Below are 144,179 nucleotides of genomic sequence, written 5' to 3'. Positions count from 1 at the left end.
TCTAGTCACAGCTTTGCAGGCCTGAATATTAGCCTTGCAGCGATACCCAACTCATCGATGTCTTTAGATAAAGAGAGGAAGAATTTAAGAAATGCTTCTCTATTTAGTATTTTGTATTGATTGCTGTGCATCCTATTCCATGCACTTAATCTGCTTTTCATTATATCAAGAACCCAAGTTTAGGAATTCTATGTCAGGGCAGGGTGCCAAATTATGATTGTGTTCCTCTGTATCCAAGGTTTCAGTCTGTAAAATGAGGATGGGATAATTTGCAGTATTTACTTACCATAATCACTTTTTGGGGTGGGACAGTACTATTTAAACAGTTAGTTACTTGGATATAAGAGTAATAGGGGCTGTATAAGAAAGAAGGATCACCCATTGAAATCTGAAGAGTTGCATTTAGCTTACTCTGTAAAATAGAAGCCCTTTCCGTCTCTTTCCAAGCATTTACTGGCCTCATATAGGATCAATAGAAATCAGTCAAGGTTCTGGTGTACAGGAAAGTGCCTGTTTACTACATCAGCGTTCCAGGTAGTCTCAGAAAGATGAGATAGTATGAACAGATTTTTAAAAAGCTCCCTTTTCTTGCTATCCCCTTTCTTTTTCTTTTTTAATGCCCTTGTCTCCTTTATAATACCATTTTTCTATCAAGCAGTGTATCCCTTTGCATGTGTCTACATTGGAGTCACTGCAGCTTATTTACAGATACTAGAATTAGCTTTAAACTGACAGGAATGTACCCGCAGCAGTATAGGGCTCGGAGTGAACTTCACTACCTGGGTGTTTATAAAGCTTTCTGACTGTGTTTTGCAGGTGGCCTTGAACTCCAGTATGCCATAGCTGTACTTTTTACTGGCTTGTAAGGCCTGTTTGGCTATCTCTGCATGAGGCTTAGCCACTGTGGTTGCTTCAGAGTATGCATACCATTTGATGTGGGTCCCTTGTTAAGTGGGTTTTTGGGTGGTCCCTTCCAGACCGAGAGTAAACAAAAGAAGTAATCTTTTTTTGCCCACATTTGGTAATAAAAAGAGCTCTTTGGCTAAAAATTACAGAGCCAAAATACAGCATGCATTTTAATAACATACTTGCTCATAATAGCATAACTCATACACCCAGATGGACTTTGAAATTAGACTGGACAAAATACCAGGAAATGTTCTGTGGGTAACAAGCCTGTACTGGCAGAAAGATGGAATGGATGATCCAGCAGGTATTTTCCATCAATGGGCAATGTCCATGAATCTACATTTCCAGTACACATCTTAAGGAAAAAAAAAAAATCAGAACCACTTGGCAAATACATGTGAAAACTGTCCTACAAACTGTACTAAATTTCCCAATAAATATCAGTGAATTAAGGTAGTTTCAAGATGAAATCACTTGAGAGAATAGAAAATAATTCCCTTACTTACTGTATTCTATCCAAAACACTAAGCTTGTGGGTCAAAATATCAAGTGTTCTTAGTCTAACTGAAGTTTTAGAATGAAGATTGGGAATGGGAAGCATTCTTTCTATTCTCCTACATTTTCCAAGGGATTTCCTTGTACCTGAAAATGTGTGTGCAGAATTTACATATGTTCTTAGTGGATCACTTATATTACTTTGGAGATAAAACAGCTTCATAATGGTCATATAAACTGCAGAATCTATTTTGGAACCCTAATTTATCTATAATGTTACAGAAATTGAGAGAACTGTGATTTAGCAAAATTGTGACTGGATGACTTTGTCCATTAATTCCCAGTGTTACAGCTACATAAGAGTTGAGTGCAATGTCTAGAATTCATCTCACCTATCTGTAAACAACTGCAGAGTAGATATCTGCATCTGTGCAAGTTGTTCATATGCCTTTATGCTCAATAGAGGGAGATACCCATTTGCAGGGGGCTTGAATCATTTGACCCATTTTAGGCATCCCCCTGACAACTAAGTGAATTGTTCTCTAAAAATTTCTCTAGTGCAGGCTGTAAAAGCAGTTTAGGTAGCCAGTCAGGAACAATGCATAAAATCAGATAAGATGGGACTCCTTTTATCCCAAGAATCTAGTGCTTTTACAGGATACTACAGTTCATGAACTGAGAAAATTGAGAGGTTTTATTCTTAAGTGTCCTCTAAAGGAAGTGAAAAACCCAACTGATGAAGGTGTGCGCCATAATGGTATCACTAACATAAGGCTGCATTTAAGACGTAGTTTCTTCTGTGGTGATCTTAGCTTATATTAGAGATGAGATTAACCCTAGCCTTGGAATAGAGTTCTGGAGCAGATCTTCAACTGGTGCAAACCATGGTAAGGCTCTGTTTGAAAGCACTAGCGTGATGCTACTTTACCTTGGCTGAGGGTCTGTTCCATCTGTTGTTGTTTAACTGTAGACAGAATGACATCTCTTTGTTTGACAGCTACCAGAGAGATAATCATAGCAGGCATATCTCTTTCTGGAGATGGATCTGTGCCCAGGTTATCAGTATTCAGATATATCATCAAATTAACTTTAAGTTTGGAAGCTTGGAGTTGTATTCCGTAGATTTTTCCAGTACCGTACAACTTGGAATCTTTTTTTCCAAAACTTTTAAAATAGATTAATTTGTTTTGAGGGTAATTTCATCTTTGAACTTTGATTCCTGCTTTCAATAATTCATATTTAAAACAAAGTGAATCATTAGCCTGATCTCAGCTGTGTTGAGATATGTTACTTTTTTTAGCAGTGATTGCAATTATTTCTGTTGTGTGGTCACAATGGTTGGGTCCTGTGCTCCAAATTATTGATCCAATTGGACCACATTTCCTCTCTGAGTTTTCAAAATGGCTTTTCAGTTTTATATTCAGATATTCTATTGCCAGTAAAGTCTTTTCAAGGCTACTGGTATTTATTTTAAGTGTTTCCAAAGTGGAAGAGAATTGTGAACTGTTTCTCTTCTATTGCACACTGTACCTGCATCATTTAAGGCTGTTATCTGGGAAAGTAACCCTTTTGCATGCGCATAAGTTTATTAGTTGTGATCAGAAGGAATTTCTCATTTTGCTCCTTGAAATGYTCCGGACAGATTTTTTGAGACCTTAAATGGAAGCTGTGGTAGAGGTACCTTTTAGTCCCTCTGTGGTCCAAACAAAAAGAAGAAAAGCTCCAGGGGTCATACCTTTTTTCATTACCTAAGCATAACTTGTCAATCTTTTTCCTCTGTTCTTTCTTCAGCAATCTGCTCTGTACACAGCAGGCCTCTTGGAGCACCCSTGAAGTCCAGATCTGGGGAGAACAGTGCCATTCAAAACAGTGCATTGAGCCATTTTTTCCTCAGGAGAAAACTGGGCCTACTGGATGGTGACACGTACTAACGTCACAGGACGATAACACCAGGTGTAGTGCACTGGCTACTTGTTTGGAACAGCCAGTGTATGTCTAAGTTGGGCACCATCCTATGTTTTAATAGCGTTTATTTTCCTGGTATTGACAGCTCTTCCCCCCGTGTGAGTTCATCATAATCAAATGGCACAGGTTTAATGACGAGAACTTTCAGTTGTGAAAGCAGAAAGAGCGCTGAGATTTTCTTTTCTCCATACGCTACAGTATGTTTTTTTTAGCTGCCGTGGCACTTTAAAGCCAACTTTACAAAAAAAAATTGTGATAAAATATTAAGGTAGTTTACTATGAGGGCACGTGTCATTATGGTTTTGTTTTGTTTTGTTTTTTCCATATTGCTCTTTAATCCAATTCTCTTTTATGCAGCATTACAGTTCTGGGGCTGTAAGCCTGTTTCTTCTGAGAATGATTAAAAATGCAATAAAAATTTTTGTTCTTTGTGTTGTCCTTTTGGTACAATTGCTGGCAGCTAAATCAACCATATTTCTTCATATTTTGGAATGTCAATGCTTGTTTTTTGATTGATTGTAAAAACTGTGGAAGCTTTTTGGGAAAAGGATCTAATCACTCCGCTAAGCTCACTTTTCAATTTCAGAAAAAAATTCTCGGTGAATTTCTTAAGACATAAAAAATTAATGAGAATTTCTTATTTTAAAAAAGTGCGTGTGAAAGCACAAACAAAAAATTGATTAGGAATATAATTTAGAGCTTGCAAACAGAGGAAGGGGTGTCATTCCTGTGAAGAAGAAACAACCATTGACATGTCTTTCCTTCTCTGCTCCTGAGAGACATCGAGATGAAATACTATTAGGGGGGAAAAAAAATAATTTGAGGCCTGATGAGACAGGCTATTTCTACAGTTCCCTGCAGAGGTAACCAAACTAATGCTGAACAAATTGAACATGTTAGCACAGTCATCTACTTAGAGCTTGAGCTGCTTTGCATTCAGAACTAGGGTGGCTACTTTTGCTCATAGCACTGCGCTGCAGATGGCTGGCCTCTCTGGCTATGCCTATGCTGCAGAGCAAGTGTTTTTTGAGAAATGGTGCCATAATATACAGGGGAGCCTGTTTTTTAACCACAGAAATAAAACCAAAACACCCTCCATTGCAGCTGTCTTTCAGCCTTTACCACGTTTCTTTTCCACATGAATTAGGATGATAGTGGAAAGGTGTTGAGCATGGTCTCTTGGGATTTGGCCAGAGCTCATTTAAAATGGTCTTTGTGCATGAGTTCCCCTTCTATGAAATGGAGATGACTGTACTTCCTTACTGCATGGAGCCTTCAACTGACATCAAAAAAGTATGATCACTGACAATATTCGGTGAAAATTTCAGCCTGCACCATTCGTTAAATTGATTCACATGGTCAAATAGGTAATCAGTCTTTTTTTTCTTCCTCTTGTCTCAATTTACTCTTTCATTTCAGTGCCTGAAAACATTATTGAACTTTTTTTTTTTTTAACCTGATGAAAAAATCATACTCTTTTCTAAGCAAAAAGCAAACCAACCAAAAGGCTTATCTATTTATTTATAGCTTTTTCCATTTACAAGAGTCCTTTTGGCAATATGGCCAACTGCTATCCTGATRTGATTGTAGGAAATATTTATGATTCTGTTAAATGATACTGATTAATCTTGACTTGCTTTTCACCAAATTTGCTATAGTTAGATGATGGACTTTTCAGGCTAGTCATCTCAGAGAAGAGCTGCTATGGGCTAATTCATAATATATTTTATATCACTTGGCTGTTGATTTTTAAGATAGTTTTCCCTGCTTTTCAATGTCTTTTAGCACACATTAGAATTGATGCAGCACATGTGGAAGAAAATTCAAGAGGATCAGTGTCAGAGGTGTTTGCTCTTAAATTCACTTACTTCTTGTTTTGATGTAGGGAAGATGTGATTGGTACCTTAACAACATTGCTTTACATTACTGTGATGACAGGAGACCTCAAAGGCCATGTTTGCATGGTCAGTTAAAGATGGCTGCAAGATGGCCTGGAAAGCTCAGCTTCCCTTCCATGCATGTGAAGAGCTTGCAAATGCCATGTGGTGTGGCTAGAGTGTGCTTTTCAAAACTCATGGTACCGTACATGCTAGAAAGGCCTGGCAGTTGCACAGCACTAGACATGCTTGTCCAGTTGTCCATACATTATCTACAACACAGCCACCTGTTTCAGATGCTAGTTGCTCTAGAGATCTCTTTTACAGCTCTGTGGATGGTCTTCCTGATGGGTTGCTTTTGCAAATAGTGTATTTTGATATTGATATTCTATGTCAACAATAGACTGAGTTGATTTAGTAGGTTTTTAAAAAGCTTTATCTGAGAAACAGAGGGAATGCTGTGTGACCTGTTATTTGTAGTTCAGTTAGGAAAAAAAATGTAGTGATTTCTTGGCAATGTGTAATAAATGATTAACACGGAGTAGTTAACTGTCACATACAATCTTTCAATGTACCATATAGATTTTTGTCTGCTATCAAACCTGACAATAATATACTGTTGATCCCTCTGTGTAAGCTGAGATTTCTTTTTCTCTCTGAGTCTATCCTTTCCCAAATAGAGCTAGAAAATACCTATTTGTACAGCACCCGAATTAGCTTAATCTTTCTGTTTTATTTGGATCAAGGATACTAATGATTTTAAACAACGTGATTCATGTCGGGACTTTATTAAATGACATTCTCAGGCTTCACGCTTCTCCATTTTTTTTTAGTATATTTTCTTTTGTTTTCTCATAGGAAAGTTACACAGTATGGTTTCACTAATGCCATACATCATCTAGTCTTAAAATCTAGTTATGGATACAGCAGCCATACTTTCTTATTAAAAGTATAAAGCATATATGGCAGAACACTTTTTTTTTTTAAGTAATCACACTCAACTGTGATGAGAAATTGTAATTTCCTTGTTGACATCATCATTGTCATTGTGGTTATTGGAAAAAAACAAATAGAATATTGTTTAAATTCAATATACTTAATTTTGTCTGGATTTTTGGTCTACTTTTGGCTCTTGCAAGTCTGGCAGAAACAGTTCTGATCCTTGACTACATCCAAAAAGCACAGCAGCCCTTAATTTTCTGCGCAAGTGTAAGCTTGCCATACTTCTTTGATACCCCTCTGCAAAGTATCACTAAGTATCAATTACTACCATCATTGATGAGTCTGTGACATGAGTGACTTGATTTAAATTCAGCTGACACTGTCAATATATTTGAGTCAGGGCAGCAGATAATTACCAGGTGGTAGTTAATACTGGCCACTGAATGGACTGTGTTGAAACATCCTAAGAATAAAATACCCTGCTCTTTTGCAAATCTTTCTCAGTTCACTTCTAATAGCGAGTCATAACATCATAATAAATCCTCACAGTTATCCTTCCCACCTTACTTAATACAAATGACATGACAATCAATGTCACAGATTCTTTCTTCATGGATTATTCTTCTAGCTAATTTCACACATTGCATCCTAAGCAATATCTGAAAGCTGTGTCTTGCTTTTCTCAACAGATGAAAGCTGGAGTATGTGGAAAATACTGACTATTAATCAGATAGACAAACTTTTTTTTTTTTTTTTTTTTTTTTTTTTTAGGAACCAAATCTGAAGAATCACATACATCCTAATTATTAAGTCAGATATGGCTTGCTGGTAAGGCAAACAAATGCTCATCGTTCTGTCAGAGCTGCTAACACATTTGTTAAAACTGGTATTGAGGTGGTCTTATTTAAAAGGTGAACTTGTACTGGATATGGGCTTTGTGCTCTGTGCATAATACATGTTTCTCACAGTTAAGCTGAATCTTACAAATTTGTTATTTAAACCAAAAAAACAGAGGCTATATAAACCATTAAAGACACAACAGTGTCTGAGTTGATTGCTGCACTGTACGTGACTGAAGCCAGTGTATATGTCCTCTCCACATCCTTTTTGCCCCTTCTTTTCAGAGGAGCAGGTTGGTGGTTTCTAGCCACCATTGATACCTTCTTTGTACTCTTTTGCTAATTGCATCTTGGCCAAATCTGACCTGAACTTTCTGCTTCATTTCTTTATGGTTAAATACCAAAATCTCAAGTTTTATTCTTGCTGCACATATGGCATATAGGATGTGGAAATTACTGATGTGGTAGACAATAAGATTGTATTTATTAGGTGTAAACCAAGATCGGGACAAGAAAATTGTCAGTGTCAGGGCTTTTGTATGAGACCCCGTTTTCCAGAACACAAAAGCAATAAACCTGCTGAGGCCTACTTCTAGCAGTATATGAGCACAGGGGACTTCAAGTATACTCATCTTCCCCACACTTACCTCTTCTGAGTGACTTGGAAAGCTCTGGTGGGTGAAGCAACTATTTTACAAGAAAGCATGCAATAAATAAAACTTTTTATTTTTTGGTAGAAATCAGCTAGAATATGGTCAGGAGCTGATTTTGGTGACAAAACTTAATTTCAGTTTGTGTTTTATAACCTAGAAAAGTTAACGGTATGTCCAGAAAGTGGGAAGTTTGACATTTTGGATATCTGATAACCAGCAAATGAACCTATCCGATATCCAGCAAATGAACAATGAAAGGTCTTTCATTGTTTAAAGTCTTTAAATTTATGAAATGAGAAAGGTGATTTTATGTGTGTTTTTGTTAGATCCATGCTGATCTTTAGGGTGCTAGCAGCAAAAATACAGATCTCTGCTAATGTTCTGCCATAAGGTGTCTTTCTCCTTCAGATCTAGCACACCAATTGTGCCAGGCACACTTAGAGACAGGCATTGTATCTCTAAAATCTGCCTTTATGACGTACACAATGTTGTCGCATTCTTGATTCTTGGAGTCTGGGTTTATGGGGGAAATATCTTTCATAGCTTCCTGAGAAAGAGCTATTAAAACTGGTTCTCGTAGTGTTTTTTCTTTTTTTAAATATTTTCTTTCCAGACCCAACTCTGATTTAATACAGCAGTGGATGTGCTAAGGTCTGGAGGAGGTATGGAGTTCCTTACCAGAAGGAAAAAATATCAGTGGTTAGGTCACATTTTCCTCCTCTGGAAATCTATAGGAGTTTAGGAGAGAGAAGTCAGTAAAGGACTTTTAGGGCTTGACCATGCATGTATGTAATTTCATTACTTTGGTCTAACTGCTGATTGGTTTAGTTAACTCCAGACACCTTTTTTTGTCTGGGCTGTAGGTTTTAGACAGTGTTCATTGCATAAACTAAGAATTCAGAGGAACTTCCCCTGCATTGATCTTTCATTTGTGAAACTCTGCTGTTAAATTAACTGCTGACAATGTCACGTAGAATTGGGGTGAAGATTAATATATTCTACTAGGATTAAATTTTCTCATTTTTCTGATTGGAATAGTCATATAGTAGTAAGCACCCCCTTGGCAGACCCACCCCTGAGTTAATGGCATAGCACAGAATGACAGCTTAGTTCTTCTAAAAGTCTTTCTATTGCTTTTTTTTTTTTTGGAGCTTTATATAGTAGATGATACAGTAATATATCACAAGCTTGGGACCAAAAAAGCTTCTCTCTTATTGAGGGAACTCTAAACCTTTTTAACAATTTCTACCTAAAATGTTGGTTAGTATCTGCATGGGTTTTCTTTCATATTTCTGCCTTGTTGCTTCTGTAACTTCCCCTTATGTCACACCTTGTCAGTGTGATGACAGGTCTCAGTGTTCAAAGCATCAGCCAACACCTGATACATCCAGATCTGGGAAAATCCCTGCAACAGCAGCTGCAAATCTTGACCTAAACTGAGACTCTCAGAATCAAACCGCAGGGAACAGCATACTGGAGGCACTGTTACATCAAGTCGTTCTCACATCAAATTGTTGTTTACGAGAGAAGGAAGAAGGGAATTTCTTGACTATAATTTTTCTTTGCCTCATGATAATCTGTACTCAAAGGATCTCTTACTGGTGGATTTCAGCTTTCACAAATCAGTGGCATTTACATTTGTCAAAATTGAAATTAATGTTCTAGTGACAATATGGGACACATTTGTGGCAAAATAGCACCCAGGAAGATATTGAATCCAGTGAAATATAGTATTTAAAAATGTGCAGTGTCTTATGCACAGAAGTACATAGAAATATGTTTCAAAAATCACAACATTTGGTAATTGCTCCCAGAATTATTTATGTATGGACTTTCAAATCATAGCAAATAGGGATGGCATTTCTTAAAAGTAAACAAGTGAGCAAAACAAACATCCTTTTACTGAACCTGGTCCAAAATGTGGCAATTTTCATGATACAGCTTTTTTAATTTTTTTCTTAATCATGTAATTTTCCATTTTACTCTTCACAGAATCTGGGTCTTCATAGCAGCTGGGGGGGAGGTTTATTTGAACAATGACTCCATGTGAGATGGATATATGGGACAGTGTTTGTTTGTTTTAAGGTATAGCTTATAACTGATCATATTTGCCAGTCTGTATGGAGTCACGTACCCAGGATCTTTATAATGGTTTTAAGTGACTAGTCAGAGACATTGACATGACAATAGGGGAAAGGGAGGGAGAGAAAGGAAAGTGTAGGGTAATGGGCAAAGTAGCAGTGTGTTTACCACTTTTAGTGAATGTACTCTTCCTGCACAACTCCTTATTACTTCCTCTTCTACTCCCAGTAACCCCACAATCTCTTACCTTCATTTTCCCTGCCTTTATCAAATTACTGTCCTTCCCTTAGGGACTGAAGTGTTTGCTGAATGCATACACTTCCTCCAGCCTTGGAGAAGAAAGAGCTGTATTTTGCTAAGGATTAAAATTATATTAGGGCTTACATTCACAGAGAAGGACTTTGACAAGAAAAAAAAAAACTCTACATGCTATTTGATATGCATGAAAATGCCTGAAAGTTAATATGCTTGAAAGAATTTTAAATTTTGAAGTCAAGCATGTACAACCCAGGAAATGCCAAAAAGAGGGTTTCTGATCTCAATTTGAGCATGACCATTGTGGTACAAACTTTAGTTATGCAATCAACTACTGTCACTTCAACTAATGAAATACCAGAAAGAAGTAGTAGGTTATCACCTATAGGACAAAGACCCTGGACAGATCTGGATATAACTGATCTAACTTTAAAGGGTGCATAAAAATAGAGGATAGCTGAGACTGGAATCTTTGCCCTTTTTCCAGATTCTGAAAAGCATGGTTCTCTTCTGTTTATGTATCCCTTTTTCTCTTTCTTCCCTTACCCTAACCAGTTTTACTGCCAATTCTTGGCCAAACTAAATTCAAACCTTTACTTGAATATGTATGAATGGAAGTTGTTTTAATGAAGCAGATTTGGGATGTTGGGATAAAGGATTCATGTGAAGGGCATACTTGTCTTTGCCAAATTTCACATTGTTACTCTGAAGTATGAGGCACAGAAGTTTCAGTAAGTCATTATCCTGTCTCTTTTACTGTTCCAGTGTAATTCCTTTCATTTATGTGAGGGAATTGTTTCTGTTGCTGTTCTAATCTAATGGCTGCCATTCCTTTCCCTCCCTTTTATTAATCTTTGGTTTCTTGTCTACGTGATTCCCACGGACCCTCTACTTTTATAGCTATTGTGTTAACCTAGTAGTTTAAATGCAGAGTATATGGAGCGTGGAATTCCCCCACAAAGTACCATGCTGTTGTGATTTTTTTTCCTGTTGGGCATAAATGCCTTCTCGTATCAGCTCCTCCTTTCCTACCTCCTATCCCCTGCCCTTATGTAAAGGACATAGAAATTACACTAAAACTCAGTAAAATTTTTACCTATCAAAGCGCACAATTTTAAGCCAATATAGTTCGCCAGTGCTCTTGATTTCATTTATGGAATCAATTTGCAACTCCAGGAGTTGCAAATAAGAAAGGATATCTTCAGTAATGATCTTTTGTTATGAGGCTCCTGTCATTCTTCCAAATATATTTTGCAAAAGAAAAGGAAAGGAAGAGCTAGCAACAAAACAGCCTCCCATCATGTTTCTTTATTCCTTCCTTGTTACTTATACAGGCAAGGAAGTTGCTGTAGAGAAAAAGCTCCAGGAGGTCTCAGAAAAGCCACTGTTCCTACAATGTTTACAAGCCTCCCTTGAGTATAAAATCTAGACCATTGCACAGGTGGGAGCAAAGGTCTGAGGGCTACTGAAACTCCACATTTCAGCAATGTATCACATTGAAAAGAAGCACCTGTGCTTCATAATTTTGTGCTGATGTGTTGATTCTGTGGCTCAGAGGTCAGATACCCTTTGCACCCTGCTTCAGTTTATTTCTGCGTAGAGAGAATCCTGACCTTCACAGCACATTTGCATCATTGCTGGCAGAGGGGCAGACTGTTTCAGATGAAGTTTGAATTCTGAACATGGAAATGACTACCTGCCAGTTTGCAGAGTATCATGCTTTCTCACTGAGAATTAGTCRATTTGTTCCTGAATTTGAATAGCCTCAATGAAACACAAGGCTAAAAGTAAGCATGAAATAGCACAAAGACACCAGCAAGGCAGTGACAAAGGGAGACTGGAGAGAATGTGAACTGATGGAAAAGAATAAGAGGTCAAATCCTGCAAGTGCAAATTGTTGCATTCTTTATATTTTGATGGACTTAATTTTGTGAAGCCCCAATTTCCCCTGCCCTCTTTATTGATCCTGAAATAGAAAATAGGAAATGATTATTTGGACTGCAAGCTCTTGTTAGACAGTTACATATTTGTATTGCTCCTAATGTTGTGGGATCCTGGTTCRTGACTTGGAGCCTTGCATCCTAATGCAACATTAATAAATTTTAAGGTTAAAGCTAGTCTTAAGCCCTAATTTTCCAGTGCTTTGTCACAATTTCCATCTCAGTTGTATGTTACAGCCACTGGTTGATTGAGTGTATAGGTATCTACAGTCTTATCTGGGTGCTTATTTCAGGGGAACAGTTTGGAAAATCAAAGTCTAATCTGCTTCAGGCATGGAAGGATCCTTCACAGCAGTGAGGTTGGACCAAATCTGTTCATTGGATTGAGCCTACAATTTGGTACTTTTGGTGGCAGAAAAGCTATTTGCCTCTTGCCTTTACTATGAATGTCTATTGATTCTTGCCGTTGTAAAGTCCTCCAGTAACATCAGTGCTTTAGTAAGGTCACTGAGTAGGATCTCTCCTTGTCCAATATACAAATCCAAAAAAGCCAGGCAGTAATCCCAGTGTAGCTCGAGCCTGGCTCCTCAGGGTGACTCAGAAAGCATCTACGTTCTCAGGAGGTCTTACTTCCTGGGAGTTATGAGTCAGAGCTTTGTGACCGCAGTTCCCATCTGCCAGGAGGGAGAATGATCTGGCAAATCGTTTCTGTGGGAGTCTTCACCTATCCCTCCCGCTGAAATGTGGCTGCAGGTCTGCAAAAGTTTATACAGTCCACATTAAGGCAATGACTGGTGGTGAACAGCCTCCCTGTTCTCGGGAGCATATCCTGCTACTTGGCTGAGTCGAGCTGCCTTTTGTCTCCTGTCCTGGTAATGCTCAGGCTTGTATTCGTAGCTGCACACAGATCCTGAGTGCTTCTGTAGGAAGAGTGGAAGACGTTCTTACTAGTAGGTAGAAGTCCTTCCCAGGTAGAAGTTTAGCTGCTTTCCTTCTGTCTTTGTAAGAAGATGCCTGAGTGAGTAGTTTTGCACATTGAATACCAGCTAATACTGAGACCTAACTTTGACCTGTAGGTAGCCTGTGCAGGGAACGCTGTTTCTGGAAACACCCTCTTCTGGGCATTTTTTGGTTCTCTGGTTTAGACCTCTTACTGCTTAATGTTCTGGCTCTTCTGACTTCTTGTTCAAGCCTCCTAATCCTTCTGAATGCTGTACAAACGGAATTTGGGCAACACTGTTAATCCACAGAGCTGACTGCCTGATTTTAAGTGTTAAAATATCACAAAACAAAGAAGTCTACGTTGTCACCTGTCGATTGTCCTCCTCCCAAATGCCCTTACTCAGTACATTAATGTCTTGTATTAGCAGTGGTAAGCAGTTCAGTTTCCAAGTCAAAATTTGAGTCCTCTTGGGTGTAGAGATGCCTAAATGCCTAATGCCTAGAGATGTGTTAAAGCCCTAAATTCTGAGATCTTGGAATTACAACTAAATTCAAGGGATTTGATGCTCAGCATATTTATGAAGACTGGGGATTTAGAGGGCTAGATAGGAACCCTACTGTGCAAATCAGTCCCAGAAGTGTGTGGGAGGGTGATATTAATTAGATGAACATGAGCACACACATACACACATACGAGAAACAAAACCACCATTGTCTGTATTTTGTGTTCTTTTGTTAATCTTGGTCTTCATGCAGTATGGCTGACAAATTTTAAAAGGTCTAATTTCTCGTTAGTGTTACATGCTAAATGCTTTGCATTATCCTTGGAGTTTGTAGCAATTTATTGCTTTTCTTAGAAATACATATGTGAAATATCCCATAAGGTCAGACTTCATTACTCTGCAACAGGAGGTATATTGTGCTCTGTTTTATATGCACAGCTAAAAAAAAGACGCTCAGTGTTCTCTGTAGTGTGATTCCATTATAAGCCTGTAAACCACTATAATCCTAGTACCAGCCTTCCTAAAATGCATGCATGACAATCTAAAATGCTTTTATTGTTTCTATGGTCACTTTTTGGAGGTGGAATATGTCAAGGAGACACCTTCAAAGAAGGAGTTTTGAGTATCACTTAACATCTTCAGAGACATCTTGAAGAATTGGTCTTGTTCCAGGGATTGTGTTGAATCATATTTTGTAGAAATGGTCTGGAGTTAGCCAGGGGCAAGGGAATAAGGTCTATACATGAGGATAAGACAGGGAAGACTAATTGCACTCCTGGGAAATCCAGGCTTCGATGATTATATTGTCAGAATCATTGATCTTAGTGCTGCTATCCTCCTCCTGAGAGGGAAAGAGGTGATACTTATATGTTATAAGTTAGAGAAGGAATGATACTAAATATCATTTTTTTATATAAATAACTATGATGGGAATTGGGTGCAAAAAAATGTTTGCTTCTGAGCTAAAAGTAAAATGTGTTATAAAAGGAGAAGGTATATGTTTTGTTCAGTGCCTGCAGGATTTAATCATAACCCAAAGGTGCCAATTGTATTTATTTTATGGGACTAACATCTGTGTTCTGCTATGTAATTGGGATTTCAGGTTCAACATGAATGAGCTCTGTTTATTTTTCAACTATCGTAGATTATTCCCCTGCTCATGTTAATTGCCCCTCTGTGTATGTGGTCCATATTGTCTAACTCTTGCATTGGATAACTTCATTTGTGCTGTGCTATTCTCAAACACACCTGCAAAAACCTTTAACACCTTTTAAAGCTGAAGATGTTTCCCTAGCTCCCCGTTACACAACAGTCATGACTACCTGAGGTACCATCCTGAAAGATAGGGTAATTACAGCTGAATATAGAGAGGAAAGATATGCAGTAGTAGATGAAATATAACCATTTAAGTGTGTAAAGAAATCTGGGCCAAATAACAATGGTTAATCCCACAGACCACCTGGAATTACGTGACTGTTTCTACCACCTCTTTCTGTATTATTTAGACGTAAAAAGCATTGCACTAAAAACCTACAAAATGGTAATTATGATTTTAATCTCTTTAACAAATAAAATAGTTACTTTGTTTGGAAAAAAATCCTTCCTGCCCAGGATTTTACAATACCTTAAAATACCTTACTAAGAATCCTAAGACTCTTAATACAGAATTGCTATTCACTCTTCCACTTTAAAACCTCGAAATGCCAGTTTCTCTGACCCCATGATGCTGCTTTGCATCATTCTGACAGCTCGAAGCAGGCTTAACTGGCCAATTGAGGATTCCATTTTTAAAGATATAATGACTCCTGTGATAACCTACCCTGTCTGTTGTCTCAGGGTCATAGTATGACATGGTGACTCTATACTAATTCCCTGCCTGCTGGAACAGCCTTTTGAGGTCAGAGGCATTAGATGTAAAATGAGAAGAGCTGAGACTGCTTAATTCACACTAAGAGTCAGTAATGTAAGGAAAGACTTTTTTTTTTTTAATACTCCCTTTCATTTCTTCCTGTAGAATTTGTCAATTCCTTGGCTTTGTTCTTCTATTCCTCTGTTCTTGAGGGCAAGGAGGTACATTTTTGAATCTACACGAGAGAAAAAGACATTGGGGTCTGATACTTGATGACAGAACACTGTCAGACTGTTGCGTGGTCCTTTACGCCTGTACAAGTGCATGGACTCTTGTATGCAAGTATGAAAGGATAATTCCGATGAGGAAGAGTGTTTTATAAGCACTTATGATTAAGGCTATAAATGATTCCATAATGTGCAAAGCCATGCAGACTGAGGCCTGAAATCTCCTTCACTTGAATAAGTGATTCTTGCTTTTTATTCTGCTCAATGTACACATTTGAGATATTTTCAGAAAGGAGCAAACATTCTGCTGAAGAAAACCATCTATTTGCATCCCTGCAATCTTTGCACAGCTGTATATCATGATTTCTGATCTATAGAGTTCTTCTAAAATGGATGAATCTGGGACACCTGAAAGTCAGCTGAAGATGTGTAGGCTATGGCTCTGCACTGGCTGCTCTGGTTCATTTCCTGTGATACAGGACTCTGATATGGTTTGTTGATTTGTCATTGTCGAGAACTGTGCAAGAAGGCTAATAAATACAGCCAGACTGCCTTTATCTTCTTTAGTGTCATCAGTATTGCCCCTTCCTTCCATCTCATTTTATTAATCAGTTTGCAGGTATGTTTTCATGAAAATGGTTTACTCCATGGCACTGAGAATAGATAGTGTTTCAGCTTTCTAGTTTTATCCAAGTAGGCTTGTTTCCACAAATCAGTAGTTTCCCTTTAACTACTGAACTATTTAAATTATTGTAGGTGAAGATGCAGAAGCTGATTTCCTTTGCTTCTGCCTTCTTTTTCTTCTGCACCATGCAAAAGGTACAAGAGAGTAGAATCACTGAGCGTTCAGAAACTGTTTCTGCAACTGTAACAGGTCACTGTTGAGGTGAGATCATATTCATAAACTTTAAAATAGCTATTTCCTAATAGCTCGTTACAAGCAAGCTCAATAAGAATGGGGGAAGGTGGCTTAAGTTTGAAAAGTACAGAGAATTGTCTGGCAGTTTAGAATATTAATGTGAAACTAAACATTTCTTTAGGCAGGTGGCAAAGTGAGTTATCTTATAAGACCACCCCTCTGAAGTTTGTAGTAGATGCTGGATTATGTTAAATGAAGTTAAAATGTTATGCACATGGCCTTTTGCATGATATATTTCTCATGAAATGTCAAAATTAAATAAATGGCAAACAAAAATATCACAATACTATCTAAATGCAAAAGAGGTTCAGTTTGATTTGAGTACTGGACAAAATTTTGTGTCTGTTTTATTCTTACTGGCTTGTCCATCTTTAGCAATTACTCCTTTCTCTTGTGTAACGGAAAGAGAACTATTAGGAAGTACTTTGAGTTGTCTTTTTCATTGCACAGAAAATTTCCATATTTTTAAGGGTATAGCCATTTGTGCTATTTCCCATTTATATTTTTGAAAGAAAGATGAGCAGGGTCATTCTTAAAGCCTTTCTTTCTATTTGTCACTAAAAATAAGGTTTTTTTGCCTTGTAGTCTGTTAATTCCATGACAGATACCGGTGTTATTTTTAAAGGTAGCCCACCCAGTTCTGCCCCTTTGCGAGAACACCCCATGTGTGGGTTGGTCAGATGATAACTATGTGGAGCTTTGTGTGGGCCTTTAGTCAAATGGGCGCTAGTATCGTTACTCAAATGAGTATTCATAGCCACTACTTGCTTTATTTTTTTCTAGAGCAGCAACAAAATGGCAGAGACGACAGCTGCCACATCATATACATACACACACTCCTACACAAACTACGCTTTGTACATCAGAAGCAGCATAAATACCATGGCATGTGGCAGTTACCATAGCAACGTGTTTTTTTAATGAATAGCAGATGGAAAAGGCATGTAAAACTTACATAAGTTGTTAGTAATTTGTAAGTTACTGCAGACCAGCTACTGCAGTAAACTTTTTGTTTTCACTGTTTCTATTTTTTCCACGTACAGCATTCAGTCACTCCCTTTCTTCCCACTGAGTTTACTCTGATCTGGAATATAGGCTATGGTGGTGCATAATAAATAGCAATGGCTAATTTTTTGTGGGTGAGGTTCCATAATGTAGACAACACAGGGAATAATATAGTTAAGCACTTTTTCCATTTTTGCAAAATTATTTTGATGTAGTCTTTAATGGTGAAATTGTAAGATATTGCAAAAATACAGCAGCTTTCCTGTCTAGATACAAACTGCTTTTGAGTGGATGGTGAGCATTAAAGATGGGGCAGATGAGTGAAACTATCTGCATGAAAATTCATGTTTTGCAAAATTTAGCCACCACATTCTGATTGTGAATTTAATAATTTGTTGATCAGCATGGAAATAAAACTGGAAATGCTCCTTCCTGTAAAATTTCAGCCAGTGAAATGCTGACAAAGGGCCTCTTCCTTCAAGTTTGAAAGGTGAGTTCCCTAGGAGATGTGAATACCTGGCCTAATCTGCACAGGCAAGGTCAAACAGTGATAAAGGCAGAACTGGAATGAAAATGGAGCTCTCTTGGCTGTAGGAGTAGCTCACTCAATTTCAGCATTTCCCAGACAAACCATATAGGCCCAAATCAGTGATGATTTTAAGAGCCTAAACCCTATTGAAGTGCCTGATAGAAGTTAAATGCCTACATGTTTCTCTGGATCTGTTCCTTAACACTTTTCTGACCCGGACTGTGCACCTTTTAAGAGAGAAGGCTTCATTGATTTAACAGTGGGTTAGCTAGTGGCTAGTTAGTGAGGAATAATGGGTGCAGATTCTGCCCAAAAAGGGGAAGTGACTTCCCAAGATGCAAGTTCAAAGACAACAACAGATATTCAAACTAGTGATTCCTGAGCAGCTTCTAGGGAGTGAGTTAACCGACGTGTATGGCCAAGTTTTTCAAGGCAGCTACAAAAGAGTGATGACACTTGGATGTGGAAGTCCCTTAGGCTCATCTTCTAATTCCAGTTTACCTAAGTAATCATGTTCCCTGAGGATTAATTTTCAAAATGCCCTTCTGTGTTCCTTGTTCTTCTGTTTGGAAATTCAGCACTGGACTCTGCACTGAGCAGTCTTCCTTGATGTCTGTGGGATGTTCAGAGGTGCTGAAGGCCACCTCTTTTTTTCATACTGCTCCCTGGTTCCCTGCTGCTACTTCTGGCTGTATCGGAGCTTCATTTTCCTGTCAGTGCCACCTAGCTTCCTTGCTTCTGGACTGACCTACTTACTCTTCCTCTCACTCATAATAGAGACAGTCACAGAAAGACTCATTATGTAACATGGGTTAATATAGTCATCAAACAGTAACTTTGTAAGAAGAAATCCTCAGCGTCTCTGCTATCTTTGGGCTAAGACATGCTGGAACAGTGTTTTGACTTTATGGTTGCTCATGCAGAGCCCTGTAGTACTAAGGAATCCTCTTGATCACATTCTCAGATTCCTACATTCCTTTCAGAGGATTAGGACCAAAGAGAGCAAGGTTATAAAAGAGAAAGTAAATAAATCAAGCTCTTCCCTTTTTACTCTTATTGAGAATTCCAGAGTCTTTCTTTTATTCTCCCAGGATATATTTTCAAAGCAGTAAAATTAAGCATACCATTCCCATGCATTAACCATAACGTAAGATACACAGGTAGATCTATGCTAATTGTTCCTTCTAATGTTCCAGGGGAGTTATATCTAGGTAAATGAACACTTGATTTAGGCCTCAGAATTCAAAGTCTTAGAAGTTATTTTCACCCATGAAACAGCAGATAAGAGCAATTACTGCAGTCGTCTCATCTCTTTTACCAAATTAACCCTTCATTCTGTGGGAAGCTAAGTGAGAATTAAATGTTCCATCCTCATGATAGTTGCATGTATTTTTAAATTTACATTTTATTAACAGAGTAATTGTGGACTTAAATTTTGTTTAAATGGTGTGCTTCATATAACTGCTAAGTAGCTGTTATACAATTGTAGAGAAAGCTTTGCAAGGCATTGAGACATTAATGGCTTTTCAACCTCAACAAGACACCTAATATAAAAAGACGTGAGAGCCTTGTAATTAAAACAATCTTCTCAGTGAACTGTTGATATAGAAAACAATCTGCTGTCCTTTACATTTTCCATATTAATTGACTGAAAAATTATGAATAGTGCATTTTGTGGAGGTGCACTCTGGTAATTTTCATGTTATTGAGAGCACTTTAACTCACACTGCTACCATGAAATTGTATTGAATATTGCAATCTAACAGTATTAGTGTGAACTGAAAGTATGTCGTTAGATATTTCTATTACTAATCCAGGCATCCTCTGAGAACTCTTTCAATAACCCAAAAGCTCTTACAAGAAAAGTGTGCTTCGGGAATCCGAAGCCCCAAAGATTTCACAGAACTTGAAAGCAGCAGCAAAACACAGACTAAGCAGTTCTGGGAGCTAATAAAGCTCGGTTTCCTATGGATTTCTGTCTCACAGTTAGATGCGCTCATGTCTAATATGATGTGAGCTCTTCTCCTGAGCTAGAGCATTCAGAGCAGCTCCTATGTGGATTTTATAGCCCCTATGAAGGAGTCAGCTCAGACTGCTTTGCTAAAGTGAGGGCAGTGAGAAGAGAATGGAGTCCTCGCCCCTCCTCATCTGTTTTCTTGAAACTTGTAGTAACGTGGTATTTCTGAGACCATTCTCTTTCAAACCTGACTGACAAATACACACATCTAGAATTTGATTGCATCTGCCTTGTTTCCTCAGGAGACAACATCAGCCATTAAGACTTTCTTTTATATACTTACATTAAGAATGTGTTTCTTGTTGCTATTGCAAGTGGTTAGCCTACTGTTAGGCCTTCCAGGAATGGTGGATGTGGGAGCAGATCATGTGACTAGAAATCCAACACTCGTATGTCCTCTGAAAATCCAAAATAGATGGCTTTAAACATCACTAAAACATAGAACAGCGATGAGAGCAGATATCAGATCACTGAAGAGCCTGCTCTTGATAATGCAGGATTAGCTGTAACAAAGAAATATTACAGAAGGAAAGTGGAGCTGGCTAAACTATTGCATCAGAATAAAGGGAAGTCACCTTGCTTGGGATAACTGAATTTAAATATTTGAATTCAGTTTTTGCACAGCTAAACTTTTGTTAGTATTAAAACCAAGGCTTTCCAAATCAATGAAAGAAATTGTAATATAATCTATCAAATCTTTACATGTTTCTGTGCGTGTGAATGTGCATGCTGTCTTGCTATAGAGCAATTAACAGTTTGAGTCTTAACCTAAAATTAGGTATAAGCTAAAAAGAACTACCTAAAAATGTAAAATTGGTTCATTCATATTCAGGTCTTCAGGTCTTTGCTAAATATGGGTCATAGTCCAGCTGTCACCATTAAAAACATTCAGCAACAATTTTGCAGCACAAGTCTCAGAAGACCTTGTCTGAGACTACTGATGTCAGTGGGGTCTTTGCTCTAAGTTTACTGTATGCCATGCTGTTCCTTTCTTCCTCAAAAACTTTGGAAAATCTCTATGAAGAATTTCTGGCTGAAATTGCTTCTTATCATGCTGTCTGTTAGTGTACTTGCTGATGTGCCAATAATCAGCATGCTATTTTACTCCCTGATTATACCAGTTACAAGTTTGGCACACTTCATATGTTGTGCAGTACGGTGTACCAGTGGTACTTGCTAACTAATAATTGATAGTGTCACTAAAATGATAGTGTTTTTTTTCATGTGCATACTTATCAAAGATTCTTTGTATCCACARATGAATAGTCTAGAAATGAAATAAAACCTGTCTGCTGCATTACTTATGAGGCATTCTGCCATCTCAGTAGGATCTCTGACTCTCAAAATGCTTGCGGTGTCTAATAATTAGATTTGGATAATTCTTTCTCTTCCAGGCATCATGTTTTATTTTAGCAAAGTATTTCCCTCCACAGTAGTGATGCTGAAATTTTGAATTTGGATAGATAGAAAAAGAGCATGTGTGGGGGAGAAAACCCTCAAAAATGTTCCTTGGGGTGTGGAATCTGCTAGGAAGAAAGAAGTATTAGAAACTTCTCAGTTCTTGATGTACAGTTGCAAAAGGAAATTAGATCATTTGTAATTTCAGGCAGTTCCCCCATCCCAACACACGTGCACCATCAATAATGAGTTGAGAGAAAAGAGATCCAGAGTGAATCTCGCTCAAACAGAGCGTGTACTTAATAGTTCTGTTCATGTAACGCTCCCAGAACCTGCCTGTGTTACCTTCTGGGACTTCGTCAGTGTGTAGCAGCCAGAGCTCTGTGGCACAAGGATACCATCACTCCCATGTATTCAACAAAATCCTTCCTGAAAAGAATAAATTAGACTAGAAAGCCATTACGTGATTAGAGAAGACAATGCAATCTTACTTGGAAAGTGACAGAATAGGATTCCTGTGTGTAAATGCTTCTCTTCTTGACAAAGTAACCACCTCGCAAGTTCAAGCAAATTAGGCCAGAATCACTCTGCAAAACTATTCATATTTTTTGCATTCAGGTGTTACAGTTGTGGCTGCAATACTCTAAGGCTGCTAGAATCAAATCTTCAAGGGTTTCCTACCATCTATCAGCATTTTGTTAAATGAGATTGCACAGATTGGTCAGGTTCAAATGGAATTAGGCAACAAAACTCCTTTGGGGGAATGTGGCCCTTAGTTGTGGGGATTTAGGGTTTGGGGGTTGATTTTGAGGTAGTGAGATAACCTGTATATGTCTCATTGTGAGTGTCTCAGCTGTTCTGTTGTTATGACAAAGTGGTATTTTAGTGTAATTATCATGTATGTGTATGTATTTTTTAATGAAAGAGCTAGATTTTTTAGTAGTAAGTGTTTGGTATTAAATTAGGGGACACCAAACATTTTCATCCCTCTGACTTAGATAACCCCTTCATATTCCTCAAAATACAGGCTGTCTAATGTTCTGTACTCTTAAGGAGGAATTTTATAGATTAAAATTGCCTATTTATTCCTTTCATGAAAGCTGCCATCTTGGCTGTGTTTTTTTGCATTGTGCAAACCAGAAAGGCTGTAAGTGAAAAACTAGTTTAAAGAGGCAGGCAACCTAGAGAAGACAGTGAATATCCACTTAGTCTTGAAAAACATGTTTACAATGACCAAGATAAAATTGCAGGGACCATCAGTCTTTACGCTTTAAGACAGAGATTGGTCACCAGCTGGGGTCAGAAAGTAATTCATAACCATTACTTTTAGGGCATAGCATTATATAATTTGAAGCACTCTGGGTGCTTTACAGTTATCCAGGGTAGATAATATTTTTCCTATATGGATTCCTGTTACAACACTGCAACTTCTCCTGTATTTAGAAAGACCAGGGAAAAATACAGAAGAGAAACAAGAAGAGAAAGGAGGCAAACAATTATTGATTGGAGAAAACGCAGTCAACCTGAACTCCTCAGGTTTTACCATTTTATTTAATTTAAAGCAGAGACAGCTTTTGTCTTACAGTTCAGTTGTGTATGTGAACACTCGTTATAGTCCAGGAAACTAGAGAACTAGCTTAACCAAGTCTACTAGTACATCTACATTCAACCAAAATATAAAAACCATCCAAAATAAACACATAAATAGACACATTATCCTAAGCTCTGGACAAATCTCAAATGTGTTAAAATAAATAAGAATTATAATGAAACCAAAAATATATACCACCGCATTAAAAAAGAATTCTGTTCTTATAATCTTAAAATATCCCTCTAATTTGAACCATAATGCCCTTAATACACAAAGAAATCTAACTCCAGCAGCTGTGTTAGATTCATGTAATGAAAAGAAGCGCCTTCACAGATTCACCCTTCACTGGGACTCTGGTTCTCCACCCCATCCCAACAACTGAGGCAAGTTTCAGCTATAACCAATTCAAAGCAAAAAGTGAAAGGCAGCCAGTGCTCGAAGCCAGTCGCACGAACAATAGACAGCATGCTACCACATGGAGTGGTGTGCGAACATCCTGTTCTTGAATGCTCAGCAGGAAAGCCACAAGAAAACCAGTGACTGAAGTGTAACTATGCCTGCAAAGAAAAAGTAAATGTTCATAAACATGGCTGTCTTCTGGGTTATGTCAAATAGTAATCAACCTGGAAGTATTAAAAAGGCTACCAGCAGATTTCTCTCTCCAGAACGTATTAACCTCCGTTGTATCAGAGCATCAAAAGCCAAGGGCTTTCCTTTTCAATTTCAAGAACAGACAGACTTGTATGTCTTTTCATGTACCAGGCCAATCTTTAAAATAGTCAATATACTGTGACTTATTTTAAATAGTAATGAGATCTTGTGGCTTGCAAAGGTCACAAAGCTATGAGGGGAGAAAAAAGGATAGCAGATGGCAGATGACTGTCTTACTGGCTGTGGTCTTTCCCTCCTGTGCAAAGTCCTGGTGGCAGTGGATGCATAGAGGAAGGGCTTTTCCACATGCATGGTGTCACAGAAATACAATTCTACAGAAGCATTGTAGACCTGGCTGTGAATTTAACTGTCCATCTGGCTCTGTTTCAGAAGGGTCAAATTTATATTTTTAAAGAAAAAGTTGCATTTGCAATGCCAGCAGAATTTTGCATTTGTGCATACTAGGAAACTGAGAAGAGGTCCTTACTTTGAACAACAGAGCCCTGTGACAGAACAGCTTAGAAAGTTAAAACAATAGAATTAAAGAAGATGTTAACAAAAAAACTTCAGAAAATCCATTAATTCATTTCAGACATTTAAAATTATACAAAAGATACAATTCTGAGCAGCAGCGCAGATGACATCAGATATTTTGTCTCAGCCTGAGCAGAAAGCGATCAATGCAGTGAGCAGTATCTTCTCAGTACTGTGGTATTGTAAAGTGTTATTAAGTGTTTCATGAAGGGAGTGGACTTTTTGCACTTTGCATTGGTCTTATGTAATTTGAGATACCACTATTCAAACTCACGAAGTGACACCATTTCTTTTTAACCAGCCTGGAATCCAGTCCTTTTGGCTTCAGCTGCATGGGAGTTTGATTGGATCAGTGTGATCAAGATTTAGGTCTGGCTCTTGTATGATGAGGTGGAAGACAAAAACTGCTCAGAGCATACCAGTGATCCATTTTCATTTTTTTATTAAATATTGTTCATCTCAGAATACAATTGGCGACCCCAGAATATATAGCTGTCACTTCCTGGTGTACCACCTGAGTGACAGGACAATTACTCAGAGGAGAAGTGGACTGTGTTTAGGTGGGGAGGGGAGGGGGGCTGCAGTGTATTTTTGTAACTCTATGTGTGGTTAGACCCTTAAGCATTTCACATAACAGTCACTTTTAGTGCTCAAACTAAAATATTATTACCCCATACTCCTTTACAATCCACAGTTTATTGGTATCTCCTGGTTTCTTATTCCAAAGAACAGCTTTGTGGCTTCACTTGGAAAAAGTGCAGTCTGTTGTTTCTCCTGGAGGTTGTCATGTCAACAATGATTACTCAGACCTAAATGGTCTATAGGAGGTCAAGAGTGGTAGCCTAAAAGTACACTTTGAGGATCTCTGATTTTGCCTCCGTAGTTAAATAGGGTCACTCAGTCACTTTACAGTAATGTTCTGGAAATGTCAGGATTAGCTTTATAACCACTTTTCCTGAGAATTTCTATGTATTTGTAATGTTTTGGGTAGTAGGGGAAAGGACGCAAAGCAGCAAACAGTAGCATGCAAGTGAGTAGTCTGGTTTTGAAATTCATTCTTTTCCTTTTCTTTCTTGCATTTCTCAAGTTGCAAATCTTCATTTCTGAATCTGAAACAATGTTTCTTTTACAATTTTAAAAGTCTGTCATAGCTTTTGCTGGATATTTTATCTTACTTCTCAACTTGGACAAATAAAAATCCTCAAGGAGGCTAATCAAAATCCTTGTAGCTGGTCATTAAAATTACTATGCCTGTTTGTATGTGTGTGTGTATACATATATACACATATATATTTAAATATACATGTGTTATACGCACTAAGTTACAACTCTGCAGTGGGATATGGTGCAGTGATGTATCAGCAGCAGCTCTTGGTAGCATTGTTCCTACAGTGAATAAAATCTATTCCCCAACTTCTGGAATTTTTCAGTTGGAAAGAGATACAGCATATGCTCTACCTAATGATTATTTCTGTTGGTTTGTGTAGAAGAGGTAAGCACTGCCGTGTCTCTCTGGCTTTTGGGGCAATGCCAAATAAGGAGCAGTAATTACTGTAATGCCTGCAGTTGATGATGGCCACTTCTACTGAGGGTGGGAGTTTCTTTGGGCCTGTGTGCATAAAGTATTTATTTCTGTACTGAAATGTGTAAAATCATGAGTGTTGGTTCTGTTTTCTGAGGTTGGTAAAAGATTTTTAAAAAGTGGCAACCTGCCTTAAGAATGAGGCAGGCAGGAGAAGAGATTTAGCAAATGCTGGTAAGGGGGTAGGGAAGACAAAACAGTGACAAAAGCTGGTGTAAAGGACACCAAGAGACTGTGGGACCCAGGCAGTCCTTGCACCAAGCATTGGCAGTTTTGGGAAGGGAGCAGTGCCTGAGGCTGCAGGTCACTGGGTACCTTTGTTTTCCTTCTCGGTCTCCCTCAGATGGAGGTAGAGTCTCACTATTGATCAGCCCCTGTGTGCAAGTGGATGATGAGTGTTATCTAAAACTGAAAAGAAGACTCAGACAAGGCAGCAAGTGTGGCAAGAAGCTGCCTGGCAAAATAGCCAAGTGTTTCAGTGCTTGCTTCTACTTCTGTGGGATTGCCATCTTTATTAGTGGATTGTGCAGTGAATTGTGTGCCATGAAGCATGAGCTCTGAAGATAAAATGCCATTTGAATGAGGTCACTTACTGCAAGGGAATGTTACAATAACTGTCTGCAATCCTGTATAGAAAGAGGCTTTTCAAGGGAGCCTACAGTTCACTGGCAGCTGGGGATCAAATCTCTGCCTCCTCTTACAAAACAGTAGACATAAGGTCAAAAATGTAGAAAGGCATTTATACTGCTTTAAACTTTTCTGGACTCTACTGTAAGTTAGAAATTGCTTGAAAGCGGGCTATTTCATTACATTACTAGTGCTTTTGGTTGGGGAAGATTTCCTCTTCTGTATGTAACATAAACATTTTTCACAAAAAATGCTCCTCATGCAAGCTGCTTACACCTCTTGCATGACTGAAGGAGAGGAAATTAGCTTCAGAACTTACTTGGACCTGGGCTGTTTCAGAGTCGCATAAAGACACAGGAAGTAGTTGATTGTCCTCATTTCAGTTGCGCGTAGCTGTAAAGAAACTAATAGGGTTGTTTGCTTCTCTGCTTGGACCAATGATCTAACCCTGCAAAACAGTATAAACCTGCCTCAGCTGTAGGCCAGATAGGTCCTGCCTCTGTTAAGCTCCCAGAATAAGTGAGGTAGCTTAAGCCTACCCTGAATTGTTCTTAGCACTTTCTCATACCAGTAGATCTTTGTGGTGTCTAACAGTGCCAGAATTCATGTCTGTCTGTTCCCCCTCACTGCAGTCTGGAGACTAGGCAGAAAAGAAGTGTAAAACAGCGGTGACAACTCTGTGTGAACTGTATCATTAGGAGAGTTAACACAGATTGCACAGTGGATGGGTATCCTCTTCCAAATCTAGTTCACCAGCACAATTCTGCTGGAAGACTAATCTCCGTGAGACTCCTTAGTTGGGTTTTGGCAAAATCAGACCAGTTAGCTTGAAATGCCAACATGCACGGGTTAGCTGACTGATTTTGCCTAAAGTAGATTCTCTGGCAAGACCTGCATCATTGACAGAGTTGTGTTTGTACTAACATCTCACGTGCTTGTACTAACATCTCTGTAGCTACCATAGCTTGTTGCAGAATGAATGTCAGTCCACAGCCTTACTGTCTTTCTGCATTGCCAGATCACTGGTGCATGAGTCTGCTGGCTGTTTAGGAAATGCAGAGGAGATGTACAGTGATTAGGGAATCGGGTGGCTTTTTATTTTGGGTAGTAAACAGAAGAACTGAATTTGTCTGTTTTTTTTTTTTTTTTTTTTTTTTTGCCATTGTGTCCACAAATCTAGCACTTCAAGCACAGGATTGTTTAGGTCCCTTTATTAAAAAGTCAGTGCAATATGTGGACAGTAAATATCACTATATTTCAACAATGACAAAAAGTGGCAGAAGGCCCCCCACAGATGCCAGGTAAGTGGTTTTTGCTTGGAGGAATTAAGACTTCAGCAATTGGAAAGGCTGCTTTCTTATTCTAGAGCCTCTCTATAAAACAGCTGTGTTCTGTGCTGTAGAAGAAGCCACAAACTGTTACAAATCCTGTTGGTCTCACCCTTCATCCTTGAATTTTTTCTACCTGATCCATTGCCTGTAGCTTGCACTTTGCATTCAATACACTGTAGACTCTTTTGGCCAGTTTACGTTACACAGGGAAATTATGACACTTTAACTGTTTAGAAGAGGAGAAGGATTTGCATCCATCCATTTAAAGTATCGGCCACATAAACGCCAGTTCTGGTATTACAGAAATGAAAGATTTTTGTGTAGGTTTAAATAAATATTCTAAATGAATGTCAATAGTCAACCAAAGAAGAGTGCCATTTAGGGCACTGAGAAAAGACACATGAAAGATCTTTGAATTAGAGAGGAAAAACTTCCCAAGTCTGAAATTGCATAGATGTGCATTTCTCTTTTCTGCCTCAGTAATTCCAGGACACTGGGGCACCCTGTTAGCCCTACTTTTCGTATTAGCATTTCTATAACCACTGCAAAGTTTCAATACTCATGCCTACAACAGACTTTTGACTCTGTTAAACCACTCAGAACAAGTACAACAAGGGTTCAGAACTCTAAGCCTGAATAGGAAAGCTGGAGAAACATCAGATTATGATTTTGAAATGAAAATTTTTTGTTGATTATCTTTCCAGCATGCAGTTTTCAAATAATTTCTTCTCAGTGCAAACATCTCTTTTTTTTCTTTTTTTTTCTCCTCCTTAGTTTGATTCGTGTTGATAGAGAAAAGTGTGTAGTGCAGGGTGGAAGCTACCTAGTGGAAAGAATGTAGATAAGTGTACTCTATCAGGCTCCACAGATCTGCTACAGCCCAAAGGAAATTCAGTGTTTTAGCTTGTGTTATCAGTCCAACAAAAAGTTACACGAGCTGCAGCAGTGCCAACTTTTTAGAACTTTGAGGAGAGCTGCAGTACTTTGTCCCACGAAGCTACATGGCAATCAACAGAATAATGTTTTTGCACTTGAGAATGTGTGACATGATTGATAATATCTAATTTTATATGACTTTTAAACAAAACGAACAGAAAGATATGGAGACTTTTTAGGAGCAGAGGGAGAATGAAAAGCTGAATGAAGAAAATTGTGCTACACATCATCTTGTCTTATTACTGTTAACGCCAGCAGTCATAATCAAGAGTTTATTGTACAGGGCAATCTGGATGATTAGAAACTGGATTCAAGTTTATAAAAAACATCTTGACATAAAACTCATCTTTTTTCACCAATAACACCAGGAGGCAAATTTACTCCCTCCCTCTGCAACCTCTTTTAATTCAGTAGAATTATATCAGAGATAATTTTAGCCATGTATTGTCAGGATTCTTTTAAAATCATACTTCAAATAAATTTACATTTGCAGAAATGTGTTATGTCATGGCTAAAGGTATTTGTATTGTAAATGTAGGTGTTTTTATGGTCTGCCATTTGTGTATTTGGTACTTGGAAAAATACAATGTAAACAGGCCAAAGAAAAGTGCAGTTATTGTGGCCAGTGGGATTTTTTTTTTTTCCTAACCTCTACTGTAATTACAAAAGAGAGTCACTTTCCTGTGGTCTCTTCTTTGAGCTTTGTTAAGAAGCCAGCATCAGATTTCCCTGAAAAAATAAATAGGAAGATATTGCTGGAAACTTCATCATGAAATGAACCATACAAATTTCTAGAGACAGCATCAAAACCTGTTGGAGGGGTTACCCAAGAATTTTTATTTAACATTGTTTGACTTGACAAGATTCTCAGATTGCCTTTCTTCCTAAGGGTTTTTTTTCCTTCCCACTGTCAAGTTTCTTTTTCCCCACTTACTCTTCTGAAACACTCTTGGCTCTTAGGAAAAGACAAAAACATAGCAGTCAGGTTAGTTCTCTCTACTCTGCTGAACCCTTCTCTGCTGGGGTTTCCCTACACACACCTTAAAAATAAAATGCCTTCCTTGAGTGCAGCCTAAACTGTTTTCTGTTCCAGGCTAATGCAATAGGCCATTTCTCAGACTTCCTAGTGTTTCGGCCTACTCTAGGTTGCCACTGTTACTATTGAACCTGATTCTTTTTCCTGTAGTGGCTGTGGTAGCTTACTGTTAGCTAAGATCTGCTTATGAGTTACCAGTTGATAGCTTTGCAGGAACGTTGCTGTTACTCTTCTCTAGCTTAGTTGAACAGCCGAGAATGAAGATAAGGACTTGCTGAGCTATGGCCCAACTACAAGAGAAGCCCCAAGGAGAGAGGTTTGAGAGCAAACTTGTATCTCTGCTTCATGGGTCAATAATGTTGTGTGGTATGATATAGGCATACCATATGCTTATACAAGGCCTTTGCACTATATATACTACTGTATTAAAAGCATTTCATTCTTTGAAAATGCAGTCACGTCTGGGGTGGTACATGGATGCTCTGTAACACTGAATAGCAACTTGGTGTGACAAGACAGGAAAAGAACAATGCGTTGAGAAATATATTTATAGTGCAACTTGATAATACTGAATATGATGTCTGCTTGCTCTCCAAGATCTCCAAATTGTTCGTAGGCATTATGTGAGATTTACAGAAGTTTGAAGTGTCGTTCAAATTAAATGACTGGGCCTATGACATGATGAAAAACACTCTGTGGCACTATCACAGATCTACATTATATTTATTTTTGCGTTTAAACTTTCATTTTATGAACAGTAGTTGCAGACACCACAGATGGAAATTTGAATGTGGTGTGATACAGCACATCAGGAACTAGTTAAGGTAACTGTTTTGCAATCTGCAATTTACTCTTGTGAAAAGATCCCATGGCACTTTATGAGGGTAGGGGTGTTAGCCCCTGTGTGCTGGATTTGTTCCAAGTTCTGCTATGTGCATCTGGAACATCTCTGTAGTTTCAAGTTGATACGCTATTCTTCATTTCCCATCCTCAAAGCTTGTATACTGTTCCTGGAAATAAGAAGTCTGTATGAATGCCCAGACTAAGTATGATTTTAACCTGTGTATCTACCAGTAAGCTCCAGAGATTATATTTCCTAGTGGAGATAGACATGCTTTATACAACCGACACAATAGCGTGCTTCATTTTGCACCTTCTAGCTATCCATTTATTAACAAAATCAATCAAACATTCTAAATCTCCAAGTAGTTTCAAAATCATTTAAATTAAAAAATCAAATGCAAGATTTTTTTTTTTTTTAAAGCTTGAAAATGCAATGCCATACTGCTTTATCTAGCTGATAAACTGTTTAAACTGTGCAGTACAGCAGTGTGTTAGAACATGTGCAAGTTAGTGTTTTCACTGAAGACTTCATCTGGCCCACAGAACTATCTTAAGGCGGGAAGTTAAATTATATGAGGAGCAGCACAGTGCTGCTCTTGTTTAAAGGTAAAGCTGACCATGGGCTAGGGGCATTATTTATATTAGATGACATATACTGCACAACTGAGATCATAAATATTCTGTTTGAGAAGCAATGCACTGAATGCCACAGAACATCAGAGACAGGCAATAATAACCCATATATACCTGAACTTTTCATATTCTTCATGTATTGTTGAAACAGAGAGCCTATATGTAGTTAAGTAAACTAATAAGTTATGAGGGTGGATAACAAGGATCAGAGGTAAAATAGCCTCTGGAATGCCCTAATGCCTGCATCCAGGGTTTTGCTGGGTACCACATTGCTTCTATGTAATGTTAAAAGTGCTAGGGAATTCTCTGAAACACTGAAGGCTTCATTTAGGCTCAGCATGTAGGTAATAAATAACTCTGCTAATTTTAATAGTTATAGTGACTGAGAAGATAGTCAAAGGAGAAACTGCGTAGTCAGAAAGAGCAGTCTAAACAGGCTAAAAAGCAAGCAACCCACCTATATTTTATTTCTTCCTCTCTGTCTCTAGTCATCTTGCAGCAGGAAGAGCAGCGCACAGCAATGGAGGATGGTGGGAGAGGGGGAAAAGATGAGAGGCCTTAAAAACTAGTTTTATCACTTTTAGTAATCTAGCCAGGAGATGAGAAGAGCAGGAGCATATGCTAGTGTGCACATTCTAAGCAGTGCCCAGATGCAGATGCACACACTAGGAATCCAGGATTCACTGTTTTATGGCAAAGATGACTGAAATTCTGAGCCTCTCCCCCACTTGCAAGACAAAAACAAGTTCCATACATCAGGCTTTTATGACTCTTTAGGTCTTCCGCCTCTGCCAGGTGCAAATGACTTTTCATATAGGCCAGGAGCACACTTCCCTCTTTGACTTGTGCTGTGGTTTTGTATGGGGTTTAAAACGTGTTTTCCCCTTTTGGAGGGCTCAACAACTTGTTCCTCTTTTAGCAGCACCACACTATTTTGGGGATACGTTGTGGGGGTTTTCAGTTTGAACATAGCCTGTTTCTAAGACTGCTGCTGCTATTGTGTGTCAGACAGTGTTCTGAGTTTTCTAATTTTTTGAGACAAAAACTGAAGATGAATGAGGCTATAAGAAAGCTTTTCTAACTGCTTTTGAAGCTATATTACTCCTGAGTTTATCAGGGTAAACTGATCTTTCTTCCATTGTCAGCTGTCATATTTCAGCATATTTCCACTTAAGTCAGTAGAGCTATAACAGATAGAACTGTAGAAAATGTTGTATGAGTGGGTTAGGTGGACTGATATTTGCTGAATTATTTTTAAAGGAGTTGCCCATTTAAAAATTATATGCTTATTTGGGAACATTAAGCCTTCTATTGTTATATGAAGCATTTTACTGTTGGTTTACCACAATAAGGAGATTAAAGTCTTAGGTCAAAGGGAGGGTCATATAGGCATAGGATCCACAACTATGGAGATAGAAGTGATTTTCTTCAAAAAACTGAGCAGGAGTGAGTCTTTTCAAAACATGGTGGTCGCAGCTCTGTGTTCAATGTTTACCTCAGATATAAAATGTCTAGTTTTAGATTTTTGTTTGGCTTTTAGGGATTTGAACTACTACAGAAGTGTATTTGCTGTCAGCAAGTCTGAAAACTGAATGATCAAATTAATGTGATAATGTGTTCAAACTAATGTGACTGGCATAGCTGCTGTTGCAGTTAAATGGCTTCTCAAACTGGAACTGACTTTTGCCCCGGATGGGTGGGACCTCTCTGAACCTGTTTCGATAGACGTGTGCAAAGTTCCTCCTAAAGCCTCAGTCCATGTGCCAAATTACAGCATTTGGTATCATAATGCTTTTAAAATCTGGTTCTTTATGGTCCTCACTTCATGTCTTCTGGTGTTTATCTTGAATGATCAAGTGTTAGACACATAGACGTCTGCTGCATGTAACTTTCTGGATTTGATTCTGATGTTCTAATAGCCATTGCCAGGCAAGGACTACATAAAATTGCTGTGCAATTTTTTATTATTAAATTCTAAGTGAATTCATGTTTAATAAGTTCACACTCCATTTGTGCATGCTTTTCACATACATCCTTGCAAATAAGCTTGGGTTGCAGGAATGTTTGCAGAAGCAGCAAAACTTTAAGTGAGAATGAAAAATATTTGGGGAAAGCAAATTTTGTATTCATCAGAAACTACGGTAAGAAACACGCTGTGTATTTAGGGAGCTGAAATATACTAGGTAGCCTTTAATTAAACTTGCTCAAATTTTGAAGGTTTAGCTGTTTGGAAATAGCCTAACAAAGAGCGTAGATAGCAAAGACCTTAGAGATCACTGACTGTATCACCTTGCTGACTTCACATCATATTACAGTCCATTTTCTATACTGATTTAGCTCCATCTCAAAAGCGAGAAGAGTTTCTGTTCCACATGTTCGCACTGGGAGTCTACAGCAATTATTCAGAGCAACTATTGGTCAGTCTGAGGCAAAAAAGCATGGGAGTAGAACCTATCAGAATCCAAATTTTTACTCCCTCCTTGCTATAGTTCTTTACAAATAGCACCCTTAGTTCATAATATTTATATTCAAACTGTTCACAGTGTTAATATTCAAAATGTGAAGTCTTTTATTTGGAGATCTTGTTTAGCATATTCCTGTTGACTAGATCTGCATGAATTTTTCCCGTAAGACAAAATCAAAATTTGTTTCCAACACTCAGCTCTATTTCAGATGAATTAGTTTTCAGCAGATGTTTCGGCATTTAATGTCACTGGGCCTAAATTCTCAGACCCGTTTTTTGCTCTCTGGTACTATGCTACAACTGACTGCAGTGGAACAGTTGCTAGTAACTGTGCAGTGCAGGCAAGTTCTTAGGCTGCTAAAGATCAAAGGAGGCTGAAGAGTGACCAAAAATTACTTCTCCCTTCACTGAAGAGCTGGTTGGTGCTTGTCACAGTGCAGCTCACTGAATTTACACTGGATTATTCGAAGAACAAGTTTTTACTTAGCAGTTGTAGAAATAGATTCTTACCCATCACACCTTGTATATTCTTATGGTAAGACAGTTATCTGGATTTGAGTTTAGTGCATAGCACATGTATTCTTCCATTTTTTTAAACCTCATATTTTATTTCCACTAGCTTGTCAAGCTTGATATAGTTTCGAATGTTCAGTGATTTTGTTTCAGAATGTGCAATGATACAGTGCACAACAGGTCTTCACTGTTTTCCTATATTGATCATTCAGATATCATTTTCATCATTTTCATCATTTTCACTGAGTCAAAAAAAGGAGGGAGAACAATTTACCCTTTTTGAGTAATATTCTCACTCTCTTGATCTGCCCTTTCCTCTGTCTCCATTTATAAGACTTTGCTCTAGCATGTAGACACGTAGATAATTTGTTGCATAATTCTGTGCGTTTTACAAAAATGGCAAGTTCAGTATATGGAGAAAAAAAACAAAAGCAAAAAAAAGTCAGAATCTTTTTCAGGCTCCAGGCTTGGGACTGCCTCCTATACAGGGCTGTCAAATCTTCCCAAGGGACTGCAGTTTGTCAAACAATTTCCGTATTATTCCTCATCACTATCAGATGCAGGAAACCTGCCAGTGCTTTGTATCTTATTGGTTTAAATTAAAAAGTGGAGTTTCTCATGACTGAGTGGAAGATGCATTGGATAGTTCACATTAAAATGATGTTTTGGCCAAGAACACAAATGTACCTATGGATACTCCATGTGTGCTTTCAATCATACATTAACTTTTTGGCACAACTGCTTTCATGGGTTTTTTTTATGCYGTGATATGATAACACTACAATAATACTTAAATGCTGACCCAACAGAAAACATTGCCAGTTTGGACTCCCAGGCACTGGCAAGCTTTTTGTTATATTTGCAACCTAATGCTCTCTGTGAGCTTCACAAAAATGTTCGTCTCTCTAGATGGAGGTGGAGGGAAATGAAAAAAAGAAACATTGCTTTACAAAGTGTTGAGTTGGAGAAGCTAAATACCACAACAAATGGAGGATCTTCTGTGGCATATCAGAACCTTTTTCTTTCATTCTTTCTTGCAAGTGTGAGTTTTTCGCTGGATTCCTCTATCTAGGTGCAGTCCACTTCCATTCCCCCATTATGTCATCTTTAATTTAAATTTATGAGACAAAACTTTAGCTTTGCCAGGGGAGCAGCTGGAATGTTCTATTCCCTTTACCACAGAAAGCATAGATATGCTGAACGTATTGTATCTGACCAGACCTGTTGAAAGTACTCGTATCTCTTCTGACAAATATCCATCAGCATGTAATATTTATTCTTCTGTTTTAGTCTCACTACAAATAATTGGCGGTCCCTCAGCAAGGAGTAGCTTTCCTGCTGAGACAGCACCACCTGCACGGCTTCCCTGACCCCACAGCAAATGCTCTGAAACGGAAGCTTTCACGGGACTAATGGATAAAATGAATGAAACACAGAAAAATGAGGGGAAACAGAATTTTCTCCTCAAAACTGAATTATTAGTGTTAGCATTGTTCCACAACACCTTTATATAAAAAACAGTTTACTACAGGCAAGAAAAGACTTTTTAGACTTTTTCACTTCTTTCATTTTGTCCTTTGTTCACCAACAAAACACTCTTTGCAGTATAGTTATACACTTTAACTGTCCTTATGCTTCCATGTTTAAAGTTACTAATACAGACAATGATATCTCTGATGCTGTTCTTTATTACCCCCTTAGCCAATTTATTCAAGGGTGACTAGATATTTTGTGATTTGGATGGACAGCAAGAGATAGGTTATGGGACCAAACTTCAGAAAATGTTACCTTTTCCTTCTTGGAGAATCAGATGCCTCATAGAAATGTCTTAGCTTGGTCACTCCAAAAAGAAGCCACTTACATCACTTTTGACCACTGAAGTAACTGAGACCTATGTTTGCCTCATGAAAGCAAAAACATTCATACAACTTTGCAAGGGCCACATCTGATATCAGAAGAGCTGGTGAAGCTGGTACATAACCTAAGAGCACAGAAGTATTCTTGTTCTTCCTAGTACAAAAGCAAAAAATTGCCAGTTGTGTTTGTTCTGATTCTACCATGTTTATTGCAAGTGATGATGTAAGCCACTGTAAGAACACAGCTGGATTTTTCAGATGCCAGAATTACATTTGCAGGGCTAGTTTAAAATTTTTTATTTTTAAAAGCTAATATCTTCAGTGATTTTTTTTCTTTAAATGTAAGTGGCATTTTAATAAACTCTAAAATAAGATTGCTCAACACACTGCCAGTATGGCATTTATTGATTCTTTTGGGGACAAACCCTACATTATTGTGTTGCAAATATTGCCAGTAAAACTCTTTTATGTATCCACTTCTTACTTAATCCACATAGGTGAATGTGTCCCTCATAGCCATGGTTACAGTCCTTGATTCCTTAGGTCATGATCTCCCTTTTAGCTCTGAAGGTCCCATTTGGAGAAGTGTATAAAACCAATTTCATGAGAATTAATTTTATTATTTTTATTTGTTTTACACTAGAGATCTCAGTAAAGCACAACCAAAAATGCAACCCTCTTATATTAGCTCTGTGCAGTAGGCGAAGACAGTTCCTGATCCATTCTAAATAGACAAGCATAACATCCTGGAAATCTTGGGAAGTATATTCCTGAGGAAATGAAGTGTGACGAGAAGAGGGACACAATAAAAGGCTGTGAATAATGTGATCAACTTTTTGTATGTTTTAAATTCATGCCTGTCTTTTTTAAAGGTTGTTTGTTGTTTTATTGTGCTGTTTGGTTTGTTTTAACAGGATACTACTAGCCATTTTCCTATCATACTAGGATCTCGTATGATAATAAATATGGAATAATATTTTTGTTGCTAACCTTGTTATCATGGGATTAAATAGTTTTGCTATTAAAAGCAAGTCCAGAACCAGACTGGGCCAGAGTTGGCTAAAACCTGTTAGGGATGAGGTTAAAGGAAGTTTTGCTCCAGATGCCACCTACAGTGGGATCAAATGTAAAATGCTGGATCTATAAAACACTACTCTTAAACTGTACTGTCCCCTGCCATCCCATCCAGGGCTTTCCATGCGCAAGGACTGCTAACTAAGCTAAAGGAAAGCTGCTTCCTTTGTTTAGTTTGTCGTGGGGCAAGGTGTCTTTGAGTCGCTTTCTTTGTGACATAAATTCAAATATGTGGGTTGGATCCTTATCTACTTCAAAATGAAATAATTGCTTGGACTCCATTAGTGCTCAGCCACTTCAGAAGAACCGAGGACACCACTGCTAGTCCTGGCCATGGAAGAGTCAAGTACTAAGATGCGGTTACAGAGTGTGCTGTTTATAAGGAGCACTGGCCTCACAAAAACCCTTTTTTCCCTGACAGCAAAAAAAGCTAAAGTTTCTGAATAAATGTGTCTTAGAGAAATGCACTATTTTCTGAGCTGGGCAGAGGGAAGTAAAACATGCAGTAGGAGATGGCCTAGAAAAGGCAATGTCCCAAGGCAGAGCAATGAATTAAGATTTAGTTGTAATTTTTCCATCTCTGTTACAGAATGAATTGATTTCACTCTTCATAGTCAGGAAGGAAAGTGGTCTTTTTCTGTGTCAGCCCAAAACATTCACATTTAGAACAGCTATTTTTTTTTGTTTCTGGGAGTGAAAGGCAAAGCTTTTTCTGAACATATTCACAGTCAATTCTTAAGCAGAAATGAGCTCCATGATTTTTAGTGCTTTGGATATTAGGATAATTATCAAAAGCTAATGAGTTTTTAAAGGTTTCTAATATGAACCTATGATTTCTGAACCTCTGTCCTGTCAGAATCTAACTAGGTTGCAGACAACATGACATGATCTATGACCCATTTCTGCTAATGACTAGAGCATAAAGATACAGCTTCTTATGAATAACACTCTTCTCTGCACGTGGCAGGGGGGAAGCTTTGGAAATCTGAAATGCAAGGCCGATGCACTATTGGAAAATGTTTCAGAAGTTTGAGGGAACCTAATATAATAAACAAGTAATCTCTGCTTGTCAGTGTTCAGCAATGTTGATGAGCATAGTTAGAGGGAGTAAAATTTGAGATGGGGAATTGGGCGGTTTAAGTTGCCTTTCATTTAATAACTGGCTTATGCTGATACTAAGTGAAATCTGATACCATTTGGTGGCTTAATACGTGTGAAATGGGTCAGTGGGTTCAGTCTTGAACTTGTCCTTAGTGGACAAGTACAGACTTCACAAAACCATTTTCATAAAACGTGACACCCTGGCTGGCAATCTCAGCATGAGAGCTAGGCTAAAATGCAAACTACTCTATGGTCCTTAGTTGTTTTCCTCCTGAATCAGGTTTGAGGCATACTGAGAGTAGCCATGGGAGGAAAGATGCACTGTTGGTAGCTGTCCATAAAAGTGGATATGTATGTGAATTCAGTCTTGAGTGCTGTCGATTTGGGGCCTATTGCAAGTATTCTTTTTCACTAAAAAAATGGGGAAAAAAAGTAGGTAATGGAACATTTAGAATGGAGTCTCATCCATTATCTCTTGAACATCTCTTGAATTTTGCCACCTTTCATAATACCTGAAGAGTGTTGCTAGTTAGAACTCAAAAGATTCTTGATGCTATGCCTTGCTGATATTCACCTTAATTATTGCAGTGACAGAGTTTTTGTTAACCATGAGTTATGAAATAACAAAATTAGAGCCAAACCTCATCCTCTGTCACACTCACTAAACCACCAGAATAATAAAGTGCAGAATACCTTTCCATGCCAGGAACCAGCATATGATACAATCTCTGTGGTAGTGTATGTAACACATGAAGCATGAAGTGAGAAGAACAGAGCAAAGAAAAAAATGAAAAAGAAGCATCTTCTGCTGCATGATAGTTTCAGTTTCGAGGTGGGAGGTCAGATAAAGTGGTCAGCAAGAGTGATTGCTTGCCAGATGTATAATACTCTCATTCTGCATCATGCATTAAAAAAAAAAAAAAAAAGAAGCTTTCTGTATGGAAATGTTCAAAACTCATCCAAGCTGAATGTAACCTATATATGTCCGTGTAATCTATCTATATTGGACTGAAGTTCTTTGGTGCTTTGAGACTCCATTATATTGCATGTGGTTTCCATTCGCTTGTTTTTATAGCTTTTTGGAATTTATTTTAGATCTTTTGAGACCTCTAACCATTTTCTGGCTAGAAGGATGGAGTTTGAGACTGTTCAGTTTGTTTCAGAGCTTCTTATTTTTTGTAGCAATTTTTTGTGTGTTTAATTCAGTATTAGACTTAATGTTCTTTGATTCCAAGCATTGCATCATTAACTAGCCTCATTTTTACTTTTGCCAGCATGTGCTAATTCTCTAGAAATAGTGTCATTTCTTAATAAAAGACGGTTTTGATTTTATTGTTTTTGCTCTGTATTGGGGAAAAATTTCCCAAATTCTAATTATTTGATCATATTGTTTTTGATGAATTATGATATATTATGTTTTTCTGGCTCCATTTTTTTTTACGTGTGCATGGAGAGAAGGGAATTATAGACCAACTCTTACAACCATAGGATTGCTTGGCAGCTTTCGTCAGTTCTTCCACTATGAAGTTTAATAGGCCTTGGAAAATAAGCTGACTTGCTCTTTCTTGCTGTCGCCAAGTTATATAGTTTGGGGATTTTTTAATCACTTTGCTTTCTTCTGGGTCTCCCAGATTGCGACTTCAGACCTTCTTTGACTCTAGTAGCTACAGAAAACAACTGCAGGAAAAGAAACTACGTCTTGCTTAGCTGGGTGATGCAAATAAGGTGGTGCTTAAGTTGCATCATTCGTCTAAAACCCTTCTCCCCCTGTATTTCTTCTATTGTTGCAGTTGGAGGAATTAATTGCTTTTTGTGTGCCTCAGCAGCAAATAATAGTAGCCTTCCCTGTACAGTTGCTCTGGTAAATTTGGCTCATCAGTGAGAGCCAGGTCTCTGCCATTCCCTGCTTAGGCCTTTAATATGATGTGTTCTATTTATGGATGTAGCGGCAGCAGTACCAACTTAATCCGTGTGTTTCCTGAACCTAAGATTTCCAACCAGGGCTTAATGAGTTTTATCTCCCATAAGCTTCCAGAAAGGCATATGCATTTAAATAATGATCTCATCCAAAAGTTGGAGGGCTTAAATTGATGTAATTTGTATTATCTTTGATATACCCCATTTTAGGCATAAAGGCACAAATCCACCTGGCATTTAACAAGTTATCACTGAGCTGCTGAGCTGTGGTAACTGTTCATGTTCTGTAACCCATGGCAATTTGAAATGAATCAATTTTGCTTGCTCACCAAAATGGGCCCCACTTGAATTCATTTAAGATTCCTTACAGTCATCTGTGACTTAAGTAGGACTAACTACAGGAATGTGAACTACTTGGTGATAATAAAGGTTTGCTGGATCAGATCCATAATTTTTTCTCATGCAAGAAAACTTCATTATACAGCACTAGATATGCTACTGTCTTGATGTATACCCTCTTTCAATGGAAATACTGTCTTTGAGCAGGGGCTATGCATATTTATATATTATCCATGTATTGTTTTACACTTCAGTGAAATACATACTCAGTGTGTGCACTGCTGAACAAGAAGTCTGTAGTTGTTTTATGTTTAGCCTGTGTAGTGGTGCACTACATTATATGGATGACTGAGAATCAGTGTTTCCATGTGGTGATTGCAGTGCCAAGTATACTAGTTAAACAGAAATTGCATGCTGAGACTGACCATTATATGGCAGTTTTGAAATGAAGCATGAGCTCTCTGCTTGGAGATGAGGCATCAGTTTTCTGTTAGCCAAGCACACATCAGTGGCCATAAACAAACAAAGATGAGTCACCACAAATTAAGTGGAAAATCTGAAAGTGAAAGCTTTCTGCATCAAGCCGATTTTCTAAGGGTGAGATGCTGGCCAGCCCCGGCATGTGTGCTCAGAGAGGGGCAGGATATGTGCATTCCTTCCTCTCACTCCCTTGCATGGCCCCAGGGGGGCTCAGCGACAGCGGCACTCCAGTGCATGGAGCTGGGGAAGGGGAAGTGCATATTTCACGCCTTCACAACTTCTGATCGTGTCAGCCCCTGAGGAGGAGCTTATTATTCTTGCCTTTTTAATTTTACATCTGCAAGCAAAGGACAGAACGTACAGTATGATGTTGATGGAGATCCGGGATATCCCATAATTAATGGCTGCTACAGACAGTGTAATGAGGTTGCTTCTAGAACACTCTAAAGATTTGTTCATTTTATTTCCACTGCTGTAATTTCAGTGGGTTTCCAGCTCAGGAATGCCTGGATTTCAGCCATTTGTTCACTCTACTTCATTTTAGTGCCTCCAGAGAGAGGATGAATAACCCGTGCCCATGGAAGCAACCCCTCTGGCACTGCTGCACACTGTCGGGTGGCATGTCACTCTCTGCCTCCACTTAGCCCTTCCATGGGAAAGAGTTGTAAGCACGCAGTGCTCTGAACCTACCCCTTCCCTGCGTGGGACAGAGTCACAAGGAGGACAGTCTTCGAGCATTTCTGATGTAAATGTGGACATTGGAGATGCAGGTCTTTCAGATACAATCCATCATGTTGGGAAGGGAGTTTGTGTGAAAATGTGAAGCCTGGGTGGGAGATATGAAGTGATTTGAGAAAGGGTGTTAAGAGCATTGAGGAAACCTGAAATCTCCTCTCCCCTCTCTCTTTCCTTCTCCCTCTCTTAAAAAGTGGTGYAAAAATGATCCATTTTTGATTATCTAAGCTGAAATGAGAAAAAATACCTGGGTGAAGTATTTAATGAATAAATAACTTGTTTATGAGGATTATTTTCCTGTGCTATCACCAGAAATAGGGGATGAATCAGGATGAGATACAATCCCAAGCCTGCTTTTAATGTAGTCCTTTGAGATTCATGTATATAATTAAAAAAAATAAATAGAGCAGCTGTTATCTTCCATCTTGGGTTCTACATGCTATTGATGCTTGAGATTGGAAAACACCAATGGAGAGAGAACTAGGAGAGACTGGCTGAGTTTTCATGATGTATATAACAAAATATCATCATAGAGGAGAATGGATGAGAACATGACAGACTTTACTGAGGAGAGAGAAGTGAGAGTTAGATGGAAATGCTGAAGAGCAGAAGAATAGCAGCATCATTTTGCTAGCTCTAAGGAGCCGAAAGGAAGGGGAAGAAAAAGGATATAGAGTTAGGGAAGTGATGATAAGAAGAATGAAGAGGTGGTAAGAGAATATTTCAGAAGACAAGGATAATCTCGGTAAACTTTGGATAAGCCTCCCCCAAGCTGTATGAGCTGTGACAAGTTATACTGATTTTACTGTGTTTTATTTATACAAAGAACAACACTAGGCTTCATAGGCTGTTTGATTAATATAAACTTATATAGGGACCAACAAATAAAGTTACTATGAGATGACATGTGTCTCTCCTTTAACATGATGCACTGATATTTACTCATGAGAAATCTGTTATGGTGCAGAGAGCAGAATCTTAGCTATGTTAAAGATGCAGAACAGCAAAAATGAAATATTAGTAACATGGTTACATAGTCATCAGTCAGTCTCCTGTTTCAAGAAGCACAGACATTCTCTCATCCATAATAGAGAAATTAGGGCCCTCTGCTTCTTAAGGTGTGTTACCTCGAGAATCACTTGATTGGACTTACTGTGGTGTCTTTTTTATTGGGCCTTCTGATTTCAGACAAAATTCCTTGCCTGTATTTCATAATCTGTTAGTATTATTCAGATCTGAATTTAAATAGGTTTTCTCATACTGCCCTGGGCTTTGTCTTAGGGCCCTTCATCATCCTACATAACTGCTCATTGCTTTGCACGTTCAGAAACAGCATGACTTGCTGCCACATAAATGCCCTTCCACTCTAACTTGCTGTTGCCGTGTATTACCACTCAGTGYTACGAAAACCCTTTTTCCTACTCTCACTTTCAGGAAAGCATTTCTATAGGTTGCTCTTCACCATAATAGTTATCCTCAAGTTCTCCAATGTATTCGCTTGAAAGTTGCTGCCTATATCTTCCTAAATAGAGCAGTACAGTTGGCCCAGGAGCTGATAAAACAGCAAGGATGGAGATAATCCAAAAGCACGTTCTAGCCACTGTTTTATTTGACTAGTACCCCCTGTTTATGTTCTGACTCCAAGATTATCTGCAGACATTATTCACTGGATTTTTTTGTTGGTGGTGTGAGTTTTTTTTTTTTTTTTTTTAGCGTTGCTTGCAAAGCAGTTCCCAGGACTGCAAGCCCTAGCATGGTGTGCTCATCCTGCATATATTTAGCACACTAATCTCTGCAACCAGTGCTTGTTACACTTTTCTTGACGTTTTCTTGTATGCTTTTTGACATCTGCTTGCAAACTCCTGCAGCCTTTTCAGTCCTGATATTCGCTTGCTTCATCTGATGTTGTTATTGTACTCTTTAGATATGCAGATTCACCGCTTTCCTTCAAGTCTTGTCTGCGCAGTCATACTGGGACAGTCAGTCCTGAAGGCACATTCCTATCCCTTCCGTCTTTTCTGTTGTTACTCAGCCCCAAATCTGCAGAGAGCCTTTTGGGAACAATGCACTTTATTGGTATTTGAGCATTACATTACTTCTGCATAAAAACAAATAAACTGTAAATTATATGCCAACCTCGTCCTCTGAGTAGTTGTAAGGACACGACGTAAAGTCCTGTTTTGCTACATAAATCTGACAATGTGATGGTATTTTGTCAAAGTATGAGGGAATGCAAAAAATTACATTGTGCTGTAAGTAAGGGTAACAAGGTGGGTTTGTGTCTCATATGGCATTACCTCTTGTCAAAAATGATCCTTTCAAACTGTGGAAAATTTCAGCAAGTGTCATGATTTTCTGACATCATATTCATCAAATATGTGTTTTTCTCCTCCTTCCTCTCATTGTTGAAGATATTTGTGGGTTTTAGACCTCTTCACACCAGCATGCAGGCAAGCATCATGTTTCTATACACCTTGTGCCCAAATGGCAGGGCGATCCTCTTCTCTTTAACTGTATGGCTAAGCAGAGTATTCGTGGGTGCAGACGTTAAGATACTAACAAGATAAATCTTTGGGATTCTGGGTAATTCTCATCATGTGATTCTCAAATAACACTGGAGAAGTAAACCATTAAGCATCWCATTCAGATAATTTGCAAAAAATGTTTTGACAAATCTATTCCCTTTTCTGTTTGAGATATATCCATGAAGAGACTTTGCTTTTTTTCTAATTTATTACTGAAAATTGTTCAACTGTGATGTGTTATGGAAAAAAAATTATCACCCCATGAATCCTTAATGTACTATTTGCTAAGACTAGTGCTTCCAGTGTTCTCATTCATTGCTCACAGCATACTTGATCACATGGTTTTGCTCCTGCCTGTGTACCTTTTTTCAGAACAGGAGGATGGGTTGGCTAAGTAATTTGTAACAACATATGATACAAGCATAAATGTATATGAGCTTCTGTGATGCTGCCAGCATGTGCATTTATGTGAATACATATTTGTGAGCTGACTTCCACTGTTCATGCAAATCCTTAAAAACCCTTAAGCACACAAAACATGGCCCTAAATAATATCCAACTGAATTCCTATTTTTATTCAAAAATAATTCAAATACTTACAGATTTATATCATCTTACACCCTAGATCAACTTCTGTTCTCAGACTGGTCTCAGGTCACACTACTTTCAAGTTAGAGTAATATAATTGAGGTTAGAATAGTCTCTCAATATTTATAGTGCAAATGAAAAACAATCAATAATACTGTATTTTTAGTTATTTTGGGACATCAAATAGCCATAGAGCATTTGGGAACTGAGGTCAAATTATTCATATGCTCTCAACCTTAAGGAGAAGAAGAAAGGAAGCTGTTTTTTAACTATTGGGAGGAAATTGCATAAAATGTCAAATAGAGATTTCCGTATTTTATATTACCATATTCATATATAAGTGAGATTAATATAGCCCTGCAAGTTGTAGTCCTCTTCTGGACACTGGATATATATTTTTCCTTTGTTCTAATATTGCTGTTTCCTATTGGTCATGAAAATTTTACTAAAAATTTGGAGTCATTTTTAATTAAATGATATATTACTATATGTTTTAGATATACCAGTATCTATTTATTGAATACTGTAAAGTTAATATATAACTGTAGGATATACTATCTCAACTCTGCTTTGAATACCCACTTGTTAGGAAGTTGTGCATCTTGTGGAGTCAGATTTTGTAAAATTCGCAGGCTTTTTGTCTGCTCTGAAAACTCTACTGTCGTCATCAGTTTTCTTGTATCATCAGTTTACCTTCAGTAAGTTTAAGTTCATGTTTAGTGCCCTTGCTGGGTTTCAGAGGATTTCCCAAAAGCCACCCAAGAAGAATTCCTGGACCAAACCTGGACCAGACACAGGACTGCTTCAGGCAAATGCCAAAGAGACTGACCCACTGCTTATTGTTTTATTCAAATTCTTCTGAACGCCCATTAATTTTTCAGAGCCCCTTCTATGTGGAACACATGTCCAATACAGTCTGTGTTCTAGTCGCACTTTGAAAGTTAGTGTTCAAATGGGATCAAAATTAGGCAGAATGAGTTCATCTCGTCTGTCTTATTACACTACTTTTTTTCTCCAAACTTCAAGAGAGAAGATCTTAGTTTCAATGTAAATTCAGCAACAAATCCATAGAATATCATGGAACTGAAAACTACTGATCTTTGGCACGTAAGTAAAGTGTTCTTGCCACAAAAGTGCAAGCAATTGGGAAAGGGGAGCAAGGACGTTGAGAAATATGTAAGTGATCTTGCAAGACTTTCCCTTTTTCTGCATGCTTCTGTTCCAAATTTATAGGAACTCTCCCATTCACAAAAATCTGCAGCTTTTTTAAATGAAAAAGCTGTATTCTCATCTTGTGCTTTCCCTACGAAAATTACAAGTGATCTTAGAATTGTGGATGTAAGAAAACTTGAGGAATTGGTCCGTATTGTGCATAGATCTCTCCAGTCAGTATTGGGTGTACTGCCTGTTGCCTCTGAACTTCCATTCCTCTTCAGAAGTGTTGAACAACGGTATTAACCTGTGCATCAAGAATGTTTAAAACTATTGATTTATTTCTGGTGAAAGAGCTGTTTGCAATAAGAAGGAAGAACTGAGAAATACTTTCTTATTTCATAATGTTAAATATTTTTCCAGTATGTGACAAGATCTGTAAAAGATAATAGTTCAGATTTTRCTCTATTATTTTTTCTAACTGTTTTTAAAGTGGAGGTGGGGAGACAAAATGGAGAACTGATTTTCTGCAGAAATTGATGTCTCTTTAGATCTGTAAACACTGAGCCAAAGTACTTGACTTCCTGAGGTGAAATAAGTTACTTCCAGCCGTTGCTAAGATGTCATTAATAATCATACGTGCAATAAATAACAACACAAGAATTAGTTCCTAAGAGATATATGGCTGCAAATGGCAGCAACAAATCACTGCATGTGTAAAAGAATGTTTATTACTCTAGTGTGTACAAAAGCTGTTTTAACAACTGTATTCTTTATGGCGAAGCTCACCCTAATTAGCCTTTCAGATTCCCAAGGGAAATGTCTGCAGTGCATTGACATTGGGATGTTTGCTCTTCTGTGGGGGGAGGGAGGTTTGTTTCTAAACCTAGAAAGCACCGGGCCACAAGCTTAGCTTACAATTAGGTCACTTCTGTTAATGGGGGTGGGAAGTAAATAGTCCTTTCAAGCAAATAGTTTGGAAGTAAATGAATAATTAATCAATTTAGTATATGTAAATGTTTCGCTAGCTATTCAGTGGCAGGACTGTCTTATTAACTGTGTGTATGTTAAGTATACACGTGCACACAGAAAATCACTGATGTATTTCTATTTCTTTTTCTGGCTCTGTGTCAATGAGGTTTTCTTGCTGCCCTGCCCTGCTAACAAGTGCCAGAACCTTTTAGGAAGCTACTAAAATAAACCAGTAGGTTGGGTTTTGTTAACTCACGTTAGATACCAGAGAGGCAGCTTGAGAGTGGTGCTGATACAGGGCTGTCCGCTGGCCCCAAAGATCTTAAGCTAGAACCAGTCAGGCATTAAAGTGTCTGCTGGTTGGACACTTCAGTGACTGAGTTGTAGGTGGGTTGTTTCCTTAATGGAATCCAAAACCTAGGGCCGAAGTCCCAAGCTTGCTACACAGTGCATGGGAAAAGTTAGCTGCTGTAAAAGAAGGCAATCCAAATTACCTTGTGTATTAAGCAGCCTGAGCAAATGGGTACATAAAACCTGGTGCCTCTCCCTGAAGATTATAGACTGGAATTGGGCAACTTCCAGGGCTCATTTTTTTCAAAATGCCAAAACAGTTACTAAACAAGGAGAAGGTGGTGATGGCAGCAGAGGACATGCCCATGTATTATATGAGAGCCTAGCTGTTACAGCATTCGCTCGGGAAGCAGGATGCCTGGGCTCACACCCGTATTTCCATCCTAGGAGTGCCCAAACAGCAGGCTGGGGAAGATGGAGTTAGAACGTAGAAAGGAGCAGAACTTCAGCTACTTTTTTGTTTTCTTTTTTTGAGACCTTTCCTACTGGCTTGCTGAAGTTGCAATCTGCCCTTTTATTCTCATATGTTTTATAGAGAAGATAGAAACCTTTATGGTGCTATAGATTGTGCCATGATTGCAAGTTACCTGGAGTCCTTTTCTGGATTTAAACCTATGTTTGATGCCTACATAGTACCCAGGGAATGGTGTGAGCCAGCAGTGTTATTTGCTCAGGGATTCCAACCGTAAAGGAATGTATCTGGTGTTCACAATTACTTTTGACTAAATAGATTTAAAAATCAAAGGGAAACAATTTGATAAGACATGCACACATAAATCAGCACATTTTAAAAAAAATTATTAGATAGGTTTGCTGCTGTACTGCTAACTTATTGCTTGTTATAGAATCATATTTCCTAGAGTAAAAAAATTACATTTTTCACTGTATGCCCAGACAGCTTCAGCTCTAATGAAAGCAGTTTTTAAAAATCTCTTCTAATAAGCTGACACCATAAAATGATGCTAAGAGCTTGCAAACTAAGAAAATGCAGTACAGCAGGCTTTTGCTGCTTGTTTGAAATAACTCCTTATTCTGGAGAGAGGAATCAAGGCATGGGAAATGTTTGTTTCGTTTTAAGGTCGACTGTTATCCTAGAACATTTTCATGATCAAATCGTCCCCATTCCTTCCTCCCTCCTCCTCCCCCCCAACTCCACCAAGTGGGGTATTTACTGTTATAAATAGCTGATGCAASCTTTGAAAAGGTGTGATAGGGATTTTATTTGCATATGACAATATTATACAGTTTCTTAAAAATTTATTTGATTAGGTGTCACAGCATATGCCAAATATGGTTTTTGTGCCTTTATTTTTATAAAGGGTAGAAACACCTGTGGTATTTAGGTGTGGGAGGGCCTTTATGTTACAGGAAAATTCTGATGTAATTGAAATGTAGGCASTGACATTCTCTGCATGGCAGTTACGGACTTTTTTAATAATAAGCACAAGACAAGAAAGATCTTTTTGTGCTCTTTGTATTACGAAGTGACACAGCAATGTAGATTAAGCGGCTCACTGACTGCTCTGGAGATGTAGTTTTGATCCAGTCTTTAGTATGAATTTCTGTAATATGCGGTATGTTTGCCTAGTGGAAATGTGATAACTCGTAAATTCGTAAGTCTCTTGTACTATAATGCATAAATCTTGCTGGTGGGCAGGGACATGTGGGTAGGCCTGAGAGTATCTGAGCTAAGGATTCATTCCTGAGAGGGTCAGGTTGTAAGGCCCTGAATCAACAAGCACTTCAACATGTGCTTAAGTCCCTTTGAAGCCAGCCAGACTCAACACATACTTCAGTGCTTTGCTGAATAAAGGTGGGAACTAGTGTGTTTAGCTTTTAGCACATGCTCAAGCCTTTTTCTAAACCAGGGCCCAAGTCACTTAAAAAAAAAAAAAAATCACACACATGCACTGGCACCACATGCTAGACAGTTTACGAAGAGTAAGTTTTTCCACAACAAAATCAGCAGGAACTATTATTAAACGCAGTCATGTCAATAACGCATAGTGTGGATCTGCAAGCCAAGTGAAAAATAGCTCTTGTGTTTAGTGATCTGCATTGACGGGAAAACGGGACTCCTGAATATTGAAGTAAAGTAAAGGCTACAGAGTAAAACTGATAAGTGGAAAAGGGTACTAATAAAAATCCAGATGCTTTCTTGAGCATATGTGAATGTACATGAAGCTTGAAAACATGTTGATTATTAAAAAAAAAAAAAAAAAAGGAGGGGGGGAGTGATGCTTTTTTTCCCTTGGATCTTTCTAATTATTGCTATTTTTCAAGATGTGCAAACAAAATTTGGGATTTTTGCTAGTGTACAGGCCTCTGGATAATGTCCTTGCTTGTCCTTTTCCTTGTTCTTTTATGTGTCAGCAGATATTGACCTCAACCTTCATTTTTGATGAGCTATATAAAACATTAATAAATGATGAGGGAAAAAAATGTTGTGGTGCATAATAAAATCACCTGTATTACAAATAAAATGTTCACTTCTGAAATTGCCAGCTATTTTTACATTCAGTGCTTGAAGTGTTTGAACACAGTAGTGCTTTAAATGAAATGAAAAAGAAAATCCATTAACAAATGGGTTTTGTTAGAAATGGATAAATGCTGATTTTGCACTCATGATTGGGTAAAATATGAGTGAGGAAAGTGTAAGGCTTTCTTTACTGAAAACTATAAACATAGCTGTTATGCTCTGTTTTTGGATAGAGGATTTGAGACAATATGGCTTAGAGAAAGTCAAAGGGAGAACTGGATTTCATATTTTAGTAAAAGTAGCCCAGGGGAGGGGAAGAAAGGATTTTACAGAATTATTCCCTTTCCAAAGGGAAAATCTTGCTGGTTTGTATTCCCTGTGTCATGTAGCTTCATGTCTGTTTTTCTAAGAGGGGTAACAGCAAAACTCCGCAAAGAAGGCAAATTCTCCAGCACAGTGAAATCACGGAGTCGGAGCAGCTGAGTTTATCTGAGCCTGTCTCCCTCTTTCTATAAAATGTGTGTCAGAAAGAAAACTTAGACTTTCAATAAGACTCTGTCTTACAAAAATCTGCTGTTTTCATGTTGCAGCAAAAATTCCTTAGGATCTGGATAAAGGCAATTATTTGTTTTAGGCTTGATTTGTTCTTTAGAGATTTGAAAGTCCCAGGCTGTCCCCTTACCACAGCTCAGTCAGGTTTTTTTGTTTTATTTTGGGATGGGTTTTTCTGGAATTACCAGCTGGCTAAGCCAGGCTGCTCTGGCTACCAGATGCTAGAGGAGCCATCAATAGGTGGCACTGCTGGGACTCAGAGGCATGAAGGATAGGAAGGAGAAGCAGGAATGTGAGGGCGCTCCCTGGATGGTCTCTGGATGGCTAGGTGGGGCGGTCAACTGCAGTGGTTCTCGAGGCTGAGCCCATGCTCCTTCCAGAATTGCCTGCCTGCTTCAGGGTTAGCTTCTTTCATTTCTCTTCTTGCAAGACAAAACTGCCAATGTACACCTTCCTCCTTAGCCCATGACCTCCAAATCAAAAAGAGACAGGCACCAGTCTTGAAACAAAAGGAGCTTTTTTTCAACATAAAGGAGCCAGGTATATATTCTTCTGGCCAGGACCACCTGAGGGAGGGGAATCTGGGCTCTTTCCTTTCTCACTAGTAGGGCTGAACAAGACTTAGATCCATGCACTCTTCCCCTGTATTCTTTGTCTGTGCCTCCCAGCTAGAAGCAAAGAAGGGCAGCTCAGAGGACAGGGCTGATAGAGGGAGTTCTTCTGAACACTCCTAATTCTTCTTTGTGACAGAGATGGAAGCATATAGATCAGGCAAGTCTACTAATTTAAAACATTCTGCTGTTGCCAGGCAGCATCAAACAAGAAATTCCTGAATGTGGGACAATTTGAGATGTTTATTCAGTAAGAATTTTGTTGGAACTTATGCCATGAGATAATGTTTATTTAGTAGACTATTGGGCTGTACTTTTTGTATAGGATATGCTATTAAAGATATTAGTAAATAAAGATATTAAAGATATTAGCTATGTATGTTTTTAATGTCTTTTAGGTTTGTTTGGTTTTTTTGGAGAGGAAGGGGCCTGCCTTTGAAAGGATGAATAGTACAGCAGATCCTAGTTGTGTGCAAACAGGGCTCTGGCACCTGGGACTGATTCCAAGSTCCTGGGCCCAGGTGTGTGCTGCAGCTGGGCCTTGGCTCCATGTTGGGGTGAGACGTGGGTCATCCCCTCCACATACACAAGTTTTGGTGCAAAAAAGCCCGGGTGCATGCCTCAGAAGAGAGGTAGGGTGCATTTTAGCTTGTACAGGATGTCTGAAGGACTGGGATCTGGCAAAGGGCCACATACACAACAGAAGTTAAATGCAGACATACACTCTGAAAATCTGTGGACATTTGTTGTGGATGTTCACTGGCTGAATTCATTGCATTGTTGCTGGTTAAATTTGAGTGAGTTAGTCTTTTCTTGAGATCACAAACTGTCTTAAAGTGTTTTATGTGGGCAAATGAGCAATACTATAGTTAAAAACGTAAAAAATTTTTAACATGGTGTGGCTAAGTTTAGGCACCCAAATCCATATTTAGGCTCCTAAAAATAAGTCTGATTCTCAGAAGGTCATCATTTTTTGAGTACAAAACTAGTAATTTAGGTAGCTAGATGTGAACTGAGGTGCCTAAGTTTAGCCAGTTGGGCAATAGCATTTTTGGTTTAAAATCCTGCCTTTGGAGAATGCATCCTTGCTGGAAATGCAAGAAATTCATATGTACAGTGTTGTACAGAAATGCTCTGTTCTTAATTTTTCCACAAAGAAACAATGATTAAAAAAAGACTGTGAGGTTTTTTTTTTAAGTAGAAGATAATTAATGTAAATCAGTCCTTAGAAACAATATAGGCTTATTTTCACATTTGTTTAGGATTAAGCTGCTTCCATAAAGTACTTCCACATGTATGCTAATTAGTTTTATAACAAAACCAACCATCCCACAATGAAGAGTGAAGACAAAAGTCTTATGAACCGTGCCTTATTCAATCAACGTTTATCTCCGCGTTCCAAGCCAGCAGGGTCCCCTTAGGGGTTAGCTCCTGCTGAGCACTTTCTACTTCCATTGCTCAGCACCTGACAGAATGGGAAGACCTCTGGGTACTTGGAAACTGATACTAAGCTTCCTTTCAGAGAACAGCAGGTTGTTCATGTGCAAGAGGTCATAAGCGTTTCCTCCAGAGTGCTAGTAAGACACTAACCTCTGTTTCATGGTCCCTGTCCTATAAGAGCCAGCATTGCAATAGGTTTATTTCTTGCCCCATTGAGGGGTTAATAATATGGATTGTACTGGCTATTGCTTTTTCTTTCTTCAGCATCAAAAGCAAATATATTTAATACCAGTCCAGACCAACTAAGGGTCAGCAGCATGTTGATACTGTTATTAATGTGAGATAGTTGTGTGTTCTCCCTTTTCTTGACTTTCAGTCTTTCATCCATACTTGTTCCATGGGATCTGCTCTGTGGCAGGGTAACAGTTTGCTGTGTAACAGCAGTCCTGTTGTAGTTCTTAATGTACATACTTAAAACCCATGGAAAATGCAGGCAATCTTGATGCAATAAGCTTCCATTTTTGTTGAACTATTTTGTGTATACCATAAATGATAGATGATTCCATGTAATTCTAATATCTTGATTATGTGTCTGAGTTTAAGGACTGGGCCAAGAGAAGATTTGATTGTAACATAGTAGCAGAGCTGTGATAGTCTGATCTGGCCTGTACTCCTAGAAACAGCAGTGAAGACGCAGCAATAGCCTCACTCCCTGTTGCCAGCCGCTTGTTTCCTGCCTACATGCTCAGTTGTGCCATTATAACTATGTCTCTGCATTGTAAACTGGATCGTTAAAATGACTAACGTTAAAAATAGACTCTTTTGGGGAGGGATAATGAAAGTGAACTTTCTATCCAGCTTGGTGCATGATGTCAGCATATCATGTAACCAAGACCTTAGAAAGCTGAGAAACTGTTACAGTCCAGCCTGGTCTCATGGCTAGGTTGCACTTTTTCTTGTGCGCTTTGGCTCTCTCCAAATTTCTGGTTCCTTTGTCATCTGTTCTGAGCACCTCTTGGATATACTGTCAGGCTGTCAGTGATGCCAGCCAAGGTTTTCTTCAATGGAAGCCAACACATGGGGTGAACTTAGTGAATGCACAGATCTTACCCTGATACAGGGTAGGTGTACTGATGGGAACTGGGCTGCACACTTAACAGCAGGAACCGGATCTAATCTGGATGTTATCATTTGGTTTCCCTGTCTGGTTAGGGATTTTCTTTTTTTCTTTTGTAGTCCCCATCTGTATTATTATATGATGCCTTTATTTGAAGGACTGAAGTCATACTTTTCGCACAGTCTATTGTTTTCCCAGAGCCAGGGTAACCAGCTAGACCATGGAAAAGAAACAGCAATGGCTGCTTTTTTTCACACAGGTATGTGTCTCACTCATAGATTGCAAATTTAAGCCCATATCAGGGTCCTGTAACTATATCCCACCAACTGAATATGTCTGATTACCATGTCCAGAATGCCTAAAACATAATCATATTTTGGCTTTTTGATGCAGCTCAATAATTATTACAGATCATGCCCCACAGTTGCCATATACACAAATCAGATTTAGGGTACAGATCAGGATGGATGACTTCTCTCCTTTTCAGAGTGAAGAGTGAATCTGCCTTATTAAACATTTGCCAATACTATTATTTCTGAACTTCGGTGGATTTCACATCATAAGGCCACTTTGTTTTTTTGTTGACAAAGCAATTTCTTCTGCAGTTTCTTCAGCTGCCTCTCTGCTTTTGGTGTCTGATACTCTTTGCTGTCAGTGACTGGGTGGACATATGTTATTTGCAGCAGTGCAGCCTCTCTGTCAGAAACATGAGAAGGTTCTACACAGCTCTTATGCTCTTTGAGCTTTGTTTGCATATGCTCTTAGGGTCTCCTATAGGGCTGGCCCTCAGGGTGTTTACAGTGATGGCTACCAGAGTATTGTAAAGATAAATGGAAGGAGTACTCTGATGCCTTTTGCTGGTTTGACATTCAAGGATGGTTCTTAGGTGAAAGGTGTCAATACTTCGTTCCTTGAGATCTGTTCTAGGATGAAACAGGGCGACTGTTCTCCAGCATACACCCACTTCATGAAACTTCTCAGATCTAAAAGTGAGGTAATTTAAAGCAAGAATGCATTGTGAAAATGGTTTGTTAGAACACATGCTTTTTGGGTGATAACAGACTATTGAGGTGAGCACTAGGGTCAAGTAGAAACTTAAATCACAGTACTTCCATCTTTAGAAAATCATACAGACGACAGGAGAGAGAAGGCGTAAGTAGAAATCCTTCAAGTCTGGCTAGATACRCTTGCTGGCTGCAGAGGCATGTTTAAACAGTGGGATGCACTTAGAACCTCCCTGTATAAGAAGTTATGTTGATATAATTAAAATTATAGTCTTAACAGTATATAATTCTTTATGAAGCCTATTTTTATTCTGAAATAAGAGTAATTTTTTTTAGTTTGCCTTAAGCTTTGCCCTGGTGACGAAGGATRCAGAGAAGGCAGAGTTACTGAATGCCTTCTTTGCTTCAGTCTTTAGTGCTCAGGCCAGCCCTCAGGAACCCCAGATCCTGGAGGCAAGAGAGAAAGTCTGGAGAGAGGAAGACTTTCCCTTGGTGGAGGTGGAGTGGGTTAGAGATCATTTAAGCAAACTTGACACCCACAAATCCATGGGCCCTGATGGGATGCACCCAYGAGTGCTGAGGGAGCTGGCGGACATTATTGCTAAGCCACTCTCCATCATCTTTGAAAGGTCATGGAGGACAGGAGAGGTGCCTGAGGACTGGAAGAAAGCCAATGTCACCCCAGTCTTCAAAAAGGGCAAGAAGGAAGACCCAGGGAACTACAGGCCAGTCAGCCTCACCTCCATCCCTGGAAAGGTGATGGAGCAGCTCATCCTGGAAGCCATCTCCAAGCATGTGGAGGAAAAGAAGGTGATCAGGAGTAGTCAGCATGGCTTCACCAAGGGGAAATCATGCCTAACCAATCTGATAGCCTTCTATGATGGAATGACTGGCTGGGTAGATGAGGGGAGAGCAGTGGATGTTGTCYACCTWGACTTCAGCAAGGCTTTTGACACTGTCTCCCATAGCATCCTCATAGACAAGCTCAGGAAGTGTGGGTTAGATGAGTGGACAGTGAGGTGGATTGAGAACTGGCTGAATGGCAGAGCTCAGAGAGTTGTGATCAGTGGCRCAGAGTCTGGTTGGAGGCCTGTAGCTAGCGGTGTCCCCCAGGGGTCAGKACTGGGTCCAGTCTTGTTCAACTTCTTCATCAATGACCTGGATGAAGGGACAGAGGGCACCCTCAGCAAGTTTGCTGACGATACAAAACTGGGAGGAGTGGCTGATACGCCAGAGGGCTGTGCTGCCATTCAGAGAGACCTGGACAGGCTGGAGAGGTGGGCGGAGAGGAACCTCATGAAGTTCAACAAAGGGAAGTGCAGGGTCCTGCACCTGGGGAGGAATAACCCCCGGCACCAGTACAGGTTGGGGGTTGACCTGCTGGAAAGCAGCTCTGCGGAGAAGGACCTGGGAGTGCTGGTGGACACGAAGTTAAGCATGAGGCAGCAATGTGCCCTTGTGGCCAAGAAGGCCAATGGTATCCTGGGGTGCATCAGGAAGAGTGTTGCCAGCAGGTCGAGGGAGGTGATTCTCCCCCTCTACTCAGCCCTSGTGAGGCCGCATCTGGAGTACTGCGTCCAGTTCTGGGCTCCCCAGTACAAGAGGGATGTGGCACTGCTGGAGCAAGTCCAGTGAAGGGCTACAAAGATGATTAGGGGACTGGAGCATCTCTCTTATGAGGAAAGGCTGAGAGAGCTGGGCCTGTTTAGCTTGGAGAAGAGAAGGCTGAGAGGAGATCTTATCAACGTGTACAAGTATCTGAAGGGAGGGTGTCGAGAGGATGGGACCAGACTCTTTTCAGTGGTGCCCAGTGACAGGACGCGAGGCAATGGGCACAAACTGAAACACAGACAATTCCATCTGAACATGAGGAAAAACTTTTTCACTGTGAGGGTGACAGAGCACTGGAAGAGGTTGTCCCGAGAGGCTGTGGAGTCTCTTTCTCTGGAGATATTCAAAACGCGCCTGGATGCAATCCTGTGCAATGTGCTCTAGGTGACCCTTCTTGAGCAGGGGGGTTGGACTAGATGATCTCCAGAGGTCCCTTCCAACCTCAGCGATTCTGTGATTCTGTGATTAAGCTGTTTTCAAAGCAGCATAAATCAAACCAGATAGAGTCCTAATCTAAGTAAGGGATAGGGAGAGAGGTGCATGACTGTAACCCTTTTGTGTGAAACCAGGTGGATGTGCTTCTCCAGGCTGTGTGATTTGAGGAAAGTGGCACAGCCTGTCAGCAGCCCCAAGTAAAGCTGCACTTGTAGTCTGCAACAGGAAGAATGATTTTTGCACAGGAGCAAGAATTTCCACAAGGGAGCTGTGTTCCTCCCAATATAGCACTTTCAAACCATGGTGTAGATTATTCCAATACAACTTCCATGTATAAACATCTCTTAGGCTAGATGGAGCATTTCCTCTTGGTTTCCTCCTAGGAAAGTGTCCATTTTATACTGCAGGATCAAGTGAGCTCTTCCACTGGATCAGCAAACACAAAGAAGGATGGAGGATTTACTTCATTACCACTCCTGAATGTTTTGCATGGGCAGAACTTCTCCTGAGTGAAGCAAATATTTGGCCTGACAAAAACCTGACCCCTTATCATTTCCCCTGGTTTTGACAGGAGCTGATTCTGCTCTCAGAAGACGAGAGCAATCCCACTGATTGAGTAATTCATGTGATTACTCAGTAGGTAGATCTTTTTTTTAATGTGTCCTGTATGCATTTTATTTTTTTTTAATTAAATGTTAGCATCAGTGCATAGGCTGGTGTGATTTCATAGCACAACAGGAATCATATTGCAGCTTAGAATACTTTTTGATCTTCTGCACAGTATTGAAAACAGCTGGATTAGGGCGGACACAGCCCTGGAGGAGATCAGCCAAGTAAGGTCATAGGGGTGCATTTTCAAAGCAGCGCATAGTGATTTAGCCACGCGACTCCCATTAGTATAAATCACTAAATCACTATACACCACTTTTAAATGTAACCCCTGGAGTTACTTTCTTAACCTCATTGAATAGTTTCATAGAACAACTCTGAAAACTCCTTTTATAGCACTAATATTTGACTTAGCCCACTCCTACAATGGTATTCTTTGCACTACTGCTCTTGATTAATTAATTGAAAAGTCTTGTGCAGGTGTTTTTCACTTTGCCATTTCTAGTCTTCCTCAAGGCTTCAAGTAAGACTTTAACAGAGAAGTGGAGGTGCCAGAAATCTTACGTATTTTTCTGTTTACCTTTATTCAAGAATGTATATATCACAGTTTTCAACAGTATGTCTGTGTGCATTACTAAAGAGTTGATGGATGCCTAGATATCTTTCTGAATAGACCTGAAATAGCAGATAAGGAAATGTAACTATTTAAAATGGAACAATTGCTTTAATTTTTTTCTCTGTGTCTAATAGTTAAAAAACCCAAACCTGAATCTTCTCTTTCAAAGTAAACTGCCATCCACTTTTAACTAATAATACATTTAACTGCTTGACACATCAGCTGGAATGATTAAATTATGTAGCAATAGAGATATCTCGGGAAGCAATGACAGGTGGTACAAACCTACCAACAGTAGCTTGAAATGGTGAGGGGGGGAAGCATTTCAAATGTCAGGACACCAGCATCAGCCTCACTGTTTTCTTGTAAAACGTGCTTTCTGGTTTATACACGTATTTGCCATTCCATCATGGTTTCTTGTCTTCAGATCTGTTTGGACTGGGAGTGTGTGTTTGTAGATATACACAGGCATATACATACACGAGTATGTATGTGGGCCAAGTCATGCCTTTGCTTCTGTTTGTGACATTAGAAGGAAGCTGGAGGGGAAGTGCCGTTCCCAGACATTGTAGCTGCCTTGGGCAGATGCATGCTGGAGGCTGAAGGGCCTGCCTGTGATGAACACGAGGCCCTGCAGATAAGCACTACTCTATGTTTTTCCCTTTATATCAGGGTCTGGACGGAGAAGGACAGATGGAAGACTGTTACAGTTGCACGTGTTTCCTTGACAAAATTGTAGTTCAGGGTTTTCTAGCTAATCCAGCTCTCCTGGACATCTGAGGGCGGTTTTCCTGCAGCTTGAATGAGATGCAGATCTAGCCTGTGTCACTGCTAGGTCAGGATTGTGCTGAGAGTTAATACTGTAGTGCGGGCAGGCTCTGTGTTCCCTCTTCCTATTCTAGCACTGCTGTTCAGTGAGAGCTGAAAATTGGTCTGTTTTTCTCCCAGTACTTTATTAGTCCAGGAGTCATGTTTGTCATCATTTATTGGAGGAGTTTTGTGTGTTAGTTTGATTTACAGGAAGGCTTAGAAAGCAGTTCCCACTAAGTTGTTGAGGTATTCATAAGGAGGAGCTTTAGAATCATCCCTTCCTTCTTCACCTTGTAGATTGAACACATTCAGGTTATATCAAAGTGCAAAGTCACTAAGGGCTAGCCTTCATCCCTGGGTACAGATTCTATACATATCTGCTGCATCATTGTATTTTAAACCATTAACTTTTCAGCAGGAAATCCTCAGACAAACAAGTTGGGGTAAGCCACACAAAAGACTTGTCATTTAGCTTTTGAAAAACTGCTTATGCTTGCAAGTGCTGTTGGATGTGTTTGTTGTTGATGCATCACATAATGTAGACAGCACCCAGCCTAGGAAAACTGGTGAGGGTGCTAGTCCTAATGATGAGAGAGGATCAGAAAGGGCAAGTTCTGGACAAAACCCACTGACTGTGTAATTGAGGGCTTAAAGAAAAGCTCTCATAGGTAAGAGCTTCAAGTACATATCTGCTTCCTTCAAGGTCTGGCTAACCTTTGTTTGCTGGCTATCTGCTGGGTTTGGAACTGCCAAAAGGCATGCTTTCCATGCAGTTGGATGTCTAGCTGCTTCAGACTGAACAGCTTGAAATGTCTAGCCACAAAAGTATTGGACTAATTTCTCTGGGTGATGGGGATGATCCAAGCTGGGTTTTCTATGCTCAGTCTTAAGCATTATAATTTTCAGTGTGGAGCGTGTTCTTGTCTGACTTGATTTATCCAGTTTTGTGAATCACAAGGTTCTGAAAAGACCCATGGCCCTTGTGGAATTAAAAAGTAATTATTCCATTCCTCTAATGGGACAGGAAGAGACATGCCTGGTGATTCATTTCCTCTACTTTTCAATGGTTTTCCTCCTCAGAGGCAAGGGCACATCACTCCCCCTGCCCCTCTGTGTAAGGCTCTGTCTCGCCATCTAACAAACATTCTGCAGCAATGACCTGAAGAAGCAGTTCCCAAGAGGCTTCTCTCTTTGCAGGAAGCCCACATGCTCTCATTAAAGCATTAGACGTGAGACATCCTTTGGATTCCTTTTCCTGATGAATCAAAACTGCCTAAAACTGTTAATTCTATAACCAGACATAATCACAAACACTATAACTTCTTTTTTGGCTTGTTTATAGGGAGTTGTGGACAACCAAGAACTATATCAGAAAGGGCCATGAGCTGAGTTATCCGTGATTGTTCAAAACCTTATTCTTACATTTCCTAAACTTAATGTACAGATATATTTTCCAATAAATATCAGTGTTTTGACTTGTAACATTATTTTTAGAAATTCCCCAAGCAAAGGATATGATTCTGCTCAAGACAAAAGGAAGAGAAATTGTACAGGCCTTCAAGGATATTTAAATGTTTGGAAAGATCCCTGTCTACATCATGAGAAGAAAAATACTAGCTTTCTCCAATGCAAGTTACATAGTGGTTTCTGTACACAGAAAACAAAGTTCATTAATTATGTCAAAATACCTCATTTAGTTTAGGCCTTTATGACTAGCAAACCATTTAGTTTAAACTAAAGATCTGTAAGCATCCTTTATTATGTTCGAGGGAAAGCTGTGTTTCAATTTCACAAAAAAAATCACAATGAAAAGAAAAGCTTCATTCTAAATTAAAGCAAAACCCCCAAACCTTGGGGTTTTTTTTGCAAAATTGAAATTCCACAGTATTCCCTTTAAAAATAGGAAACAGTAAAAACCATTTGGTGTTTTTGAAATAAAATATGTTTCTTAGGCTTGCTAGGCTCTGTGGCTTCCCACAAGCTGAGCTGGCAAGGAACTGAAGAACCTAGGATCTGGGAAGCGCTGGAAACTTGGTGAACGTCCTGAGGATTCAGGAGTCAGACTTCAGAGCTCCCTTTCAGGCAGGCTGTTAGGAAGAAAGCCTTCGGAACTCCAGACTGAAGGTTTTGGTGGGCTGAACAGAGTCCAGAATCCATTAACTCTTAGAATTGCAGAATTCAGTTAAACCCATCACCAAGGAATGAGACCAGTGCTTTGGCAGGAAATCTGGGAGGAGGGTGTGATTAGTCTCCATAGATATGAGTGGAGTAAGGTCAGGAGGCAAAGTAGATCTACTGAAGCTAAAAGATAGTGTTGATGCATGTGATATAAGTGCATCATTAATTACTTTTGGTGGCAGATGGTGTCTTACTATCAGAGCAGTGAAGATCTGGAACAGCCTTCCAGTTACAAGTAGCTGGGTTACAAAACCTAATCTTTCAGAGTTGCAGCATTCTAGTTCTAAGCTTTTAATGAGACTATAATATGGTAGCAGGGGATGGACTTGATGAACTGTGATGAACCTGAACCTTGACATCCTGTGTTAACATACTGCTTTGTTTTTTCCAAATCAGAATTTTTCAACAACAGTGTTGAGGGACAATTGAGGGACAATTATGCTATCTTGGACCTTACCCTGAAACTATTGCATCGTCAATTGTATCAGCAGTACTGCTTGAAAGAATTTCTAACTCCTGTGCCAACATAAAATCCTTCCTGGTGGGTTCTTACTGGCAAGAATATGTTTCCTTTAATCTCTTGAGCTTTCTTTTTCTTCAGTAATGTAAAACAATGGAATTTATCTTATTTATGTGCCATGTGTCACCTGGAACTAGCCTAATTTAGGCTTTTTAAGATTTCAAAGTCTTTCCAGTTGTGAATATAATAAATTAATACAACTGAGGAAAAAAATCCCAATAACATAGTCTGAAAATAAAACTCTGGTTCATTTCTGATTTAAAAACAGCTTTTCTCATTCTGTTTAAGCTTCCAGAGGATGGAAGATTCCAAAGCTGAGGAGCTGTAGTTTGCCAGTCAAGCCCAAAGGGGATATTTCACTTGAAATTATAAACCTAACAATATTAGAAATACTGGGAGAACTTTAACAATAACCTACCTAAATTGCTCTTAGGTTCTCTAAAGTGTATTTCATTCTTTTAGAGCCATTGTCTGAGAGATACTAGTGGAAAGAACTTTTCCATCGTTTTATTTCCCTGTCCTTGACACTTCATCCTTCTAGAGTGCTCTGAAAATACTGGTCTTAAAAGGAAAGGCATACTAGAGTGCTAGGCTTACCTTTTCATTGTTCAGTTTTTCTGTTCTGTTTTTTCCCCTCATCGCAGCATTCCTGAATTTGTCAAATGGCTTTGTTCAGGGCCGCCGTGATGTTCCATGAATGTGACCTTACTTGGAGTGACTCATACTGTTTGAGGTTCCTCTTGGAATGTGTTCAAGTCATCAACGATGATAAGCAGTAATAGCTGCCAGAATAGCTCCGTTGCAACACTAACTACCTATGGTGTTGGTACTGCTTATTATTACTTGTTATTAGCTAACTAATGAAATGCTCAGTTTGTATAAGAAAATCATGATCATGGTCAGTGTCTGAAAGTGTTCGTAACTTAAGAATATTGGTTTGTGTTGTGTACCAAACACCCTACATTACATGCACAAGCCTTGATTGAAGCCTTAAGCCTTTGCCCAAAAAGGGAGAATGGGAAAACCCCCCTCAAAGTCAGTGAAACTCTTCTTATGGAGTCAAACACATTCTTAAATTTTCGTTGGACAGGTGCCACCTTTGTGCGATTTGTACTAAAACTATATAAAATTTTACCTGCCTGATGGATGCTTTTTTTGGTTTATGAGTTTTCTTTGTCTCCAGTGTTAGTTCTTTAGGTCCTTAATTTGTCCATGACCATTGGTTCCTCCCATGAAACAGTCATCTCCCTGCTGTAGAAAAAAGGCTAAGCCGCAGTAAAAAGCAGAGAATACCACAAATACTGCTATGATACTTTTTTTCCCTGCAGGCATAGCGGTGACAGATTAAAAGTAAAGCGTTCCAACCGTGAGCCCATTCTGGAACCTGTCTGTCTATGTCTGGGGCAAACAAGCACAATAAAAAGTACAGAGTCTGTCCCAAAGCCGCAAAGGTAATAGGCTGTGGCCCTGCATTGCAACCTCAACTGGTTCCCCCAACACTACAGAATGGGAGGGGAGGGATTACGACTCTGAATGCTTCTTACCAAAGCTACCAAACATTTGTAAACTGCTCCCCACACAAGATGACTGAGAAATGGGTCAGCCAATTCATCATCAGGAGGCTTTGGTGGTTTCTTTGTTTCTTTTTTTTGCCTGCACTCTTTTATTATGAAGCCACAGTCTCTCAGCTGGTGCACACATTCATGTTAGCAAGAACAGCTGTGAAGAAGCAGCTTCTTTGGAAATGTTTTCCTGAAATGGGGGGTGGGGTTTGAGCTGATGTTGAAGTATAGGTTCGTGAGCTATTGTTGGGAAAGGTTCTGGTTTGCTAATAAAAACTGGAGGTTTTTAAAAGTTTAAGAGATGTTTTTTAAAAAAAAATCCCAAACCTGATCCAATGATACTTTTTTTTCAGAAGACAAAATGGAAGTGTTACTCCTAAAGTACTTTATGCATTATTTTTTGCAAGACTACTCATTATTTTTGAGAAATAGCCATATGAGATGTTTCAGTATCCCATCCTATTAACAAACAATGAAAGAGTTAAGAAACTCATTATGTTTCTCTTTTGATGTTAATGTAACAATCATGGTAATAACAAATGTTTGCTCATTTTGGCCTAGACTGGATCCTTAGCTGTAGTGAGTGTAGTTGAGATTAATGGAAAGGATAATGGTAGTTTTGGTGGAACCTTTTATTCTTTGGTTAGCTAAAAATCCAGCCCTTCGAACAATTTAGTGTAAGCTTGGGACTGTAAGTTATACTTTGAAGACCTTAAGAGAGCAATCTGTCAGTCTGTGGCCACTGAATCTTCCATAGCAACACCTAATGATACCCAAGGGTCAGAGTATAGCTGGTCCTAATTTTTTCTCCGAATTATTTTCTTGATGAAGGATGTTGTTTTTACTGAAACTGAAGCAATTTTAGAAGTGTCAATTTCAATGATATTTAGGATAAAAGAACACTAAAAGACAGAACTGTGATAATGAAATGTTCTGGTTTGTCATTCTCATAACAAAACATTTTGATTTTTCATTTCAGACTGATTTTGTTAAGCATTCATTTTAATAAAATGWTTAATGGGGGTTAAAACAATTGAAGTCATAGTGAATTACTCACGAAAAATTAAAAGATCATTTTTATTGACCCCAAGTAATTATAAGTATTTATGAGAGGTGTCTTAGAAATCTCAGCAGCCTATTAGACTGGTGTGGTTAAGGGCTAGTTTCTGAAACCAAGAGCACACAGGAGAACGATGTAGGCAACGTCCTGCTCCCGTTCTTTGCAGGCCAAATGCCCTGATCAGGGCTAGCCATACGCACAGACAAAACAGGAAGCTGTGTAGGTCAGGAAACCTCCGTGTGGCTGAAAAATGGCTATAACCCCACTGGTGACATGGAATGCCAAGCTGGTTTCTCCTGTCACTGCTTGAGGAAGGGCCTCTGTGTACTTGTGAACAGTGGCTTCTCCCACACTGCTTTTGCCACCAGTCTTTCTCCCACATTGCCGGTGGTTGCAGGAGCTGCAAGTCAGGCCTTTGGGAGCTCTCCTCCTGCTTTGCATCTCTTTGCCATTTGCATGGCCCCAAGGAGCAGCCTTAGCCTGTGTTGGCTTCTCATTTGTGAGTGGCAAAATGCAGAGCTATGCTACTGTGGAGCATCAAGTTATCTTGGGATCAAGTACCTAAAACCTTCTATCTTAATCAAGCAGCTATTCATCCAAATCTAGCATGAGCCCAAAATTCATTTCTCTGGTTTTAAAGCAAGATATTTCAGCTGTACTGCTTCCACGCCACTGGTGTCATTTCATGAAAAATTTTACTCTGTGCTGGATTTACTGTTTTTTTTTTTTTTTACTCAAAAGGTTTTGAAATCATAGAGATTTTCATAAAATAGAAATTCCTGTATCCACCCAGCTTGTACTGAGTTCATATGACTGTAAGTGTTAGGTTAGCCTTCCATCATTGGATGGTTCACACTACTGATTCAAAACAATAATCCTGTGGTTGATTTCCTGCTATTATAAAAAGAACAGATGGAAAAACTACATGGATTAGTGAATTAACTCATCAATTTCCTGATGCTCCACCACTCAATTTTTGTTTGTGGTCTTGGGCATATTGATCAGGCCAACTACCATATGTTCATGCAGGTAGCCTGCAAAATATATGTTAAAAAATGTACAGAAAGGCCTGGTGTAGAAGAATACTGCACATTATATACATGTTTAGTGCGTGGAGAAGTTGAAATTTACTTTATAGCCCTGTCTTCTGGATGTTTTGGTACCCTGGATCAAACAGGAGTGTGAGATAAGCGTTCAGTACCTCTCAGGTATATATTTTTCAGTGCAGGTATATATTTAGCAATGCTCCCTGCCCTTTGCTGAGTCTTGTTGTTTTAGTGTCAAATCTTTTCTCCTCTTCACATCTCCAGGAAATCTCGCTCTGAAATTTCCTTACCAATGAGAGAAGCAGAGGGGCAGATGGTTAGGGGAGAAGAGCTTGGTACTCTTGCTGTATTTCTTTGAAAATGCATTAATATGCCATATTGGTATATGTGTAATATGTACCTTCAAATGATCTGTGAATTAGCTGAAAACTTATTTTACAGAATAAGAATTGTAAAGGGYTGCTGGCTCTCTGAAGTTGAGGTAATATTTGTGAAAATACCATACCTTACACTTAAGTACCTGGGAAGTTTGATGCAGTTTCCAAACTGTTAACTATGGGCAGTGATGCTTGTTTATTCTTTATTGTTGCAGCTATGCTGTGAAGTAATGCTATTTTTCTCTTACCCTGTAAATTGAAGGTGAAGTTTTGGCTTGTTTGGAAATATTTTGATAAAAAAATCTGGGATTCTGAAGGAGAGCAGCCTTTAGATCCAAAAGGACTTAAGCATCCTGAATAATGCTGTCCGCATTTTTTTTTGCAGAGGATGTACTTGTATTTCCTGTTTGCAACACTATGGTTTTGAAACTGCAGCTAGAGAGACTGATTTATATTGCTATTAGGCATATTAGTTTTCTGTGACTTAATGGTATTATTTTTATTTTTTTCTTTTGGGAGTGCTTTATTGTTTTCTCTTGCATTTCCCATGAATGTATGTACAGGTACTGAATTGAGAAAAATAATCAAAGACTTTAGAACATGTTTGTTGTTTGTTTGAATTGATGTTGATAGCTCCTTCCATTTCTTGTCTCTTGTAATATTTAAATAATATTTGAAAAATTGCATAAAGAGGAATTCTTTGCTTGGGAGCCGATACTGTAGCTTTCGAAGTGGAAGAAGGATGGCACTCAGAGAAAAATTCTTTCCCTTATTCAAGCTCTAAACTGAACTGCCACCAGGACAGATTGTAGCCAAAAATAAATACAGAGTTCTCTTTTCTTAAAAACTTAAATATTTTACCATACTAACTTTAAAAGAAAGCTGCTTAAACATCTGTCTCTGTCAGGTTAACCATCCTTGTGTTTTTACCTTATGTTAAGCAAAATGTGTTTTTCTGAGCAATACTTTCCATGAACTTTGCAAACTTTGGTCCATTCTTACAGGCCATTCATGTGTGCAGACCTTATGCTAGCTGAGAGATCATATGCAGTCTGTGGAAGTCATAACTTACAACTCCAGACTGTCAAATTAAACCTGTCTGTAAGCAGAGAAAGCAATAACAATAATATAAAGAGATAAACCAYATAAACCATTATGTGTTATACTAGAACAAATTCAGAGCCTGTATATTCACTGAACATGTCAAAATTTTGGTTTACATGTGTCACTTGGGAGATCAAATTAATACATGGGAGATATTAATGTAATGAGAGAGCAGATCATATTCTGTGAATTGTCACATGTCACTGCAGCCTTTTGAATGTATTCCTAGCTGTTACTGACTGACATTGGCTTTGCAATTAGTGACACAAATGAGTACATGCAAGTGCAACGTCTGCAGGAGAGAGGCTACATTTTTTGCAAGTTCTGGTGTGTGTGGTAGAAGTGGGGAGATGGCATTTTTGACCTCTGTAATCATCAAATTGTCCCCAAGTAAACAGCTGTATTCACATTCTGACTGGTGCCTCACCATCAGGATCTTTGCCCAGCCCTGAATCTGTGGAGGGACTCTCCAATTTGGTTAGACTGCTCAGAAATCTCTTTTCCCTTGTTTCAATTTATATGCCTGGTTTTCTCTCACCGTCTGCAGCAGCATGATTAATATTCCAGGAAGCATTTTAAAAAATCTTTCTTGCTTTCTCTTTGTGCTTCATGACTGACATCTCATCACTTCAAGGGTGATTTTCCTATTGGCAAGAGGAGGAAGTGCCACACCAAGTATCATCTTCAAGAACAAGCAATATAAGTACTATAATGAGATGGGTCTTTTCAGAGCCTGTAATTGGTGACAAGGCATGGCAGCTTCATATCAGACAAAGGTGTACAACACAGGGCTTATTAATGAGGACGGAATATCATAGTCAAGAGCCTTCCAGTGAGTACTAGACAGAAGAATGTAATTTATTCTGTGTGTTGTTACTGTGGCTGGTATCTCCAATTTGCATCATAAAACCTTTATGTAGGCCAATTCAAGCTAATCCAGGATGGGCTCCTGCTTCCTCTTAGATGGATTATCAGTACCATGGCCTGCAATCCATCATTCCTGATCCCAGCTCTCACAGACAGCAACAACCATCATCTAAATTTGCAGATTTGTTCAATTTAATTGGGTTAGTTTAGTAACCCTCCTTGTATTGAAGTCAACTTGAAAAGAGATGTAATATTTTCAGTTATGAAGACCTAGAAACTGGCCATAGTAAGATTTGATTGTAGATCAAGAAATAGGATTTTCATCACGTTAAGAACTCTTCATGGAAATATATATGGAACAAATAATAAAATAAAATGATTAACAAAGAATTCTGCAAAGATACTAGCAAAGCAGTGAGGGATCTGATTGGACATGCTGAAAATCGGTTACTTAATCTGTTCTATTTGGAAGGAGGACTTGGATGTTTTATTATTATTGGGTTTGTGTATTCTGGGTTTGTGTTTTGGGTGTGTTTTGAGTATTAGTTGGAAAAAACACACTTTCTGCAACAACAAAAACATTCAAGTGAGTGCAATTTCAGGTAAGATGGATAAGACTCTTCCTACATTTAAATTACAATAGATATTTGTTAAAATTGCCTCCCCTCCACCCCGGGACTTATTAGCGAAAGGATTTACTGTAAAAAGGGAGTCCACACTTAGTATGCTGACATTGTAAGTTAAATTGTTTCTCTTTTGTAGAAACAATTCTCCACACATTACCTGGCATGAACAAAGGTCTGTGGAAACTGTATTAGTATCATGAAGTTTGGTAAGGAAAAATGGCAAAAGAAAGAAAATCTGATTCCAAAACACCTTTTGGTGTCAGTCATGAAAAGCTTTAAAAAAGATCTGTCCTTGTCTCAGCACAAACATTCCCAGAGCATACTTCGTAAGAAGTGTATCTCCAAAGTGTTGTCAGTTATATTTAAAACGTTAAAATGTAAGTTGTGATTGAAAACACAGTCTGAGTTTTTTGTTGCAAGAAGCTACGTTGCTGAAGTGATGCCATTTATGACATGAACAGAACAGGGCCTGCCAGGCAGCATGCCATAGCATGGGTTTGCATTCTTATAGTAATTAAATATCACTGTAGACTTAGTCTTAAAACTTCCTTTCCTTTGCTGGCATCTGCCATTCAGTTGGATTCAGGATAATTCCAAGTGATGTCAAAGTTACTTGTTTGTGGACAGTTCATGGGCAAAGCGTTGAGTATCCTACAGTATCTAAAACATAGATCCACTTAAAAAAGTAGATCTGCCTTTCTTTCAGTTTAGATTTTCACTTATCACTTTCCTTCAAGGCTAACACATTCAGTTTTAATATTTTTTGTGTGTTAATGATTAAAATAATGACCAGGGAACTCACAATCCTTTAAGAGGCCAGATGTGGAAATGCATTTAATAAATGCACGTAATAAAAATTTCTTAGTTCTTCTACTGGAAGCCAACTTTTTTCTGTTAGCATTTTAGGGTTTTGCTTTATTTTCCTGGTCATGGCTGCGTTCTTGTCCTCTAACTTCCCTTATGCTTTTAGCTAATGCAAGACCCTTTTACCTGGTAAGCTGTTTTTAATATCCAGCCAATGGGTGAAGTGCAAAGTGTAGAGATCTAATATTGCTTGGAATTTCTCATAAATTTTTAAAACAAAATCAGATTTTTTAATTGAGATTTTCATTAAATAATTTCTCAGTATTTTTAATGAATTCTAATAGAACTGCATCATTAACCTTTATGGGGAAGAAGTAACCTCCACTCTCCTGTCAAAAGAAGTAGAAATTTATCCATTGACTGTAAAGGACCTTGAGTAAAAATTTCAATTTTTCAGTGCTGAATCCACATTGAATAACTTTGAAGGAATTGTCAAGGGGTTTTTATTTGTGAAAGCCTATTAGAGTAAAGGGACTTCACATAGCCTTTAAACGCGGTAAGATCTGATATGTGTTTGAGTATTGGAAGGACAATACTCAGGTACTAACGAGAAGAGAGGGAATGCAACCAGATCGTGCTGTAGCAGGCATGTATCCAACGCCTTCATATTTCTTCAGGCACCTTTTACAGCTTGTTTCTCAATTTCTTAATAGTCCTTTGTGCGCTATTGGGGGGAATCCCCACAAGGACCAAGTCACTCAGGTCAAGTTGGATTAATAAAGTTGTGCAGTGATGTTTAGTCTCTCTGTCTTGACATGCTTCCTGAACTGATGGGGGCCTTTGAGGGCCATAAGACACAGTTCCTCTCCATCGTGTCATACAGATACCATGTGAACGAAATGTAGGTGTATGGCAACCCCATGATAGAGTGAGTGAGTGGCCCTCTGTCACGTCGCCTGGTGTGAATGCGTGTACGTTATGTCTCAGCCCCTGAGCCCCACAGAGAGAGCCAGAAGGGAGCACTCTGTCAGGAAAAAGGATCCCGCTGGTACTTCATTCCTCAGTCTGATCTGATAAACCTGGCAGAAAAAAAGCAACAAATATGGCTATGAGCCGAAATAATAGCGTGAAGCTTTTTTGCTGGTGGGTTCCAAGCTGGCCAATTCTGATTTTTTGCCATATTGGCAAAAAGGTACTGGACCAGAGTTTTAAGTTCCTGGCAGTCTAAAGTGGAACTTGATTATCAACAGCAGTCTTTGCTAAATGAGGACCATGTTTACAAATGTGCTTAGAACTGTGCAGTTTCCATAATGAAACTCTTCGCCAAATTTTCAAAGCATATTAGCCCCCACTGTATACCCAACAGGCTTAGCTGGTTTGTGAAAACCTGGCAGCCTGTGCTGGTCTTCACTGCTTCTGAAAATCAGTGGTGATTAAATGGCCATCCATCTTTTTCCTTCCCCTTTAGTTTAGAATTTGGAGTGGATTTTTCTGTTGCCCTGTTTTTATTCCCTTTCTGACATATCAATAACTGCTAACTGAATACTGGGTTTGTTTTCAGACTAAGATAAAACAGTTGGTGGCTTTTAACTTTTCTGGGGTACCCTAGCATGCAATTGTTCAGCTATAAAGGCACACATAAGTTCTTTGCTAAACAACTGCTTAATAACAATTCACAAATGATGGGATAGGCTGTGATTTTGCAGCCCGATTGACAAATATGGCCCTCTGAGTCTCACTGAAGGTCAATAGGGTTCTTGCAAGGGTTTGATGTATGCTTTCAAGTATGAAACAAAACCATGAATCCACATGGGATTGAATTGGAATTAATGAAAAAATGCTAATGTAAGCAGTGCCATTTTATGGTATGATTTTTATAGATCACAAGCATGCCTGCAGTGCTATACACTGAATAGCCTGTGAGGGTTTTTTCTTTTTTTTTTCTTTTTTTTCCTTTTTTTACTACTCAGTAGAATTATGATGGGACATCCAGACATTTTACTTGTTGTAGTTACACTGTTCTTTTTAGATACCTCATATTCTTCTCATCTGAAGAGTGGGGCATGTAGCATGGATAACAGCTGCTGTAGCACAGCAGAAAATGGTGATGGTAGTGACAGGTTGAACTTGGTATTCACAATTTTGAAATGGAGAGTTTTTTGATACATTATTCATTACAAACTGACACTTCAGAGAGGTTTCAAACAAAATTTAAAACCCATTTTTTGCTGTGGGCCTGATGTTTGTTTCTTGTTTGTTCATTTTGCAGTTTAGCTTTTGAACTTACAAACCCACCAGGAGGCCATTCACAGAGTGTTTAACTCACTACAGTTCTGTCATCAGAAGGGATGTTTGACCCATTTGGATCATAATTTCCTTTCTCAGCCACATCATCCAGCAATCAACCATTTAAACATATTGGGAAACAGTTCTTTGGGTAGCTGTCCTATGAATAAAGAACTCATTTCACCAGCAACTTGGAAATGACCAGAAATCTTACTGACTTGGGACAATTTCTGAAACATCTTTTACACCTTTTCTCCCATGTGACAATACAAAAAAATGCCATGGTAACTCAGAGACAGGAGGGAAAGAAGCAGAAGAAACAGATTAAATTTTTGCAAAAATCATGTAGTGAAACAGGTTTAAATACCTAGACAGCTGAGACTTCAAATTGCACCTGTGTAAGTCTGTCCAGTGCCTGGCTAATGCAAAAAATGCATACAGTATCTTTGGTATTGCGGTACTTTGCTGAGAGCCTCAGCAATTAGAGGAGAGAGTCACACTTTTGCGCTCTCCCCAGTCAGGTCAGTTTTTAATTGTTTTCTGCCCGTGGGAACAGCAGGGACCGGCCGGGCAGGACGTGGCCTCTCTGAAGCTAGCCTGGAGTCCTGTGGCACTCGCCAGGCATTTGGTTGGGATGCGTCTGGCAGAAGAAAGTGACCCTGATAACTCCCCCATGCTGAGGAAGTGCTTTAACCACTGGACTGGTTGAATACAAGGCTTAAATCTCTTGAAAGAAAAGGAAAATGACTTCTGGTAGCTATTCAAAAGAGAAGTGGTAATAAAAACAGAATAGTCTATTTGGCAGATTCCCAAATATTCCTGGATCCTTGTGTAAGGTACTGAAACATCAGAGAGATGTGCATTTTACCCAGAAGGCTGTCCTTCCTGCTTCCTACTTCTCTTAGTGTGCTAGCTGTTTCAAAGCCCATTCTGTGGCCCCTAAGCCTCCTTGTCTACTTACTGAGGGAATTTACCCATATAATAACCATACTGTAGAATCTTTTCCTAGGCCAGAAGTTGGATTTTGCAATACTTAGCACCATGGCACTTGCATCTCCTTGGGGGTGAGGAAGGGAGATCACTTTTGGTCTCTCTTGAAAACAGAACAGAAGCTCTTAAATCACATAGTCACTTTTTGAAAGCAGATGAACCAAATCTTGTGAAATTCTCAGCTCTTGGCAGTTATATTGGGTTCTGAGATTTGATATAGAGGGTCTTCTGTCAACAAATTTATCACATCCATCACAGAATGTATCCAGGGGATTAGAACTTTGAAATAATAAATTTCCCAAACCCTGCACTGATTCGAATGCAAAGACACATACTTGTGCCTTTTAAGGAATACGAATAAGATGAAGATAAGCATTGCAGGCAAAATCACAATGGAGCTTTGCCCATTTACTTGAGCTAAAAATCTGATCTCTGTGTTTGGCCTGGCAATTACTGGAATTCAGGTGGAAATTTTCCCACCTTTAACTCACAGTTATTGAAAAATGGCTGAGGTAACTATACAGCTGTAAAGCTTTTATGGCGATTACAAATACTATAGACCAAGCTAAGGACTCAATTGCTTCTTGGTTTGAGCATGGGGCTGATAAGTGCTGATTTCCTGGATACACACTCCTTTCCTTAAAACTATTCCCTGTTTTTGAATCAAAATGTATTAGCACCCCAAAATAAAGACTGCCATGTAGATCTAGTGATTTAGATGAACTACCTGTCCAAATGGTAAACCTGGAGTACTGATTTTCTCTGTTCTGCCTGCAGAAAAATTAGATACAAAAATTAATGAACTTAAGAATTCTTCACAAGAAGCAGCCATTAATGTTTATTATACAGTCATCTCCCATGATTAACCAAAGCTCATATTTAACTGAAGCTCAGTTGTCTGTCCTGGCTAATAAGTTGTATGTGCCATTTATTGTTTCTCCATTTTTCCAACACTTTGCTTCTCCTTTTCTCTTGGAAAATTCACATCCCATAAACACCCCTTTAGAAAGCAGCTAGGTTGCACTCTGTGTAGTGGTGTTATTTTACTTACTATTATTATTTCTTTGTGAGTAACCCTGACCACCTTGGATTTTGTAGAACATGGGAAAGCTGTTATAATGCCGTTGGAGAAAAGAGTGACAGTCAGACTTCTCGGCCCTGAACACCTTCTGCGTGAAGGTGGAAAAGAATTTCTCTCTGATAGCTAAGAGCACTCCATCTTTCCAAGGAAAAATCCCTGCAAAGGAGTGATTTTTCTGTCCTTGCTCATTTGTTAGTTCCACAATACTCCTGAATGTAGAAGAAAAAACTATTTGGGACTCTTACCTGCATCAGCTGGACTGTAAAGCTCCAGATTTACTGGCCTCCAGCGCTGTCCTTCTAGAGTCTTCTACATTGCAGTCTGTAACTGAGGTAGCTTTTAGTAACATCTCGTTGTTTCATGGCACTGAAGAAGACAAAAAGCATGTGGTTATAAGACACTGCATCTGCTTGTTTACTCCTTCTCCGTGTTTCCCCCAACTCTACCACTATTGTTAGGGAAAGTGAATCAGGGATCTACTGTTGTAACTGCATTATAGAGCTGTTCCTCCCCCGTAAATGGCAAGTTTATGGGTTTATAGAATTTCCCCAACATCATCTTTGAATCAAAGAACAGGAATGCAGTCAACATGCTATCTTAAGAAAAAGAGTAGAAAATTGCCTTTAAATCTGCCTCTCCAAAATTAGCCTTATTTTCTTACCTCTTTTCTGTAAGAAATAGACTTGGGTAGTTGAGAATGTACTCTTTTTATGACTATTTTTCCCCTTGTGATTTTATTCTAAAGTATACACATTCTTTGGACGCCTGTTATTAGTGGAGTTGGAAGTTGTCTGTTCTGTGCTTGTCAAGGAATTAGAAAGGGTCGTTGCAGAGGGCTAGCACTAGCAGTCTGTGTGTGAACAAGGCTCCCCTGACTTTCCTTCAAAGACCCAAACTGTTGAGAGTTAGGCAAGCTCTCTTCTCTCTCTACTTCTCTCTCACAATCTCAGGGAGCTGCAAGCCAAGAGTAGGAATCCAATTAAATGATATTTTCAGAGAAGCTGAATTACAGGTCAGTGTCTATCCTTTGCAGACAGTTTCTTTGAGAGAGTGTGCACGAAGTGACTTATTCTCCAATGAAAATCCTACCAGTGGCAAGGTAGGATTGTTCACGCTGGGCAATTCAACAGGTGAGAAGGAAAATTTTTCTAGTCCCTCTAGTCAGATTTCTTTGTTTGAGCAGTGTCCTTTTGTAACCAAAAGCCTATTAAAAAATCTGTTTATTTCATTCTTCATTGGCTAGCAGGTTTCTGGAAAGGAAGGAAATTCATGATGGAAAGAAAGATGAATATGAGAGAAAAAGAAAAGTTTGGTAGATGCAAATTAGAATGGAGAAAAATTCAGCTGACCAGCTCTTTTATATACAGAGAAAAAATAAAAGAAGCTTCACTAAGTGTTAAAAAAATGATTGTGTTTTCTTTCTTGTTGCTAAATATGTAAGGAGCTAAATATTGCTATTTTAAACTTGGTCTTATACAAGACTAGCTGAAACCAAACCCAGATAGCATTAGTTCACCCTTTTAGCCCTGACAGGGTTGCTGTAGGAAGCCATCTTGTGTTTTCAATGTGAACTGGAAACCCATATTTTAAATTGCCTTAATTTTCTTCTGGAACTGAGCAGAGCATATCCAGCCTTCTCGCAAATCTATTTTCATAATTTTGAAATTGAAAGGAACTGTACAAGGTATCCTGTCACACARTTTGTCACAGTTTGGTGACCAGGTTATGTTGCTGTCCCTTCCAAATGACTAAAAAACATTCTGACATGAATTTGAAAAAATGCCTAGGGGATTCCCAAAGTTAAGAAACATCCTTAGACATGATTTAACTGTGTGAATGAGCCACAGGTGTAAAACAAGACAACCCTTGTTCCCCCTCCACCTGTATTCCTTGGAAAAGAAAACCTATAGATAAATTGAATGATCAGGTCAAGAATTTATTAAATGAACAGAAACAGGTCCTGCTGAATTCTGCCTCACATAGGCAAAATACGTTAAATTAGTTAAATATGCTATTACAACGTAGCACATTTTAACCAGACTTTGCATAGGTTAGTACTAGTTCTCAGATCAATGAAAAAACAGACGTTTCTGTAGGCTTTACCTCGATTATCAAGCCGTTTCTAGATTCAGCACACTGCAGGACAGATTTGCCCAACAAAATTCTACCTCCATGTATATATGATGTGATATATGAAGATTCCCCTCTGAATCAACCTCTTCTGTTCCCAGCTGACATTTGTAGGGCAGCTCCCAGCACCACCAGAAAAGAGCTTTATAACTGCTGGCAGGAAAATTCTTTGTGTCAGAATATTCTGTATTAGATCGGAAGGGCTCTGATGACATAGCTTGTTATGGCATAGTTACAGCAGCAGAAACTTTGCAGGTTAGACAAGGAGTAAGCTGATTTGTTGGCTCTTTCAGTGCTTTCATTTCTGAATAAAATATAAATAGCAGTTATATGTGGTACCCAGACTTTTTTTGCATTTGTGCATATGCAGTATAATCTTCACCTTCTGGTTACGCTGGAGAAGCATGAAGATTTCAGCTAACCTTTGTGAGAAGACTGAACCGTCTTGAAGGTTGCTCATACTTGCTGCACCTCTAGCTTTCTGTGTAATTTTTGGCAATTTCTTAGGGTGCCCCTTTCTCACACAGCACCGGTGAAAGCAGATGAATAAATAGACTCACTCCTCGTAGTTTTGGTGAGGAACACAATCTCAGTCAAACAATTCCTGGAACTTCCTTTCACAGTGGATGTTGGAAACCATCTCTGTTGTAATCTTTTTTCCTTTATCAGCTTCTATTTTAATATGATGTGTAGTTTTCAAGCAATAAGAGTTTCATAAATATTTTACTATTCACAGTCTTAAAAGAAAAAAAAAACTTTAGCAAGACCAAATGTCAAATCTATGTTTCAAATGTGACATAATACTATTCGAATTAGTGCAAAGAAGGAGATAAAGTTTAAGGTGACATAAGACAGCAGGGTCATAGGCTGGAATAATATCCTCCCTATATGCTTGAGGAGCCATGAGGGAAAATGTGGGAGCTTGTGAATCACACTTTCACGGCAAGGAAATAGAGAACGAGCAGAGCAGTAGTACTGAATACTGAACTTTTCCCCAGAGTTACTTTGCCAGCATGGTTGAATGAGCACAGAGCTGGAGGGTGGCAATAGCCTGCCCAATGCAGCATTATTCTGGTACAACCGGGCAACCAGGAAATGAACAGCATATCTAAGTTGCTGTCTCCATGAGATCCCCTGTGGCAACAACAATAGAGGGAAAATTATCAGCAACAGCAATTAACAACAACATAACTAAAATCATTAATACATTTCTTAGTATTTTTTGTCTTTCAATATTGTAAGGACATTAATTGCTAAATAAATTTAACTACGAGGACAAAAACTGTTGCTGAGCTTAGACACATAGAAGAAACATTAGACAAAGTTCAGAATTCAAAATCAAGTTGATTTTTAAGGATCTGTAACTCAGCAAAGATTTAACATCTTTCAGGCACTAGAGAAATGTTTCCCCTTGTTTTCTGAGTAAATCACTAGATTTGCCACTGTGGTTTCGCAAGTCAGAGTTCATGGCTGTGGGGTTAAAAATTGAGCTCTCCAGTAAATCTCGTTAACCATGGACACACTGCTGCCTGTATATCATCTATGATAACTTTAGAATTGTCACTGCATGAATATTCTGAATATGAAGACCCATATTTTATTATGCTTTGCAAAACAGATAATTACTACCATACTTACAAATGAAAGGCGAAGGAACAGCTATTAATGGCGTAATGATTTACAGCCCAGCTTTGCTTCCAGACAAGAAGACTCCAAAATCATATGACTATTCATTAAAACTTGCGAGTTCATTAAAGACATGGTAGGATTTCTGAAGGTCTTATTGAAAGTCAGCCACCCCTAAGGTCTGAATTTCAATGGGAATTAGGTATATAATATTCTTAGGCACTTTGGGAAATCCCACAAGAGCCTGTATAAAAAACAAAGAAATAGCCTATAGACAACTAAGTGCAATTAAACAAAGCCCATGGTTCACAGCTGCTTAAACTCACTGTGTGCTTCCCTTTTTAAACTGTAAATTCTTTCAGCCTCAGTATTTCTGTGTTTGCACATCTTTTGATCTGTCCTGGATTTAGCAGCTACCTAGACCCTACTGGGATTCTGCAGGGCTTAAGAGTTTGTATAGGTAGATGCTGACTATTTTGCAGCAAAGAGCTGCTGGATATAAAGCAGTGATGAGCATGAGAGATGGAGGAGCAGGTTAGAATGGAGACCCTTCCCTTCTGTATGTCCTTACTACTGATGTCTGTCTTGCTTTTTTTTCTTCTGCTATGTAGCCAGTCTTCAACGGGAGGATTTGAAGGTGTTCTGTATATGGTATAGGAACTGGGGCTTCAAGTCCCTTCAAAATGAAGAGGATGGTGAACCTGTGACTTCTTAACATAGGGCAGGGTTCTGACAACTAGAGCCTTACCTGAAAAGGAGGCAGCATCACCTCTACTGTGTCTTAAATGAACAAGTGATGGTCAGTTCCCCCAAACACAGATATGGATGCTCTCTGCTTGGCCTTTATGGGTCTAGCCATATCTTCTTAGTATACAGCGACTTCATACTGATTTCGAAGGGAGTCAGGCACCTTGCCATTATCAAACATATCCTTTAGGATATACATTTACTTCTGACATGTCCATACAAATCCAACCATAAACATCTTAGGCCAGATTTGTGCTTTCAAGGGAGGGTGACATGACTGACCAACTTAGGTTTAAGATCTACAATAGCCCCTGTCCTCTTGTTGTGATAACATAGTAGTGTATCTCTTTTGGGAGCTGACTTAGTATATCTTATATATCTTGGTATATCTTAATACTTTGCTGAGCCATATGGACATATCAACTTGTTTAGAGCTAGCCCAGGACATTTTTCACTGCACCCCATTACAGATTCTGAACATAGGCTCTGCAATCTAAGTGCTTTTGGCTGTTTTACCAAAGGTCATAAATATTTTAATTAGATATTGTTTTAGGAGATCATGGAAAATACTTGTTTAGAAAAATACACAACCCCAAAATAGGTCCATGTATCTGTGCATTTACTGCTTTTGTGTGAAGAAATGGAAAGGAAGGTAAGCTCACAATCAGATTTCACTTACAATATCCTAAAGCAACTTCGCTGAAGTCACATAAACATGACTTCAGAAGAGTTTCTCTGGACTCGAAGAGTGACCTGGGATTCCTGAAGCAGCTAGTGTGCCCCTAGTTACATCTCCATTGCTGAAGAACTAATGAATGGTGTACTGTATTTTCAAATCCAGTGGCTTGGGAACATTCTTTGGGGCTTCTGCTGGGCTCTCATCTTTGATGTTTTGTCATTTTTTCCCTTTATTTTACATATGTGCTAGAACAGAATTGGTTAGACCGACACATTTATGTCATTAGTAGAGGGTTTGGTTTCTTTATGATGAGTGATATCATGTAATTTAATTGCTGGATTTCATAAGCAGGGTTAGTGATCCCTTCCTACTCCAGATCAGTAGGATACCACAAGGATTCCTATCATATGGTGCACTTAATTATGATAAATAAGCAGGGATAAATTAAGCCTATAAAAGGCCCAGATGGATATTATATTTGCATCATGAATGCATGCTATGATGAAAATATGGCAGTTGGAGGGCCCCTTTGAAGCAGAGTTCTGGATCCACATTTAATCTATATTGTAAAAAAGATGTGAACAGTAAATTCAGCAGTTCATGACAAGCATATTGGAAGATTTTGGCTTCAGCAAAGAACCTCATTTTAATTTAGAGGAGAATGGTGGAGGAAAGCTCAGGCATGAAGGGTCTGATAGGTTGAGCTGGCGTGCAATTTTTTGGGCAGTTGCAGTTGAGACCTGGGGCTGAACAGAAACAGACGCACTGGTGGTGTTCCAAAGCTCCAGGAAACCTACCTGATTTACAGGGGTGTTTGCATTTGGACTGATTATGGAGTGCAGCCCCTACAGTTGCTATGCAGGTTCAGGAAGGATGTGGTTCATGTTAACAATATGGCTCCACTGGGAAACCAGTGGTTTTACTCCCTTCTGCTCATGAATAAATTACATTTTTTAAAAATTCATAGGAGACAACAAAATCTTTGGAAAAATAGCTCTTGCATTTAGAAAGATAGCCTGCTACTGGGAGCTGAACATTACTGAACTTCTCTACATCAAGTATAAAAATATTTTTTTACGTCATTTTTATTTATATAGAAAAGTCCAAGTAGGCAGACAGTAAGAAGTCAAATTTAGCATTTGTACAGCATCTCTGAGATAACAGAAGTTAATTCTATGTGCATTTAAGCCAATGCTTTCCAGTATTACTAACAAACAATTGGAGCAGAATGGGAGAAATACCTGTGTGATATAGATATAGATATAGATATAGATATTTTTAAGACTATGTTGCATTTTTTTCTTGATTTTTCAATTTGCTTTGTGGTTCTGTGATATTAGTTACATATTGATGCTTACTGCCTCTATCATGAGGAAACATATGCATTTAAGCCACAAAAGTCTGGAAAAAATGATTTTTTCAGGTTGTTTAGCTATATTTAAAAATGTTTTCTGAAGCACTGATTCTTTTCGCATTACCTCAACCTGCTTTTCCCAGGACAGTTTATCTTGGCTTTACTTTTTTTAATGTGTTCCATGGAGTGAGGAGGGAAGCTGCACTAAATTTCGAACGTATAAATATTCCACAACAGAATGGATTTTATCTGAAATGCAGTACACTAAATGATTGATACTGTGGTATTTTCTGAGACATAGAAGAATCACAGCCAGGTTATACTCTCTGACAGACCAAGTTATGCTCCTTTCCTCTCTCCAGCATCTCCATATAGCTAATGAAGATGTTTGTCAGTTTAGAATGATGGGCTCTTTGTTTCTTTTTTGGACTCTCTCTCCTACATGGTAGGGCAGCTGAGTGCCTAGCTTGCTACTGTGATATCTGTGAGGTAGCAAGCTGGCAACATTTTGAGTTTCCAACATTTAAGCCCTCCCAATTGCAAACCTAACCCTGCATATTTTGCAATGATCAGTTTCTGTGCTTGTGGAAATTATTCCTAAATTTATTTCTGTCTCTGCAGAAGGTAGATTCTGAGGCTTTATTTATTTATTTTTTTTTTTATGTCCACTTCATGCATTTCTGAACTCTTAATTTTCCCCACACTCTTCCGGGTTTAAGGAAAGGAAGTAGATCGTTTGTCACTCTCAAACTCTCCCAACAGGGACACTCAACCTGTCATTTTATTCAGATATAAAGATATAAGGCATCTAAAGAGTTTTGATGTGCCATGCAGTGGTGGACTTAAAGAATTTAGTTGAGGTCTATGCCATCCTTACATGTGGACACAGCCTTTCCTGAGTGTTGTTTGATTGGCTTTCAGCTACCAACATTATAATTTCATGAGACTCTTCTTACCTTCATGTTTCTATGGGATCTAACTTACCTAACAGTAAAAATTAAACAGCAAGTGGCATGGAGCAGTGTGGGTTGGTCAGCAAGTCTCCTGCTTTCTGTGTGAAAGCTTTAATCAATAAGCTATCCTGGTAAAGGTGTCTGTGACTGTCCTTTCAAAGAAAGGACTGAAAGAAATCACCCTTCCTCAAAGGGATGAACTGGCATTTGGATGCGGAGACCCAGCCTCAGGTCTGGAGCTCTGGATGGACGGCAGGGTTTACAGCAGGCTCCAGTGATGTGCCGTCTTTCTGAAGACAGACAGACTTAGGACATACCATCTCCTTGTGGTTCATTCTGGAGGGACTAGGCATCTCCACTCACTCCTTTGTGTGCCAGCGGTGGTGAATCTTATTCCTGTGAGGCTACCCATCTCAGTTTACTGTATATAAAATACATGTTGATCCCTTTGTGAGTGGTGCAAGTTCCTGTCCAGGTGCCAGATCTCTTCCTGCGTGAGCGGTTGCTCATGGTGGGGTGCAGTTCTGGTGGGACCAACTCACAAGGCAGCCACGGAAGAGGCAGTGGGGGCTGCAAGCAGGCCCATTCTTGGCGTTGCCGGCTGGGCTTACCTCAGCCCTCCCTCACAGTAGGATCAAACTTTTGACAAGAGACATTTGTAAACTACTCTTACCAAAACGTGTGCTTGAATAGAGTAACAATAGGTGTGAGATGACTGTCGAATATGTGTTTAGCTGTATGAAAGAGCATTGGAGATTCCCTTTAATTTCTGCTTTCTTTATCTGAACAGTGCAAAAAATACGATGACTTTGGTGGTGGTAGTGACTCCTCCTCCCATCTAGACATCAGTGAGGCAAAAATTCTACCTAGTATTTGCTACGTTGGTATCTGTGAACACAACATAAATGGCTACTGGTGCAGCATCAGAAGATAGCTGTTAATTTGGGGCAGACACATGCAAAGACAAATACAAGAAGGGCCATGCAGAAGTGTTGTACGGTGTTTAAGAGTCGGTAAGAGGACATTTTAGTGGTCCACTACAATCAAGCAGTGTTAGTTGGTACAGCTTCATGAATAAACTATATTTGGCTTGTACCTGAATTTTTCATGAACTGCATGAATTGTCAGTGTATTTTATCAAGCTGTTGAGGGACTGTTGCTTCTATCAGTTTTGTACCTGTTCTGCAAGACAAAGTAAATAAATGATTTTTTTCTCCTTACACACTAAAACGATTGGGCAATACTAAACAGAAACAAACAAAAAAACTTCTAAGAACTTGCATCACTTACTTAAAAAACAAAACAAAACAAAAAAACAACCACAAGCTCCTGCCTGCAGCTGATGTTGCTGCACCAGAAATACCTTCTAATAGATACAGAATGGCCAAGGGAAAAAGTGTTACTAACAGTCTTTCTTACATCAGCTCTTCAAGTGAAGCAGCTATACCAACAAAAGCACTTTTTTTCTCATAAAATTTTCTCTGCAGTAGGGATGTTGCCAGAATAAGCAATGTTGCAAAAAAATCAACCAGACAAAAATATCACACTCTTAACTGACGTTCCTATATGAGCAAAAATCTGTAGTGACTCTTGGCCCTTGTTTCTAGTTGCTCCTTACAAAGCCCAAGGTCTTATGCTGAAAGATAACCCAGAGAACTGTTAATGACTCCAATTAAGAGGTGTGAATATCATTTACACCTATCTGTTCCCTTTTAGCAAGAAAGAATATAGCCTGAAAAACATAGTCACATAATCCTACAGAGAGCATTTCAAATAGAAAAGGTTGAATTTATTTGACTCATACGCTTCCTTATTCTGAAAAGGGAAAAAAAAAAAGTAGAGTATTTTAGAAAGACAAAAATAATAGTTCTCCTGCTGCGTGTTCTCACTTTGAAACAAATGGAAAAGAACAAGACAATGATTAAATAAAGCTCCAGAATATTGAAAATATTCTTTATAAAAATATGTAAATACAAACAATATGTGATTTAGAAACGTGAGCCAAAAATATGCTTAAAAACTAGACTTGCGGATTTTTCATTGATTGATAGCAGGCACTGGTAACAAATTTTCAAATTATTAAATTCTGTTTTAAGTTTTCACCTGCAAATGAAAATATGTCTTGTTTAAAACTACTTGTTGCCTTCAAATATGCAGAGCAAGTATAAATGAATCTACTTTTCAAAAATACTGGTATTTCTTCTAGAACCTCTTTGAAGTGCTTTAGAATAAAATGAGGCTGTAGCAGGATTCCAGTTACCCATAATATAAGTTGTCAAAACTTAATATTTCTTTTCTTATTGGAAAGATATGTTGCCCAAAGGAGGGGTTATTCCATAGATCTTATGATATAGTTTCCTACAACATTGACCAATATCTGCACTGCCTGTTCTGTCCTTCTGTCCCTCTATTGACTAATAAGCTCTATAAAAAGCAGGACTTACCTTTCTGTTCTTTGCTTGTACAGCAGGTATTATGGGGATGGGAATCCATGAGTGAATTCCTAGTCAATTTGCTAATAAAGGTAAGTTATTAAGCAGCCCCTGTCTTAGAAGAGGTCTTCAAATTTTTCCCTGATCTATCCCTTTGTATAGGTTGGTGCACTTTTGTTAGAAGACAGCTTTCATAATCAACAAACTGAATATTGTCATCACCCTAAGCAGCCTCATAAAGTAGGTTTTGTATCGAACATATTGTCAAAGACAAGGTAAAATATTTGACTAGCACATCAGGAGTGACTGGGAAAAGCATGACGTTGCTGTGGTCATTTACTGACAAACTTTGCTTTTCTCAGACTCACATGCTCTGACTTTTAAAGAAGGTGATTTTCTCTGTGGTGGCCTGTGCATCATTTGGGTTTCACATTATGCCAGCTTCAGAGCTAAGTCCTCTCAAAATATACAGGGGACACTTGGCTGCATTTAGGAACAGAGCTGGTACAAATTCTTTGCTGAAAGCGTTTCAGTGCAAAACTGTATGAACACTTCCTTCAGAGAGAAAAAAAAAAAGTTTTGCTTTAAATGCATTTATTCAGGTTAAAAATGACCAACTTGACATGTGAACAGCAAAACTGATAGGAAGAAGGATATCTTCCTGACACTGTTGTTTAGGTAATAAAGATAACTAATTCAAGCAGCTGAGCAGGAGCAAAGACATACTGTTTGCCAATATGAATGTGTGGAGAAAGAGGTGAGTGGCAGATAGAATTGGTCCTATATCCACCTTTGCTTAGGGTGTGAGTCTATTACAAGTCAGCTTTGTATAGTAGCCTACTGTGCTTGCCTGTAGTCTATTGTAATTCTCTATATTGGAGGGTAGGTTCTGCTGATAAAAAGCTTTACTTCTTAAAAGAGAGGCTCTTACTGTTTAAGCCTGTGTCTCAGACACTTTGTTTCTGTGTTTGGGGCACAGACAGAAACAAAACCTCTTGGTACCATTTGTATTTCCCTTTGTTTGAAGTGTTGACAGTTTCCCCCCCTATGCTTTAAATTAAAGCATCCTGAAGGCTGCTCCAAATAATGTTCCACTTTCCACACCATATGAGCTTGTAGAAGCAGGCTAGCTCTGGCCTGATCTGATCTGCACACTGGCAAGTCTGAGAAAAGGGTAGATAAAGTGCTCGCTACTGAGCTGTGCAGCAGGCTTGCATATCAGTATTCCGAGTAAGAGATGAGGGTGTTTCTGCCCGCAATCCTTATAAGAGAACCTTAAAAGCACCCTGGTGAAACTGAGATTCAGCCACCTTGTTCATTAGAAAGTACAATCATACCTCTAGTTTTTGTTAGATATGAGTAAGAAGATAGCCTATTTTCACTCAGTTTACCAAAAGCAATGACTCATACTATTATTATTTCGGTTTAGAAAACCAGTATATAGTGCCTATCATTGCTACATCACTTTACAACAACTGGGTTGATAGTATTACCTTCATTTTACAAAAGAGAGTTGAGGCATAGAGACATAAAATGACTTGTCCAGTGTCACACAGCATTTCAGTGGGAGTACATAAAAACTGATATTTCTAATGCTTACGAAACACTTAATTTTTTAAGGCTTGACTGTGCCTTTTAGAGCATATTTGCAATAGAGGCATAGGACAAAATGCCTCTGAGTTTACAGCCTTTAAGTTGGAGGCTGCCATGCCTAAATGTTTGGCCTCAATGAGCTGTTTCAAAGCACTTCATTTAAGTTTTTAGATTCCCTCTACCATCAGTGTGGAGAGTTGGGTACTTGTGAGGAATGACCTAAAAAATCCACATGACGAATAGGAAACCACATATGGAAAAAACACGGGATTGCACTTGAACTCCTGTCCTTCTGTGGAGCTTCGTCATGGCTTCATATTAGGAGACTTTATCCAGATACGCTAAGAAGATAACTGAAGATAGATTCTTCTCTCTTGTAGGAATACTCTAGCTGGTAAGCTAGAGTCAAATTTCTTCCTGTTTGTTTTCTCTACTACCATAACTCTTGCATTCTTGGCTGCACAAGTTCCCCTGCTTAAATAGTAGGGGGAGGTTAATGTTTTTTCCCCTTAGACTATTCTAGATTTTGCAGTTAAGGTTATATCATAATCTGACAATGAAGAAGGCGAGGTGGAATTTTCTCAGCCTGAGAAGGGCCTGCATTTCACATCTTCTGTTTCAATCGTGACCGAAGCATGATTCTCTCTTGCAAACAGCATATAGAGCTGTCTTTCCATGTGCTCCATTTCTGCATGAAAATCATCCTGGATGCTGTTTTTTTGGGCTGAATTCAGTACTCTTAGTGTACAATATGCATGCTCAGAATCCACAGCCAGGCAATCTGGGGACTTAAGCAAAGTTTAAGCATCTTTCTATTTGGGTCTGGTTCAAAACAGGCCTCTCTGAAAGTTTGGTACCTATGTCCCTAAACTGGAGCGCTTTCTGTAAGTATGGCTAATGAAGCTTCTGCAACTTGGGAGTTTTTAGACTGCAAAGGGAGCTAATTTTCTGGAATATGTGAATATTCATTTGAAATAGATACGGTTTAGGATAATTTTCTAGCTTACAGTATTTCTTGAGTTCCTCTCTGGTTTTCTTGTGTTGAAAATAATGTGTTTTGGCATAGTAGATGAAACTAGCAATTAGAAAGCAGTTTCCTGTTAGAAGGATGTCCATCAGAGTGCAAAACAGTAGAAAATAATAATGTTTGAAAATGTAAAAATAAATAAAATGAAGACAATTCTCCCTTGGGTGTCATTCACACTGTGCTTTTCACTTAATAAAAAAGCTCATAGCATGATTTTTTCCAGTCTAAGCAGTTGGTGTTAAGGTGTTGATGGTCATTAGTGGGATCTAGAGTCAGCCAATTAGATTTATTTTTACAGCAAATTAAGCTGCAAGACTTTAGGGTTTGTGCTTAGCAGAGTCTGCTTCTGACAGGATTTTGGACCACCCTATTTCTTAACAGTAGCAAAAGAGGAGAAAGAGAGGGTGCAGAAAGGCAATACATTCTAACACCATAGAAATAGCCTGAAATGCTGAAGATGGCATAGCAGGTGAGTATGAGCCAAGACAGTGACCCTCCAAGGCTGATGAGGTGAGCTATGATTAACAGGATCTGATTCAGAAGATTGATATGGTGAGTTTCCACAACAGAGTCTTCCTAGAAGGAGTGTTGTTTTTACTTTCTGATAGAAGAGAACAGATGCCTGGGGTACCTGAGCAGTGCTATGGGATCCTGCTAATCACACAGCGTCACAGAATTGCTGAGGTTGGAAAGCCCCTCTGGGGATGGTCTAGTCCAACTCCCCCTGCTCAGAGCAGGGTCACCTATGCCGTGTTTGCCGAGGGCCATTCCCAGTTGTTGCGTTTTGAGTATCTCCAAAGATGGAAACTTCACAACCTCTCTGAGCAACCTGCTCCTATCTTCAACCACCCTCACAGTAAAAAAAAGTTTTATCTTATGTTTAAATGGAATTTCCAGTATTTCTTTTTGTGCCCATTGCCTCTTGTCCTATCACAGGGCACTACTGAGAAGAGTCTGGCTCTGTCTTCTTTACTCCCTCCCATCAGATATTTAAACATGTTGATAAGATCCCCTTGAGACTTCTCTTCTCTAAGCTGAACAGTCCCAGCTCTCTCAGCCTCTCTTCCTCTGATAGATGCTCCAGCCCCTGAGGCAATTAATTCCAGAGGGAATTAATAAATGCTGGCATGCATTATGTAAAGTGAGGGGTAAGCAAATCATTACCCCAGTGAAATGAAGAAGCTGCAGGTTAGGAGCTATGAAGAAGACATGTGAATCACCTTTTGGGATGGGGCAATTTGGGCTTCATCCTTTGCTCACAGCTGTGCCTCAAGTCACAGTCCAGCTTTTATGAAAGAGCGTTATCTGCAGCATTGATCCACAAGTAGTGGGAGAAATGTCTGTAAGATCTATCTGACAATAACAGTTTGGTAACCTGTTAGATATAGGCAAGATTAAAAAAATTAAGCAATGGATAAGCATTATAGGAAGTACTTTTCTGATAATGGCAGTATAATTTTGATCATTTAGGATAACCTGGCATAGGAAGACCACAGTAATCTCTATTGCACTTTGCAAGAGGATATTACATCCTGCAGTATTTGAGAGATTACAAAATGCATCATTTTGTTGATAGAGAAATATTTCATACTATGGAATTTCTAAGGAATACTAGTAATGTTTTGGTAATATGAAATATTCAGGAGGGTGATTTATGTCTGGTCAAATATTATTTACTTACTATGTGAAAAGAAGCTCAAATTCATGGTGGTGGTTAGAAAAAATCAGGTTCATTTCCTACCAGTGAAGCCCAGTGACCTGTTAGATTAGTATTTTACTGCCCAAGCCATCTGCAGCATGTGAGGGGATTATTCTGCCAGAGAAAAATACTCATTTACTAGAAGAAGCTATTCCATGAAGCTATTGAATGCATGATGAAGTTCTTCAGGAATGTTGGAGAATGTTTTTCAAAGGGTGGATCACCTTTGAGGACATCTCTGGAGGACATTTTAACTGCTCCAAGTGAACAGGTGGAATAGTGTCTGCAGTTTCTGTCTCTGGATAGGAAGCTAACATTTCTGAAGGTTCACCTGACCAGTGATACCCAGGAAATGTGTCTGTGTGAAATAGTGTCGTCCGCCCCAGCCTACATACAAAATCACAGCTAAAATCTTGGCATTTATTTTGGGGCTCCTCTAACTCCTGTCATATTAATTATTAAGCAAAGATTTCTTTAATGTCCCTTGGAAACTTGTATTTACAACCTTGTGCTCATCTCACACATCTCCATACATAAGATCCACGTTTCCTTTGATCAGATTGTAGCTGAACATAAACGTACTTGTAGCTCCTACCACACTTATCTACACTGTGCATCTTGTTTGCAGAGCAAAGCATTTCTGCAGTCTGGTTTCTGAATGATTTATCTCTCTCTCTAGGCCTGCCTTTACTTACGTGCCCAAGGGAGGAAAACTGGGTGACAAAGCCAGGAGCAGTGAATTATGAGATTTCTTGGATTCAAAGCTCATAAATMCAGATAAATGCCAAACATATAAAAAAGAGGGTACTTAAGCCAATTGGGTCAGGCCCATACTTACAATTTTAGCAAAACTTCCAAGGTTGGATTGGATGTCAGCAAATGTTGAATAAAAGGGTAAAGATGATAGAGCATAATGCTTTTTTGGAAAAACATAAGAACAACTTTACCAATACAGGCATAATTTAAGAGTTAAACTTCTCAGTTTCTAGAACTGTGAAAATGCTGAGCTGTTTCGTGCTTTCTGTTGACCAAGATATTATCCATTTGGCAGAGGACTCCATCAGGCTTTTCAGAGTTATGACCTGGAAGATTTTGTGATCCAAGAAGATGTGAGACAGAAACACATTATTGCCAAATAACAGATCGGGCATCCAGTTATGAGAACATTTTTACGTCTTCTGGAAAGTCCTAAAGTGCTTGGATCTATATGCTGCTTCCTGCAGACAAACTCTTAAAGCTTGGCGAAAGATCTGCAAAGAATCTGATATTTCAGACTGAGTTTTTTGGAGAGACAGTCATGTTTGGTAACTAGTGCTTTGGGAGTTTGACTCAGGAAATTATATTCCCTTTCTCCATTTTGTTAATCTCTCCTTTCCCTCCAGGTTGTAATGAAAAAAATTTGTCTGGACATTGACTCTGTAAATTGTTTCACATCAGATTTTAGATTTCCATCAAATGTTCCCTTGGTAGTTTTCCTAGTTCTTGGAGTATTTTCAGGTAGTGCTTTATAATCTCAGATTATAAATCACTGTAGGAACAATGCCATCAAGTCAAACCCTTTCTTTAGTGTCTTATTTCTTGATTTGTAAAATCCACATCTAGCAGTTTTACTGCATAGTTTCATGCAAGGTCAGTGTAAGGAAGCTTCATGATATGCACACTTTTCCTGTGCTTTCCAGCAGAAATTCTTATATTCTTCCTCTTTTTCCTGCATGTAATTAGAAGAGGAACTTTGAACACATTATTGTTAAAGAAATATTTATCATTTACCTTCTTTCCCTGAGGCCCTAAAAAATGTGCACRTAATCCAGAAAAATGTATATACTTTTGGAGAGTACTGTCATTGCTGAGAATGTATGATAGTAGCGGCAGTATGGGAGGCAAGAAGTAATTTAATTTGTGGCTTGTTTTCTTCCAAACAAGAAATAATGAAGGAACAAGATCTAAAAGTAGATAGGTGTTGTACTGAAATAGCATCACACTTAGTATTCAGTGAGTCATACAGTGAAGCTGAATGCTGTCTACTCACTAACATGGCATTATTCCTTCATGCATTAGCAATACTATGGAGTATTGCTGTTATCGCTGGGCCAATTTGAAATTCAGTTCTCTTTAAAGCAGTCTTCATAATTCCGTAGATCCCAATAGCACTATTATTTATTAGAACAATATTAGTGCAATAATGTTGTGTTTTACATGGGTGAATCAAGAACAGTACTCTCCACACAGACATTCTAATTAGAGAACCTTGTAATATTATATTCTTTCAATAAAATAAACAAGTATTTTAAGGATCAACTGTCTAATTTCTGTGGTTTCCAAGTGCATCTGAAAATGACTGTTCTGAGTACACTTACTTGAGCAAGTAAGTACCTGATCCTCACTTTGAGGAAGCTTTTTTTTCTTTCTTTTTTTTTTTCTCTTTACCTATTTAAAGGAAATAATACATCTGCATAGTCACATGAAATGGTCATTATTTTAGTGTTTTTATACAATAGTGTGGCAGAAAGATAACTGATTCCAGCATATAGTCTCAAACACAAAGCAGTTGTTCTTCATGCAGCACTGTACTTCCTTTGCCTGCTTTTTATACATTTGGAAAAAATAAATTCAAGCCAATTCAGGGGGTGAACCAAGAGCATGGAAACAAGAACAGATTCTTTTGGTGTCAACAGACAGATCTATCCCTTCCGTCTCCTACTTCACTTAGAACAGTTCACCCCATCTAACGCTTTTTTCCTTAAGATAATTGAAAAAGTAAATCCCAATTTGTAATTTTGTGTACTCGTCCAAAACAGAACCTGGAAGTACTTCTGATGCTAACAGGTATAAAGCTCTCCAGCACTGTGCTGGCAGCATGCGCAAAGTGAGTCATAAGGAGCCTGTTCTCTGCCTCACAGATGGGGAGTTCTGCATCGGACCCTGGGAATGCAATCTGGGGGAGGTCCAGCTTCTCGCTAGTGTTAATGTCAAGGAATTGCAGGACCTATTTCAGAAAAATTTGGATGTCTCCAAAGCTCTGTTCTGAAGCTCAGCATTGACAATGAACAGTTGGCGAGCAAATTCTGGAGCTACATTCAAGCTAGAATTGCCAACTCATTAGTTGGAAAATGTTGGACAAACTTTCAGCTGTAAAAAGAGACTCTGAAGAATATCTTTATGGAATATGGGAGCAGAGTTTGGAGTTTTTGTTTTGCAGTTGCCAAAGTACTTCAGTCTTGTCCTCTGATTGTAACAAAAGTCACAGCTGAAGGTTTTCTCAGTTCTGATGAATGAGGATCATATATAGCAGCCAAGATTACTTCTGTGGAGGAGCTGCCAGTTTCAAAACCTTCTTCAATAATATTATTCCAGTTATGTTATAAATTTCTTCAGTTAAAGGCTGGTCTTGTAACTCTCACGTCTTGTTTCTCTCAAATGAGTACTCTGCCAATGGTTCTCTTTTTTGTTTTGCCTGGCAGGCTTTGAGCTAACATGTAGCATGCTGATCATTGTTGGTAATTATGATCAGATAACGAGGTATGACCAATATTCCTGACTAGAATAGTGAGGAAGTGGGGTTTTTTACTTTGGTTGTGAAGGCATGCTCAGCCTGATGGCCAAAATGATGCCACTTTGGGGTAACCATTGATAGATTTTCCAGAAAAAATATACTATTTGAATTAAAGTGGGAAGATGCTTTTCAAAATATGCGTTTGGATTTACTTTCAGTAAAAAGTGTGTGTTTTAATACCTTATTCTAAGTCACCATAGTGGTTTAACCCTATGTTGCCAACTGTTTACCTGGAATAAATTTGGAGAACATCCATGAAGAGAATTGACTTAAGAAATTTTACTCAGTGTTATTAAAAAGAATTGCCCAGTTACCTGACATCCCAAAAGTTTCTAAAGCAGGAAAAAATTGCTAGTGATTTATTCATCTCTTGTATCACCTGTCTTCTGTAATGGTTTAGTAGGTCCCTTCAGCAGTATTGGTATTAGCAGTAGATTAGCTCATCTCTTGCTGATTTATAGTGGTCTAGTGTAGCTATACTTGTCACATCTGCTGAAGCAACTGTCTCTGAATGTCTGTGTGTTCTCTTTAGCTGGAAGTAACAATATTTTTTTATCTTTGAAGTATGATATTCTACACTGTATGGTTGTTTTACAGTAAAATAAAGTAAAATGGCTGGCTCAGTGCAGCTGAAATGACTTGGCTTTCTCTCTATGTASAGAAAAACACATTCTGGATTACATTTAAACTAGACCTCTACCAAAGAGCTGCCTTTTGGTCCTTAGCTGTTTTAATCATATATAATACTGTTAGAAACAAAGAATATGGTTGCAAAGTACTTCACAGATACCGTAAGCTGCTTTGAATCTTTCCATCCTATCCGAGACTGTAGGAAAAACTGTCTATTAATTAGTATGGTAGCCTTAAATTCTTCCTGATCTTCCAGGCCTTATATAGGCACCTACCTGAAATGCAAATGGTGGGTAATATTATGTCACCTTAGAGTCCCTTGGCACAGGTGCAAAGATCAAAATTGTTGAAACTCAGGTCCGGAACATATTCTCTATTTTATAAAATCAAAAATTGTGTGTACATATGTGAATATGCACTCATCTTCTTGTAACAGCAACCTTTAATTATTAACTCACATTAAAGGTTTGGCCACCTCCTGCTTAATTATGTGATGAGTCACAGCAACCACCACTGGAAATGACTAAATCTGTATAGGCAGTTACATTATTAGGGAAGAAATGGGAGCAATATTAATTGCTGAGGTGAAAAATGAAATAAATATATTTACCAACAGACTCTTCTGTCATATGCAGAAATAAAGTTGTTATCATAAGGCTGTGTAAGAATATTCATTAAACTGAGGAAGGTCAAATATTGGCAGTAAGCATATCTTTATTATCACTATTGTTTTACAGCACTTTTGTTTGTGTGGGATGCTTGAGCTAGAACAGTTTCGGTATAAAAGGGGTCGTGATGTGTTGGTGATACAAATAGGGTGACTGTTGTAAAACACCTAACTGCTACTTTTCAAGTTAGGAGATGTACCAAATTTGTGATTTGCTGGCATGGATGCTTTCTCACATTTCCAACCACCCTGCACACAGTAGCAAAAACATTCAGTTAGTGTGATCCTTTCTCTTTCCCTCATGAATTATTCTGGGAAGAACAAGGGAGCTGAACAAAAATCAAGCAGATTAGCTTAAGAATGAAAGCAACAATTTTGTTTAGTATCATTATCTTGATGCCTGGATGCACTGATGCACCCAGAGGTGTTGTGCCTTTCCTACATCCTGCTGTGTCATTGCATATGTACATGAAATGAATCATCCACAATTCTTTAAAACGCTCGGTCTGAACTGTTACTTCCTATTTCAGAGGGACAGGAATGTATAATTCCTGCACTTGCAAGGAAGGCTTGCTTTCTTTCAGTCCATATGACGTTTGGACAAGTTTGGGAAAAAAAATACTTTCCCCAAGTCTTTAAAAATTTTTTATTTTGTTTCCAAATAAATGAAAAAGAAGAGGAAGGGTGAAGTAGATGGAAATTTGTCTAAATGAGCCAACTGTAGTGTTGTATCCCACTCTGGACATCAGGGAGGACTAAATGAGAATCCCACACCGACAAATACTGAAATCATTGGTCTTGCGTTAGGAGAAAAAATGCATATACAGAGTGCCAACAATGGGGGAGTCACAGCTGAAATCACATCGTCAGCTGCTGTAACGTGGCTCTATTTTTCTAGAGCAATGCCAATTTACTCTTGCGGAGAATCCAGCCTACAGTCTCTGGTAAAAACTTGTCTTAAGACTGCTCTCCCAAAAGAGAGGCTAGTTTTCTTCAGACTGTATCACTAAGGTAAACATGTGGAATCATTTATGGACAGTATTCATAGATTGGAAGTGAATGCATGAAATTTGTCTGTTAGAAAAATTGTTTCTTCACTGTTATAGAGGAAGAGTTTTATTAAATATGTGCTCCAACTTTGAAGTCTTAATTTATTTTAATGATTTATTTTTTGTACAGTCTGACGTTCTTTGTCAGTTACATTTAGGGTTGATTTTGCCCCAGAGATCTCTCATGGAAGGAAACTTTTGTGCCTGGGTTTCAGCACATCTACATGGAGGTGGTACAATAGATTTCTTTTAGGTGCAATCAAAATAACACAGTTAACACCTCTCCTTCAAGTAGCTCAACACTCAAACTGTGTAAGCAGAACAACTTTTGTTGTATCTTACACATTTTAATGAAACATTCCAATAACATTGTAATGAAATGAACTTAACCTGAGTTTATTTTTACATAAAACAATTGTAGAATTTTCCATTAATTTAATTTTCTCCCCCTCCCCCTTTTTGTTAATACCAAGTTTCACAAGCCTTGTGAAAGAAGGAGAGTTACTTGAACTCAAAAATCAGAGGGAGTGAATATGTCTAGGAGTACTGGAAGAAACAGGAGCTCTTTGAGCAGTCATCAAAGGTAACATAGTACCTTCTCTGAGCTGTCAATCATGGTGGAATAATTCAATTTGAAACATAGAAGGAATAGTATAGAAAGATGCATCTTTAATATGAATGCATTTGTGAAGTATACCAGATGAAATTTTTCCAATGTAACATTCACAAATTTGCTGTCAACATCTACAAATGCAGGATCAGACACAATGTTGTGCTAAATGCACCCTAACTTTAGACCTCTAAAGTGTTTATATATCATAAAATGAAGAAAATTGCTGTAAGTTTATTAAAGTTGCAAAGCCATGTTCTCTCTTTCATTTTGTACATTTTGCCAGCCCCACAGCAGTTTCCTACTTTCTCTGCAGCTTACTCAGTGCCTTTTTGGCACTGGTCTTTACAGTCAAAGCCTGCTGCCTGACCTCTGTGTGCACTGGTACAGTTTGGGAAGGAAAGGGGCAGGCACCAGTGGGGAAATAACAGCTTAGAAACTGTTTAGACAAGTTCTACATACCAAAATCCATAGGGCCAGCTGGGATTCACCATGTGATTGAAGGAGTCCCCCAATGACTGGGAACAAGATTAATTAGCATTAATCAGTCTTCAAAAAGGAGGACCTGATGAAGTATATGGCTGTCAATCTCACCTCAATCCCGAGGAAGAGCATGAAGCACGTCCTCTTAAAATCCATTTCCAAACACACGAAGAAGATAATGGGGGATAGTTGGCATGGATTTACCAAGGGCAAATTGTGCTTATTTAATCCAATTGTCTTCTACAATGAAATGACTATATGGATGAGGGGGGAGCAGTGGACGTACTCTGCCAAGACATTTGTAAGACTTTTGACACCATCTCACACAGTATTCTCATTTGTAAACTGAGGGTGGATGAGCAGACTTAGGTAGGTTAAAAATTTGCTGGATTGCCAGCCGTGAAGAGTAACAATAAATGGCCTGATGTCCAGCTGGTGGCCAGTTAAAAACAGGGTACTCAAGGGGTCTCTATCGAGGTCCAGATTGATTAGTATCTCAGAAACCTGTATGATTAAAAAGGGTTCATCCTCAGCAGATTTGTTGTTGACACTAAAGTTGTGGGAGTGGTGGACATGAAGGCAGAGCCTCAATCCTCAGTTCCTACAAGGGTGGCTGAGTGGGATGCTAAACTGGGCTTGTTCAGTCTGGGAAAGAGGAGGCTAAGGAAAGGTCTCATACCAGGAGACAACTATGTGAAGTGCTGTTACAAAGATAGCAGAGCTTAAGTCTAGTAGGTAGTGCCAGACTATCTTAACAGGGAGCAATGGACAAAAATTGTGGTTTGGGAGATTCATATTGGACATCAGTGAAAACTTCTTCACCAGGAGGTAGTGCAGGCCAGAACAGGTTACCCAGAGAGACTGAGGAACCTTTGTCCTTGGGGATTTTCAAGACTCAGCTGATAAAGGCACAGCTGGCCTGACCTAGTGCTTGTGATGGTCCCACTTTGAGCAGGAGGTTGGACTAGAKGCCTCCAAAGGTCCCGTCCAATCAACGTTTCAGTGATTCTGTGAAGTGTCGCATTCAGGGCACACCATAGAAAAAAGTATTTCATAAAACTATGTTTATTCTAGATAAACTATGTGTATCTAGCTACTGGTGCACATAAGCGTTGTTGTTTTTCAAAAAAACAAACACACAGAAAACACGTTAATCATCTGCAAAGTGTATCTGTAATGACAACCCTAATATATTGCCCTCCTCCTTGTAATGCATTGTTACAAAGCTCTTCCTTAGAGCTAGTTGTTGCCTGGCTTGTTTGTTACCTCAGAGTAAAGCTGAAGGCATTTCTTTCTTTTAACAAATTAGACATTAATTAAGGTAAGCAGGGGACTGGAGCGGATAATTGCCATTACAAAGTGTGATAGTAATGATACTTCCCTTAAAGGGAAAAAAGGCTCTGCAGTTTTCTGCAAGGCACTGTGAGAAAAGAGTTGTGATAGAAGAAATCTGTTAGGATTATAGCATTTACTTTACTCTAGTTACACTACAGTTGCAATAATTTCATGCAGAAATCACTTTGAAAATGGCTTTGTGTATGTCATTTTCTAATATGCCAAGTAAAGGCAGCATGCAATTTTGAGTGCACAATGGTCWGTGCTGCTAATAAGAATTATGCAACTTCTGCCAAAGTTTCAGGAAGAAAATATATTCCTAATCTTGAGTGCATTGTTGAAAGAGTACTGTTTACACTTATACATGGAACTGATTTTCAGATACAAATTTTCAGGGGGTATTTTTCTTAAATTCACTTTTCAGTGGGATTCTTCTTACATAAAGTTTGCATCACTGTTTGCTGTTGTCTACTTCAGGGCTCATGATCAACTGTGTTACCATCATAATTTCATGGCTGAGTCATGAAAGATCACCACCCTAAACCACACTGAGTCATATTTTATGATAACACACCATGATTCATTGCTGTTAGACAATTTAAGGACAAGAATTTTGCATTTACTAATTTGTATTTTGTTTACAGTACTCCTGTAGCTTTTACCCTGTTTTTCATCCATCTATTGTGTACTATATCTTTGTATTTTCATGTTCTTATTACTTCTATTTTCTTTTAGTGAATGCACATAGGTAGAATAGATAGATGTGTGGAAGTCAAGTACTTGAACAGAGGTTCCACTTCAACGTGTTGGTGCATGCAGAAAATTGTATCTGTGTGAGCTAATGTCTATTTACAGATTTAGGTCAAGTAATTACAGTTTGAATAGATGTCTAGTTAACCAAATTTCATTGATAAATGTTCATTCACAAATTCTAGGTCAGAATTTTTGCTGGACTACAGAGGTAAGCGTGCTTCTRTTTTGTGGATGGATGTGGCTAGCAATTATTACATAACAGTGAAACAAAAATTAGTGGTATATTGCTTCTCAGATCAAAAGATTTTCCATTTTGTGGCATTCAGAGAACAGTAATCACCTTTCCTATCACTTAACATACCTTTGTAGGCTAGCAGAGTTGTCTGTTGTCAGATTTTTCCTTACTCGTAGTGGAAGAGGCTGATTGCCTATCTCCTTGAGAGATAGACCTCAATGGGTGGGATAGATGCAACATACAATAAGCTTGTTAAAACATCCACCTTTTGGTGCTAGTAAAGCAAGAACATACAGCAGATTTTCAGGTCTTTTTTAGTCTAGTGAATATCATAGCAAAATTATCCATAGACTTCAGTGAAATAGTGCAGAATTTGTCTGGGTGGAACTTCATAATAGCACCTGGGATTCTCAGATGTTCCACTTTCAAATATGCCATACCAGCTAGAAATAGAGAATTATCTATTAGCTTTGGACAGATATCTCTATTCAAGGAAACAAGAAAAAATGTAACATTACTACATATAGAACAATCTGTTTAACAAACTGTAAGAATGCTAGACTAATTAACCCTTGATTTCAAGCAGAGGATGGGAATCGATACATACTTTTTCTTTTAGCACGTTGTAGTCTGTGGTGACTCAGTAAAGAAGAAAGCTTTTCTGATATGGTTAATGACCCTGGGAACTCCACCCCTTCTGTAATAAGGTAGGCTGCAGCAATCCCCTTTCAACGGTGCATGGTTTATGAATCAAACTTTATTAATGCTACCTCACACAAGTAATTTTTCTCGACTTGATTTTTTATAATTCTTATTGATAGATGCTCACTATTGTAATGCACAGGATTTCCAAACAGGAGCAAGGAGATCATTTTAATATCCCCAAGTGCAGACACAAGAGTGCAGGTTTCTCTGTTGTTTACCTAAAGGCCCAGCAAGGCCCTTTTGGACACACCCACTGTAACCTTCTTAGGAAGGAGAAATACTTACATGGTGCGTGGCTTTTTTGTACCATTTTTATTATTTGCAAGAACTCCATGCAACACTTAAAATTGTTTAAAATTATTTTGCTTTATAGTCAAACAAAAACATTCACGATGGTTTTTTAACAACACTAGCTACTCTGTCACAAGATATAACGAATATTACATTTGCTTCTTTGTACAACAGAATCCTGTTTGTCCAAGTATTTGGGGAAGAGAGGGATTTTTTGCTGAAAAAGGAGGCTCAAAAGCAAGGAAAACTCTAAAAAATGTATGTACATATATTATACACTCACATACATGTATTTAGTACCCATCACACTGTCACAACTTATATGGAGATAATGGAGGCCTTTTCAGTAGCAGCATTTTTATTATGGAAAAAATGGCATGTTTTAGTTACTGTTTAGTTTTCTTCCCATTCCCCTCCTAATATATCCTGAATTAGTCAAATCTCACCTCTAATGTATTTGTGTGTTCAGTCCACAGGATGCCTACTAATGATTGTCTTCATTAATTTTGTCTCATTTGGTTCATTAATTTTATGTTGTGACTCCAAAAATGATGCTATAGCAATGACTGTGCTTCCAGACAGATGATTGTGAGATAGTCATTTACAGTTCTTTTCATAACACAATAGACCAAAATCAGTGGTCACTTAAGAAGTGGTATAAATTACCCATTAGTAAAATCAGCTCTAGCTTGAGCTGGGAAGCAGAAGGGTGGTAAGGTAGGCAAAGAGGCAAGCAGAGGTGTTGACTTGCGTTGGGTGTCAGACTGAACTGCGACATCAGACGTGGTGATTTACTGAAGCATCTGTGTCGCCTCTCACAGGAGACTTCGGTTCCTATGAGGATGGCTGAGTGGGATGCACAGCAGCTCCTGAATTGCCCCAGTTCACAGCCTGAGTTAGTACTGTCAAGTGAAATCAGTGGTGGTTTAATTTGACATGCTGTCCGGAAAACACAGCTCATGTTCACCTGTCTCTGGTTAAGGGAATTTTAACCTTTGGGAGAGGGGTTACACAGACAGCTGGAAGTAAGAACTAACTCAGCCTTTTCAGCTGAGTCCATTGATGCATGTGAGTCAATACCCGAAAAGGCAAGGGTAATAAGGACCCATCCCTTTATATCCTTGTGTTGGTTGATTTGCTGGCAGCCTTTCTGTCTCTTATAAATATAAATCACAGCAGTGTATTCCAGTCTCAGCTTTACCCCAAAGTGTATCATCTTTAAATTTAACTGAACACTTCCAAATTATACTAGCTTTAGAATTATGTGTTAGAAGCTCACATAACACTAATAAACTCTTCATTTGCAAATTTATTTTAATATTTTAATGTAGTTATTGACAGGCATGCAGCAGCTCTTATAAACTTATAACATGAAAACAAAGACATATTAGAAAGCTCTCTGGGAGAAGGGACTTTCTATCTTCCTAATGAAGCAGGGATTCCTGTGAGTAGCTGTTCRCTTTGACAACAATTGCATTAAGATCAAAGTGGATATGAAAACCATGACAATATGACTGTATTTCATGCACCATGAGGCAGGGTTAGTGTAGATTAGACATATCATTAGTCAAGGGGATCTTTTTCCACAGAGAACTCTTTGGCTGTTCAATGTCTTTTCCTTCCCCTTTCCCTTCCAAGTCAGTATCTGTTTAAGCAGAAACCAGATTCCTTCCCCCTAAGACTATGACAGAAATAGGCTACGGATTTGAGGCTATGTCCARTCAGTGGCAATATGCATAGTAATATGTGGCACAGCTTGTGTAATGAAGTTCCCAGCATGCAGCCTGGAAAGGTATCCTCAAGTGTGCAGGGTGATTTATTTCCTCTGTCAAGAGGCAGGACAGGCAGGACTTGTCCTTCCCCACAGTTCCTTCAAGAATACTCTGTCATCCTGGAAAGTTGTAACAGCTTCTGGAAGCTCAGCCTTTGTTATTGTTTGCAGCCCTTACTTTAGCAAGGTGACTTCCCAGTTCCTTTTTGATATTTGCACTTGCCGTAAAGAGCTGGAGTGTAAGGAAGAATGCYGGCTCTTTACTTTCTCTTTACGTTTGACTTCACATTAGCATGTCGAGTGATCGATGAAAAGGGGTGTGTGTACTGCATGAAACTGAAGAACCTGTACACAATGGATGTAATACATTTAATTTCTACTTTTTAATGCAGCTACAGCATGTATGAAGATCATACAATGTTTGCATTAAGCTATAGAAAGAATTTCAGATCAAACATTTTCAAAAGGATTTTTGTCCTCAGAAGGTTTATGTGCTAGTGGAATTCTGTATCAATGGAGTTATTTCCTTCATTTGTGTTTTTTTCCCCTCTCATATCTTTAATTTGCCTGTTCAAGATATTAAAAAGGCAGCACTCTGATTTAGACTTAATTGCCTCAGAAAGACACTACTTTGTTTCATCTGGTTTGTGAAAGTTCACCAAGTACTATTATATTGTAGGAGGTCTGCTAATATACGTAGATCTTAATGTTTTCATCGGAATTCAAAAATGATTAATGAGATATGATATTGTCATAGGAAAAGATTGAGCAATTTCTAATCCTTTCTCTGTTTATAGATTTAATGCCTTCTCCGTATTTGAAACTAATTTCCCAGAGAATTCATTGGTGTATATACACTGCAATATAACTACAGTGCCTTAGTTACAAAAGCTAATAAAGAATCCTCCTGCCTAGACATAGGTACATGCATATACATTTACACTCATTTGACAAAAAGATCTTATTTTTAGAATCCCTTTGGAATCCTTTTAAAACATCCCCTTTTAGACTCAGTTGTATAGCATCTTAACTTAAATCTTAGGGATTTATAAGCTTGTCACCGTAGTTTCTAAACAACTAGTAAAGTAATTAAGATTTGTCAAGTGCCGTTATTGCCTGAGATGTTTCTGCCTGTCACCACTTAATATTTTTTAAAGATTTCTGGGGAAAAGTGCAGTATTTATTATCTGTTTTACTACTGACTTTTCCAATGGCTAGTCAGAGTACTTGCTGAGCTGCTATTACAGTTGTCCCCAGCCTTCTCTGATACATGAGTGAAGTACATTCTGCAAGCACCGTTGTGCTTTACTTTTTGTTTCCATAGCATTGAGAGGTTCCTGGGGCTCAGTTTCAGAGGGTCTCCTCCTGTTAAATGGATCTCGGATACGAGAGAGCCACTTTTTAGGTTTTGCATGAAAGCAGTACATATGGGCTCACTATTGGCAGTGTGGGGGGTGGGGGGAGGAGAGGAGGGATTGTTGTTCATATGTTTTTTTTTTTCTTGTGCTCCTTTTCTGGTGCAACTTTGAATTCCTTCCCACTCCAAAGCCCATCCCTCTTTCTCCATTTCCATCTATCAGACTGTACAAAGCCCTAAAAATGTGCTGGCCAGCTCTATATGAATGCAATGCGACATAGGTCTTGTTCCCAAAATTATCACTGGAAAGATCACATGTGGGCGCATGATGAATGAAAAGATAGAGCACACACAAAAGTCATTAGGGCGCTGATTGGTACTTGCCCTCTTTTATGATATTTTGTTATTGTCATTGTTCATAATATGTATAATCTACTCTCAGCATTCTTGCACATAGTCATTATTAGCTCCTGATCCAGCCCTTGCCTGGAAACCCATAATTATTCCTACATCCTTTAGAGAGGAAGGAGCATGGTGAACTGAAAGGAAGGCATTTCTTACCATCGTAATTACGTAAACATCTGGATTAGTAATGAATATATGAAGTTCTGAGGTGCCAGTTTATCCAGTTTATATCAAAACCTTTTAATTAATGAAACATCAGAATACAGTTTTGAAACAATTTTTGTTCCTAGAAGTCTAATACAGGCTTTGCCTTAATTTGCTCTGAATCAATGGTACTAGATGGAGATACTACTCTCTTGCAGGAGTTGTGATATCTTTATGATGTTTCATATCAGATAAAAGTAGTCTGCTGGGTTTTTTTGTCTGGTGATGGAAGAAAGATTACAGGATGTATAAAAAGTTATTAGAAAGGATCCTTGTGGAGTTCTGTAAAGTTCAGTCGTACTGAGAAAGGGCTCTTTAACACCTAATTAGTTAGGAATAACTGAATTCACTTCAGTGATGCTGTTCCCAGGAAAACCTGGGGATTTCATTTTAAATGAGGATGAAATTTGGCCCTAGAAAAGAATTAAGTGTGACACTTTGCACTCAGTTTCAAATTGTTGGTTCTCATTGAAATCAGTGGATACTGAAAAGGATAGAACAGTCTAGGTGTTGTCCCTAATATATGAAATGCACAGGGATCACTCCTCCTATAATTCATAAATCCTTCACAAGTTCCTCTTGGGGAATTTGGCTCCATAGAACCTAATGAAGGGATATATCTTAAAGTCATAATCTAATTTTCAACTTTCAGTCAGCCCAATTTCCAGACCTAATGAGATGTTGAAAGTCTGAAAATCTGCTGAGGATTAGAGAATGATATGGAATTACTTAATCTGATGGCTCTAAACCTAAACACATTTAATTTAATTTTTAATTTAAAATTCTTAGAGTTTTGGTAGCTTAAATCATCTTTAAAAAAAAGAACTTGAAAGGTATAACCATATTAAAGGTAGTCCATTGAAAAGACTTTCACTAGAATATATGTTCTGAACTCCTCAGCTACAAATGCTATCATAAATTAAATTGTAAAATTGTTAGGTAAAAATTGGCTGTTGACTTCAATAGAAATTTTCCCTGGATAACAGCAAAAGATTGCATGATTCACCCTCTTCTTCTAACCAGGGAAAAGTGGTTTGACTGTGCAAGTTATCTACTTTCGGGGGATATTTATCTTTATTCAGTTCCATGCAAAAACAGCCACATCAGTCCATTTATTTTAAAGCATTATCAGAGTAGTATAATAAACTAAGCACAGTTCTTTAATATGGAATTCTGAACTAAGAAGTAAGTAAGATTTACTCTCAATGTATTGACTACAAATGGGATTACTTTCTCTCTTTTGTTCACTCCAACACAAGGTGGAATCGGCAAGTAAATCCATGTAATATAGAAAGTCCTTTGCCCACTAGGATTTTAGCACTCAGGTACTCTAAAACAGATTCAAAAGATGCTAATAAAGTCAGAAATTTCCCACTAGGGGAGTAATGGAATGCTTTTAAAACGTACTTTCAGTTAATGACTAAGGCATTTTTGCTAACAGCAGTTTGGCTTCACATCCCAGGTAGGGAAAAATGCATTAAACAGTAGATTAAAGTGTCCTTTCTGCTACCTGGTAATGCCAGCTGCTGCAGGCAAGTGAAACAGTATTTACCTGATGGCCCTGGCTTTTTGGGGGGATAGTGGGAAGAGAAGGATCCTGCTTGGAAGAGGGTCCTTTAAACATGAATCTGAATCAATAGAAAATGTAGGAGCCAGGCTGATGTAGTACACTGTACAATCTGTTCGCTGCACTTGGGTTGCTAATTAACAAGGGATACAGGCAGTACTGTATGAATGCACCGTAACCTGTTGAAGTTTTGTCAGACTTTATTTTTGTTTTCACATACTTAAATGTTGTTTAATAAGAGGTCTTAACTGAAAGCAGAATATGTCTATATAAAAGTGGAGAACAGATATGTTAGCTTAAAATTCTTACCATATTATGTGTGTACATGTGTGTGTGTTCAGGACTTCCAGCTCCCTTGAGCATTTCCAAGACAGCTACCCCAATTCATAAGCACAATATGTAAATTCCAAGTTCCTTTTTTCTTGCTTCAGGGGACTGAGCTAAGCTGGAAAGTTGGAAATATAACTCTTAAACATAAATGTGAACCTAGCAATGAACTGCATATCTACAAGGAAAGAACAACCTCTTTTGTTGCCAACAAATACTATTTTTATGAGGCACACATGAAGAAAAAGAGGGAAAAATATATAGTTACTTTAAACAACATGCTCTGTGTGGTGTGTGTCCTTCTACAATTCATGGTGCACTTTTTCTTCATTTTTTCCATCATTTTACCTGGCAGTTCTTGCTTCTACATCTCAGAAAGCCAATTTCCCCTGATCTTACTTAATTGCACCCCCACTCTGCACAGTGGCAGGATTAACAGAACATTTCTTACATTAACTGGATTACATTACATTAGTTGACACTGTTAAATATGAAACCTGTTTTAATAATACTGGTGATTAACAAACCTCTGAAAGTTTGGAGATTAACACTGGAAGCTTATCTAAATTTCCAGATCCCAAGACTGCAAAAAAACTGGCTTTTTTTTTGAGAAGGGCAGGTTTGGGAGACTCATGAGGTTGGGCAAAGCAGGTAATCTGCAGTGGTGACTCCACATAGAGGCTAGATTAAAAGCTTAGAAAAGAGGAAAAAAACATTCTGTCTTTCCATTTTTGACAGTTTTTCTGGTCCCTAGAAGACTAAAAAACCTTTTCTAAGTTTTAGGTTTCCCAGTTACCTGTGATCTGTTCTAATAGGTCCCCATCCTCTGCTAGGACTTGTCTGACAGTATCCAAAGTCACACAMATACTCAGGCCCTCTACTGATTCGAGGCCACGGTTTCTACTGTGACAGAAGAGGGAAAGTCAATTGCTTTATTTTTATTTTAGTTAAGAGCCAGCCCAACATTAGTACTGGAAAAGGGATCTTTTCCTCAAAAGAATAACACAGCCACTCCAGACACCCTTTAAACAGTTTGATCCTGGAAACTATTGATTAAATACATACTGTCCATGCTGCGGAGGCCACAACAGAGGCGCTAGAAGGCTGTCTAAAATTATGCAGTATCTGTCCAACAGTCAGAAGCTGTGACGCTGAAGCAGACTCCCTGGCTTTGCCAAGATTGCTTGGAGAACAAAGACCTTCATTAGAAAGCAGATATTGTCAGAGGGATTACAGCTCGACAATGTAGCAGGAGATGGTGTGCTTTTTTACTGCATTAAGAAATTTTTCGTCAGGGAAAGGAAATGTTTCAGGGTATTCTTCATAACTTGGTGTTACCTCTGCCCGAAGCAAAGCTACCTCCTGATAGCTCTCTGGTCTTCTGAGAAAGAAGAGTGTAGTGAGAGGTCTAGACGGGAGCTGAATGGAGCAGGGGCTGTTTCAGCTAACAGAACGTCAGTGAGCTCTTGCAGAGGGAACCCGTTGTGCAAGAAGTAGGCAGGAAGCTGGTGAAAAAGGGGGCAGTCAGAAAAAGAACAGCTTTTCCCTCCCTCGTGTAGGAGAAAGAGTTGAGTGGAACGGACTGAAATGTGCAGCAGTTCAGACAAGGAGAGGATGAAGAAGAGATGAAGGGTTTCTTCAAATGGCCTGTCAAAATGAGATGAAACTGTCACTGAAGAAGGGAAAGGGAGGAAAACCTTTTCCTAGGGAACCCTGATGGCTCTGGTGTCGTTTGGAAATATAGGTCCAGATATCTAGTGTCATTTAAAAGGTAAAGTAATTACTAATTTGTGGAAAAAAACTAGTTTCCCATAATTGCCTATTTTAAGCACTGAACCTTTATCTGATACTTTCTGTGAGTCACTAGTGCTTTTCAAAAATCCTTGGGTTAGTACTACATACTGTAATTGGTTTTGTTCTAAATTCACTCATCAACTGAAAGCAAAAGCTTTCTAAAGTCAACCTACAGAATTTGTTTTAGTGATACTTATTGGAAAATGTGGATTATTGAGTATGACAGTTTCTCTGTAGTGTGTGTAATGTCCCAAATATTTTTCTCATAGTAAAGTCAGTGGCTTGAGTTGAAGTTCTTTTCTAGAAGCCCTTTTTAATTTAGGAAATAACGAGCTCATATTAGTTAATTCAGTAATAACTTTCACTTTCTCTTTTGATCTTTATAAGAGATATATAGCGTGGTTTAAAGAGTGCAGAATTATGAATCACAGTCCATTTTTAAAAAAAATCCTCCCATTGCCACTGAGTCTTTGTGTAGTTTTGGCCATCTCTCTTTTCATTTTCTTTCACCTAGGAGAGAATTTTCCTACCTCCTGTACCTAAGAATTAGTTAGCCAATAACTGCAAAGCATTTTCAATTTGGAAGAAATTGTGTAAATGCTATTAGACTTATGAGTGCTTTTAGACTTTTCTTTACATTGACAAGGCACCTTACAAGAAGAATATCTTTGAAAAGAAAACAACATGGAAGAGTGAAAAAAAATCAGGACCACTGACAATGTAAAGCCCTGCTACAGTATGCAAATACCTATAAAAGTCTAGGTAAATTGTTATAGCCTATAAAAGTAGACTATATATCTTTATGTTCCTCTTGAAGATAGAATGGATAATTAGAATGCTGCACTATCTCAAACTGAACAGACAGCAGTAAACTATGTTTCTGTCTTGAAAAGTATATAAGCAACTTAAAATGACAGAGAGGAAAAGGCTGAAAGGCTGGGAGTAGTTTTAGTTACACTAGAGGTTTGGGTTGAAGACTGGATACTTCCAAAGCAAGATGCCGAACTACAGAAAACATGCAGAAACCAAGACCCTTTACACTAGCAGTTCACAGAGCAGAAGAAAGCAATTACCCCATAAGAAGGAAGTGAAAGAAAGGTTAAAAAAAAGCTGCGTGTCTTTAGCAGCTGACTTAGAAGGGCCTGCTGAAGGAAGGAAAAGAATATGAAGCAGAGTTAATGATGTAATATCACTACAGTATTCTGCAGAAATAGCTCTAAAGACATAAGTATCTTCATTACAAGCATCAGTGCTTTAGATCAAAGTTTGAGCCTCAGTAGTTATATAGAAGGGAAGCTTTGAAGGACATGGCTTTCACACCCCATTTCTGTACTGCATGTGCGAGATCATCTGCTCTTACTTGGCAGCTAAAGCAACAACCTCCTGGGTACCAGGACCTGGCAAGTACTGAGAGGACTCAGATTTGAATCAAGGAGAGAAAAGTTCTGGAACCAAGAGGAAAGAAAAGTTGTAGACAAAGCTTTTGCTGTGTGGTGGCTGTTTGTTTATTTGTTCTATAGCCACATCAAAGTTGGTAATAATTTTAGTGTAGTAGTGCCGTGAGTTGCATGATCTTGAGGACTGACATTTTCTTGTCTCTAGAGACAATTCTTATTGAATAAGATTGGCACGTGTTGATAAGGAGATTTTTACTCCTGTTTTTCTTCCTACCTGCTCTGTGGTTAAAGAATCTTACTGTCTAGGACTGTCTGTCTAACACTTTTCACAAGTGCTACCTTTATTTACATACAAAATGTTGTATAAAAATAGACTTTCCAAAACTCATAAAATAGGCCTCATCTGTTCTATGCCACAGTCTTGTCAGAACAGAAACCAGGATAACTACAAAATGCTATTTCTACAAAGTCTGGCAATAATCAAAGGCTTACAATTTTGAGAGTGAATAGAAACACAGTAGAATGTTCCTATTTTAAAGTGAAAATGTAGATTATTGCCATCTCATGCTGCCATAATTATTACCACTGGCTGCAAAAGTTATCTGCAATAATAAATCTGTGAAGGAAAGAGCACAGCTTGAGTTTCTTTGCTTGTTCAGGATGAGACAGAAGAGATCCTGTTATTGTATTCCTGGTGCTAAAATGTTTTTTCCCAAAAGTTGCCAGTAGCTACTAACAAGCATCATCCACGCGGCTAGGAACTATTGTGTCAGACCTTTTCCACGTTCAGTCGAAAAGCACCATATTTGAAACCATCAGTCTAGACCTGTTTGCAGCTGACAGGTTCTCACGTGTATACGAGATAATCAGCTTTTCTAAATCTGATGAACACTGAAGAAAAAATTTTGTTTTTTATTCCGTGCATCTAAATATAAAGGCACAAAACCAAACAGTAGTACTTAATATTGCACAGTGGAAATATTGTGGTTATTTCTCACTAATACTGTTTGATTTTATTTAGTAACTCTGGGTCAGCTGCATAGTTCTTGATAATTATATTTAGAAGGTCCAAAAATTCTGTATAACCTGCATTCTGGTTTATGAAACAGAAAAAAATATTTTGCCCTATAATTACTAGTACTCTATAATAGTGCTAGTATGATTCCATGCAAATCTGTAGATTCAGTTTTCCTGCCAGAAAGACCAACAAATGTGACCGTCTTTTTGACAGAAGATCAAAGATTTTCACCCAATAATGTTTGTATGAAGCTCACAAGTGTTTTATCATTGTATTGCCAGGATCTCTACATAATCTCTACAGAATTTAGTATTTCTTTTTTAATTAAAAGGTCAACAGACATCATGGAATTCAGGAATATTTACTTGATATTCATACTCTGAAACCCTCTGTCAAAACTTTATTAAAATAGTGTATAGAGAGGTTGCTAGTGCATTATTATGTAAACTTCATAATCTAATCTAAATGTCAAACTCCAGGATGAATCCCTTGTTTTGTTTTCTTCCTTTTCATATTTCATGAAATAGGCATTAAAAACTCATTCATTCCCAGGGGGAGAAGTGTTTTATAGTGGAGTGTTTTGTTTTGGTAGGGTTTTGTTGTTGTTTTTCCTGTTTTCTTTTGTAATTAGTGACCTTTATATTGCTTCATGTTTAAACTAAAGAAAACAAGTCTGAAGGCATGAAAGCTGCTAAAATTTGTGATCCTCCTCAGCTCCTGTGGAAGTTTGTGCCATAATCTTAGATCTGACCATGACAGAATTCTTGTTCTTGCCTTTACAATTTTTCTAGAAAATTCAGCTGTGGCAGAACCATTAATTTTTGAAGTCCAGTTGCCGATGTCGGCCTTCGTCTCAGATGGCGAGGTGACCAAAAGAGACAGGGTCCGCAGCACTTGAATGCGTTGCCCACAAGGAGTAACAGTTTGAACGTGGTTTAGTATAATATCTGAAGCCACTGTGAAGAGGAGAGGCTGGACATCACTTAATATAATCTAGATGAATGATGATGAAGGTATATATAGCTGACCATCCTCTGTGATAAGGTGACAAAACTGCCTACAATGGCAAACAGCATGGTAAATATTTCTATTTGCAGATAATAGTGTGTTAAAGCTGAGCTTTGCAGAAGGGTACAAGAATATATTTGACGTGTGGACCATGTCTACTAGCTTGGGATGCCTACCTGCAATCAAAGATCACTGAATCCTTGCTGTAATTCTTCTATATGCTTTCTTCTCCCTTTCTTATTAGTACAGCAAAGAATAGATGAATAGTATTCCAGAAATAAATCATGACACTTGAAGTATATAGTGTGTCAGGATAGTCCTGGTTATATATATATCAGTGTGTGTCTGTGTGTATAATTTGCTCTATAAGAACTGTTAAATCTTCTTGGTCCTCTCATTATGTTGCAATGGCTAAAAAGTTCTTCTCTTTTAATATTATTTAGGTACTTTGCAAGCAATTGATTTCAGCTTTGTCAGTCATTATACTTTATTTTTAAGGATGGATGAAATGATACATTTTTTTCAGTTTTCTGGCATTTTCCTTTTCTCTGTAACTTTTCAAAACCAACTGTCAGAGTTCGAGTGACTAATATCTAATTCCCTTAGCACTCTGTGATTCATTTAGTTCAAATTTACTAATTTGTAGAAATTACATTTTTCCGTATTTTCCCATATCTGTCATCTTCCTCTCCTATTTTTTTTTTGGTAGTAGTTTCTCTACCATAAATGCTAACATTTCAATTCTGAGAACTGAAGCTCTACAGTCAATATGATAGCTTCTGGTAATTTTTGGAGGACTAAGGAATTTCATACTTGCCAAATTTCAGCTTTATTAACGGTATCCTACCTTCCCAAATGAGCAGTTGTGAATATTGGCATTCTTTGTTTTGTGTCTTGAACTACAGTTCTCTGGGCCAGAGAGCCTATGGCTATCTTGCAGTCTAACATTCAAAGCTTATTACACTGATTTTAGAAATTTATACTTGTGGGCTACTTATCAGTTGCATTCCTAAATGTTTGCTCCAAGTACGATTATATAATTATGAACTGAAGAAGGAAAAAGGGTGGGAATTAATGAAAATCCTCAGTGTTAAACCAATAGATGTAGAAGTTTTCTGACTTATCCACCCCTGTTTTGCTGTTGGGGAAGACACATATGGACTGACTTGACCTGTTTTTTAGCAGACCAATTACTTGAAACTGTATACAGTGACAGCCCTGCCTGGCTAAAGAAAGATCACCTGGGAGAGGACAGACAGGAGTCTGATTATCAGAAACAGCCCCTGAGCAGGGATCTGATGTATTTTATGCCTGTCAGGGTCCAGGATGGATGAGCAGTTAGTAAGACACGGTCACATGTGTATGCTGTTTATTGTTTTAAAATAGGTTCTATCTGAATAAACAGTGCTTTATTTCAGAAGAGCTCATGGTCCTTGGATAGCCCTGTCATGGCCCCTGAAAGAACAAGCTGCAGCTGCTTAATTCAAGTCAGACCCACTGAGGTCTGTAGCTCTAGGTCCCTGTTCAGAGAAAGAGAGTTTGGTGATTGCACCTCAAGAGAGGTGACGGTAAAGCCTGCGGCTTTCTTGCAATGCCCTGGAGGAGATTACCCAAGGGGGAGATCACCAGAGGGACAGGTAACTGGGGAAAGGTAAAGTTTTGCAGTCATCTGTGCTCCYGCAAGGCAGAGAGGCAGGTACACTGGGGGAGATGTTCAGAGTGGGTCGCATCCTCTGCTGTCTGTCCTCCCCCACCCCTGCTTATCTCCTGTGGTCAGATAGTCCTAAGTAGTTTGCCAAGGGGTGGTTGTAGGAAACAGCCATTTCTGATATCCCAAATGTCCAATAACACCATTCCAAAGATTGCTTTTATCTCTCATTCAGCACACCACTTTGTTTGTTACAGTCTCAGCAATTTGTGTATTACTCAGTCCCTTTGGAGGAGCATGTAAAATATTTATGAATGTCAAGAAAAACTTAGAAGATGTATTTTACAGGTACCACAATATAATCTGTACAGTGGAAACGTACCTTTTTCATTAAAATTGTGCAAAATATTGCACTTTAAGTGAAACCGGTGGTGAGGAAATTTCCATTTCTGCTGTCAGTATGTTCATAGAAAAATGTTCTTTATGCCTCAGAGACATTGTTTAATTTTATCAAAGTCACAGTATATTATTGCAACTTTTTTTTAGATAGTCCTGTATTTTTTAAGTGCAGTTGATTGTTTAGCAGGTGAAAAGCACCAGACTGGAAGTAGTGGAAACTGAATTCTTCTCTGTGTAAACGTTCTGTGGCACAAGCAAGTCTCTTCAAATTACTTTGCCAAATTACCCTGTTCCTGAAGGGCCACATTTCCTGGGGTCAGTGGAATACTGTGGCTTCATTTATACTTGAAGATTAAAAATATCTGGGACCAATCTTTAGCACTGAAGTCAACGGGCAAGGAATGATCCATGTCCATATCCAATGGTTAAACTCTCTCAGCCTCCAAACAGGGGGACCACATAGAAACTGCCTCCTGGAAATGATCCCTGCCCATGCTAACTCCTCAACTGTACCCAGCAATTGTTTGGGAGAGTGAAAGCACGTAAGAGACTGCTTTTGTAGTTTAGCGGTATAGATGCTTGAATTTCAGTGCCCAGGAACATTCCCTGGCATCGTTTAATTTACAGATCTGGGCACACTCTCTAAGACTAGTCAGTCAAGCCCAAATCATGCAGTAGCAGTACAAGTTGGGATGGTTCTTTCTGTGAAGGAAGGTTGTTTTAAATCATCACCTCTCTTCCTAGTGCAGGCAATACTTCAGGTCTGTCCATGTATCTGTAAATTGAAAAATCCTCTGAAAATCTTTTTATGAACTGATAGGAAGTTCCTTCCTGAAAAGGAAGTTTTGCCTGAAAAGCGATTGTCATTTTAAAACGTAGGATATTTTTTGATTAATGTTTGTTGTATTCCATTTTTCTTTTTAATTTTGAGATTTTTCCCTTTGCAATATAATTAAAAATGAAATGACTGCAAATACAGAGTTAAATTTTTTCATGAATTTGTACATGTTACAGAGAAAAAAGTCCAGTTATATCATTTAACAGAATAGGATTTATGCCTCACTACTTTTTTTTTTAGTGATAGACATTTGTATAAATTGGGACATAACACACAACTAGTGTATCTTCAAACCTTCTGTAAATACAATATCGAGTAAGGATGACTCCCACACAGATAAAAATTACTAGATGGAAAATATGACAGCAGATATCCTACAGTGGTTAAATAAGGAGATCTAGGCTTCTTACACTGGGCTGAAACACCAGCTTTGATTTGTAGCCCAGAACAGCAAAAAATTCTTGTGCAGCTCCACAAAACTAACAAATACTTTTGCACAATTTTGTTTGCCAATCTAAACTCACCACATGCAGCTAGGACAGGAAATACAATTAAAATATTATTTTTGAAAGAGCTTCTATTCTATTGCGTCTCAAATTTCCTTTACAGATTTCTGTTTTGAGTAATGCCTCATTCTGGCAAAGTGTTTATAAGTTCATATGCACCTGTATTTTCTGTACTTTATTATGACTATTTTTCTAGTGTTTTTTTAGAAAGATATTTCTTAAATATTAAGTTGTTTTACATACCTAAGTTATGAAGAAATAAGAAGTCCAGATACATATCTAGTTACCATCCTCAGAGCATAGGTTGATTTGACCTGACCTCTAATATGGGTGTAGAAAGCTGTTCCTTTACCTATCAGTACTAAGGGAAGTCTTATGGATTTAGAAATCCGTTTCAGATGTGTGGGTGGGATTCTGCTCCTCTGAAGATAGTAGTTCATCTCCAGCAAGAAGACTAATAACATCAACAGATTAGCAAATCAGTCTTTGATCCCTAATTAAATTGCTTCAATCTGCCAATCTCTGGTGGGTGTATGGAGATGCCGTAAGGACTGAGGCTCCACCTGTTCGCATTAACAGTCCTTGGTGCAGCACATCCATTGTGCCTTTGGTTGGGGAAGCTCTTGTGGCTCCAGTCAGATACCTCATCTGCTCTGTCGCTGCCTCTCACTTTTGCACAGACTCTATCTGCAAGCGACTAGATATTCTTCCATTCAAATTAAATAGTACCTGATACCTTGGCTCTGGAAAACACTTACTGTCTAGTATGAATTTCTTATTATTATGAATTTCTTATTTCTTTATTATTAGTATTATAAATTGGCATGGTATCCAGGCAGGCAAGCGTGCTGAGCATTCTAGCAACATGTTGAGCAGGACAGTCTCCGTTCTAGTGACATTCAGAAGGAAATAACTAAATGGCTGGACTAAGTAGCGCTGTAACTCTGAAACAGCAARCAGAACATGGCAGTTAAAAAATATTCAGCTTTGAACCAAGACTGAACCTATGAAAGTTGACCCGGCAGAATGGTAACCCTAGGAAGGTATAAGCATATCTGATAAGGATCTTAGAAAATGCCCTGTGAGCCACAGCTCTGCCATTGAGATGTTATGCTTTTAGTCTCCATAGTTTTCACTGCTGTATCTCACTTTTCTTTCTCCTTTCCAGTTTTCTACTTCTCTTTGGAATTCTATATTTTTCCTCTTCTCTTTTTTTTCTTTCTTTTCACGAACTGTTTCTCTTCAGAGTGTTTTTAGCCCAGTTTCCCACATAAGATGTGCTTTTACATGGTCATGTTCCTAATTATGGGGCCCAGTAACTTTTGAAACCATTGGCCAGTTTCGGTAGAATATGACAGAGGTGTAAAGGTCTCAAAGATCATCGAAGTCCTAATACTTTTGTAAAAATCAGTGGCTGGCTACAGGAGAGAGACTCAAATGCACCACAGAGGGAAAGGATGGGTAGCATTTAGCCACTGTACATCCCGTTAACAACAGTTGCCTGGTCAGCCCAGTCATATGTACCAGCTGAGCAGTCAGCTCTCCGGACTGACCATCTCTTGCCCAACAGAGATGTCATAAGCAGAACTGATATGAAAGTGTGGTTACAGACAGAATGAATATATGTGAAACAAAGCTTGATTGGTTTTGTTGCCCATGAACAAGTTATTTCAATAATGTTCAACATTGTCCTCTAGAGAAATATCTTTTGCTCTAATATTATCCCTATTCCATCTCTTCAAGACATTTTTGTTTAATGTTTATATACAGTAAATAAATATATATTTTTTCAAACTGAGACAGACCTTGAAACATAATGTATCTTTTTATAGCATTATTCACCCACTCAGAAGAAAACAATTCACGAACATGGAGTTTAAAATACATCATAAAATTCACGCTTCATGCTGTACCAGTTTAACTCAACACATCCCCTGCATTAATAACTGTAACACATGGAAGTAGATCTAAAAGAGTTTAAGACTGCGCAGTCCAAAAATGTGTGTACTTAAGCCTGAGGTATCAGAAATCAGATAAAATCCATAACAGGTCTGGGAAGTAGATTTCATTAACCAACAGGTGATAAGTAGACTTCAAACTAAAAGTAGACTTTTTCCAAAAAAGGAATATAGTAACTACAGATCCTTGTGTCAACAGGGCTCCACTGATTCAGGTATTATTCACCGTAAGGGGAGGTAATAGAGCCTAGCTTAACCTGAAGTCATTCCTTTAACTCTCTGATGATTAGATGAGCTAAGAAACAGCATATTTCCAAGTCCATTCTCTTCTGCCAATGCTTCTTTAGTTTGTGCACGATTTGTGCAAGGTTGTCTACCTCTTGCTGAAGGGTAAAACAGGACACCATTTTTCTCACATAAGAGTTTGCTATCTTTGTCCTTCCCCTTTACAAAGACATACCCCTTCTGAAGTAACAAAAATCCAATTTGAAAATCTATTCTAGCTGACCCTTGACTTCACATGGTTCCAGACTTCCACTGCAGTGGTCTGCACTTGTCTAGTACCTGTCTTGAAAAATACTTCTACCAAACTGTTCCTGTGAACATGATGAACATGATGAAATGATAACTATAGAGTGCTAAGATCTTTCCTGAAGAGCTGTCATGAGTGGAGACATACCAGTACAGATTTTTAAAGGTAATTAGACTTTTAACTCCTGCTTAAATTAAGGGATACACACTTCAGTAGCTGGCTACTTGTAACTGACTTTATCTATCAGACAATTTGAACAAGGGCTTAATTTATCCAAACCCTAAAATCTGAGAGAGTATTTCAAAGTCTGCACCACCTAAAAATGCTGAGAACAAATTTCTTTTTTATATAATGAACAAAATGCACTCAATCAAAAGAGGAGACAACTTCCAATGCTTGTCAAGTTGTCTCTGTACAGGTCTCAGTTCTGAAAATGTTGGCTTGTACAAAGGAGCCTTAGTCCCTTAACTAGCTGCTTGTCTTTGGTGTAGCTGGTGAGGTAAGAAAAGTTTTCTGAAAGATCAGTTGTCTATAAGCACATAATGGCAAAGAGATAGCTATCAGCCTATAAATGGTAGCTGTAAGGATGAATTCACACATTCTAGGATATTTATTAGGGTATAACATGTAAGCCATGTCCTGCTCTCATTTTCAGAACCTCTCTGGAGCTGACATTTTTTGGAGATTATGAATTATTTGGAAAACATGCCATTTTTCTTTCTTTTTTTTTTTTCCCTGATCTCTGCAATCTTCTGTACTCTGTCCAAGGCTGAAAGCAGAACACCGAGCTTTGGTGTGAGAGATAGGCTGGTTTTAAGCATTGTTTTTGACTCTCGGGCTGATAGTGGAAACAAAAGCAGTTGGCACCAATCCTTTCCACTAAGGCTAAACATGACTAGTAGTTCACAGTTCTTTTCCTTATCTACAAGCAATTTATGACTGTTTCACTCAATATGTGATAAAATGTGATTACAAGTTATAGAAAAGATATGCTCAGGCATATTTATATTTTTTACTCTTTTTTTCATTTTTAACATACTATGAATGCCACTTGATTTAAAAAAGGAAAACAAGAATCCTGCCAAACCTCTAGGTAATCTCTAACGCTTACATCATATGCAGTTACGTTAATCTGAAATATCACCTGCTAACTGGTACAAATCAGTTACTTGATATATGTGTAACTGAAAAACAACCAAGCGTTGAACAAGAAGTGGATGTAATCTATGATATGCCTCAGTGGTGAGGCTATTAATTGGAAGTGCTCCTCAGGCCAGATTTTAGAATGTATAAAATAGCATTCTTTCCTCTTGTATATTTGGATAAAAAGGTGCACATATTTTACTATAAGACAGTCCAGCGAGCAGATAACCACGCTTTAAGTAGGTATGATGTATGACTATTATTTAAGAACAGGTCATCCTTTCTAGGCACAGATACAAACATCTTTTTAGAGAAAGTCCAGAGAACAGATTGTTTGTTTGTAAAAGTATGGTTGTGGCTATTTTTTTAAAGAGAGGTTATACCCAGGCCTGATCAGAGTGCAGAGTAGAGTGCAGAGTGGGAGCATATGGAGTTTCTGAATACCTGGTGAAGGAAAAACGACTGTGCACAAGTCAGCCCTTGTAGCTCTCATTGTGGAAATAGAACCAGGATATCAGAATGGGATGATTCCTTGTGAAGGGATCTACTTCCCTGAGCATCCAGGAAAAAACGGAATTATTGTTCTGGGAGAAAGAGAGAGAAAATATTTAATATCATAGTTCATAATAAAGAAAGAAGATGAGTAATGTATTTACAAACAGGCAGGATAATGCCATGTAGGGAAAATAGTCTTGGTAAGACCTAAGAGTGTTATGGGCTAAAATGGCTTGTGATTTGAGAAAGATTGGAGATGGAGGAAGCAGAAGCTGTTTGTCTGTGAAACATATATGCTGCAATGGTGAAAAAGAAGAGGAAGACAAGTTTTTTTAAAGGAACAGGGAAATGAGAAAATTTCTGAAAATGGAGGCCTGTGAGTTGTTGATGAGTTCAGATATGAGTGCTGTAGTTCCAGTGCTGGGCTTTGTGTGTGAGACTAATTTAGTGTGGTCTTTGGCCTGTTTGCACTTAATCTTTGTCTGTGGGTCATATTATTAAGAGCTATCTCTATAAAGTTCATTAGGTTAAGCATCTAAACACTCAAATACCTAAATATGCAAAATAGTGGCACTTAATGTTCTGAATTGCAAAAACCTCTATTCCTTTCTAACAAGGACTCAGACTCTAAGCATTTTATCCAGGTAGTTAATTATATGCAGAGTTCTATCATATTTATTTTAATTCTGTATTCAGTTTAGAGGCATCCTGGTGGCATATGGTGACTCATAAAATTTGGATTAAGCAAGGAGTTGAAATAACCTGAACATAGTAATATATAGTTCTTATGTACTAAAGTCAAATGCAGGTCAGATTATGCTCTCAGTTAAATTTGACCTTGGATACCATTTATAAATGTGAGATATCCCTTTCTAAATCAGTAACATACAGTGCATTTTTTAGTTTCAACAAATGTGTGTTGTTTTCTATCATGCTAATACATAGAAAAAACTTTCTTTCTCTGGCTTAGATATACTTTAGGGCTTCTGCTAACTGAAATTGAACTTGATGCCAAAATTTGTCTACTGAAGGGTTCTTCTTCACTTATAATTTCTCAGTCTTGGATGGAATAAAAAACAACCATGTTTGGGGAAACCCCATGTATGTGCTGTTCTTCTCTGTGTCCCAAGATAGGAAGAAAGGAATTCTGTAGCTGAGTGGAATGCATTTAATGTCAAAGAGAAAACTTGAAAAGAAACATGTGATTTATGTTCTATAGGTACTAAGCACAAAAATGGATATTTTAGCAATGGGGGAGACTGTTGAGGCAAATGAAATTCCCAGTTCTACTGCTGTCAAAGGCATCAAGTTGAGATGAAAATCCTGAATAAGCAAATAGGCGTTTACAGACCTGGACACTGTAGATCCTCCCAGTGCATAATGTATTGAAGTGAATCCCTGTCCCTGCAGTTAAGGTGGAAATAGGGAGAGAGAATTGCATGCTCAAGTTCAAATGTTGTGAGAGGGGCTTCCAAAATAGTTTCAAAGGACGTCACAAGTTTGCCTGAACTGGCCCTTGCTTAGATAAAAGATGCTACTGCATACTCTTATAGCCTGCATAAGTCAAAAGTATCAAGCTGAGATAAATCAGAAAGTAGACACATCTTCTATTTACTGAAAAAAGATTATTTTATTTTAAAATAACCACTATTTGTCAAAAAGCTATACCTCTCTTGCTTCTCTGTTAAGGAAATTAAAGGAATCATTATTATCCTTAATATTGCAGAGTATTAAAATACTTAATTCCTAGAAAATTTGAGGAATTAGTTAAAGTACCTGATGCTAATTTTGTTCACTGTCTTCAAATATCATCATCTCTACAATACATGCCATTTAAAATGATACATTAACTTCACACATGTTCTTTTAACTGATCAGTTGTGCCATTTTTAAAACTTGAATTACAGCAATCGATCAGGGCAGATGAGAACTTTTGGAGCCCACCACATGGAATTCAAGTTTTAAACAGAGATATTCTGGAATATACTTTGCAAGGGGAATACCGCAAATGGTGTGGGTGATGTGATGAACCAGAATACCTGATTTTTTTGTGATCCATATGGTCCTCCCTTTTTTAACAAGGTATCTATTTTTTTTCATTAGTTGTCTCTCTCCACTTTGCTTGGGCAAACCTTTGAAGTTCAAAATGTGTCACATTCTGTGTGTCAGATGCATGACAGGTGGGAGAAGTGGAGGTTTTAACTTCAAAGAGCAGTCCAAGGAACGACTGGCTGGGCCAGAACAACAGAAATCCAGAAGAAAACAGCTCATTCTCCCTGAGGGAGACAGAAAGTTTTTCCAAGGGAGATTTCTCTTTCAGCTCTTTTTAATTTGTGGGCAGAAAAATTATATCCAAACAAATATCAGTGAAAACAAAGGTTCAGACAGCAACTTATGGTAAGTGATACTGTTTAAACTGTAATTTTAGACAGCCTTACCAAATGCTTCAGATTCTGTAGTTCTTATGCATACACAACTCCCCATAAAATAAAAGGAAATATTATATGAAAAACTGTAAGACCAGATCCTGTTATTTGAGAAATGAAATCTTTGCATTTTTTTCATTGGAAATCAGTGCACCTGTATTAATCTTATTCCTAGAGCATGATCTTTGAAGTATTACATGAAATGTGATGGTTACAGAACAACAGATAAATAAAGACTGGATATGAACCCACAAACAGAACTGGATAGGCACCATTTCTGCCAAAATGCTTATTCCTGATCTTCATCTCTGTGAGCAAATTGATCTGACTGTGGTGGATTGTAAAAAGATTTGAGATCGCCAAACTCATTTTATGTATTTGATTCGCATGCCAAGAAATGAGAAGCTAGTGAACATATTCTTCCTCTAAACTTTCATTCACTTTTCCCCCAAAAGTTGCAACTAAGAAGCTTATAATGAGCTTCTAAAACCTAAACCATGTTGATATCTACTTTTTTACCATTCTAACAGCAGTGGTGTGGTTAAAGTGTCAATGGAGAGAAGAGACCATAATCACTGAATTTCAATTGTCTTTAGTAGATAATATGTCTTCTATACTCCTTTTATAGATAATTTAAAACATCTTTCGATTAACGTGAATATCTCGTCAAGTACCCTTGCCTACAGGAGTTGACGTCTAAACTTGACATGCAAGAACAGCCTGGTCTAGATTCTCAGCTTGTGTATTTTGGAACAGTCACAGTATCCACAAGGCCATTTGTGCAGATTGAACTGAGCATTAGGCTGCCCTGAAATGCTGAAAGCTGTGCGTATGTTTGCTCAGACTCATCTAGCTTCCACCTCGTTTATCCTTTTTTTTTTAATCTACCATTTAGAAATGAGGACCCAAGTAAATGACTGATTTGACTTTGGTTATTGGGTGGTGTGGGATTCAGTGTCGTTCCTAATTTTATGTCAGCTGTCAGTCTCCATTCACTTGTGCTACAGTCATGCTTTGACTTAGGTTTGTTTAGCTCATGAGGACTGTCAGAGCCACAGCCTACAACTGAACTGTATATGATTCTGCATACATAGTGAGCACAGCATCTGCAAATGTACAAATATATCAAAACTGTTAAAAATACTGACCTGAGATGTGTTGACTTTCAGAGAGTCAGTTCTAATAACAGTGAAATATCAGTACAGAGTTTGAAATCAAGATAATTAAACATACCCTAGTTTCTAATTGTAGCTGATGATAATAAGGGGACAGTTTGGTGAGATTCAGATCAAGGTTTAGGTCTAGGTTTGTATTCGGTCTCAAGCATATCCTCCATGTTATCAGAYAGCCAGCAAATTGGCTTATTTTTCTTTTTTTCTTTGTTCCTCCTTTGGCTGCATCAATGCTGCTCTCAGAAGCAGCCTCTAGAGTGACTTCTTTTCCAACCACTTTCTGTCCTTCTGCCCATCTCAGCGTCTCCTGAGCCTATCTTGCAGTGTATTAACTTCTCAGGTGTGTTTGGATATGTGGGGTCCTTTAGTGCTTTGGAGGTTACTCCTTGCTTGAGGTCTTCTGTACACTCTTGCAATCTGCATGGCAAATGCATATCTCCAAAATGGCCTAAGGACTGCCTTTAGCATATGTTAACTTGTGTGTATGTCCAGTGTGCTTCCAGCTTGGAAATACTAAGTTCCAAACCAATTGCTTAGATATGTTCACTTCCAATATGTTGCTCAGACACCAATAGTTACTGACCAGTACCTCAGGAACCTTGTAGCATTTTAGTGAAATGCTCTCTGTGGGCTGCTATATTAGGATGAGTTCTGTTGTACTTCTGTTTTAGCATGTGTGTTTCCTTTTATTCTTTAATAATAACAATAATATCTCAAAGGGTGTGGCAGCATGATGCTTCTAGATCAAGGATCTCCCAGTTCAAATGGTGAAGTTTTCAGTGCTAAAGATACAGTAATTTGAGGTTGACAAATGTTGCAATAGCTCACTGTATATTACCACTAAGTTGCTGAGCCAGCTTTGCATATGAATGGTAGAAAAGGACACAACCTGTACCCTGAACTTTTCAGCACTGACACCTACAGGTGTAGTTGTGTTCTAACTTACTGAATAATATATATACATAATAATAATATATGCATTCAGAATTATGAGAGTACAAGGTTCTGAAAAGCAAGCCACAATCTTTAACTGTATTATAACAGAAGACTTTTTTTTTTTTTTTAAGATTTATAGAAACATATAATGAGTCAACTTTGTTTTGGAGGCATTTATTTCTGCAGCAATTCAACAGCTTTGATTTTTCTGTGGGTAAAAGAAACTGTTTCTAAATATAAAACCACAGCAAGTATTCTTGTCTTACTGAACTTATTATAGCTACATTCTTATTGTTGTTACCAGCCTTGATTTCTCATTTCTTTCAAGAGTTAAAAATAATGAAAATGTGCACACACAATTGAGGTAAGACTTTGATGAAAATGGCATAAGGATGAAAACTCAGTCCTGTGATACATCTGGATTCTGAGCAAGACTGTGGGGTTATGTTTATTTCATGATTTTTCTGTCATGAAATAATTTTGAGAAATCAGCTGTATGCTTTAGTAGTTTTCATTATGCTGTAATCTTTTGTGCGTGTGTGAAATCCTCACCTCCTGCTTGATGTAGTCCGGTAAAAAAGCTACTTGAAAATATATCAAACTCAGGACACCAATATTAATTTTAAATGAAATAACCTCAAATAATTATTTTTCTGTTGATCAGCACTAACAAGAGTAACAGAAAAAGGAAAAATGTGAACAGAGTTGCTGATTCTCTCTCAGAGGTATTTGGGTTTGCCTAAGTATGTGTGCGCTATGTCTTTGCTGTGAGATTACTTGAGGAATATTAAAAAAAACCTACACCTTATGCTTGGTATAAAATAGTGTATTTTGTTAGGAAGATTTTGTATTTCAGTTCTGCAGAATGTAAAACCAGAATACCATTGCTCTGGATGGCACTCAAACTTAGGAGTTAGGAAGTTTGGGGGGTTTATTGAAACAGCTGGCAAATCAGCAGGAAAATGCTGATTTTGAAAAACTATTATTTTTCCAGAGAATCAGATCTATTAAGCAACACTATTATGGATGAAGACAAAAACTGCATTAAAATAGCATTAAGCGTGAAGCAGAAATTGAGGAAACCAACAATTTTGACTAAATCTGGCCTTAGCCAGAGGTGTGCTGCCTTCTAATGGATCATGCATGGTGAATTATTGAAGGACAGTACCCTTATGATCCTTTGCAAATACACTATAATACTGTTTTTATTTGAACTACTCTGATACAGTTCATTCAGAAAATATATCTCCAGTCATTGCAGTGCATGTAGCTTAGAGAAATATTTATATTTAGTTGACCAATTTAGCTCCCAATAGCATGAGATATTTTTAAAATGTTTGTTGCAAGTCCCCTTTCTAATATCAGTAGTCATAATGGAGAGCGGGCAAAGTTTAGAATTGATTCAGATATTTATAGACTTCTAAGGACAAATAAAATTTGGGTGAGTTTCACAGAATCTGATAATTGCACAGTTTTACAATTCTGAGGAACTTTTCTTTTTGGGTGGAGGAAGATTTTATTTACATTGTACTCCACCTGAATCTATTTTGATTTTTTTTCATGCTTGGTATCAATAATATGCCACTGAAAAATATCAAGAGATCTTTTTGTTCTTTTTAAATTTTTTCTGCCAAACATAGTGAACAGTTCAAAGACCCACAGCTGCAACCTCAGAATCCATTATGTTGGAGCAGACAGTACTATTAGAATGCATTCTCTCCCAATTTTTTGAAGGGTCTTTGACTTCCATCTGGACAGCCAAAGGTGCATTAAGGGTCTTGATCTGATTTCTCATCTGAACACAGAAACCCTTTTAGTATTTAGCACTTTACTAAGTCAGCTCTATGGTCTCAAAACTCAACAGGGTATCTGAACTTTTGGTCTTTTATGCGAGAGGAGATACTTCTCATTTTCCTGTTATTGCCATCTAACAATATTGTCATACTCCAATGGGATACCTAAAGATAAGCATTGAAATTAGTCACTGATTGTAATGTAATTTCTCTATTTAGTAGATACAGGAACCAACAGCTAGATCTACAAAAGGCCTTTGGCAGCTTAAGTTGTCTCAGAATGAATTTCTAAAGTTCCAAAGTGAAATTTTCAGCCCTCCTATCAAAACCTATAGATGCTTACAGAAGTCCACAGGTACCTGAGATTTAAGCTGGAGTCCTTCTTGTGTCTAAATTTGTTCTTTGCATGCRGAAGATTTGAGTTTAGTAGGTGGAGCTGAGGTGCTGGGCTGATACCTTCCAAGCCTGATTGTAGACTCATGCAAGTGTAAGCCTGGAAGGCGTCTCAGGAGATAATTCAGGATATCTGAGTCAGGATTTCTTCCCGTTTCTGTTTCTTCCCTTTCTTTTGGTATGGCACAATCTCTTATGTATGTCAGAACACGCTCAGTATATAGATACAAGACTGGTGTCCACAGAGTGGCCASATACTATTCTATGTTTTCTTCTTCTGGGGAGCCAAGTTTAACAACAACTTCTGCTTGAGGAGATTCAAATGCACATTTCTGGGGACTTCCTTAGCCAACAAAATATAGGTTATTCTAGGTGGGAGCAGACTTGTTCTTACTCTACAAAAGCTTCCTTCCTTTGCAGTTGAGGATTCAAGATTAACTGAGCCTAAGAGGGTGAGCATGTCTCACTCTAAGCTTCATGGTTGGTCACTGTACAAAGTGAAAGGGATCTGCTAATGTTTTGACTACTCCGTGAAAGATGAGTGCCTGGGACCACCTTTAAAAAAATTAAAGAAATATTCTCTCCCCTTCCTCTCTCAGCTTTTCATAGGAGAAGCTTATTTTCCTAGAGCAAGAGTGAACATGAAGGATATTGGGGGAAAGAATCAAAGGAGAAAGGTAGAAGCTTCAGCTGAAATCATTTCAAATATGCATGCGTGAGTGAGTTGTGCACACATATGTGTGTATAACAAGTATCACAGCAGCTTGTTTGATATGAGTACAGCCTTCCCTGTGGCAAGAGAGAGCATGTAGACTCTCCTTTTCCTGTGTGCCTGTCTTTTCTCTCCTTCTCCTAGGCATAGTCTACCTTGTTGGTGAGCTCAGGAACGGATCCTGTGCTCTTCTCAGCACCTGTGATGGTGACTGTTCATTGCACATGAGAGGCAAAGGGAGATATACTTTTTGCAGCTTATTTCTTTGCAAAATATCCTACAAGTGCTTGTCACAAGCAGCAAATGAGGTTACTGCCTTTTGGGCTATCATAATGACTTCTTGAAATCTTTTAAAAATTAATTTTGCATGTATTGCTTTCTAATGAACTCATGTCATGCATTAGAAAGGAAGCAATAAGTAGAACACGAATGGTAATTAATAGCAAATTATTAGTTAAATTAGTAGATTTTGGAAAAAGACTATTCCTATTTTTTATAATAATATAGCTAGTTCCCCATAACTTTGATTGTACATTTGACTGTATACCATAATAGCATTCAAGGGGCCTTTTTCAACATGCGTCGAAATCATGTTGCCGTTTAAAACTGAATCCCCATAGAGTTTATTTGAAATTGTTTCACTCTAGTAATGGCTTTATTAATGTGGTCTCAGTGGACTTGAAATGAGATTGCTTGACCATTGTAATGTGGTTTTCATAGGCTTGCAGTAAAATAATTTACTCTTATAATGTGGTTTCCATTAACTTGCACTAAAATCATTCCCGTGTGGTAATGGGGTCCTCATGGATATTCACTTCAAGTGTTTTGCCYTCAAAATGGCACCATGGGCACTCTTGTGATAAAGGACTCAGCATGTAGTGGCATAGTGTGGCTGCTCCTAAATCTGCTGTGTCATACAGGTCTCTGATATGAAGATAATACTCAGCACCACAATTCGTCTAGTTTCAACTGCATTTTTCATAACTGCCTCGCTATTTCACCATTTTTTTTCAGTTTGACACAGTCAGGACAATTCTGACATAAGGAGCCTCCATCTAAATGTTTTGCATGTTTCAGTTGCTCCTGATTCTCCAAAAAGAGCTACGAGAGACTTAGAGTTTCAGCTAATTCTCAAACAGTGGTGATTTCCAGGTCAGGAGTTTGACAGTTCTAAGGCAGCATAGGGATAGGGCAGTGCTGGGCTGCTGGAAACCGGAATGAAATTTTAGTTGCTTTACAGGGTCATTTTCCACTAACAGATAACAGTGGGGAATAGCTATATTCTTTCTTGTTCATAATGCAAACTGTGTACCAGGATCAAGAGAATGGAAGAGAAATGGGATACACCAATTCTATACCAGCTAGGCATTCTCTCACTCTGGGAACATTCACACGGGAAATTTCCGACAGATATGTAGTGATTTTTCACCTCTCAGTATATACAGAGAATATGTCTGCTTATTTTTCCCCTCCTTCATTACCTGATACTTTCCCTTCCCATCTCACAGTCAGCAAAATGAGTATCTTCTGGTAGCATTTGGAGGGAATTTCTCTTGTGAAAGTTCATTTCCTGCTCTGATGAATGACTTTACCTCTATCAAAATTAGAAGCCAAGTGAAATTATCCCATCAGTGGGAATATTTAGGAGATCATGATACTGTTCCACCCATTCTGTGAACACAGGGGTTTTCATGACTGTCAATCTGGTACGTTTCTGGAGTAACAGATTTGCACACCGTTTAAGAAAAAAAGTAGTGTAATGTTTCACTGACATCTGAACTTTTCAGAATAAGGTCAGCACAGTTCAACTTTTAATTAAAGGTTGATTCAACAAGATGTCTAGCATTCCCATGATATTGGGAACTTCTGCACCATTCCTGAACACCCTGGTTTACTGTCCAATTGGATCCAAAGCAGGCTAGGAGAAAGTTGCATACTGAACCAGATCATATTTGCATGGCTTGGGCTCATAAGTGACAAATAAAACTTACTTTGAGTCCTGAAATGATTGTATAGATTGTATTTCTGTAAGTAAAATATTCTTATACATCTTAGGAAAGGGTCTGCAAATAAAACAGACTTGTTGCAAAGGTTTTCTACAGTACAGCACTTCTGTTACAAATTAGAACCAAATAATCATTAAGTTCTTGTGTAACTAGAAAAAGCTGATTCATTTATTTCTTTTTATATGCATAAATCCTGCACTGAAGAAAGGAGAAAAGGCTGAATTTAGAAGCTGATGGTCTGAGGAGAGAAATCTTCTTTGCTGTTAAGAAGATTTCTGTAAATCTCCATAAGCAAATGGAGTATGACATCTAGATGTCTGAACTAGTGATGGGACTTTTTATGATTGTAATGTAAATGATACTGTGCTTGTTTTGGATTGCAGTTAGAGTATTTCCTTGTTGGTAGAAAGATGAAAAGGAGTAGGCAGGGTCTTCTTGGAATTAAATGCACAGAGAACTTCAGTTTTGACAAATGTGAAGTTTAATACCGGTTATGTTATTAAATTAATGAGTTGTTTAAGTGGATGTTTCATTAATGACTCAATCTTGCACTCACATCCAGTAGAACATAATTTGGGGTGGGTAGATGAAAATAAGTTTCCTGCCCCTTTATATTCATGAGTTGGAAAAACGTTTCAGTGATGTTGCAGATCTGTCTAGAAGAAACTTAAATAAGCACTTTAAAGCTTTAAAGCACAATAAATGAACAAATCTAGTAGGAGGAGCCTTATGCCTATAGGGGGGTGATGTGTGTTGTTAACTATGATAAAGGATCCTCTTTCAAGTTTTTGATAATGCAGAATATCCTGGATAGCTGAGGATATATAACAGCACAGCAGAGGAAGCGTGATGAAGTGCCAAGGATAACTAAGGGCAGAGAGCTTAAATGGTAGAGATGATTGTCCAGCTTTTAAGGCCAGAGTACATTAAGTAAGTTAATGTGGCTATCTGAGGACCCTGAGCATGCCCAGTGTGTGGCGATAGCTTTTTAAGGACTCGGAGCATGCTTTTGTGCACAGCTCCTTATGCCACATAATCCCTAAAGATGCCATTTTGTGCCATCTGGGTTTTGTTGTTATTCCTAGTCAGCACTTCTAGATTGTTTTTTTTTTTACCCCCACTGTGAAACATATTTCCCTTTCATTTCAGAGTTTTTTATTTTGCTCAGAGCTTATCCTGCATGCCAATAAATCAAACCATATTTGAGTGTATTAAAGCGTTTTTTCTTTTAGCTGTGTCCGTAGATCCACTTAACAGTCATGTAGTCACCTCTTGCCATTGTCCTTTCCCTTCCTTGCCTGGTAACTCCTAGGCATGTCCAATGACCACTGACCTCCAAAAGAGCAGTGCATATAACATGCAGCTGCTATGATAATGGAGTCCATAATTCTCCTCTTGCCATTTTGCTCTGCATTTCTCAGTTTTACTTTCTCTCTCATTTTCACAGTCTGTGCATGTGTGTTCCTGAATTGCATTTCATGTCCCTTCCTAATTGCTGGAGCCCAGGAATGCTGGGGATCCAGGCTAACAGGATGGAGGCACTTGGCCACAATCACCTCTCAGTTGGAGCTGACTGTCAGGAGTATAATGTAACAGAACATGGTGGATTTCTATTTTGGTGCCTAAGTGGAAGATGAGCTTTCAACACTAGGTGAATTGGGGAGTGCCGTTCTTTCTGCAGTCCAGCCATGTGCGTTCTGGGAGTCACGTAATTGCCAATGACCAGAACAAGTGAGGAGCACCATCCTGCAGGGAGAGGGAGACAGAGAGGAGTAAGATAAGGTGATCATTCTTCCCCAGTGTTACCCTTTTTGATGTAATTAGATTTGGTGAGAAGCTTTTGTAATGTACTAGCAAAATCTGCAGTCCAAGCCTATGGACTCTGTATACTGAAAGAAGACACAAATTAAAATGTGTCATGGGTGTTTGGCTACCGTCAGTGCCTCATATATGTAGTCTGTTATTGTTGGGTTTGTCTGTTTAGTCAAGGGGCAGGAGGCTCAACTTGAGTTTTCTCTTGCGTAGACCACTGGCTGCTGCTCACTGTGTGATGCAGCTGTTCATAAAAAGGATGACTGAATTGGAAAGCATTATTAAACATTATTAATTTACCTCATTTTCATGGTCAGTAACTTCCCAGCAAACAAACAGAAAACCATGCAAAATGTGAGAACGCAGGTGGATGTGAATAGGGTTTATGCTACAAAGGGGATGAGTGGCAGGAAGAAAGGTGGTTTTTCTTTGCACTGCAGCCTGTCAGTGGGTGAACGGACCGCTCTGTGTGTGTATGGTGATGAGCTTCTCTGACTGCTTTTTATTTAATTGGAATCTGCTAATTGAGGCAAGGGATGCTGTTGCTGGGTAAACTCACAAAAGATATTTTATTTAAGCTTAGATATGTAACAAGGGAGAAAGCCTCATTCATACTCTTTCACCCTCTGCTCCAGTTGCTTAGTGACACGATATCCCTTTGTCCCCAGATGAGACTAGTGTGGAGTCTGAGGCTAGATTTGTAGTCTGTTCCCTGGCCATCCCCTGCAGAGCAGCACCGGCAGGAGGGCTAGCCAGATCATTGCCACTACCCCCGCGGGTCAGCTATTAGTGAGGAGGCGAGTGGACAGCGTTTGCTGGAAGAGGAAGGCTTTGGTTGATAGTTATCAGAAGAACGCTTACTAATTTAAATTTGAATTTGGATTTAGAGATGGTTGAAATTGCTATAAACTATTGCTACTAATAACCTGATTCCATTTTCTTTTCATTTTCACATATTTCTGTTATGTGCAGTTTTCTAGGCCATATAAATATTAAAGCTGATGCCTGTAAGAATCAGCAAGAATATTTTCTCCCCTTGATAGACAACCTCACTAAGGATAAKAGATATTATAATATCCTACATTGTTTTATTATGTTTCTTTTGATGGGGAAGGTTATTGTTGCTGGGGTTTTTGGCAGTCTTCTAAAGAGGCAGAAATCAGCCACAGCTGAAGATAGGGTTCTGGAAAGTGTTGATCTGAGCTGTTTCTGCGAATCTGCTGTCCTAGTGTATGGCTATGTGAACAGGACGCTGTGAAGAAGGGCAGCCTGTGAATAAACTCCATTATAACAACTATTTTGGTGAGGTTCATTAGTCGGTGAATAGAAGCGTACCATGTGATCTGTGCCAGTCAAGACTAGCTAACCCAGTTTGGGGGTATTATTCGCCTGCAGAAAATGCTTGCATATGATCTGCTGATCAGAAATTATTTCACAGAGAACAATTTTAATTATCCAATAAATCTGAGAAATATGCAAGTTTCTTGACAACATTTTTGCAAACAGAAACAGAAATTAGGCCTAGATTTTCAACTCTAGTGGGACTCTAAAACTAAGGTCTTATATCCATATCTAGGTATCTGCTTGAATAACTTCACTTTTCACTGTGCTTTGCACCTAGTATTTCCATTTGATTTGCATTCCAGAAAATCAAGGTCAAAGCTAAACTTGAATTTCTTTCGTCTTTTTCAGCATTTACTACAGCAGATATGCCATTGCTTTTTGAGGTATTAGTCCTTCATAGCTTTAGCTTTGGAGGACAAAGTTTCATCATATAAAATCTAGGTTTTAGTCCTTTCTAACATATATTTTTATACTGGTATTTAGCTAAGAGGTGATCATGTATCATTTGTTCTTCAGGTTGATGACATTATATGGGATTAACAAGAATATGAAAAAAGCCATTAAAAGATTTTAGAAGGGTTGCAATAAGAGCTGTGTAGATCAATTTGAATTTCTAAGTGCCATTAACCTTTGGCACAGAGGCCAAAGCTTATTTACAGTTGTTCTATGTGTCCAGTCTGGGCTGACTGTGAGGTGTGTGTTGCAGAGAAAGAAGTGCAGGTGTGTTCATTTCTACTTTCTGCTTGGGAGGGGGGAAAGGAAGGAGAAGTTGTATGTAATGCTTCAAGGCTTAAGTTAATGTAAAATAAATCAAACCTGAGATGGTGCTTTAAAAGAGAAATCTGGCAGTCACAGAGAGGAGAAGGTGCTGGGCCTGGAAACATATTTGTCTTTTTTAAATGCTCACTTTCAAGCATGTCTGGTTTCTAGCCCAGTTTGTATCAGAAGGGATCAATTTTTTTCCCCGTTTCCCTGTTCTACTTTTGTGCTGGTATTGTCTGAATCCCAGAGTGAACAGCAATACATCATCCTGCTTCAACATCTGCTAGAGCCCCCTCTCTTTCTAATCTGCCCAGATCCCCAAAGCCTTTCCCACCTGCTATAGCACCAAATGCTCATTATAGCACACAGCTACGCCCTTCACTGTCCTTTCTCCCAGACTCTCAAGGTTAACATGGAACAATGACTATTATTAAACAGGGGCTTTAACAATATAAAGGCAGCCCAAGCTGGGGAAGGGGGGGGGAAGGGAGCTGGGAGGAATTGGGTAACATGCCAGCTTTGCTGGCAACAAAGATCTGCTAGAAAGCTGTGGCCAATTTTCCAGTTGAAACATGACTCACTGAACAGAGATGCACCCGAAATAAATAGCTTCCCTGTTCTGTGCCCAGCAGAAGCAGGAACCACACCCTCCTGTGGTTTTGTGTCAGGGTACTGTGGGTACTGCTTTGAGCTGCTTGGTGGAGCAGTGGGGATAAAAATGGCAATTTTGAAGGAGCTGGCGGCTCTGGGGGTTTTGTTTATTACTTGGCAAACTGAAAATTGTAAGCAATTGGAAGCCCTTTATTTTTCCTCTTTTTTTTCCCCTCCAACTTCAAACTACCAACCTGCTCCTTCTGCTTACATCATCAAATCCATTGCCAGTGGAAAGCCTGACACACATGCATTTGGGTTGCGGGAGGAAAAGGGAACAGGCAAGCCAGGGAGATGGACAGGCTTGTGGGCATTGCTCCGAACCGTATCTCATTTCTAGGCGCAAAGGGACTGCTGTGTTGAGGAATGGAGAGTCAGCTTGAACACTGCATTCCCTTGCTTTGTTCATACTCTCTCTTAAGATAACTGGAGTGATGGTTTTTCCTGACTTTTTGGGAGCTCTGGGGGTTTGGGGTTTTCTATTAATATTACCATAAATAAATAAAGAAAACTCTTCTTTGATAGTGTCTTTTGGCCCTTATGGTCCGATGCACAGACATTCGTTAGAAGGGCATCAGATATGATTTGTAATGTCTGAGTAGATGGTACATTTCCATGTAAATTCCTAAGACCCAATCCTGGCTTCTGTTTCTATCATGTCCTGCATTATACATTTCCATCTCCAGATAGCTGTGAATGTAGTAGCCTCCCCTTTTTGCCTGAATGTATGGACACTATGCCATATTGTGCAGAACAAGATTTTGGAGCCTACATGTCATGCACTGGGCATGTGCAGTGACAGACAGAGGGACTTGGAAAGGATGAAGAGAGAGAAGGATGGCTTGTGTTAGTGGTAGTTATTGCTGTCATGTATTAGGCATTCTGGTCGGATGACAGTGTTCCTGGTTTCTGACTGGATGGACAAAAACGTGTTTCTTCTTTACAACTTTGAGTCCCCGTCTTTTTAGCAAACTATATAAGGTGCATATCTGTTGGATTTAAGCACATTGTTTGTTCACCCACTCATTCCACCGAACAGGAACAGTTTCTTAGAGAAAGACTTAAAAATCCATTTTTATCTGGGCCTTATGTAAACAAAGCTCCACTTAATGCAAATGCACTAAAAATCATACAGGAAGGGGGCAAAACATTAAATAAGATGAAAATTTTCCAATGACTTGTCAGCAACTCGTGCTCTCTCTGTTCGCCATACTAGAACTTGTCAAAGCTGGGCTCACAGTTACTTGAAAACCGTGCATTTGAGCTGTGTTCTTCAGATGAAACTTAAAATAGTCTAGGTATASACTTAGCTGAGAACATTTCACCTAGCTATAGCAGTTAAATCCCTGACCCCCATACCCTGCCATCCAAGGATCAACTTTTAAATGAAAACTGCAAAATAAAAACAAGAACAAATGAAGTTGTGGCCCCAGATTGTAAAAGCTAAATCTCATTTGAATCTGCTTATATTTCAGTTGATGCCAGGTGAGGTTTGGCTGTCACTTTCAAGGGAGCAAGGTTATGACTTCTGTATGAGCAAAACAAGACTGGCATTCAGCTCCTCTTAAGTCTGATCATGATAGGAGTCCCAGTTACGGTACACCTTTGGAGACATTTTCTTTCAGTTTTTGGGTGAATACAATTATTTTGTGGAACATACTTCATCTTGTTTTAGAATATGGACAGGATAAAGAAGAAAAATGTGCATGCACTCTCTCTCCCTCTCCCTCTCCCTCTCCCTCTCTTCTTCTCCTTCTCTCTGTCTGTCTGCCTCTCTCTGTGTAAATATATACATATATGTATATAAAATATATATATAATGCCATGAAGGTTAGAGCTTATGCCTGCCAATCAAAAAAGGAGGGAAAAAAACCACAAAGTTCTATTAAGAAAAAACGGATTGATCTGATGACAGTTGGGGGTGGCTATGCTTCAGAGATCCCGTAAACCTCCTTCAGCTGCATGAGGTTTTACTGCAGTTCAGTATGGGTGATGGGATGTTTCCATATGTACTTCCTTTCAGTTATTGTCTTTTGGTGAGACTTCCTTTATTCTGTTGAGAAGACCACCTTTTCCACTTTCCACCAACAGACCTATTTCCTGTCTTGAATAAGACTGATGGAACAGAGTCTACAGGAATCCTTCCCACTTGCCCCATCTGATAAACGCAGATCCACTGTGACAGGCACGAATGCTCAATTAAAAGATTCTAAGCCTTGTTCAGAGGTCTCAACACAATGAAAGAAAAACTACCAGTAACTAGTAAATGAAAGTTGTAAAAGCTGTTTTCCATAACAGGTATTGTGGTCGCTCAAATTCCAGGTGCACATGCTTATATCGTGCATCTGAGATGACAGTAATCACTGCACATTCCAGCAGCCATTACAATACAAAACTGCGCGTGTGAAGAAAGAACAAGCCTGACCAGCTGCCATGTAAACGTTTGCATTGTTTTACTCTGCGGATTCTGCAAAGCTTACCACCACTCACACTTCTGTGAGAAAAACTAGAAGAAAGAGGGTAAAAAGACAAATCAGAATCTTGGCCCCAAATCATCTGCATTGTTGGCCCTGTCTCGTTAGAGGTTAACTCAGAGCTGTAGGTCTGAAAGAACATTGAAGGAATTTGGATAGATTTCCTAAATATGTAATGGACTCTTTTCTAAAACAAACAAGCAAACAAACAAGTGTACTTTAAATAACACTAAGGTTGTGATACAAACCAAAATAGCCCAAGAAATGCAAAATTATGGTAATTATGGATGACCTTGACACTCTCTGCCCTTTAATCACACCATCTGGTCTCCTCCCTCTACCAAAGCCAGGAGTTAAGATTAGAGTCACCCTTCACTTTGAAAGTCTTGGATTTAAACCTACTTCCGTTTGTACTATGCTTTCATGTTGCTCGAACATCTTGGGACAAATGGTCCAATGCCTATGCCCAGGAGTCATCCCTAAAGCCAAGTGTCTTCATTTACTTACACAGGCAGTGTTTTGGGTGTGCAAAACCAACTCTCCCTAACCCAGACAAGCTAGTACATTGACATACTCACATATACCAATGAGTGCATGTGTGCTCTTGTATTTCTGTGGGTGTAGTATCAGCACAGAGGTTTGAAATAGACTGCTCCATTGAACCATTATATCAGCTCTTGGAGATTCCTCTGTATCTTTGGAAGAACATACTTAACACTTAATTACACATGCATACACATATATTCATGCAAGCTTCATAAAAAGTACATTACTTGAAAATTTGAATAGTCATAAATTAGGTACTGCAAGAATTAAGGCACTTTAGGCACACTTAATTCAATCCCCTTGGATATATACATTATGGTACTGCCTTAATGACATGATCATATTTCTTTTGTTCATATGACTTCCACTTCACTTAATAGATTGGAGGAATGATGCTTAGTTAATGATCAGCCTTTCAACAGTTTGTTTTTCTCCTGGTTCTGTGTATACCTGCCTCCTTCACCTCCCACAATTCAGAGTTGTGCCTTCTTAACTACATATTCTCTAGCTGTGCCATAAGCGAAACAAGAGTTCCTACATGCAGCAGCTTCCTGAAGTTTGCTGTAGTGGTGTAGACTTTCCTGCCTGTACCCCAAGCTTACTCCTCCTGCTCTGTTTCTATCGCAGTCCAGTGTCTTCCCACTCTCCTTTTCCAAACGTTTTTTCATCACCCAGTTAGTCACAGTTTCCACTGCAGAAGCCCAACCACTCTTCTTCTCACTGCCATCTGGTCATGCACTAAAGTAAAAACCTTTAAAATTCCACTTGCACTAGCTCTATAAACCTTGTTAGACTCTTATTACTTACTGGAAATACGAGCAGAAATCCTCATTATTCATCCCTATAGAGCTTTATAATGTGCTAATCACATCAAGCTTGCTTTTAGGCATAGATCTAGAACCTTGAAGGAAGCAAAACATAGCAGAAATTGTCATTATTTCTTTATTATTAGCTCCTGAGGGTCAGCCTAGTGGTATTTTTCCTAGCTTAGTAGGTGAACTGTATTCTGCAAGTATTGTCCAGGTTTAGTAGCTGTTGTTTGTATTGACATCAGTCATGATAATAGTCAAACTACTCACAGAGGTAAGTGTTACTTTACCCAAGCAAGGTTGCAGAAATCTGCACTTATATTTATGCAATACAGTACAATATGTCTGAAAAAATATAATATTTATCCTGTTTAGTTTTATGGTATTTTTGTTAGACTCACGAGCAGGCCTTTTGGCACTCTGTGTTATTGGAAATTTCCCAAGCACATGTAACAAAAAGTCAGTTTAATACAATTATCAGCTTTTTCTCAGTCTGTGTTGAGTCTGTTTGTCTAATGTCCAGGTAGATATTTTCTACTTATTAAAATCAATAAACCTGCTACTTTGAAGATAAAGGCACATTTCATGTAAAGTCTACTGTATATTGCTCTCTAATGCTGCAGTCTGTCCACTATGTTCAACAGCAGAGCAGCAAATGAAATTGATAGTTAGCATGACTTCATCAAACAATTTCCAAAATCATGTTCTAAAGAAATATCCAGAGGATCTATGTGTCTTTCTATTTTTTACCAGGATAAAGCATGTATCTAGGAACTTTATTGTGTTTTTAGGTATAAATAGACTCTGCATAAGTAGCATGTGCAGTGCTCACATGTTCCTGGCTTTGCAGGAAATAAATTTAGATTTCTTAGGTAGAATGTTTACTCTTGTAATTTCATGTTAGTCACTTAAAATTGTTGGTTCTCTGTTTATCTTTGTATCTGACAACATCTCTGCCTTTATTACTTGTTTCCCCCATAAATATTTGAGTTGTCATTGTCTTGTATAATATTTTATTTTTCTCACTGACAAATTATTATTTTACTCCAAGCACATTTCCACTTGTCCAGCGAAATCTAGGTTTCTAGGAACATATTTTGAGTGTCTGTAACCCTAATTGGTTTTCTCGTGAAAGCGAAGGAGCACCAAGATCTGCTTGCGGATACAAAAGACATGGTATTAGTAGTATCGCGGAAGTCACACAAATGGTCAGTTTACTTTCAAATGTATTGAGATGAGCAGATTTTAATGTATTCTATGCTTTCTAGCCCATTTTTAGCTTCAGAAATGCTTGGGTATATTGAAAATATGAGGAGACCAAACTCTAACTTTTGAGAGGATTATTCTGCCTCCTATTCAGCAGCTTCTTTGTTAACACACTGTACGTCTTTCTTCTTTTTGACTTTATTTTTGCCCTCTCTCCCCCTCTGGCTTTCAGTTTGTCCTTTTCCTTCCTTTTGATTTTATGCTCAACCTTTTTCTTTTTCTTCTCTGTGAATTTAGGCCTGGCCTTTCCCCCCTTCTTAGCTTAAGGCTTAGTCTTTTTCTTCCCTTTGGCACTAGACATAACCTTCTGTTTCTCTCTTTCTTTATCTTGTTTGACTTTGTCTCCCTGACTTCCCACATTTTCTAATTCAGTTTTTTCCTGAGGGGATGGTTCAAATGGCTGTGTTCCTTGAACAGATAGGCCATCATTTCCTGCATCACCAAGTCTGTCATAAGGTCTCTGAAGCCCTTCTGACAGACTTTGCTAGCCAGGCTTTCTCCCTGACCTTTGCTACGGTGAGATGTGCATCAGTGACCCCCTCGGACCAGAACTTTGCCAGCGCTCTCCCCATGCTGATCCAAAAGGCTCTGAGCTGTTCAAGGCACCCGCTGGAACAGGCTAATACGTCAGTGCAAGCTCTCATTGCCAGTGCTTTTACCAGTGCTACTCCTGTCCTTATGTGTCACTCAAGATGGCATTTTTCACTTCAAAGCAGAGACTTGTCTGGGATTCAAAATGCTGTTGGTCTCAGTGGCAACCCACTGGAGAGTGGGTGTTACAGGACTTCCCCAGTTTTCCCCTTTTGGGCCTGGTGCGCAGAGATTATTAACTGTTACAGCTTGTAACTGTATACCCTTAAGTGCATCTCTGGCAGCCCTACTGAGGTTAGGAAGGTTCACCATTCACTCCCAAGGATGTCACTCAAGATGCTGATCCTCACACATCCAGGTTATGCTGTGAGTGTTGTTCAGGCTTTGGCAATGAACATCCAGTTTCTCAGCATCCTGTAAGAACCCTTCTGATCTGGAATTAAGTCACTTCTACCTCACAACCTGTAGCATACCTCAGGATATTTACTCAATAGCCGTTCTTCCTCCTAACAAACCTTGTGGCTGCACAAAAAGATATTTGTTTTTCAAACAAATGGTTGTTTATCAGCAAAGTTAAAGCCTTTCAGAGGGATTATGGAAAATATTAACTCTGTTGTCCTTGAAAATAACACCTGTTCCTTTACAAGTTTTGTTTTTCCTATGTTCTTCTCTTGTGCTTCCATGACTTTAAAGCAGCTTTCTCCCTGTCTCTCTGCTAGTATGGAGCTGGCTGTCTCACTTGCATTCAGGTGACACCTTAGCCTCCTTGGTGCAGCTGCTGCAGTTCTGACCTACAGGCCTGTCAGTCTGAAGTTTCCTTCTAGCACGGGTTGTTTTTCTTGGATATGTTTCAGTGCCATAACTGTCCATCTCATGGCCACGCTGTGTGCAAGAAACGCCCTTATAGCTTTATCCAGACTTGGATCTCTCTTTAATCTCTTTCCCTTTAACTTTTAGCTTGGTAGCCTAACCAGTTACAGGCCTTCTCCTGTGTTTTGCATGAGAGGAAGTTACTCACTGCTCCACTGTGCAGAAAGTTTCACTTGTTCTTTTCTCATTCCTTCCCCTTTGCTTCTGTCTCCCCTGGAGCAGATCCATTTAGTTCTCTGACTGTGTCTTGTTAAAAAGACATGAGCCAGAAGATGAGGGCAACGTTTATTAAGGGTCATGCAATCACAATGTGCCACATGTTATAAAGGAAGCAGAAATAACTTAATGTAGAAAACTCCAGATTTTGTTTAGGGCTCTCATCTTGAGACTGTACAGTAATGACTTGATAGAAATGATGAAAACTGATGTTCAGTAGATAGTGATGGTCAGACATGAAGCCACGGCTATGTTGAAGGGAAGTTGCGACTGAAAAAATAAGTGTCTGGCTAGAATTACAATGTACAAAGGAATGGAAAAACACGAGTCTGTGAGAACTAATGCTATGCAAATTAATTCAATTCAGCATTAACTTCATGCAGATCCATCTGCATAGCATGTTGTAGGCTTTTTTGAGGTGCTGTAGCTGTTCCAGATTGCTGAAGGAGACCCCATGACTTTAGTTATCTTGACCAAACTCTTAAGGATGATGTCACTAGCCTCACCAATGTCCTGGTAGTACTTCTGTTCCTCTGGTTGTGGAGTCACAGTACTGTGTAAAAGCTCTGATTAGCCTATGTCTCCGCTGAACCTTTTTTGTGTCTCTCCTGTGGATATTTAACTCAATTTCTTGAGTTTGGTGTGTCTATAAAATTTCCTTTAGAGATACAAAATTCTTCCATGCGATTTTGCGTGGTCTGTGCCAAAACAGATTGTCAGTGTAAACCTCAGCCTGTTTCTCCCCTGAGTATATAATTTTTCACATGCAAATAGAGCTTCTTGTGTTCATTTTAAAATATACTTTATAATTATTTTTGCTCTATCTCACTCTCCCCCAAAATTGAAAGCAAGGAAATAAAAAACAGCCAGTGAGGAAAATGTTTAACTGAATGTAATAATTGTTCTTGCCAGTGTCAGAATAGCGTCTGCACAAAGAACTTTGAAGCACCAGCACTTCTTCTGGATAGATTGACAATCGTCTCAATCTTCATTCACCTTATGTGCGTGGCTGTCAGTATCTGTGAAGTACCAGTTTAGTGCAGTGGGAAGAGAACAAGGAATCAATGCCAGAATTTTCAAGTTTGGGGAAAATATGAGAAATAATATCTCTTTGCATAAATGTCATTCACTGTGCTATGTAACAGCACCTGTATTCCCTGAATTCAGTATCTAAAGATAATAAGAGAAAAATAGCTTCAAACTTTAGTGAGATACAGCTGAGCTATATTCCACAGAGGAGTCAGGCAGAGGAGGTCAGTGTTAACTACACTTCTACTCCCTTCACCTTGAGGCTGCTCTAAGTTAGCTTTACTGAAATAGTCCCTCTGCTGACCTAAGTACATAGAATGAATGAACAAAGTCAGTCAGAGCGGTTCTTTACATGAAACTTCCACAAAGGACATCACAGTGCTGGCTTTAGTTGTGACCGCAGTCTTATCTCAATACACAAAGAAGCCCCAAAGCCAGCTAAATCAGGTTGCTGCAGCTTTCGCTGGTGGGACAAAGGCAGATGGTGCGTGCTGCTCACCTTGCCCTCCTCTCCCTGCTCCAGCCGTGCAGCTCCCAGACACAGCGCTGCTCAGCTTCCACTTTCCTCCGTCACCAGTCGCCTAGACGCCCTGACAGCAGTGCTGCCTGGTCTCTCCGTTGTGCTGGAAAACCACGGAGCTCACTGACTGCTGCCAGCTCATAGGGAAGGTCACCCTGGTGGAAACCACTTTGTCTTCCTGCTTTGGGATTCTTTCCAAAGCACACCTGGGAATCCAAGGCCCCTAGCCTGAATTTGCTCTCCCTTACACAACTGTAAGGAACTCCTTTGCTATAAACCTCATTACTTTCATATAAAATTATAACTAGAATCAAGTCCCAACTGCCTGCCCAGCTTAATGTAATTCAGCTATCTGATATGGGTTTTAAATGAGGGAAATGAAGCACCTAGGCAGAAAAAGGCGGACAGCAAGCCTACAGGTCTCACCAAGGAAAAATGGCAAAAAGGTAGCTTTGCATTTTATGCTGGGGAAAGTTTGGCAAGAGATTCTAAGTCAGGACAGAAAGGTCGGCCAAGTCGCCATTCCCAAGGCGCATTGTGTGGAACCACACCATGCTCCACCCAGTGGGAAACCCTGCAAAGCTGCACTTTGCCTTGTCCCTTCCAAGGCCTCTAAAATAACTTGRAAAATAACTTTGTTCTTCAAAAACAAAACAAAGCAAAAATCTTTATACCTGTATTTGAAATATTCCATCAAAACTCAGTAAAATTGTCATGTGAAAAAATTGTCATGTAAAATATACCATGAATGCAGGTTTGTAAAGGCTCCTTAACATTTTTTTTTAATGATGACAAATAGCTACTGCTGTAGTAGGATTATGATAACAGCTGCTCTAGCTAATATTACCAAAATGCAAGGTGCTTTTAGGAACCCTGTCTTGTGAATTATGGCTCTTTTACAATCATGTGGCTGTGAGAAAGAGAAAAAAATATACGAGAAGTACTTTGAAAATTGGATTCAAAGTTTCCTCATGTTAACTGCATGCAAAACATGGCAAAACAGCTGCAGAAAACTACCTGAATTTAATCTCGGTTGTCCTTCATGTCATTGCTGGTATTTTGTGTGTTGCTATTGTGGGTTCCCTTTTTTGTTTGTGTTCTTTTTTAAAAAATTATCATATATGATGAAGGCTTCGATATTGTGGCTTGTCTTGCTTGATAACATAAAAGCAAAAGTAAAAAGAGAGTCCTGCTGAGCTTGAATGAGGCGTGTGGTATTTCAGCCTTTATGAAATGAAAAAGCATCCTTCATTTGCTTTTGGAGGTCCCAAAAGCTCACACAGGTTTATTTATGAGTTCTAGCAAGTCTGACAGAGCAATATAGTCTTTACATGATTTAATATAACTCATTCCTAGTTGGAGTCATGGTAAGTTAAGTGTTGAAAGGACAAATATGTAACTGTAGAAGCAATAGGAGCTTTCCTCCTTCCCCTAAGAGACGTGCTTTCCACAAACTTCTGTCCTCTGTGCACTGTATCAGTTCTGGCCAGCTGTAATTCATGTAGACCTTTTTGTAACTACTGGAACCCAAAGACACTTTCAGCTTAAAGCCATCTGAAGAATGGAATGAAAGTGAAATAATTCATACTTCATGTACCATAAGGTTAACACAGAGAGATAGAGAGAAAATGCTTCATTCATTACAGCTGGCATCTTTTTTATCAGGTATACTATATAAGCAAATACGGTGTTGAGCTGTCGAGTCTGAGGTCATGGCTGCTCCAGAATCGAAGCGGTTTAGTATATTTTAGTATGCATTCATTACAAGGTACAGTGTACAGTTAAGAAACACACTTGTGGCGCCAGCATGTGATTATGGCAAGACAGGCTGACCACTGGGAAATTGCTGAGCTAACAGGGAGAGCAGTGGGGCTGAACTACGCTGGAGCCAAGTTTACAGACAGTCACCACACCAACACACCTTCTAATGACATCTSTGAAGCACTTTGTACTCGGGATGTACTCTGAGTGACAGACTGTTTTTGTAAGTCCAAGGTAGTGTGCGCTTTCAAGGGGCTGTTTATGAATCCTCTCAGCTATTCTGTTTTTGAATCCTCTTGTGTACGTGTGTCATGTGTGTGTACTTAAATTGTCCTTCCAACTTACTTTCCATCTCTCCATATCGCTTCAGATTGTTTCCTTTTCTTTCCCTCTTTCTGTCTTTTTTTTATTTCCAGAAAAAAGTTTGAAAGCCTAGCCACAGTGTAAAACAAATAAAAATAATACAAAAAATCTGCTTCATACTTAGTGGTCAACTGGCTGCCAAAATCCTGTTCAGAGTGACCATTACATGAGGCAGGTATAAGTCAGACACCTTAAAAATAGTGACATTTTGGTCACAGCATGCAGTCTATTAGTCTGTGGGGGGGGGTTGTGGGTCAAAAATGTCTTTCAGCCCCTTGTGAATGTTTTTCTTTGCACACAAATGTTCCCTTCCCCCCCCCCCCCTTCTTTGAGTTTCAAGTAGCCTGTTTATTCAGGGTGAAAAAAAAAAGAGAGTACAAGAGTTGTTAAATAGAAAGAGAATTTGGAGAGGGTGTCAAATGATAACCATGACAACTTAGAAAGCAATAAAGAAAAAAAAGAAGCCCAAACCCTGAGAATCTAATGTTTATCTCTCAAACCTAGAAAAATCCAGCAACTGAAATGAACAGTGTTCTTGTATAGGCACCTGGTCTTAGCGAGGGAGGAGACATTTATAGAGCTGTGGGGGCCTACACTTAAGATGATGTCTTGCAATGGAGAAGATTGCTGTAGGTTCACCCTTGGAAGCTTTGGTAATGACAGGGTTCTTCACCCAAGCAGATCCATACAGCTGTCAGCGAAACACTGGGCAAAAGCTCTTCGTGTCAAGTGTTGCTAATATAGTAGCCAAAGGGAATATGTTAGACAAATACATAGTACAGAAGTGCAAAAAAACAGCAGTAAGGACTGGARCATTTAATTAGATATTGCTTCTTCAAATGATAAGAGGCTTTTTTTTTTTTGCATCATTCAAAATGTTTTGCTAAAAAGGAGGACTGCAGTCAGATTCACATTTAAGCTGATCCTAAGTTCCTTGTCCCCATCCTTTTAAGGGGGCACTTTCCTGAGTCCATTTATCCCTTTAAAACACATTTTTTAAAACTTTCTTTGTGAACCGTGTTCCTAAACTAGCAGTCCTTGCCATGTTAACCTGACACTCCTGAGTATATCATCACCTCATTTGAATGAATGTGTTCCTGTAGCATGGATAAAAAAGCTGGTGATGCAGAAGTGTTTAAGAAAGAATAAAAATACTGTGAATGAGCCCTTATATAACCTTAATTCTCCATACCTGCTAGAAATCCAAAGAGAGGTAGCATAGTCTGGCTGACAGCGAATAGTACAATAACAAGGAGTAAGAAGAATTGTAATTCAGCTCAGGATGTGTGACCTTTAATAAGACCTTTATCTTAGTTTTGGCTTTTCTTCTGCCTATGTAAATGAGAATACATTTTGCCTACCATACCTCAGGGTTGTTGTGGGGATGTCTGAGTATGATCTTTGGTAGCTGTTAAGCACTGGAAGGACAGAGTGCTGAGAGTCCCAGCTGTGCCATATCCCACTGGGTGATCTGGGGGAAGTCAAGATCAAAATATACTGCTTTGTGTCCCCATTTTTCAGTCTGTCAAGGGAAGCCAAACTCACAGGGCRTCATTTATAAAGCTTTGAGATCTCTGCATGGAAGATGCTCAACAGGAGGCTCTTACTAAAAGTGAGCATTGGGAAATTTGGATTATTGAACTACGACTGTGTAAAATTCACGCGGACTTTGATATATGCAAGCTTATTCTTCATTTTTGGTGCACAAGGGGTTGAACAAACCTCAAAAGCAGTTGAAGCACTCACGTGTCACTGAGCATCATCCACATCTTCGGACTCTTTAGTCTCACCTTCAGAACTCCCCTCTGCCAACCATGGGCCCTCTGTCCTCCCCTCACCCTCATCTTCTTGGCCAAACACTTTTTTTCTCTTCTCCCTTTGTGCTTTCCATCTATTAAAGAATTTCTTCTGATAACCATTTAATGCTTTACGATCAGCAGATTTTCAAAATCCCAAATGGTAGATGTGGCAGAGCTCTTGGAAAGTGTTTAGCTGTTTTGGTTTTGCTGGAATTTAGGTACTTAAAAAGGTACTTTAACAGGTGCTTTGGTACTTTAGGGATCCAGGCCTAGGTGCCTAACTACTTCAGGCTTTCAAGAACAGCTAGATGACTAATTTCTAATTGCACATTAGAAATTGCCCTTATATAAAGATAATTCTAGTGGACTAATTAGAGCCCTCCAGTTCACATCCATTTCCAGCTTATTCTGGAATTTGTATGCTAGATTTTTTATGCTACTCCCATGCTGACTATTCTGTTTTTTTTTTTAAATAACAAGAATTTTATTTTTAATAATGGAAATCTTAGTTATTTAAATTGGAAGTCACAATCTCTTTATTTTTCACAACAGATGCTCTGTGAATTGTATGAACTTGTGAATTTCAAAGCTTCTCTGAAGAATTCAGAAGCACAGCTAAAACTTGTAAAGTTTAACGGGATAAAAGTGAAAATATCCCTGAGTCCTGACATCTACTTGCTCTAAACCTTACTTATGTAAAAAATGTCAGGCATCTTTTCTCCACGTGCTAAAAAACTACAGGGTTTCATTGGTGGTGCAAACATAAACCATTGATGTTACATACAGAATGTGACCTAAAAATGGTATCTTAAGAGCCCTGTGCAGAATATAAAATAAAATAAAAATTCCACTACCTGCAGGGTGCATTGTTGTTGATTAACGTAGATTGCTTGAAAAACAATGGCTTCTAATACAAGGACATTAAGGTTTAATCCAATAGCTGCTGCTAGGAACAGCTGAGAAAGATCTGGTATTTTTTGTATGGAGCCACTTCCCCTCCTAATATGTTCTGTGTACTCAAACTCATTCCATGTCTGAACACTGCTCCATTGTTTTGAAGCATTTACTTAATGAAACAGTTGCTGTGTGGTTGTGTGTGCACCTTGCATTGATCATTTGTGTGGTATATTTTGAAATGTGATGGTGTTGCTTGTGTGGTTTCTTCTGCTCCTATTACTGTACTGCGGAAGAGATCTCAGTTCTTTGCATTTGCCTTCCCTCTTCAATTCCAGCAGCAATGCAAGCACCCGTTCTCTTTATAGGATTTCAGAGTGAGCAGAAGAGTGGGTGGAGGAACACCACTGGTAAAGCAGAGGTACAGGGTAGTCAGTGTGGGACTGTGATTTTCCTAAAGACCTCGCTGAAGCAAAAATGGGGTTGCCACAGCCCTGGTTTTCAAAACCTGTGCTGTTGCCTCTAATGCCCAAGTTGCTGTGTGGACCCCTGCTGTATCCTTTTATTTATTTATTTATATAATTATTTTTGCCATGGGATTTGCTTCCCACTCTTTGCTGGCTGCTACAAAGGCTGTCTGAATTGCCATGCCTGAAGACTCATTTTCTAGTAGCTACAGTAAGTCGTAGAGCAAGTAATCACATAGCTATTGCCATTGCGATGCACACAGCTGCTACAGTGACAAATACCATTAGGAGCATGTCTTCTGTTACCCTGTACCTTAGAAGGGATGCACTGGAACAAATGCTAGGGTCTGACTGTCAGATTCTTAGATGTGTCACACATTTCTTTGGAGCTTGGGGCTGTTGTAACAGCTGTTTGTAAACACTGCGAATCCAGCATTAGACCAGAGAAGAAGAATATTTTTCAACTTCTAGCTTCCTGAACCATCTTTAAAAATGTTGCAGATATACTGACAGTTCTGCTGTAGGTTTAAACAGTATTGGTTTTCAGCTGTGCAGGCCAATGGGCAGGCTCCGTCCCCGAGTCCTCCTGTGTCGGATGACTCATCAACATGTCTGAGAATGTCCATTAGGCTGCAGACTCCAGCAGGAAAACACGGTAAACGATTAGAGAAGTATTTGGGAGCTGAA

Source organism: Apteryx rowi, unplaced genomic scaffold, assembly GCF_003343035.1.
Source record: "Apteryx rowi isolate R43461 unplaced genomic scaffold, aptRow1 scaffold_104, whole genome shotgun sequence".
In the NCBI taxonomy this organism is placed as follows: Eukaryota; Metazoa; Chordata; class Aves; order Apterygiformes; family Apterygidae; genus Apteryx; species Apteryx rowi.
The sequence above is the reverse complement of the archived record's forward strand: the minus strand, read 5'-3'. Positions refer to the sequence as shown.